The following is a 144179-nucleotide window of genomic DNA, read 5'->3' as shown; positions in this document are numbered from 1 at the left end:
GATCCAAGTAGACCATTATTGCTCTATATCTCAGCAACAAGTACAGCATTGGGTGTACTACTGGCACAACATAATGCAGAAGGCAAAGAGTGTGCTGTATACTACATCTCTCGTACACTGGTTGGCTATGAACTCAATTACACACCTATTGAGCGAGCTTGCCTAGCAGTAATCCTGGCAGCCACTAAATTGCGGCACTATCTATTAACACACAAGGTACAACTCATTGCAAAGATTGATCCACTCAAGTACTTACTCAGCAAAGCAGCATTGACAGGTCGCTTGGCCAAATGGGTGATGATTCTAAGTGAATTTGACATCGAGTACGTGGACCGTAAAGCTATCAAAGGTCAAGTTATTGCAGATCAGTTGGCCGATGCACCACTCATAGGAAATCATCCCCTCATTTCCAATTTTCCAGATGAAGAGATATTCATGATCACAGAAGTACAACCATGGAAACTATATTTTGATGGTTCATACACTAGGCACGACTCAGGGGCAGGCATTTTGTTTATCACACCTCAGGGTGATAGCATCCCGAAGTCTTACAGGCTCACATTTCCATGCACCAACAACATAGCAGAGTATGAGGCCTTGATCATAGGACTCAGGCTAGCCATACAATGGAAATTACAAGAACTGCAAGTATATGGCGATTCCCAACTAGTAATTCGACAAGCAACCGATGAATATCAGACCAAGGATGATAAACTCATGCCATATAAGCAAATGGTGGACACTCTAAAGACATCATTTACTACTATCACTTTTGAGCAGATACCAAGAGATCAGAATCGAGCTGCTGACGCCATGGCTACCATCGCATCTCTCTTAGATCTTCCATAGAATTCAACATGCTACGAGTTCTTGGTAGAACAACTTTGGATCCCCGCTTATGATATCCCCGAATCTGAAATGATATGTTGCCTTGTTGGTTCTGAATCCCCATGGTACGGTGAGTTCTACACCTATCTCCGTGATCACACCCTTCCTCCCAACCAATCAAATAACCAACGTAAAACCTTCATTCGCCAAACTGCTCGATATACCATTATTGCCGAAACCCTATACCGACGCGGTCTTGATGGTACTCTCCTTCGATGTCTAGAACAAGGTGAGATAACAAAGGCTTTGGAAGAGGTACATGAAGGAATTTGCGGGACTCACTCAAGTGGTCCGTCACTAGCCAAGAAACTCATGCGAGCTGGATACTATTGGCCATCTATGGAAAAGGATTCCTACTACTTTGTCAGGAAATGCAAGAAATGTCAAGTTCATGGCGACCTGATACATGCACCAGCACAGGAACTACAACCAATCACAACACCATGGCCTTTTTGTCAATGGGGCCTTGACCTTGTGGGTAAAATCCATCCATCTTCATCCAATGGCCATAAATTCATTATTACCGCCACCGAATATTTCACCAAGTGGATCGAAGCTGTTCCACTTACCCAAGTCACCGGCAAGCAGATCGCCTCATTCATCCTCAACTACATCATCTGCCGGTATGGTGTACCCATATCCATCGTCACAGATAACGGTCTTCCTTTTAAAAATCAGGATGTCCGTGAACTTTGTGAGAAATTTCATATCCAACACCGCTTTTCCACTTCCTATTACCCACAAGGCAATGGTCAGGCCGAAGCATCCAATAAAAACATATTGAGGATCCTAAAGAAGACAGTCAATGATGTCGGCCGTGATTGGCATGTTCAATTGAATCCAGCGCTATGGGCATATCGAACTAGCATTCGGACCCCTACAGGTGCAACTCCTTATTCATTGGTCTATGGTGCTGAAGCTATCTTACCTATTGAGGTCGAGATACCATCCTTACGAGTTTCATTGCACAATCTCATCGATGATGAAGCATACAGAGTATCTCGTCTTCAGGACTTAGAGTTACTAGATGAGAAGCGACAAGCTGCATACAATCACCTCAAAGCCTATCAGCAGCGCATGAGTAGAAGCTACAATCACCGAGTTAGATCTCGTACATTTGAGGTAGGTGATCTTGTTCTTCGAGAAAATCCTCGCAACCAACCAAACAGAGAACATCAAGGCAAGTTTGAATCAAACTGGTTGGGCCCATATGTTGTCACTGCTGTATTCGGGTCCGGGGCATATCAGTTGGCTACATCAGAAGGAGAACCGCTCGCAGATCCAATCAACAGCATGCACCTCAAACGGTTTTACACATAAGCTATACAGAGCATTAGGCTCCCCTGCCTATCAGAAAATACCAAAAAACATTCAGAAAAATGTCCTGAAGAAAATATAAAAACATTCAAAAAAGTAAAGAAAAATCATGCATCCAAACGGTGAACAACCACTCCGGTGGCACCTTGGGTAAGAACGATGGTGAAAACCTGGCAAACAGGCACCACTCGTAAAGGCTATGGCTCCATTATCTTTCAGACTTGTGGCGATCACATCTACTTCATACATACATCCATCCATCCATCAACCATGGCTTGTTATTCCTCTGCAATTATGATAGTACTCCATACATCTTGCATCCCGCTTTTTCATAGTCATGTCTAAAACTGGGGGCAATGCCTTTAACCTATTGATGGAAGTGGATTCTACATTGTCTTATGATTCATTAAGTTCTTCATTCAAACAATCATCAAAAATCCAAAAACATTCAAAAATATCTCGCAAAAATACCAAAAACATTCAAAATAATTCAAAATCCAAAAACATCGACAAAACCATTGAAAAATCACACAAAAACATGGCAACACCTTGTACATACCCATCCATGCAGATACCAAAATAAACATTGACAAACTACTCACACAATGACCATTTACCAATCAACCACACACTCAACATCAACAATCAAACTGTCTTCAACAAGGATGCATCATTCCTTACCAAAACAAAGACAAAAGTGACATTTTCTTTGACAAGAAAATTATGTTAAGCTATCAAATACTTGGTTGATTTGTGAGTACAATCGTTTGTTTATCTGTATCAGGATCTTGCAGCATTGTTTTGTATCATTTGTGCATTATTTCTGATGAAGTTCTGGGGCATGTACTAATGGTGTCTACGTGGGAAGTTCACTAAGCTATGTGATCATAGGCAAAAATGCAGTCATAGATCACTACGGCTTGCTGACTACAGCGTATACCTCGACCATATGAGCATGAACCATTACCAAGGATCCATATTCTTTATTCTTTATGTATATACTATTTGTTTGCAGGTACGATGCTTTTTCTTTGGTTCCTCCTACCTCATCCAAACTGGATAAAGGTTTTATCTCTTATTACGGTATGCACTTGTCTCAGGATATGATCAGTCTAAGATCAAGGAGGACGATCCAAGTCATGCATGAAAGGAGATAATCCTTGTCTGTTCCGCAAGCAATACTCAGGTCAACTTGATCCATTATATCAAGTTGCTTGTATTAACTTGCTATATCAAAATCCATGTAAGAAATACTCTTGTCATCTTGAATCTTTATGTCAAGTTGCTTGTATTTTCTTCCAACATTTTAAAGCTCAATGATGAAAAATAAAGCACCATGGATCGTCATTCCATCTCATCTGTATATATTGCATTTCGTTGCATTCCATCCATCCATACATTCATAATAGCTGCATATCATGCATACGTAGTCATAATAATGCATACTCTATTTTACTCATCTTCTTCCATAAGACTCGGTCCTAGTCCTCCATATCTTCTATCTAACATCGAATCCCCCCTCACCCTCCCTATCTTGATCATCAACATCATCCTAATCCCTTCATCACTTCCCATCCTCACTCATCCACAAAATTAAGCCAGTTACTCTGTCTACACAGATACATCGACTCCCACACACCTAGACTATCAACAGATACTCTGATCAAGTATCTTCGGGTCTCAACAGGTAATCGATCATGGTAATCCTAGACTACATCAGGCATTTATCATAATGACCTAGTCTCAACGGGACTGCCATGATTCCCCACAACCATCCATCACATGCACACACTATCAATTGATCAACCAATCAAACACAATCCAATGGACAATTACATCAATTGTCTACGTCTCAACGAGTATTTTGCTTCATATACCTTGACTTCATCGGACAATTACATCAATTGTCTAAGTCACCATCAGGTCACTTTGATTCACTTACTCAGACTTTATCATGTCCAAGCGACCAACTGACATCAACTGTCACGCTTTGACTTGACCGGGGCAATTAAACCGATTGCACCAGATTGTCCAAACAATTTTGATCAATTGTATAGCATCAATCCAAACCCCACACTACATCTGCTATGTATCTCTTGCATGACCTCAGGGTACTCGTTGGCTTGTTGTTTCTTCATATTCACTCCATTTTCTCCCATTCTTTCCTCATTAGTTCTAATTTCTTCTATTCTACCTCCCCTCCACTTTGCATTCTTTTTCGAGAGATCGCCCGATTTTTCAAAACAAAATTTGGCCCATCTCTCGAGGGGGCATACCACCCATTAAATTTACATTTTATGGGGCATTTCTTCACACCTATTTTTCTTTCTTTGAAACGACGCAATAAACTGCACCGTCTCAAAGAGGGGCAAATGTAGTCACATAAATCTGTCCACTTGATTAAATGAATACTTAGTATTTATTTGATTATTTAACCATCAATTAATAATTAATTAAATTAATATTTAATTAATTCATCTTAACCCTCTTCTCCTATTAATTAAATAAATTATTCAATTTATTTGATTTAATTCACTTAACCAAATTCAGACCATTAATTAAATAAATAAATCATATTTATTTAATTAAATCTTCTCTCACATTTAAATAAATTAATATTTATTTAAAACCCCCAAAATCCCACCTCTCACATTTAAATAAATAAATCATTTATTTAAATCACCTTTATCCTCCACCCACTTGTATTTTCCTACAAAAGCAAGTTGCACAATTATTTTAAATAAATAATTTATTTAAATCACCTTTATCCTCCACCCACTTGTATTTTCCTACAAAAGCAAGTTGCACAACTATTTTAAATAAATTATTTATTTAAAATCCTATTTATCCTCACCCACTTGAAACCTTTAATGGTTTCCCTTAAAGTATTCAAACTTGATGGCTTTAAAGTCTTCAAACTTGATGGCTTCCTTCTATAGTCTTCTTAAAGACTTTAATGGTTTTCCTTAAAGTCTTCAAGCCTTTAATGGTTTCCCTCAAAGTCTTCAAGCATTTTAAATGCTTTATCTTCTTTTTCTCATTTAAATAAATTAATATTTATTTAAATATTTATCCAAATTCAACTTACACCATTTAATTGAAATAAATGATTTTATTTTAATTGAAAATACCAAAATTTCTCCCACTTGCATTTTCCTACAAAATCCACTTGTATGCCTAAACCCCTTCTAGATTCTTCTAAACCCTTCCTAATTAGCCTAAATCCATCCCTTAAATATTGTCACATTCCTAAGCAAATTGGAGTCACTTCTCAAAGACTCCAAAGTCTTTGAAAAGCAATTAATGCTTTGTGTGTTCAACAAATTAACCCTCAAAGTCTTGGATAACCTTTGAAAGCTTCCAACCTTCAACCACTAAATGGCTCAAAGTCTTGGATAACCTTTGAAAGCTTCCAACCTTCAACCACTTAATTCCCAAAGTCTCCAATAACCATTAATGGTTAATTCAACCCTCCCACATGGTTAAAACATTTGTTTTGACTCAACCTCTACCCAACCCAAAGGTCTCATCAGGCCATTAATGCTTTGACCATGATTATCTCTTAAACATTTGCACAAAGGTTTATCCTTGGATTAACTCTTAATCCAATGGGTAATCTTAATTTAGACTTGACCCTTACCTTCTAGATAACCATGAGGTCTTCTCAAGCCTTTAATGCCTCCAACCTCTTCTCTCAACCCAATCCTATGTTGACACTTGTCACCATTTTATTGGTGCCAATTGTGCACATGGATCCCCAACTTTCAATCCTAACCCTTGTTAAGATTGCTCAATCTTAACCCTTCATTTCCCTATTTCTTCTATAAATAGAACCCTTCTCCTCAAGCAAAAGGAGAAGCATTTTAGAGTATTGTTGTTATACTGGCATTAGCATAGAGCTTTTTCATAGCATCACTATCTACTCTTGCATAGTATTTGCTTATCATATTCAACCATCTTGAATCTCCATATGGCATCCATGGCTAGTGCTAAAAGCTGAGAGCTACACTCATTTGGGACTTGGAGAGGAGAGGAACAAGGGAGGAGCAACTATGAGCATCTTGATTAGCTATTTCATTCTATGTTTATATGCTTTCTATTTCATGCTTAATATCTCTCTTGATATGCCTGTTTAGGATAATCTTTTGTTGCTAACACTAACGTTTGTTTCTTGTGCTCTTGTGTGTGTTGCCATCAAACAGATTTTCTAATCCTTTTTGCAGAGCATCAGGAACATCACATGCACCTTGTGTTTGGGTGCTAGGGGGCGACGACTCTGCAGGTGTATTACCCTATGGGCTCCAGGTCTATCTTGGGCAAAGCCGCCACCTCTACCATGAAACTCTCTCATATCAAAATAATTAGGCCTCTCATTGAGGACAAAATCACAATATAATTTCCTCAAATATTATAATGGAACCTCAAAATTATTACAAGCTGGTTCATCAAAGACCATCCACCACCTATTTCAAAAAAGATTCTTCATCTACACATTGGTACACCAATGTATGGGAAACCTCTTTGCATTAAGAGGGAAGGACTCACTAGTTATAGGATCAACAAAAAGAGCATATATTTGTGCTTTACTTATGTTTTTTCTTTTCACTGCATCATATGATAAGCCATCAACATAATAAGTGCGACACCTATCCCTATAGTTTCCCCATTTTGTAATATAACTCGAAACTGCAGCGACACCACTAGCCAATGTTTCTAGGCTAGTGAAAAGGGATAAACGATGCTCAAACTCAAATGTTTTCAATCTATTAATCAGTCTAGTTATTTTAGTTGTGTTTTGCTCTAACTGACTAAGAAAATTCTCTTATGTAGTTGTTGTACGGTCTAAAGGAGAAGTTGGAGGTGTATCCTGAGGGTTTTGTTGTGGGTTTTGAGGTGCCTCTTGTTGTGGTTCTAGATTTTTAGAATCTTGTATTGGTAAACAAAAATATAAAACTAATCAAAATCAACGAATTTAAATTAAAATGTAAATAAAATTTATCAAATGTGCAAAAAAAAATAAAAAATGCCTAACCAACCTCTTTCCATGGCGTCTGGGTGTGAAAATATGTATCCCATGCATGGTTTGGAACAAAAAAACCCCTAAAACTCGCTCTCGGCCGCAAAAGAAAATAATGCAGTCGATTGTCAATTTTTTTTATTGACAGGGACCGCGTACGTGGTCCTTTAGGAACTAAAACCACGTATGGGGTCTTAGTTCCTAAAGGACCGCGTACGCAGTCTTATTTCCTAAAGGACTGCATACGCGGTCTTATTTCCTAAAGGACTGCGTACGTGGTTTTGTCCCTTTAGGCTTGGGAAAAATGAACCTAGCCGTGTATGGGGTTTTTTAAAATTTTAAAACCGTGAACACGATTGCTGTTTTTTCAACTTTTTTTTGGTACGCGTCCACTTTTTTGCACACCATCTTGGTGCACACACCCCCAAGCAAACAAACTTAAAACACGATGAAATTGGAAACATGGATCAAGGATGAGCCAAAGATTAGTCTAATTCATAAAGGAGAAATTTTTTTGCCTCGAAAAGTGTGCCTTAGAATAAAATCTCCAACTTGCAATTACTGCTCTGAAACCCAAAATTGCACAAAAGGCTAGGAAAATGAAGGCTGAAACTCACCAAAACTTGGACAATGATGGAAAAGATAACCCTTGATGATTTGACACTAAAAAATGTCAGTTTTGTGCCTTGTAAAACGTGCCTTAGAGACAATAATGACGCATTTAAGAAAAAAATTGTAGGGGTTGTCACATTTTTGAAAATCCAAAAATGAGGACAACAGATAAAAAAGATCAAAGATAAGATGACATAACTTGTGAGCAAAAAAGAATAAAATCAATCTCAAGTGTGCAAAACAATTCTAAGTTACAAAACTTCATTTGTAACAAGGTGCTTAATTTGTATTTGTAATTTATCTTCATTGTAAATCTCTAAGTGGGTGCTTAGAGAAGAGGTAGGTGCTCGTTTGGGTTGGTGCCCATAAAGCTAGGGGTTGGTGCCCATAAAAGTTGTAATCAAATTTTTATTGCAAGGCTGGGTTGGAGCAGTAGACTCCAATAGTATTTCTCATCGAGGTTTTTCCCCACCATGGGTTTTCCTCATATATTCTTGTGTTATGAGTTTGCTTAGTGTGTGTGTGTAAATGTGTTTCATATCTATGCTCATAGTTTAATGATTTATTTTATTAAAGCTTAGATCTCTTAAGAAGTTAAAGTTTTAGATTACCACTAATTCACCCCCCCTCTCAATGGTCCATTGTGTTCCTTTAGATAGATCTAAGCAAGAGACGACCTAGTGATATCAAAGTTTGATGAAAGATAGTAAGGACAAAAAGGCAAAATTTTGACTTTGGAAGTATTGATGTTTTGAATTGAAGTCTAAAAAGGGCTAAAAATGATAAGGCACCAATAGTTACCTAATGGTTAACTGAATGGGAATCCTAAGGAATTAATCAAGAAGATCTTTCAATCTCTTTAACTAGATACGTAGAAAGATACCAAGGACACAATGATATATACCACAAACATGTTTTTCAGAATCCAAATACACAGTAATAATGTTCAAATACGCAACAATAAGAACCGGGCATACATTTTTGCAGAAACCATAGATGAGACAATAAGTGACAGAAACACAACAAGATGTCTCAAAGATGCGGTATAAAGTGCCACTGATGTGATAAGATGTCTCAAAGATGTGTTTTTGGTGAAAAAAAATGTTTTTCTTAATGTCTACCTAAGTCTAAATTTGCTTTTGGGCATCAAGTTTGACCAAATCTAATTGTTTGTTGGTTATTGTGGCAAGAAACACTGCAAATAAGACGACACAATGGCTATTGTGTGATAAATAATAACAAGGGTACAATCTAGGCTCCTCAAAAACCAAATTTCCAATGGTCTTATCACAAAAGAAGACACACCAAACACTTCCTATTCCTAAGGTCAATGTCCAATGGTAGAAAACTCATACCCACACTTGGAATATCCTTCGACTCAAATGCACAACACCTTAAGGAGTGCTTTACAACCTTCTATTTTCAAGAGAGAACATGTAGGGGTCTCTAGGACTAGAAGGATGACCGCTACAGTTAACTTATGTAAAGCTGGGAATTTCTATCTCATCTTAAAGGAGCCATATGGTGAGTTACTTCAAGGTGTGATGGTACACCTTTGCACTAAGAATGACAGCAACAAAATTTAATCAATAACATGGGCATCTAAAATAAGGTTTCTAGTCACTATTTAGGGACTTGATGCCTTGCTAATGCCTAACAAGCCACTTAAGAATTTAACCAATACTACTTGGAGTGTTGTATACCTCACATAAATTTAAATACCTTCCATTTTAGATTGGCACTATTGGTAAGGTACTCACCAGTTAGACCTTGGCTTTCACCTTAATCTTTTATATATAGAGGCTAGAAGGGAAAACCATTATGGGTCGTCCCCATTAGAACTTGATCACTTCTCCAAAGGAAATCCCTCTATAAAAAAAGAAGAAAATGTCTAGTGATTTCTCTTGCACCCAAGTTCCATGAAGGTGAGGCGAGAGGATACTATCACAACACCTTAGGATTCTGCAACATAATGCGTTGCAAGCATACATGACACTTCAAATAAGGGTTCTTTTTAATGTGCCAGAATCCAAATGTGATGTAATATATGAAAATCACAAACACGCACTTAGCTATCCCTACAAAACCACATAATATTAGTTTCAAAAATAATCCCCAACCTACAACACAAGGATTATAATCAAGATAATACAAGCAAGGGGGGCCTTCGACAAATGATTGAACAACTTCCAAAAATGTGGGATAACCAATAGCTAACTTGCAAAATCAGAAAAACCTACAAAACCAAACACACGATAATATATACCACAAACATGTTAAAATCAGTCGTATACACATTATAATTAACTACAAACGTGTTTATATTGATGACAAATGTTACAATATTTACCAAATATGCAACAAAAAAATTTGAAAACCCTAGCCATATACACGACAAAAAGAAACATAGAAACAACAATAATAACTCTAAATGTGACAAAATATACCACATACACAACATAATTAAAATGCAAATTGCAAAAAATAGAAACCACAAACACACCTAGATCTGCTACACGTGTCAATAAGTGCCATATACATGATGAAATGAGCCAAATACACAACACTAAAGGAATTCTCAAAAGAAGATATAGAGACACAATAAAAACTATTAGGGATGCAAAAGTGACTGAAAATGTCGTAAATGCAACCTAAAAAATCTTTAAACACTAAAAAATTCAAGGAAAATGATTAGTCACAACGGACAAGTGTCCTAGTGGGCATGCCAAAATGTTAATGTTAAATTTTAACCCTATTGCAAACCTTGTAGTTCCAAGAACAAGACCCTAGATCTATAATGAAATTCAACAAAACATCAATGAAGAACCATCAAATATGCAAAATCATAAAATAACCATAGGATACCCTCACACATTCAAATGGGTTTGATATTCATTGTTCTCCTATCTCCATTGATCTTGCTTCGATAAGCTTCTCTCAGATTTTTTATACTTGCACAAGAGCTCAATGGAGAATAGATGTGGTTGTGATGATGAAGACTTGATCATAATGATGTAAACTATGATTTTGACAATGTAAGTATGCTCTAAGATTTGATAAGAGGAGGAAGCCTCTTTTAATAGAGAACATCCTAAAAATAGAGGGTTAGGATTAAGAGGTGAGATAAAGATGGTCAACTGAGATTGAAGGGTAGGTAGAAAAAATAATATAATAAAGGAGATAGTGAAGATGAATTATGAAAAGGGGGCCGCTTGTCATTTGCATAACGAAAAGAGGAAAAAGCAAGATGAATTAATTAAATAAATTAAAAAAATTATTTAATTAATAAAGGAAGGACTACCTGAATTAAATAAATAAAATATTTATTCAATTTAGGAAAAAAATAAATTTAAATAAATGAAGATATTTATTTAAGTTAGAGTAGAAAAGGCTTAGTTAATTAATTAAACAAATAAATATCCATTTAATTAATAGAAAAAAGGGGAATAATTGAGCTAGGCCAATTTTAGGTGTCTACACTACTTATTTGTAAATTCAATTATAAGATACACCATTGAAATCATAAGTAGTAAATTAAGACTATAACTCTAATTATCATTGATTTTCATATCGAAAAATTAAAATAAAACATGGGTCCAATATATACAATTGTAATTATCTTTAAACATAAAGGAATTCAAAATAGAAACTATTTGTAAATTAAGTAATTAAAAAAACTTCAATCATATCCTAAATAATGTTGTAATGATTTTTTTTGAAATAGTATAATTTAAAAAAATAATTATGAAGTAATAATTTAAATTGGGATTGAAATAATAAATGTTGAATTAAATTTATAGAAATTAAATAATTAATTATAATATTTAACTCAAAATTTGATAATGGATAATTGAAATTGGGATTGAAATAATAAATGTTGAATTAAATTTATTGAAATTAAATAATTAATTGTAATATTTAGATCAAAATTTGATAATATTAGAAAGTTGTTAAAAATTATTCTACTCACTAGTACATTTGGAGCAGTTTTCCAATGACCGTTCGTCAGGATTCAAACAACTAAACGTCGGAATTCTGATGTATTTATTCATCGCTATTTTTTCGTTGATGATTCTGACGACGGGTTTCACGTCGAAAATTAGATGACACCACATCGGAAATTTCTATGCACTCGCGGTATGTTTTATTGACGAGGAGACATCAAAATTCCAACCTCGTTGCATCCTTTATTGTTGTAACCTTTGCCGATGACCCATTATTTATCGTCATAACCTTTTCTGATGCATTTTTACTTTGGTAGTGTCCATCGGGATAAGTCTTACCGATAGCATCATCAGCTATCGGCAAGACAAGATTTCTCCATTGCCGCTAGGCGACATGTTTGTTTGACGAGAACACGTTGAAATTCTGACCTCGTTGCAACCTTTATCACCGTAACCTTTGTCGATGACCCTTTAACGTCACAACCTTTGCCGATGCATTTTACTTTTGCCAGTTTCCATCTGGATGAGTCTTACCGATAGCCTCATCAGCTATCAACAAGACATGATTTCTCCATTGCCGCTAGTGTGTGTTCTATCAATGTACCATCTTCAAGGATATGTCAGAATTTCGACAATTAAGACGACAGACAAGGCTGCATCCTGCGACGTTTTTATCATCGCAAGTATGGCAACATCGTTGGTTGTCTTGTGGCGTTCGTCGAAATTCCGACCTTCCCCAAGATTAAAAAAAAAAATCCCGATTGCTTTTGTCTACATTGATGACCCTTTATCGCTGTAACCTTTGTCGATGCATTTTACTTTTTGCCAGTGTCCATCAAGATAAGTTGCACTGATAGCCTCATCAACTATCGTCAAGACAAGATTTCTCCATTGCCGCTAGTGTGTGTTCTGCCGATGGACTTAAACGGTGTATGCTATCCTGATCACATGCTTCTACTTGTTGGTGTTACCATCGGGTTGGATTTGGCCGATTACAAAAGATTAATATCAGTAACATTAATATCACCGAGCTTACAAAGGATTAAGCGCAGTAGGTACTTCATTACCAAGAAGATAAAGATGAAATAGCTACAAGAATACATGAGAAGACTTATCATAAGGAATCATAATAGTAAATGCCAAAAATGTCTTGCAACCAGTACATAAAGCATTCATAAATAGTCATATTGTTGTTTAAAAATACTATCATAGGAGGATATTATAAAGATAGAGACCTAGAAATCAGTATGCAGTCATGGATAACAGTGTAGGGTTAGGTATAGTCCTAGACATTGTTTAAAGGGAAACATGTGATAGTGCATGTGCCTAAGGAAAACTCTACAAAATAGTGAGCAACAAGACTATCAAGAACATTTTTTTAGTCTTAGGTATACACATCTCAAGGAGATAATGATTAACAAATAAAGCACTTACAAAGATATATCTTGTCATAAAAGATAATCATCTGAGTTGGAGACATGAGAATATTGTAGAAAACAAAGTAGACAGTGCCATCATAAGGCATACATTCCATTTCAAGGCCCCAAACTTAAGGTAAATACAAGGAGATTCCATCAATGCCAATTGTAGTCCATAAAAGCCTTGTCGCAAAGCAAATCAAAGACAAATTATAGTCATAGAGAGATAAGAAGATCAAGTCTATCAAAGAAAAAAAAGAACTCAAAGGCATTCAAAGATGTAATAGTCATAATGCATGCACAAAGGCTCAATACAATGGTGATATAGTGTTGTAGACCAGTAATTAGGAGTGAATAATAAGGATTGTGATAGAAATCAGGTTCTAAATATAGAGGGACATGACAGTAAGTTTGAGATTAAACAATGCACCATGGAGATATGATCACCTTCTATGAGAAATGAAAGTGCAGTCATGATCATATTTTTTAGTAGATTGGACTACCATAAACATGCACATGGAAATGACTAAAGGGTGGGAGTTTCAGTTAAGTGAACTTCAAGTTAGAATGCAAGTTCTTAGTATCATTCATCAGTTCAGGCATTAGTTTTTAGAGAAAATGTGGATTTCTAAGTTCATCATCAGTTTGAGGCTTGAAAAGGTGGAGTTTTGAGGACAATTTTATCAGTTATACATCAGTTAAAATCCCCTCATAGGTCATACATGAGACAAGATGACTCTTAGATAATTTAATAGCTAAGTTACCAATTCGGGTACGCATACAGATACAAAATCGGGTACGGATTCACAGAATCGACAAAAATAAAATCCTTAGGTATGGGTATGGGTACATCCGTACACACACACATACACATGACATAAAATCTACTCCAATGATATAAAAGAAACTGTGAGCAAATGTAATCTTGAATTTATTTAGTTTATGACAGACTGGAATGAAATCAAAGTAAACACTCATACAATGAATTGCATAGATGCAGAAACTTTTCAACCATCACTACTTTATTAATTTTCCCCAAAATTAAGCACATTAGATGATGAATAATCATTGAGGACCCAACCACCTAAGAAGGACCTTGGAGGAATCCAAGGGGAATCAGGTTCGGACCTGGACCCAAGCAGAATCAAAATCAAGATCCAGGGGTTTTAGTGAAGAATCGGTAACAGTTTAACAATCAGTTTTGAGTAGTTCCACCTCCTTTTATGCATGCTCTTTCTTCAAATTCGAGCCAAAATAAACTCAAAATGAACAATGAATGAACAAAATGAGGCAGTGTGTCTATTCTAAAACAAAATGAACAAATGTTAAGGAATGAATAGAGAAAGTATGTCTATTCTAGAACAAAATAAACTCACAAAACCAATGAGGCATGCATTCACTTGTAATGGGGAACTGTCTCGTAGAAGCATGTTCACAACCTACAACACTGAATATGTAACCTACAAACAAGATGCTTAGCATCACTAAAATTAACAGTGGAGCATACTGAAATATTGAAACGTGCGTTACTTTATTGAGCTTCTTTTTGTTTCAAGAATAGTTTAATATTATCTACTGAATAGGGCCAACCACACGAAGGTGGAATCTCATTTGGCCCCTCCCCCCCCCCCTAATATCACTCTAAATTCCCCATTAACGTCTAACATTCTTTCATTCATTATCACGTAACATTCATTAACACATATCATTCATTAACATTCATTAACATGCAATATTCATCAACATTCATTAACACATATCATTCATTAAAATTCATTAACAAGTAACATTCATCAACATTCATTAACACATAATTAAATTCATTAACAAATAAAATCCAATTGTTTACATATAATAACATTTTTTTTTCTTTCTTTTTGAAGCTTGGAGGTATAGACTAATTGGACCATCGTTGTCATCATCATTTGTCCCCTCTTTAGTTCTTCTACCCCATGCTCATGATCTAGTTAATGTATGCCTAGTCCTATACTCACGATGAAGACACATATGCAAAGGGGGGTCCACTGCAATAACAAATAAATGGGTTAAATCCACGAGTTTTATTATTATTGTTAAAAGTATTCCATTAATTAAAAGAAAATTACAAGGGTGCTCTTTACCTGATGGGGCCAAATCATCTTCCTGATCATTTTGTCTAGCCTCATCCTCAATATCTTGAACACCCACTAAATCCTCTAGAGTTGAAACACAAAAGGTTACATAAAACAATACATCAATTGCAATTAACTTTGTTTAAAGGAATAACAGTGGTCATCTTTACTTGGTGGGCCCCCATCACGTTCCTGATGTTGTCTACCTAGATCATGCTCAACTTGCTCACCATGGTCTACATGCTCTAAAATAAAATGAGGACTAGCCGACACTCTATTTGTCTCCATCTCCTACGGGTGACATGTTTCTACTATTAGGACATCATGAATAAATTATGTAATGACATTAGAATTTAAAACACAATGAATTAATTATGTGACTATATATAAGTGAAATAAATTTCTATCAAGAAATCAATATCAAATAGATAATATTGTAATCACATACCAATACATTTCATTCATGTCATTGATCTTCTTCTTCATCCTTCTCATCATCATGAACATCATCATCATCATCATCTTGTTCTTCTTCATGAAGATTTTCGTTAGGAACATCATCAACTAATTGTCGATCGTGATCATCATCTACATCATCTTCTACTGCTTCAGTATCTTCTTCTTCCATCATATTATACTTTATCGGCCTTCTTCTTGGATCATGTCTAACAACAAATGACCAACCCAGTTTATGAGGAACCTCTGAGTAAAATACCTGCTCACATTGGCTTGGAAGAGCATAGGGCTCATTTCTAGCTCGCTCAAACAACCTTGTATTAACCATTGTAAATCCATTATCATGTTCAATAATAGTTCTGTCAGGATCATTTTTGTTCAATCGTAGCCTGTATCATTGGACGATGGAAATAACTAATTTGAAGGACCTAAAGTCACACTCAAGTAGATCATCCAAAATCCCATTGTATCGATTTTTTGAGACTTGAGGATGTATGTCGCTTCTAGATGAAACATTAGTCACCTAAAATACTGCACTTATTCCAAAATCACAAGTTTTCTTCATGTCATCCAACTTTTTGATGCAAAATTTATGACCATTGCACCACATAGCCTTGTGGTGTTTCACTTGCAAAATGTCAAACATATATAATATGTACATTATTACAATTGGAAGAAAATTAAATAATATTGGTAATTAATATATTTAGACGTACATGTTTATCTCTTAAACCTTTTTCTAAATCAATTTCTCTTTGTGTAACATTGGAATCTCCATTACAGTGAGCTTCTTTAACCAATGAAGCCACACCTTCCCATGTTAATGGGCGACCAGATTGTTGACATCTTTGAATCCATACCATCATCCAATCAAGATTTTTTGTAGCATACAAATGTAGTGCATCCCACTCTCGACCAATTGTACAAAAAATAACTATAAATTTACAACTGAAGTATAATGAAGATTACAAATAAATTAACTACAAAATATATAAAAATAACTGCAATATTGAATAATTACCTCTCACTTTTCTCATTGTACCTTTCCCCATCAGGTTCTCTCGTTCAAATTTGTTAATGGAGTTGGGATCCCAAATATGATCTACACAGATCTTTGCCATGAACTTAGGAAGGTATTGGGTAATGTACACCATAGTCTGGTATACCATATATCCCTCCACCATAGAACCCTCAAGATGTGCTCTTTGTTGAACCAAAGACTTCAAAAATTTCAAGTATCTCTCAACCATCCACATTGACCTTGTGTGTACAGGTCCACACAATTCAATCTCCTTAGCTTGGTGTATGAGGTAGTGTTCTTGTTTATTGAAAAAAGTTGAAGGTATACACTTTTCATTTAAAACATTAGATGAGAAATTTTTCTCTTCCAATATTTTATATCTTCTTTATGGATTTCTTTAGATGACAACCACCTACAAGAGATTCAAGATGCAAATTTATTAACGAGACTTTACAAAATAATATACAATATATTACATAACAAGTAATATCACTACAAATTGAACAAATATCACTACTTACCTCATGTATTTTCCAAGATCATATATAACTTGTTTGACATTATTGTCGAAGTGGTCTGGGAGAGATAGAGGTAGAACATACTGCAACAATTATAAAATGATCTTTTTCATTATTTTCTAACATAATAAATGAAAAGTACATGCAATATACAAATATATAGTAAATACACAAGAACATGGATTACCTTAATGAAGGTATGCCAATCATGCGTTTTCATCCCTAGCCCAAATTCACTTTTCTTTGTTATGAGATTGTTTATGTTTGTAGCAAATCCCGTGGGAAATCAAATTTTTCGTATTAACTTCTTTTATAGCATTGCTTTGCTGGTCCATTAATAACCAAGGAAGGGCACTTATATTAATCTGGTCTCTATCGCTATTTGATTGAATGACATTTTTCATTGCATGATTGGATTCCTGAATGTCACTACCAATTTTGACAATTTTTTCTTTGTCACGCCTTCCATCCAATATTTTCCATAATGTCTATGTTATATTCTTTCTAATATGCATAGTATCAAACAAATGCACATTTTGTAGTTGCTCATAGTAGGGAAACCTACTAAATTGTCTGGGATAACTCTTTAGTCCCTTCGGAAGGTGGTCATTAATGCCTTGACAACCTTCACGAGGCATATAATATGTTAAAAAAGTTAACAATGACGATCATCATCAATTACATCACCAGTAAACAAAACACAATGTAAAAATACAAATTCCAAACATAAACCATTAGATGGAATGACATTACCTTGATGATTAATTCTATTATATTCCAACTCCCATAGGCGAGGTGTCATTCTTCGTGGCTTTGATGTAGTCTCTTCTTTCCCATTGAAAAGATGTTTTTCAGTATTTCGATACTTATAATTTTTGTGGAGGCAGTGCCTATACTCATCAAACACCTGCTTTCCTAAACTTTTTGAATAACGAGATTTCATCTTTGGACCACAAACTGGACATGCAAATTTTCCCTTTGTTTGAAGACCTACAAGATCATGTATACTTGGATTAAATATGATAATTTTTATATTTATAACTATGCACAAGTTGATCACTATAACATACCAGAAAAATGTGTTAGCCCTGGGGCATCATGATTTGTCCATACAAGCATTGCATGGAATTGAAATTGTCTTTGTCCTATTTGTCTAGAGATGTCATACATAGTGACACCATTCCATAACTCCAGCAACTCGTCGATAAGAGGCTCAATATATACATTCATATCTTTAACTTGGTACTTACCTAGTTGAATGAACAAAAACATCACATAATTATTATGACCATTTTGTTGTAATATTTATAATTTAATGTGGATGACTATTAAATGAAAAAATACTTGGAACAATAATTGCCAACATTATGTGTTCCCTCTTTACTGACATCCATGGAGGAATGTCATTGTTGATAACAAAAATAGGCCACACTGAGTAAGTAGATCTCAGCTCTCCAAATGGATTGGCATCGTCTGCTGCCAATGAAAGCCTAAGATTATGAGGTTCTTCTTTAAAGTGTGGCCACTTTTTTGTCGATGTCCATAACCAGAACCATCCGCAGACATTCAAATAATGTCATCTCAAATTCTATTGGGTGCATGGTAATCCATAAATTGCACCAAGCTTTTGCACCTAAACAATCGTTGCAAACGTGGAATAATGAGAATATAATGAACAACCTTGCGAGACACCTTTTTTGTTAGTTGATCTATTTGATATCTACTCATATGACATTTAGGGCATTCTGTTGTAGATTCATGTTGTTTATGATATATAATATGATCCCTGGGACATGCATCTATTGCTTGATACTCCATTCCAATATCTTTCATAATGGAAAATAATTATCGGTATGAGTGAGGTAGAATATATGATGGTGGTAACAAAAAATCACCTATTAATCTACAACCAAAAATATAATTTGTTAATATAAAGAATCTTAATGGTGCATGTTTCACCCTTTATTAACTATAATGAAATAACAACAAAAATAGATGAAAAAAGATGACATATATGACATACCTTAACATACGTGAGATTGTTATGTTGGATAAATTGTTCATAACCTTCAAGTTCACCAACAACAATACAACAGAGAGAAGAGTTGTTTGGGAGCCTTTGTAAAGGGGCCTGTATGCCTTCTCAAGTAGAGGTACATCATGAACAACATCAAAGTAATCTTGATCATCATGATCAGTTGCACTAGCACTAAATGTGTCATGGATCAATGTATTTGTATCATCATCTTCAATTATGTTTTCTGGCGCATGATCATCTTCTTCCATAGGATCATTATCTTCAGCTTTGATATTCACACATCCATGTTCCTCCACTTGGAAAACCACATTCTCTAGGTTGTGGCAGTCCATATCATGTGCCCTAGGGTGCTCCACCTATATAAAAATGGTCGACATAAATAAACCATGATCATGATCTCATCATCAAGTGATTTCTTATGTATATAAATTGTTAAAACAATGTACAACCTAAGTTGGCCTAGTGGTAGAGAACTTGTGTTCTTAAAAGAGAGGTCACAAGTTCAAATCCCAAAGGGGGTAAGGTATGTACGCCTCATCGGCTTTGGCCCATTACCTATAAAAAAAAAATAAAAAATGTTAAAATGATATAATGAACAACTTACCAATGGACGATAATCATGCCCCCCTTCAATGTGACCATGTTTCCTACAATGTTTCTTAGTTGTTGTGATTATAAGTCTTCTAGTCTTTAAGCCCTTACAATTTTTACAGGGACAATAACATTTTCCATCACCTTTTCTTTTTAAGCTAGACCACAATCTAGCAATTGTCTCTTTATTTTGTTCTTTGCTGATATTATCTGACACATGATCTTTCTTCACAGGCAAAAAAAAAATCGGGCTATGGAAACTTCAGTCTATAACCTTCACAAACTAAGCAAAACGATGTCGCAAGTACGAAAGTCTTTTTAGAACTAGTTATATAGAACTTGAAATGTTAGTTATGAAATGATTTTTTAGTATAATATACCAAATTGAAATACTTAAACATAGAAAAATCGCAAAACGAACAGAAATCATTGAACATTCAACATAGTAACATCATGAACAACAGTCATTGACATATCACAAGAGAAACGACTATATTGTTGCACTCTGATAATTCTTTTTCCAGGATGGGACCTGAGTGCCTCTTTTATTTTTGATAGTTTATTGCACTCTAATAATAAGGAATTCAAATTGGATATTCAGGGAGTTAATGACATTTTTATTAGGTCAAGGTTTGATCTAGCTGAGGAAGAACTAATGCTATGGGCACTGTATCCACCAAACAAGATACCAATAATCATTGATGTGGATAGGGATTTTGGACACATGATGAAATTAAATGGAAAAATTGATCCTATTGTCTCAGCAGATATAGGAGTAGATATTTCCAAATTCAACAAGGCATAGCTGGTTAGAGTGGTAAGGGAAAGGAATTAGTACAAAGATATGTATGAGGAGGCCATCAAAAGAATTGGACAGTTTGAACCCATGTTGCTTTCTCCTAAAAATTCAAAATGGAAGAAGAAATGTGAGGAATTGTAGTACGAAAATCAAAGAATTCTCAAACATATGCAAAGTGTAAGAATTGATACCGCTTCTTATTGAATAAAAGATTTGAAAAGTTGTAGGGTCACTTGGAAGACTTTTGGGTTGTGTATCAGAAAAATATGGACAATGCAGTATCACATAATAGGATAAAAAATAGACTGGAAGTCAAGCTACATGAGAAGAATTTGGAGGGAGTAGATGCCAAAGAGATTGAGAAAATTGAAAGGCTACTTGCAAAGCATGATAAATTCGATGCAGAATTACAAAAAGAATATGATGAGTGTAAAGATGTAATCCAACATGGTATTCTTATGTAAGTTGACCAGAAAGGTGAAATTAAGGATAAGGATAAATTGATTGTTGAATGCCAGAGTCTCCTCAGTGTTGCCCTTGATGCTGCCCGGATAGATAGAATAGAGTTAAAGGAAACCACTACACAGATGGAGCGGCTTGTCACATTAGAGATCATGGTCAGGGATGTGATTTATGATGCAGATACCTATAAGTCAAAAAAATATTTGGAGCATATTAAGAACTGTGGTGAAGTGCTTGGCAATTAGCTCTTGTTCCGAATGTTTCAAATTGTTGTCTTTTAAAGTCTTATGTAAAATGTTTGTTGTGTTGGTAGTTGTGTTAGGGTCAGTTAGTTATTTTTTTTAGTTAAGATATTAGTTAGTGTAATTCTGAATGAAGGGGTATGCCCTTTCATTTTGAAACTGATCCTCATCTATATATATAGAGGATCTTTGGATGAAATGAGAGATAGATTTAGAGGCACAATTATATACAATACTCTCGGGGTTTATTATCTGGAAATGCCAAACTGGTGAAAAAACATTGTGCTATATATAATCAGTTGATTATCTTATGTTTATTTCAATACAAAGATCAAGTGTTTTTCATCTCTGATGGTATTTATCTTTTTGATTGTTTGATTAGTTCCATGTGATAAATCTATTTACTTAGATTAAAATATAAATTAAATATAATTAAAATTTAATATTAAGTTAATGAATGATCAAAAGACATAAAATGAAAAGGTATGACTCCCTCAAACATGAGATATAAAAGGGAGAAGAGAACCTCATTTGAAAGGGGGATAATAGGGGAATGAGAGGTGCAAATCTTATTTAAATAAGAAGTGCAGATATGATTGTGAAAGGTTGTGTCCCTTTCAAAGGGCAGAAAGAATGAAGGGGTGCACTCTTTCAAAGGGTGCTAATGGTGAAAGGGTATGTCTCTTTCCAAAAGGCATACATGAAGAGAATTTGATAGTAATATTAATATAGAACATGGAGGAAACTATAGGAAATTGTAATATGGTTTATGCACATCATAATCACATCCAAGCTTTCGCCCTTTTTCTAGTATGTATTTTTGTTTAGCACTTGCATAAACTGCAACCCCCGTATTAATCTCTGTATATTATTGGTCCAATACTTCTACAATAATAAGTTCTTACAATAATAATAACCTTTATATATACATATATATTAGAACGATCACTGATATTCAGTGGCCAATGTCACTTGAAGATAAAACTAGAAATAATCTGAAAAATTACTAATTCTCTGAAATTGTAAGTGCTGATGGATAAACTGGAATTTAATAACCGTTATGATTACTGATAATAGATTAGATAATTGATGATATTTTGAGAATTGGTAACAAAGTAAATAACTGGTAATAATTTGAGTATTGACAATAACTTCAACAACTGATAATAATTCAAACAATTGATAATTTATATGACCATTCCTTAATGAAATTTGTAGCACCTTCTGACTTTATTTTTGCAGGTTTTTTACTATAGCAGAGGCTAAGATATTTTATCTTAACCCCTACACTAAGAACTGAGATCCATAACTGGGATATTTTAAGGCATTTTATTAGGGGATATTACAAAATAATACTTATAATAAAGTAACCTTTTATTTAAAGCATTCATTTACAAGCAAGCAATTCAAAGTTTTCAGTAATTATTTAATTGAAGTGACAATCTCAGGAATCATTTGCCCTCTAATGCACATAAACCTTGGAAACATTCAATTCCAATCAGGCATACTTGACAACAATGGGATTAATACCCATCAAAAGTCTCTTCTCAATCTTCAAAACACCCTTACAAGACAACAACTTAATAGACACCAACCATACTTTGAGGAATACAAACATGACAAAGGCTGCACTTACCTTGTAATGAAGCCAATCGTTTTGGTCAGTCTCTTGATATTATTGTTACAGACTTATCCTCCAATTTATAGAAAGATCCAACGGTTCAAATAAAAGTTATGATAATTATTTGAAAATTGCTACAGGATACAAGAAAGACAATATTAAGATAAACTAAACAAGATACACATTATGAAGAAAACTAGTCAAAATTATTGATAACATCAAATAAAATATAGTGTTTGATTATATTCTAATTTCTTTTAAAGTTCTATACAATACCCATATTTCTATTAGCCCATAACAAAATACACAACTAACAAATAAAATATGCAATTTGTAGCTGGCCTTGGACCTAGAAAAGCTGCTTCCATACAAAGGGCTATTTTGAGGGCTAGAAGGGTTTACATCGCAGAGAATTGTTGAACCCTCTAGAAGCTATGAAGTGACTTGTCTTTATAAATGTTGTTGGTTTTTTAAGGGTTAGAGGGATCGGGCAAGCAACTTCTGGGAACCATGTTATGGATCCATTGGATGATACTAGAATTCATTGAGACTCATATGAACCAGCCAAGAAAATGGCCAAGGATGTATACTATGAAGATGCAGGACATGATATAGATGATATGGATGAGGAAACACAAGAAATGGAAGTTGACCATGTCAAAAAATATCCCCATGTGTTAAAAGGCCCTTGATATTGATGAATATGCTAGAAATGTGGAACAACGAACATCCAATAAAAGCGGGAAACTCTTGCTGACATAAAGATTGAATTGGTACATGGCTTTAAGGATTGGTGAACACCATATAAAGAGCCATCCCAAGATGAGGAATTTTATCTGCTAACTGGAGAAAATGAAGAGACCATTTCAGTGGGGAAAATTGTACAAGCAATTGCCCGTAGAGTCCTAAATAATTGGATAAAAGTTGCTTCCATATAAAGGGATATTTTGAGGGCTGGAAGGGTTTAGAGTCGCAGAGAATTGTTGACCCCTCTAGAAGCTATGAAGCGACTTGTCTTTATAAATGCTGCTAGTTTTTTAAGGGTTAGAGGGACCAAGCAAGCATCTTCTGGGAACCATGTTATGGATCCATTGGATGATACTATAATTCATCCAGAGTCATATGAACTAGCCAAGAAAATGGTTGAGGATGTATATTGTGAAGATGCAGGACAATATATAGATGATATGGATGAGGAAACACAAGAAATGGTAGTTGAACATGTCAAAAAATATCCCCATTAGTTAAAGGCCCTTGATATTGATGAATATGCTAGAAGTGTGAAACAACAAACATCCAATAAAAAACGGGAAACTCTTGCTGACATAAAGATTGAATTGGTACACTGATTTAAGGATTCATGAACACCATATAAAGAGCCATCCCACAATGAGGAATTTTATCTGCTAACTGGAGAAAATGAAGAGACTATTTCAATGGGGAAAATTGTACAAGCAACTACCAGTAGAGTCCTAAATAATTGTATAAAAGTTGCTTCCATACAAAGGGCTATTTTGAGGGCTGGAAGGGTTTACAGTCACAGAGAATTGTTGACCCCTCTAGAAGCTATGAAGCGACTTGTCTTTATAAATGCTTCTAGTTTTTTAATGGTTAGAGGAAGCAGTCAAGCAACTTTAGGGAACCATGTTATGGATCCATTGGATGATACTAGAATTCATCCAGAGTCATATGAACTAGCCAAGAAAATGGCTGAGGATGTATACTGTGAAGATGCAGGACATGATATAGATGATATGGATGAGGAAATACAAGAAATGGCAATTCAACATGTCAAAAAATATCCCCATGTATTAAAGGCCCTTGATATTGATGAATATGCTAGAAGTGTGGAACACCGGACATCCAATAAAAAGCAGGAAACTCTTGCTGACATAAAGATTGATTTGGTACATGGATTTAAGGATTGGTGAACACCATATAAAGAGTCATCCCGGGATGAGGAGTTTTATATGCTAACTGGAGAAAATGAAGAGACCATTTCAATGGGGAAAATTGTACAAGCAACTGCCCATAGAGTCCTAAATAATCGTATAAAAGTTGCTTCCATACAAAGGGATATTTTGAGGGCTGGAAGGGTTTAGAGTCGTAGAGAATTGTTGACCCCTCTAGAAGCTATGAAGCGACTTGTCTTTATAAATGTTGCTGGTTTTTTAAGGTTTAGAGGGACCGGGCAAGCAGCTTCAGGGAACCATGTTATGGATCCATTGGATGATACTAGAATTCATCCAGAGTCATATGAACTAGCCAAGAAAATGGCTGAGGATGTATACTATGAAGATGCAAGACATGATATAGATGATATGGATGATGAAACACAAGAAGTGGCAGTTGAACATGTCAAAAAATATCCCCATGTGTTAAAGGCCCTTGATATTGATAAATATGCTAGAAGTGTGGAACAACGTACATCCAATAAAAAGCGGGAAACTCTCGTTGACATAAAGATTGAATTGGTACATGGATTTAAGGATTGGCGGACACCATATAAAGAGCCATCCCAGGATGAGGAATTTTATCTGCTAACTGGAGAAAATGAAGAGACCCTTTCAGTGGGGGAAATTGTACAAGCAACTGCTTGTAGAGTCCTAAATAGTCGTATAAAAGATGCTTCCATACAAAGGGTTATTTTGAGGGTTGGAAGGGTTTAGAGTCGCAAAGAATTGTTGACCCCTCTAGAAGCTATGAAGCAACTTGTCTTTATAAATGCTGCTAGTTTTTTAAGGGTTAGAGGGACCGGGCAAGGAGCTTCTAGGAACCATGTTATGGATCCATTGGATGATACTAGAATTCATCCAGAGTCATATGGACTAGCCAAGAAAATGGATGAGGATGTATACTATGAAGATGCAAGACATGATATAGATGATATGGATAATGAAACACAAGAAATGGTAGTTGAACATGTCAAAAAATATCCCCATGTGTTAAAGGCCCTTGATATTAAAGAATATGCTAGAAGTGTGGAACAACAGACATCCAAGTGGGAAACTCTTGCTGACATAAAGATTGAATTGGTACATGGATTTAAGGATTGGCTAACACCATATAAAGAGACATCCTAGGATGAGGAATTTTATCTGCTAACTGGAGAAAATGAAGAGACCCTTTCAGTGGGGAAAATTGTACAAGCAACTTCCCGTAGAGTCCTAAATAATCATATAAACGATGCTTTCATACAAAGGGCTATTTTGAGGGCTGGAAGGGTTTACAGTCGCAGATAATTGTTGACCCGTCTAGAAGCTATGAAGTGACTTGTCTTTATAAATGCTACTGGTTTTTTAAGGGTTAGAGGGACCAGACAACCAACTTCTGGGAACCATGTTATGGATTCATTGGATGATACTAGAATTCATCCAGAGTCATATGAACTAGCCAAAAAAATGGCCGAGGATGTATACTATGAAGATGTAGGACAACATATAGATGAAATGGATGAGGAAACACAAGAAATGGCAGTTGATTACAATTCGACAAGGGAATTCGAGCTAATAATTTGCTTGCAATTTTCTTAACGGAATAAGTTGGGATTCATGTAGCGGGGAACTGAGGCCCCAGTAGGGGCAACTCCAAATCACCTGACTTTTGTGTCCCTACACAAGGAGGGGATGACTGGGGAAGAAGCTACGAAGGATACCCACCTATATGCCCCAGCTCCCCACTTCTCTACCCTATGCCTGGGCTCCCCCCTTCTTACTGTTCCTGTTCTTGCTATAGAAATACAAATGATCTGGACAATTTTCCATTTGGGCAAGGGATATGCCCATCTGTTCTTGCTATAGGAGTACAAACAAAATACAATCTCATGCAATCTGTTCTTTATATAGGAATATAGACATAATACAATCTCATGCCCCTACTATTATAAAGGGAGGCGTTAGGAACCTCTTTTTATGGAAATTTTTCGGACAAATGTAAAAACCAAAAGTAAACTTAAAAGATTTAGCCAACCCAAAAAGAAAAGGCCATAGAATTGTTGGGCCATTTCATTCAAATTAAAATTAAATTCCAATTCATTCAAACTGAAAGCAAAGGCCCTACTATTCTATGGGGCCATTTACTAGGAATTAAAGTTGGTTACAGCTGGAAATAAAGTGAACAAGAACAAAAGGACCAACCTCTTGTATAGTTGTTGTCGAGCATCTATCTATAGTAATTATGCCCGCTTCCTCCCAATGTTTGCACCCTGAGCCCGCGTATAATGATGGCACGTAATTACTTTTTTTTTAAATACCTTGTGTTCGTCAAAATTCTGACGTGAAATATGAAATCCAAACTATCGGCAAAAGACAACCCGATGGTAACACACAAGTAGAAGCATGTGATCAGGATATAATATACCGATGAAGTCCATCGACAGAACGCACACTAGCGACAATGGAGAAATCTTCTATTGCTGATAGCCGATGATGCTATCAGTAAGACTTATCCTGCTAGACATTGGCAAAAGTAAAACACATTGGCAAAGGTTATGATGATAAAGGGTCAAAGCTTATGCTGAGGAGACATAACGTATCGGGAGGAGCTATGTTGAGGGAAAAAGGTATCGGGGAAATTACGCCCATCGCCTGAACACATTTTAAGCTATCCCGATGCCCGATGAGACTAGCGGGATAATTCTCACCGATCAGCAGGAAGAGAGATCATAGACTTATGTTATCCCGATGAGTAAGAAGAAACCAAGAGGCTGTGAAAATCATTGGACCAACATATGTCGATCAATAGGTAAAATCCGTGTTCGTCAGGATGCCGACATGAAATTTCAACACGTCTGAATTTCGATGAACACGAGGTATACTTTAAAAAAAATAAAAATTAATTTGACAAAGAAAAAGAAATCCCATAGCTGGTTGGAGCTGTTTGTTGGTTTTTCGTCCAAATTCCGACGTGAAATTTTAACATGTTGGAATTCCAACGAACACAAGGTAATTTTTGAAAAAAATAAAAATTAATCCAACAAAACAAAAGAAATCCCATAGCTCGTCGGAAATGCTCGTCAGAAAACCGCTCCAAATGTATTAGTGACTAAAAGAATTTTAAGATTTGATCAAAAAATTATTTTAAAATCTTCAAATTAATTGTATTATGTTTGGGTTGAGACATACATTTTTGTAATGAAATTACTCTCAATATTTTCTTAATAATATAAAAATATTTTATAATAATTAGTAATGAACTACTTTGATTATAATCTCATGTATAGATTGTCCATATTGACTTAACTACCTACATAGAATTATAAAATTGATATTATAACTTAATTAAATGTTATGTAATCCATAAGCCCGCTACACATAACAAGATGGAAAGCAATTGGTTAAGAGAAAAACAATGGACTTGATCTCCATGTTTATGAAAGTGTACTAGTACACAAACCTAATTAGGCACTAGCAACAATGAATGGACATAAATCTAATGCTTGGGACTCATTGGGGTTGACCTTTGATGTCAAAATATTAATAAGGATATGTGATGTTTAGAAACACCTTTCAGAATCTACTAAAATTTGAGGATCTTGTTCTCCCAAATAAAATCCCTAAGAGGTTCAATTGATGACTTAGGAACATTGATCAATGAGAAGAAGCATATAACATGCCTAAGATGATGTATGTTCACATTCACTCTTATAAATTCTCTCTTATTGTTCACTTGATTTTTTAGGATTTCTAAAATGGCACCAAATGAATGGGAAAATGTCTTTAAATTCAACATTATACACAAATAACACAAACTTATGCACATCATGTTATGCACACCATGTTAGTCAAAACAATTTTTTGGTGGGTCGCAGAGCAGGTCTTTTATTCTACCTAAGCTTTAAATGTATATTTTTGAGTTGACCAGGTTGGCCGGTCAAATCACTTATCTTCCATTGGATGGAGGGTCATCGAGTCGTGGCGGAACAGATTCTCTTTTCCCTTCTCATCGGTGGGTCGGTCTCTGTGTTTGTTCCCATTGGCTAGTGGGTGGTGGCGATGGTCAACTACTTGGGACTCGATGGGATGAGTTTCCCTCTCCTACTGAATGTCGAGATACATTTGCGTGTGCCCTGGTGGATGGGTTAATGTCGAGGTGGCAGCTAATCGGGACTCGATGGGTGAGGTTCTTGGCCTAGCCAAGTGTCGAGCTCCTTGAGCTCTATGTGTCGTGCTGACGACGATGCGGTGGGGCCCGGGTGATGTGGAGGTCTTCAAACTTTTACTCAGGCCTTGATAGAGTGATTTCTTGTGCCTCGACGAGCGTCGAGTCATCCCAGGAGAATAGGTGGCCTGATGTGGCTTTTCGCGCGACATTTACTCGGGACTCGATAGGGTGCGCTTTTTTGTCTGCCCGAGCACCGAGTTCTTTTTGGATGGCAACGTGCCTACTGAATTGGATGCTTCTTCAATGATTGTCAGAGCTTGTGGGGTCTGCCTTTCGATCAAACAATGATCATGGCCTCGTGGCCTCCCTTCCTCTAACAATTTTTTTCCTCTCGGAGGCACCATGGGCATCAGATCATCTTGAGGCCTAGGTGGAGGTTGGTGGGGCCAAGGTTTTCAGGAGTGATCATTGGCCATGGATTTTCACTAAGCATTCGATCAGACGGCTGCGTTTTAATCTTTTGTTGGGCCTAATGGGAGCTATTGTGGCAAGATCATGTACATCCACTTTGCATGCCTTCCAGGATTAATGGGCAAAATTCAAACTTGCAGGAGACGTTAACATTCAAATGCTATGTGTATGGTGGTTGTCGATCTGATGATTGAGATGATCTTTTGGCTCGATCAACGCCTCGAATCCAATCAGAATTCAATGCAACTGGGCAATTTTGGACGCCACTATGTTGCTATTCAATGTAGAGTGAATAATTTTGAGGCTCTACAGGCGTACTCAGACCCATTCCATGCAGAGTTCTCTCCCTGATTTGCAGGGATTTTGTTTCTTCCCAGGTGGGGAAGGGATTTTCTGACTACAATGAATGCTATAAAATTAGTCTCTGATCTAATCCTCATGCTCCAGTATTTTGTAATCTAACCTTGGTGGGGTTAGGGTTTCCAACTGAGTTTTCTTTTTGAGTTATGCCTTAACTATGAAGGCAAATTTTATACCTCCTATCGGGATCTTCTTTCTTTTCTTATGTAGAAAACATGTTTCTCTGCACCTGTAAATTTTGCTTTGCCTTTACATGAATAAAATTATTCTTCATGCCTTTATTTAGTTTGAATAGATTGTGTAAGCGCTTACCTTCCTGTTTGAATGCATTCTTGTTTGTTTTCCTTAGTTGTAGGTGATTGTGTTGATCCCTCTATGGATGTTGATCCTGAACTGAGCTCAGTTCCTCTCGTCAATTCATATAATTTCAACCTTCACTCGCACTTAGGTGACTGAGTAGGATATAATTTTGTGCATATTCTTGGTTGGTTTTATTAATGTTTCGTGCAACTATAGGCAGGGAAGATCACCATTTCAGTCTAGGTACAAACCTTATTTCCCTTCTTTCAAGCATCCCTTTTCTCTCCCTTTTCCCTCTCAAAATCAATAGTTTAGGATTTATTAGACTTGGGTTGGTTCAACACTTGCACTCAGATTGATAGGAAGTTGGCCTTCTCTGGAGATTCAACCTCAACAACGCAAGTTCCCACACTTGGAGGTTGTTTCCATGTGACACGGGGTGGATGAACTTGAGAGTTCATCAAGATGCACACTTTTGCGTCAACAATTTTTGGCACGCCCGATGGAACTGATTGAACCAGATTTGGTTCAGGCTTTCTTATCACTCATTGATATTTAGTGTGTATTTCAGTAACTCAGCCTTTGGAGGCAACATCCTACATACCTGGCGACTCTACAACAAAATTCTACTGGTTAAGCAGTTCAATGCTCTAAATAATTGAAGATCTGGTGTGTTCTTTAGTTCATATTGCCTTTGGAGGCAATCACATTGAACGCTTGCTCAATCTACGGACAAATTCAGACTCTTGGTGATACCAGTTGCAGCTTTGTGCCAAGAATCCAAAATGAGAGAATCTTCTAGAGGTATTCTTTTTAACATTATGAACTTTCATATTCTAGTGGAAAAAGTAGCTAGAGCTTATGGCTATCCCTAGAAGACATGCTTTTGTCACCTTTAATAGTGGCAGCCACTTAGTTCTAGCCCAAAAGAGTGACATCTTAGTTGCAACCCTTAAGGTTGTACCATTTTTTACTAGGGAAAACTCTGTCACCCCAGTTGAACATATATAGGATGTGTCAAGCATCTGCTCGGTGTTTGATGTAACTGAGGATAATGTTGTTGTGAGGCTTTTCTTATTTTTAATTGCTGGTATTCTTCGATTCTTTCGATTTGAGTATTTAGGTTTGCAGGTTGAATATGTACAACATATAATCCACGAAGATTACCAGGCTATGTGCTTAGTGTATATATAGTCTACTACCTACTCACTACCAATACCTTCGGTCATAAATACCCAACAATAGAAATCGAATGGACATGACTCTAGATGGGGGGATACACGTCTAAAGAAAGGGTTGCGATTAGAGCTAACAACCCGATAGATGGACTACGTAATCGTATGTTGGAAATAGAAGAACACTAACAACGGATTTAGCAAATAAGGAAATCGGTTACAACAAGACAACGATAAGCAATGAGAATAACCAAAGTGCTTATAAATTAATACAACGAACATGTGAAAGAGAACTCATACTGCTATAACATCAAGACTCCCTCTTAGCTAGGGAGTTATCTTTTCAAATATTCATGTCATGGAGTCTCTCAACATGAGACTCACAATGGCTACACCCATTTGTGGAAGAAGTGTTCATCACAAAGTCACTCAACATGATGTCCACCATGGCTACTCCCATGTGTGGAAAGGAATATGTGCACAGGTGCCCATCATAGAGTCACTCAATGTGATGTCGTCATGGAGTCACTCAACATGACATCCACCATGGCTACTCCCATGTTTGGAAAAGAACAAGTACAAAGGATTCATCATGGAGTCTCTCAACATGACATCCACCATGGCTACTCCCACAGGGTGGAAAGAACCACATCTTTGTCTCAGAGATGGACAAGGGCTTTCACCTCAAATTTCTCCATCTCGGAGAAAAATGCATTAACAAGGGCTTTCACCTCAAATTTTTCCATCTCAGATAAAAAAATGCATTAACAAGGGTTTTCACCTCAAATTTCTCCGTCTTAGAGAAAAATGCATTAACAAGGGCTTTCACCTCAAATTTCTCCGTCTCAAAGAAAAATGCATTAACAAGTTTTCATGATGATGTGATTCCCTCTAAAGCTCCAAGTACTTGAAACAACCTCCTGATCTCCTCGTCCAAGGTTGCTTCTATTGGTTTGTCAGACTCCCTTTGAATCTCCAAGTACTTGCATCGAACTTTTGCTCGTCGATCCGTTTAGTGTGTAAGGATCCCCAACGATTTGAGTGGAGCTGCAACGAAATATGTCCTTGTGAGGAATAATAGTCCCACATTTCTGGAAAGAAGGTATTCTCTCAGCGGACACACCCAACTCATGGTGTTCACCACCAGTATACACAACTCCAGTTCTCAAGTCATACCAATACTGTAAACCTAGCAAGTAGATTGTGACAGAAGTAGCTCCCTCATTGAAGATACCCCAGACCAACAAATTGCCTCCAACCATAAATGCATCATCATTAGAAAATGTCAATTCATTATTTTGGGAACTCCATCCACAAGGGATGCATGACTCGATCTGTATTAACGGTAGCCTCTCTAAATAGTGTGTAATAGTATGGAAGTAATGCGTAATGAATGTGAATTGCCTCTCGAATCAACTCAGTCATTCAATCCCTAAACAACCAAGGCTCCCTCCTCTTGGTGACTTGATGTGCATGAGCTCTAAAGAAAGGGTAGTAGGCGCCTAAATGATACCAACGAAGTAATAATTCAGACTCAAGATTTCTAAAGAATCCGCCTACATCATCACTAGAAAACACAAGTCCAGTAAGACCAAGAGTTAACACCATGGGTACATAAAATTTCAAATGATCCCATTCTACTACATTATCTCCAGTCCAAACCGCACCCACCCTCTGTGTTCTCGAAGAAAAATGTTCATGATTATTTCCACCTCCTCGTCTCAGAAGATCATCAGCCAAAGCCATGCAAAAGTAATAACCATATGCATTGTGGACATTGTGATGCTCAACATCTCCATAATGAAGAGCATCTCTAGGCATTGTCAGCTCGGGACCATTGAACACAAAAGGCTTGTTTATATATTCCATGTACAAAGAAGGCAATGAACCACCATAGTTGCTAAGAGAAAACTTCTTATCCAACAACGATTGGATCTCTAGATTCAACATTATATCTAAATAGGATGATGCACCCGACCAAAACCATACATCAAAGTCCTTCCCATGAGCATCCTTAACATAATATCCTTTTCGAGTAGCCTCCTTGTGTAGTGGAAAAACATCATCCCTCTTAATATGAGGATCCACAATGGTCACCATGTGTCAGCCCTTAGCCGCAAGCTTATTCTGCATCTCCACCAGGTTAGGAAAGAGTACCTTGTCCCAGATAAAATATCTTTTGCCATTAGTGTGGTCAATATCAAGCCAGAGAACATCATAGGGTATATCAAGCTTGTCAAATTTAGCATCTACCTCAGCCACATCTTCCACCAGCACATCAGGCACTTGAAAGCGCTTTCTTTTGTCGTGAAGAGAAACATTGACGACTTTGAGTGGGGTTTTCTTGCTTGCCCTTTCTTGCAAAAAAGGGTTTGTCTGAAGCAACGATGCCAATATGATCAGAAGAAAATTTGAATTATATTATTTTTTTACTTTAGTTTGTCTATATGTTAGTGATTTGCATTTTTGAAGGTCTTAAGGACATTTTTAGCCCCTGCAACTAGTGAAAGAGCATAGCTAGTGTATGCTCTTCCAAATTTGTGTCTACAACTCTTGGAGACCTTTCCAACTAGATCAACGGCGCCTAATTTCGAGTCCCGAGCAGAAAGTTATGTCTAGTTGAAGTTAGGATAAAATTTCATATAGTTTTTTGAAAATTTCGTAGTTTTTAGATTTTATTATTTAATAAATAAATGTGACTATTGGACTTCAATCTCAAGAGGCTTTTTGTGACTCTTGGAATCTCATGAACTTCTATATGTTGGGTTTTCGAATGAAATAGATTACTTTTTGGCTTGCTTCAATTCTATGATTTCTGGTTCTTGTAACAGAATTTACAATACCGCAGGTTCTCACTCAGATGTTGTCATCCGAATCTATAATTCGGATCACAATACTAGTTGGACAAATCTGATCGAATTTCTTGAACCAAATTGCCTCCTTTTGAATGGATATGCTTTTCCAATCAATTGCTTGTGTTGTCTGATATAAATTCGATGATCTTTTCCAGAGTTTGCTTGATTCAATACGTTGAATACCCTTGGATAAATCTTAAGAAAAGCCACACACAAAATGTGAATGAATAGAAACAACGTCAATAGCCAATATACAAATGAAGTTTTCGACACCAGACTGTTGACAGGGAAGTTATAGTTCGATAACAGATCAAATAAAGCGATGATCCCAAAGTTATAGCTCGATAACAGATCAAATAAAGCGATGATCCCAAACCAATATACACGGGCCTGTGGATTGGCCAAGTTTGGCATGGACCAACCACTAAACTTTTAAACAACTCTGGTCAATCCTCAAGATAGGAAAAAATGAATTAGATGAATGAATGGCTATGACTATGTTGTTAAGCCACTCTTGATGAGGGCGCAAGAAGGGAGCTACAAACCACAAACAAATAGAATGCGATCTGCCAGAATCAAAATGATAAGACCACTAATCCTCTTGTGCACCACAACTCTTAAAAGAATCCCCAACTTGATTATGATCCAGAAACCGTAGAATTATCCAAATGTTAAATTGGTCGATCTTTCTGGAGAGGCGGATCTATGTGGTGATTGCGATCATAGGAAACAAAATTCTGAAATTGCCTGATGATAGCACTTGCTACAAAACACAAGCAGGATCTTCCTCCATGCTAGGGTTATGAATATGAAAATCATTAATATTAGCCGAAGCTTGAAATCCCCACGCATAGGCATCCCATCCAGTGCTTTGAGATATTGTTGATATCATGCATTAAGAGTGGCAAAAATCTTGCTTTTCCCTTCTCTGATACCATATTGTTTTTAATAGTTGGTATTCTTCAATTCATTCGATCTGAGTATTTAGGTTTGCAGGTTGAATATGTGCAACATATAATCCATGAAGATTACCAGGCTGCGTGCTCAACGTATAATCGTCTACTACCTACTCACTACCAATACCTTCGGTCATAATAGCCAACAATAGAAATCAAATGGACATGATTCTAGATGGGAGGATACACGTCTAAAGAAAGGGTTGCGATTGGAGACAACAACCTGAAAGTTAGACTAACTTCATCGTATGTTGAAAATAGATTAACACTAACAACAAATTTAGCAAATAAGGAAATCGGTTACAATAAGACATCGATAAGCAATAAGAATAACCAAAGTGCTTATAAATTAATACAACAGGTGAAAGAGAACTCCTGCTGCTATAACATCAACAACTTTTTGCCTCTTCATTCAAGGGAAAGGCCCTGCAGTGGTACAGGGGTCTACCCTCTAACTCCATTCATAACTGGGATGAATTAGGAGAAAATTTATTCAAGAGTTTTCAGGACAAGAGTGACCCCTTGTCGCTAGTTGAACAACTAACAATCATAAAGAGAGCCCCTAATGAGTTTATGGTAGATTTTAATTATAGGTTTCAGAAGATTTGGAATAGAATCCCTGCCTCGATCAATCCATCTTCCAATTGTACCTTTCTCTACTTCCTCATGGCTCTAAACTGTGATATAGCTGTAATGATACAATCAATGGGGGGGAATAATCTTCTAGGGGCTTATGACACTGCCATAAAGGCAAAAAATTGTTTAATATAGGTAGGGAAGTTAGCTCCTAGATGTTCAATGCCCTTGTTCCCAGAGGCTTCTACATAATAGCCTGCAATTGCACCAATTCCAACGACATCTACAAGTCATCTTCTTACACCTGTACCTCCTCCACCTTCTGAGATTCAAGAGTTTAGAGTTTCTTTAGAAGCTTCAATGCAAAAAATGAACCAGCAATTGTAGGGGTTCAACAATGAATTGGTCACAATCAAGAGACAGTAGTCTCAGAACAACAAGACTTATCAACCCCAAAGTTAGAATTATTAGCAACAAAGATCCAATTTTCAAGGGCAGAGCTAGTGGAGTAGCCCTAGGTCTTTGAGTAGCTTAAATCCTGCAATTGCAAGCACCTTAGGAGCACTTGTCCTTGTGTAGAGCAATATTGCATAGGGGCATGATTGGAGTAATCATGTTAATCAAGCCGCTTGCAGAAATAATGACGACTCTCAGGCCTTAGTGGCACAGAGAGATTTTGCTTATACAAATTGGCAGAAGGAGGTTGTTTTCTCATTATTTGATGAGCTTCCTTCCTTCATTGAGAATGAGGAGGAGGATATACCCACAAAGAGGCTGCAACATGGGTTCCAACAGGCTAGTGTTGAGGAGGCCATAGGGAGTAGTGATTTTGCAGCACATGACATGACACATGTTTTTTGCCATGAGCTTGAGGTTGCTACAGTTCGTCACAAAGAAGAAGAAAGAACAGAAACAAAGAGACAATATGAAGAATTTAAGTCTTCCCGTGAAGTGTCTCACGAGCTTGAGGTTTGTGATGATGAGCTAGATATCAACACCTATGATTATGATGTATGTTGGTTCTCCCTTGACCCTGAATGTAATGATGTTGAATATGAGGCCTTCATTCAATGTGCTTTTGATATTAGGGACAAGGTGTCTAAGCTTGAATGTTTTACTTGGGACCAACATACCAAGTTTGATGAGAATGAGCAACAACATGTTGACCATGCAAATATTCTTTTGGTTGCTCAACTTGACAGTGTACCTGATCTTCAAAATATCCTATTTGAAACGTCTGAGGAGCCCCCTCATATAGATCAATACAAGGAGATGATATACTTGTCACCCTCATATGAGTTTGAGGCCTTTTCCTTTGGTCTCAATTCATACTCAGAGCAAGGCAGCTATGATAGCAGTGACTCTCCCTTGTGTGAAGAGGTTTCCTTCTCTTCTGCAAGAATTGAATCTGATATTTACCTACCCCTGATGCATCTTCCCTTTGTTGTTGATCATACGTTTAAAGTGCCTCTGTGTGTTTCAAAGGCTTATTTTATGTGGATTCCCTGCAACAACAAAGTAAATGGCGAGTTTTCTTCTCACCACATCAGCAACATGTATGCTCTAATGCATGCATACAAGAAAGTTCAGTTGTTGCAGTTGGTTGGTGACTGCAATCATGGTGTGAGGGAGAACAACTCCATAAAGATTATCTTTGTCTCTGAGTTCTAAAATTGTATATAGTTAGTTTAGGTTCTTTTTTAGTTTTTTCCATCTTTTTAAGAAGTGCGCGTGCATAGGTCATCTTTTCTAGAATGGCCAAATCTTGATTTTTTGCAAGTGACAGGGGTAGAAGGCATCTAATTTTGTTTAGGCCTTGACTCTTTTACCAATGGATATCTAGACATTTGGTCTTTCCCTAAGAAAATTTAGGGCCCCCTCTGAGTCGCCAAAATGTTGACCTTTTTCTATCAACCTTTGCCATGGTTATAACCGATATGATAAAATCTTTTGACCAACTTGGGTGTTATGCGTACCATGCGTGTTATGTGCATCCTTTGTGTTATGCACACTGGTGATAACCTATGTGTTATGCGCATCACGTTATGCTCACTCTGTTAGTCGCAACAGTTTTTTAGCCGGTCACAAAGTGGGTCTTTTATTCTACTTGGGCTCTAAGTTTTATTTTTGAGTTGAGCAGGTTGGACGGTCAAATCACTTATCTTCCACTGGCTGGAGGGTCATCAAGTCGTGACGGGGCCAGTTCTCTTTTCCCTTATCATCGACAGGCCAGTCTCTGGGTTTGTTCCTACCAATTGGCGGGTGGTAACAGTGGTCAACTACTTGGGACTCGACGAGATGAGCTTCCCTCTCCTACTGAGTGCCAAGATCCTTTTGCATGTGCCCCGATGGACAAGTTGATGCTAACGTGGCAGCTACTTGGGACTCGATGAGGTCAGGTTCTTGGGTTTTCCGAGTGCCGAGCTCCTCAAGCTCTTTGTGTTGTGCTGACAAGGATGCGGTGGGGCCTAGGTGACATGGAGGTCTTCGACCTTTTACTTGAGCCTCGATGGAGTGATTTCTTGTGCCTGGGTGAGCACTGAGGTCTCCCAGGTGGATAGGTGGGTTGACGTGGCTTTTCACGTGGCATTTGCTCGGGACTCGACATGGTTCGCTTTTCCATCTGCCCGAGGTCCGAGTGCTTTTTGGATGGCAACGTCCCTACTGGCTTGGATGCTTCTTTGGTGACTATCAGGGCTTGTGGGGTCCACCTTTCGATCGAACAGTGATCGTGGCCCCATGGCCTCCCTTCCTCTGACAACTTTTTTCCTCTCGGAGGCACGCTGGTTGTCAGATCATCTTGAGGCCTACATTGAGGTTTGTGGGGTCGAGGTTATCAGGAGTGATAATTGGCTGTGGATTTTAAGTAAGCATTCAATCAGACGGTTGTGTTTTAATATTTTGTTGGGCCAAATGGGGGCTATTGTGGCTAGATCATGCACGTCCATCTTCACGTGCCTTCTAGGATCAACGAGTGGAGTTCAAAATTGCAGGAGACGTTAGCATTCAAATGCTTTGTGTATGGTGGTTGTCGACCTGATGGTCGAGACGATCTTTTGGCTCAGTCAACGCCCCAAATCCAATCAGAATTCAATGCAACTGCTCGATTTTGGACGCCACTTGCTGCTATTCAATGTAGAGTGAAGACTTTTGAGGCTCTGTAGGCATACTCGGACCCATTCCGTGCAGAGTTCTCTCCCTTTGCAGGGATTTTGTTTCTTCCCAGGTGAGGAAGGGATTTTCTAATTGCAATGCATGCTATCAAATTAGTCTCTGATCTGATCCTCATGCTGAGGTTTCTTTTTGATTTATGCCTTAACTATAAAGGCAAATTTTGTATCTCCTATCATGATCTTCTTTCTTTTCTTCTACAGAAAACTTATATTTCTCCGCACCTGTAAATTTTGCTTTGCCTTTACATGAATAAAATTAGTCTTCTTGCCTTTATTCAGTTTGAACAAATTGTGTAAGCGCTTACCTTCCCATTTGAATGCATTCTTGTTTGTTTTCCTTAGTTGTAGGTGACTATGTTGATCCCTTAGTGGATGTTGACCGTGAACTAAGCTCAGTTCCTCTCCTCATTTCATAGAATTCCAACTTTCACTCGCACATAGGTGATTGATTAGGATATAATTTTGTGCATATTCTTGGTTGGTTTTATTGATGTTTCGTAGAACTATAGGTAGGGAAGATCACCATTTTAGTCTAGGTGCAAACCTTATTTCCCCTCTTTCAAGCATCCCTTCTCTCTCCCTTTTCCCTCTCAAAATCAGTAGTTTAGGATTTATCAGTGTTGGGTTGGTCCAACACTTGTACTAAGATTGATAGGAAGTCGACCTTCTCCGAAGATTCAACATCAACAATGCAAGACCCCACACTTGGAGGTTGCTTCCATGTGACACAGGGTGGATGAACTTGAGAGTTCATTAAGGGTGCACACTTCTGCGTCAACAATTATATCTACACAATATTATTTCTATATTATTCATATTGTTACTCATCTAATTGATTCTGATTTCTAGATAATTCATTCCTCATTTTCAATCAAATCTAATTAACATAAAAACATGCCACTTATAAAATTGTTATTGCATAAGAACTATTGTAATCAATTTAATCATAAAAATATGCCTTATCAACTTGTTATTGCATAAAAGCCACTCTAATAAATTTGAATAAACATATGTTTGGTCTAAAGACATTAAAATCAATCTTAGAATTGTTGACATATGCTCTAATCGTTCACTTGATTTTATAGCATTGCTAAGATGTTACCAAATAAATGAGCAAATGTCTTTAAATTCAACATAACATGCAAATCAAAACATAAGACAAATTAATACATACATTGACTTGGCTCACAATGGCCATGAAAAGGAAGTTTATGAAATTCAATTCAAATCTAAATTTTAAATGTTCAAAGTTCAAATCTATAGATGCAGACATATTGAGGGTCAAGTTGACTCTTATAAATTTGATTGAAAATGAGGAATGTATTATCTAATAGTCAAAATCGATTAGATAAATAATAATAAGAATCATATATAAATAATATCATCAACCAATTTAACATAAAAAATCATTATTATCAATTTAAACCTAAAAATATATCTTATAAACTTGTTATTGTGAAAAATCCATTCTAACCAATTTGAATAAACTTTGATAGGTCTTAAAAACTCATTTGATCTTAAGACATTAAAATCAATGTTAGAAATGCTAACACATGTTAGAATAATGCTCACTAATGGTTCACTTGATTTTCTAGGATTTTTAAGATGATACCAAATGAGTAAGCAAATGGCTTTAAAGTCAACATAACACACAAAACACAAACGTGTTAATTTGGTTCACAATGATCAGGGAAAGAAAATTGACAAAATTCAAAACTTAAATTTTATAAGTTTGGAGGTCAAATTTGTAAACAGAGAAATCCATTGAGTCAATTCTGCTCTTATATATTTGATTCAAGAATCCAGAATGAATTATCTAAAAATTAAAATCAATATCTATAAATAAATAATAATAGAAATAATACACAAATAGAATAATATCATCAATCAAATTAACATAAAAATACATCAATTAGTAAACTTTTTATTGATTAAAAAAACCCATGTAATCTATTTAAACCTAAAAATATTCAAAACCTTATTCATTTACTTGCATACTCTAATGTGATTGACAAGGAGTCGTCTATGCTCCATACAAAACAACACTGGAAATGATTGTGTTATGCAAATTTGTGTTTTTTATCAGATATTTTATATGGAAAATAACCATTACGAGTGACAAAAGAATCCATTTCCATTTCAAATACAGAAACTTAATCTGGAAACAATAGTAATGTAAAATTTGATATAATATTATTTAAATGTGAAAATTGACACAAAGCCCTGCCTATGATTTATGCATGGTAGCCAAAAAGTCCTATAAACATTTTTTTTTCATAGTTTTTATTATTTTGGTTGAAGTATTGGAACGTAAATTATATTTTAAGATTCTATAATTTAATAGCTAAATAATTATACTCGAGTATTTTAAAAAATTTCTATTAAATTTTTTTATTCACATATTTTATCCTGCAGCATTCTTTTTTTTGTATTTGACTTGCAAAGTATATGCAATTTAATCTGTCTAACACCATGGAGTGAAGCATAGAACCAAAAAAAGGGTATCTTTGTTACACGCGACCAATGTTTGTAGCACACTCCACAGATTATTTCACCCACTGTATTTATCTCACGATTCTATTGACTACAGAGAGTTTATCACTCCAGAATCTTCTGATTTTCTTCTACCTGTATTTACTTTACAAAACACCTTTTTTCTGTTAATAGTTGCATGTAAAGACATGTCTGATCATCTTAAAATGCCAATGTCTCCGGGATGCATGTTGTATGTACAAAGCCTAAAATCAGTAAATAGACCAAAGGACCAACTTAGAAAGTTTTCACCTAGGCATGGTGAGGGTTGGATAGCTTTGATTTATTGGAAAACTCTGTAAAAGAGGAACTCATTCTTTCCTGGAGTATTTTCTCCTGCTAGATGTATGTTGGCTTCATCTTGTATTGGTGAAAAGAACTACGGACTAGTTACAGAATGAGATATGGATTATAAAGCATCTCAATTTTGAGCTTCATTTTGGGCAGTCCTGCATGCCATATGAAACACTAAAAGTATCTGAGAAGACAAGGAAATTATGCTGGCTTTACAACAAGATCCCTAGCAAATATGTACCTAAAATTGTAATTATAAGGCAACCATTCTATACAGTGAGCTGCTGTCTTCTGGGGATTTCTTTCAATCAATGCTCTAATAGCCTCCCGTTGTGTATCATCCACATTTTGGCATACCCAATCAAGCACGCTTCCGGAACTCATTCCTGCTTCTTTTGCATAACATTCAATAAGTTTCGGTACAGAGACCTTCCTGTTATTCTGGATACCAATGCTTGCCACCAGAAACTCCCTTTTAGCTACTTCAAGCTCATTGATGACATTCTTTTCTGTGTACACACGGAGCTGCATAGAAATTTCGTTAGTAGCAATAATAGGCATTTTATGCTAATCTGTTGTATCAAAAGATGATCTTTTCCAAATTATAAGTAGAGAAAAACCAACTATGTCACTTTTATAAAGTTATATTATTGGCATGAAACTGAGCATAGATAAGTATGATAAGAATGCTATATGGAAGAAAAGTATGAGCTTCAAAACATTATTCAGATTTTAAACTTATCCCATGTACTTTAGGTATGGGATAAAAAGCAGACTACACAGCAATAAAAATAAGATCATATGTAGCTCCCAACATAAGGATATATACCGCAGGATCGGAGTATCCTCCACTACAAATGGCAAACCAAACAAGGGGTTCAGGAACATCAAGACCAAATATTCGTCCAAATGTGCGGCGTTCCTCTCCAGCTTTCAACCTTGTTCCAGTAGAAAGGAGTCTTTGGAGCCACTTAACAAATTTTTACACAGAAAGAAGAATATTAGCCATTTAAAATTAGATGCGTTACACCAATAAACTTAGGGCCTGGTGCTATTACATGTGAACTACTTGAGTGAACTTGAAAGCACCACATAAAACACAAATTGAGAAGTAGTCAATAAGGGCAAAAGAAAGTCACTTGTGCAGGACGTGCTGTTCGGCGGCATAGGATCGACTGCTCTATTGCAGTTGCACTGAGAGAATATCCCCCAACTTTATAAGCAGCCTGCAGATATATTTCAAACATAAATCACAATGCTCAGTTACGATGATATTTAATGATGAATTGGAATATGCAGCAAAAGACGAGGCATGAAAACATCTGCAACCTCCTTGTGACATGTTGCTATTTGACCTGTATTTGTAAATACCAATAACAATTATATCAAAGGCAGAAAACATGAATAGAATCAACTTGGAAACAAGATGATACATCATTTGACAACATATAGCCCTAACATTACTTCAATAATTGTGACATCTCTAGACAGTATAATGTAATCTATGACAAGTACTTCTATCCACAGCTCCATCTACAAGCAGCCAATATATCTCAAATCAGAAACAAGAGGTCTCAATGATAATTACGGACCATTCCCATCAATAAAGTCAACGCAGATTGATTATGGGACGGTGATCGGGCTTCCTTGCTCTGTTATGCTTGTAATTTGCTTCAACAACACATAATCAAGTGAAATGATACACTGCCATGGATCATGAATATTGTCCTAAACTGTAAACATCCCTAGCTAACAATCTTGAATCTCTGTAAAAAATTACAGAGGCAGCAGACTTGAGCATCATTCTTAGTATGCCTTTATTTCTGAGGTCATCCTTCTTCTTGGTGCAGCTCTTGAGGGGATACCATAGAAAACATCCTAAAGCTGATGAAAACTTGGCATAAATCTAGCACTCATACAATACAGTAGTTCAAACTTCAACAAACAAGTCTGCTTTTGAATTTTTTGTTTGGCTACTTACCTCCTAATTGACTTGATATTTTAATGAGCCCTAGAAATGTATACTGGTGTACATCCTTAAAACATGCTTTTTGAAACTGAAAACTAACCCAACAAACCTCTTTTCCATAAATATATTTGTTAGGTGATTTCAGTCGTAAATTAAAATTAGCGTAGATGAACTGGTTGTTTTTTAAGTTGAAAAAGGTTAAATAAATTAATTATTTGATATTGGTATATTTAAGAAGTTCTGCACAGTTGTTCTATATGTGTTTCCAAGGGATTTGGAGTTCTTGCACAAGATACACATTCATTTATGACAATTTGTTTTGTTACACAAGATGTTGGCCTTATTGTGCAAGCTAATGCTTTGTCATGCATGCTAAAGCCTTGATGGCAAGCTAATAAACTCGCTACACAAGAGGCCATATTTGCTACACAAGATAGCTGCCACACTATTCAAAACAACTACTTTGTTGCACAAGATGACTACTTTGTTGAGTAATGTAGTATTCCCATTTTTTTTTTAATTTTTACAGCAAGATCACAATTACACCAATCACCCATTAGGGTTAGAATAATATAATCCAAACAACTGAAAGGAACCCTACACCTTTTGATCACCGAGAGCCCAAACTGGGAGGGTGAGAGCATATGGTAGCAGGGGATCGTTAGTAGCAAATTGCTGAAAGTGCTGATTACAATAATGGGTGGCAAGCCAGCCCCTTCGGCTTATCCAATGGGTAAGCAAGATACTTGGCACTAAACCAGCTAAGGAAACAAGAGCACACTCAACACTAATCACTCTATCGCAATGTTTCAGCGGGAGAACTGAACATGTAATGTCCCCTTCCTTGTGATGTTGCATTCAGTGGTCCATTGGCCTATTCCGGAGACCCGTAGGCTATGTGGAAAGATGAATTAAGGGTTCCCATGTTCCTTGGAGTTCTGACCAGACTTGTCAGGGGTGGAAGGTGAACTTGCTATTTTTAGTAAGTTAGGGTTTGGCTATCAGGATGGTACAGAGTTGCTAAGCTCGCCAAACTTTTTCTCTGGTTGCGAAGATAATGATTTTTGGAGCATTATTTCATGACTTACTATTTTTAGTAAGTAGCAGTTTGGGGTATTCTATTTTTGACAGTCCTGGATTTGGTCTTGTCCTAGCACAATTCACTGATCCTCATTGTTCAGCCTCATCTGGATTCCGTTAATAATCAGTACTGGAACTATAAGCAATTTAATTAAATATTATTCCTTATCCTAAGGTTATTATTTAATTATTTTATCACTTATTGATGTTATGGGAAATTGTGCAAAATATAATATTTTTCCTAAGTCATGTCTGGGCGATTTATTTGGAGAATTAAAGGGAGACTTCATTCTTTATATTTTAAAGAATTTATAATGTCAAAAATCGTGGCCCCTCTCCTTGGCGTGATTTTGACTTGGGAAAGTGGGCGCCACTTTGGGTCCACCATGAAATGAAATGCAATCGAAATGAGGCAAAATTGGGAGGCAGATTCATTTGAATTTCAGATTGGAAAATCTATATAAACAGAGGTTGGGCTCCTCATTTGGCATCCAGAGAAAATATATCGTTATGCTGTCGGAATGACTCCAAACATTCTTCGAGGGTGAATACCTCCTAGATCCTTCCTTCCGGTTTCGAGTGTGAGACATCACTCCTAGCTGTGGTGCGTAGTTGTGAGCTTCTTGGTGATTTTTGGGTTTGTTGGTGAAGTTTTGTGTGTGCTGCTGGTTTTTTGGTATTGCCGGTGTGTGCCGGCTGAAAGTGTATTTCGCTCGTAGCTGCCTGTGTGTTGAATGCATCATTTTGGGTGAGGGCTCGTTGGAAGCATACCGGAGAGACGATAAGTCTCCTATATTGGCGTGGCATTTGGAGAACTCTCCAATTTTTAGTTGCACATCGAACTTTTCAGCAAAAACGCCATTTCCAGAAGTGCATTGGGATGTGTGCCTTTCTGTTGGTGCTCTTCATTTGCAGTTTCGAGGTATTGTTTTGTTTGCTTATGTCATATGCTTCATTTGTTTCTGATTTGGCATGATTCTATGGGGTTTTGAGTGAGTTACAAGCAATTTAGTGGGTTTCGGGATGGCTGGTTTCGCGTTTTCCTTGTATTTGATTTCAGAACAGCAAGTAGTATTATTGGTTAGAATGTGTTAGTGAATTCATAAGATATACTTTACTCTATCTCTTTTCACATTTCTATCATTGTAAGAATTGCTTCAGTAGTACTGACCAATTCATTCTATGTTGTATTTCCCGCTGAACAAGTGGAAGAGGATGGCTTAGCCACCTGTATGTTTGTAATTCAATTTTGTCCTCCCACTAAGCAAGTGGTTGAGTGATATTGTCCTCCCGCTGAGATATGCGGTTGAGTGATAGTTTCATTTAAAAGTCTTCCCGCTGCATAAGCGGTAGAGTGATTTGGTTCTATTATGCTTTGTTGCCTTGGCTGGTTTACTGCCAAGTTTGTGTTCTTCATCCCGCTGAAAAGTGGAAGTGGCTGGCTTGCCGCCCAATTTTGTAATTGCATTGTAATTTCCAGCGGATTAGAAAGCTAACGAACCCCTTGTCACCGTATGCTCTCACCTTCCCACATTGGGCTCTTGGTGATCAGAAAGTGGAAGGGTTACCTTTCAACAGCATTTGGTTTTCATTTCCTAACCATAACAAGTGTTGTGTTGAATGTAATTGTGGAAAAATTAAAAAAAAATAAGGGGGAATTTTACAGAACACAACAACAAAGCTCAACTCAACCGCTTATGCAGTGGGAGGACCATTACAAACAAATATCACTCAACCGCTTATGCAGCGGGAGAAGTCGACTCCGACGACTTAATACAAAATAGAGATGAACGGCAGGAACTACTGACGCCAGTCGGGCCCGGATCTTATACACTTGCTGCGTCCTCACCTAAAAACCCTTTTCTGCTACCATCCGATGCTCAAGTGCGGATTTCACCAATATTGCTTCCTTTGCCAGCACAGTCCTCCTGTGCCTACCCCAAACTTGTCTGCAAAACATAATTTTCAGTCTCAGCTTCCACCAACTGCTACTCAAATGATACTGTCTCCCTAGCCAATTTGTCCTCGATAGCCACCCGTGCTGCTCTCCCGGCATACAACTCCTGGGTACACTGAACTAAGTCTCACGAGACTATTGCCTCCAACCTGGTGGTCAGCTCCTCCCGAGCCCTCTGTGCATCCACCAAGGCAACCTCACGTCCAGCCGAGACATACTCCGAGTTCCTCAAAGCATACCTATCATGCCTGGAGGTGGCCACAATCCGCTGGCACAAATGCTAGGAGACACCTCAAATCCTCCATCACACTCCCCAAAGGCTAAAAATTGAACTGAATAACTCCCTGGTGTCATACAACTGCGCGGACCTGCAATGCCTTCCCTCAAACTCTGTTTGTTCCCAACCTCCAAATCCGTCTCCCTCTACGGCTTATGGCTTCCCTGCCAATGCTTAGCTGCAGGCACAACACTTCCCGTGGTCTTCTGTAGCTCAAAATAAACTGGGGGTCTGGGGGCAACGCCCAGCGGGGTCGAGGGGCAGCGCCCCTCGCGGGGTCTGGGGCAGCATCATTTCTGTGATATTTTATGATGTCAAAACCCTTCTTCTACACTCCAATATTTTCAGTGTCTAGGCTCCAGACTTCAGCAAATCATTTTAAATCTGGCCGTCGTCGTTCTTTTTTTTTTCTTTTTTTGGGCACTGTAATGTCCCTGATGGCACCCCGGCCATACAACCTCCCTATACGGTCAACAACAGCATTGGCACCTCCGATCGTGCGGCTGCTTGGTCTACCTGTGGCGGTCGGCCCGTGCTTTACCCTTCGCATCACGTGGTGGCGTGGTGGTGCATTGTTCGGCGTCTTCTTCCCTTTACCCTTTGCTGTGCGGTGATGGCGGTGTGCGGGGTTGTTTTGTTCTTCGTCGCAGTGGTGTTGTGCGGCGTCTTTGATGTTTGGCGGCGTTTTATTCTTCCGCGGGCTGCTTGGTGACCGCCTTCGGTGGCTCCCACCGCACGATGGTGCCACCGTCGGTGGTTCCACCACACGGTGGTGCCACCGCACGGTGGTGCCACCGCACGGTGGTTCCACCGCACGGTGGTGCCACCGTCGGTGCTTCCACCGCACGGTGGTGCACCGTCCACCGCATGGTGGTTCCACCGTCGGTGATGCCACCGCACGGTGGTGCCACCGTCGGTGCTTCCACCGCACGGTGGTGTCACCTTGTCACCTTGGTCCCACCGTACGGTGGCCATTTTCCCCTTCTTTTTCTTTTTTTTTTGACCGTACGGTCGTTGTCGTACGACCGTGCGATTTTTTTTTCAAATTTTTTTTTTTTTAAAGTTGTCTAGAGAGTCTTCGGCTCGGGTCCCCTGTCTCTGGGATCGCCCTTCATCCTTCTCGGTTTTTCTCGCCCAAAAGTCTCCTGCTTTTGTCCCATGCCTCTCGAGTTGCTTGCCCGGCCTCTTAGGTCCCCTTCCATCCTCTCGGGTCCCCCTTCGAGCTCTCGGGTGTCCGTCCGGCCTCTCGGGTCCCTTGCGCGCTTCGCGTGGTAGGGTTTCAATTTGGGCCCGTTGGTGGCAAGTCTATTTTCAATGGCCATCGGAAGACTTGGAACCACAAATTCTATAGGGACCACGACCTCCTTCCCGTACATAAGAAGGAGGAGGATAATAAAGATTTTGAAGACTGCGGTCTTCCATACAGGGTTCCAATCGTTGCCGACACTCTTCGGATTATTTATGCCTCTAGGGTTTGGGGCGTCTCCCTTCCAATATTCTCTGTATTCCGGCAGGTACACCTCTGTTGGTTGCTCTGGTTCCTCTACTTCGAGCCTGTAGCTTTGGAACATTTCGTAATCCTCCATTTGCCAGTGGAAGAGCCCGTTAGTCGAGCATACCTCATCTTCAGAACATCCCTCCAATTCTAGCACCCCTTCACTGTTCGGCTCCATCGCGTTCTTGCCCTTGCTTTCATCGGGACCCCCTTCCCTTTTATTAGAGTCCTCTGAGTCTGAGTCTGAAGAGGCGAGCTCTTCGCCGACATCTTGGGTGTGTAGGTCAATGGTATATTTCCGCCCTCCCTTCTCCATGGAAAGTGTATTTTTCTTCCAGTTGTGGTTTACCCTCGCGTTGATCAACCACGCTCTCCCCAGGATGGCGTCATAGCCTTTCTTCTTCGAGGGAATAACCACGAAATCTAACAAGAATGGTTGTGTACCAATTGTCACTTGCTGGGCCATCAACAGGCCGAGTGGCTTAATGCCGTGTTGGTCCGCTCCCACCAGGTTGAATGTGGGTGGCCACAGGGTGGGCTTCCCCAGCCGCTTCCATGTTTCTTCTGGTAGTACATTCACCCCAGATCCACTGTCCACAATGGTGTCCTTCAGAATGGTCCCACGGATACCCATTTCTACCACAGTTGGGTGTCTACCACTGCTCAAGGCTAGTAACATCGGGTCAGTCGAAGGGCTAACGGAAACCTCCACCTGTGGTGTACTCTTCGAAGCGGTGGCGGGAACCCCTACCTGTGGTGCACTCGACGATGCGGTGGCGGGAACCCCTACCTGTGGTGTACTCGACGATGCGGTGCTTTGCACATTGGTGAGGATGGCAGTCCTCAATTGTGGCATAGAGTCTAGAAGGTCTTTTACCTTTATCGGCACCTCCATCTGCAAGATTCGCCCAATGATGTTATTTTCCGCTTCCGTACGGGATGATGTACTCGCCACCTCGTTGTCCCGTCGTTCGGTCGTCATCTCACGTTCAATATTGGCCTTTGCCTCCCGTAATCTCTCCTTCTCCGTACGGGGGTCGGGATAAGTGGCTTTTTTCGTCTGGGCGCGGGTGATCGCCAGTACTTCTTTCTCACCAGTCTTCTCAGCCTTCTCAATGTTGAGGAGATTAACCCCTGCCTGCGGGCAATTTGCGTCCTCATGGTCGCCTGGCCCACACCAACGGCAGAGGTGCTGAGGGGTGGCTTCCTTTGTGCAATCACGGGCGAAGTGCCCCCACTGATTACAGGCCCTACATTGGATAATTGGCCGGCCCTTGGCGTCATACTGGATACGGCTTCCATTATTGTTATTGTTGCTATTCCTTCCGCCGCCGCGTCTGTTGTCCCGGTATCCTCCAGATGATGCCGTTGTGTTAGTCTGCTGGCCCGTACCCGCTGGTGCGGATGTTGTGGCCTGCTCTGTGAACAACACCTGGTTCGTGCTTCAGGTTTTCATATTGTATGGGCACTCCTTGGTGGAGTGTCCCATCACTTGGCAAATCTCACAGAATGCCTTCTTCGGGCAAGTACCCCTTGTGTGTCCGTCACTCCTACAGTCTGTACACCACACTTCATTTTCTTCCGTCTTACTTGTACTCCCTTTCATGGCTTTGAATTCTTTCAACATTCGTTCCATGTCCTTCTGGAGCGCGTGTACCTTTTTACCCGATTCGCCACCGCTACTGCTCTCCCCGTCAGAATCTTCATCGTCGTCAGATGAATATCTATTACTTTTCTTCTTCCTTGATGTTTTATATTCGCTTTCTAGATCCATCGCCCTGTTATAGGCGTCATCATATGACGTCGGGGGTACAATCTTCATTTTTTTTCGTAGGGAGGATTTCAATCCTTCCACAAACCATCGTTTTTTTAAGCCGTCAGCCGGCTGGCTCTCCATTTTACCCAAGAGTTCTTTCAGCCTCCGACTGTATGCCCGTACTGTCTCCTTAGTACCTTGCTTGGTACTGTATATCTCTGTCACAATTTCGTTGTCATCACGAAGCAACCGGAACTCCTCCGTGAATTCCTTCTGTAGGGTAGCCCATGTGGCCACTTTTTGCTTATCTACATCGGAGTACCAATCTATGGCGACTCCTCGTAACGTGGCTGGAAACTGCTGTACCCAGTCGTCGTGGTCTGTTACTTCGTTGGCGGACCAACTGGTCTCACATGTACGGCAGTGCCGTAAGGGGTCTTGCTTGCCGTCCCCTGTGAACTTTGGTAACTTTTGTTTGCTCGCCATCCCTTGTCGTCTTCCTGGAGGCGGTTGTGTCTGTGTCTGTGTCTGTGGCTGTGTCCCTGCGCTGCTACCTCCGGTAGTGTTGGTGGTGTGTCCTAGAGGTACGGTGTTTTGCCTGTCGCCTGTGGCACCTACACCCGTACTGTTGCCCTCCCCTTCGTTTTGACACACTCCTACTCCTGCTTCCCGTTGGTGATCTTCACTCCGTGGCGTGAGGGATAAGTTCCTAAACTGATCCCGAGTCTCCTCGACTAGATTTCGCCGTAACCTTGTTTCTTCTAAAAATTCCTCGTGGCTCCGCGTCCTACGATGATCTGGCGACGCGTAGAAATTTTCGTCGGCCTCTGCACCTTCCGTGACACCTCCTTGGTTCCCCTCGGGCCCCCCTTCGGCAGGTCATCCTTCGGCAAGTTGCCTCAGCCTCCGTCTTCGTTCTACTTGCTGCTCCAGAATCAAAGCCCTCTACGCGGCCTCCCACTCGTTCGTTTCCGGTTTTCTATTCCTATCTTTATTCAATAGGTTTGGCATTAATTGTCACACATCTCCATAACTCTCAATTCTTAAATCAAAACATATCTTTATTAATTCATCTGCTCAAGTACAACTCGTGTCAATGACACTTTTATTTGAAAATAAGAAGTTCACAGTTCAATTCCCTCCTGGCCTGGCGCCATCTCTCTCCGTGTCCCGTCGGCTGTTCTCCTCGTAGCGTTGCAGGATTTGTTGTCGTCGTTCCTCCTGGGCAATCTCCTCCAGGTGGGCCTGCTGTGCCAGCGATGCCTGTGCAAGCAGCCGGGGGAGGTGGTTCATTAACCGGTTTACTGCCGGGCTAACCTCCAGCGCTGTCCACACGGCACTTGGTGGGATTTCTGCCTCCGCCGCTTCTCGTCGAACGTATGTCTGAATGGCTACCTGGAGCAAAATCGAGAATTCTCGCGTTGCCGTGTCTTCTCCCGTGTACAAAGTTCTGTCCGCGCGTCGTCGGCCTCCGGGTTTCCTTCACCAACGGGTAGGCCCATTGTGTCTGTGCGCCATCCGTGTCTTCCGTTCCCGAGTTCGTCTAGGCAATGGCGCCAAATGTTTGCCCTCTCGGGTAAACGGTTAAATGCAGAATGTAAATGCACAGAACATAATGGAAATATATTAAATAACCAGCCTCTATATTAATTCCACAGTCCATGTACAATAAGTGCTTATAACATTACATCTGACACGACTAACATGATCCTCCTTCGAAGAAAAGGTACACAATATATAATACCCGAAGGGGCGCGACACAACCGTCGCGACTCCAACTACCTACCCGTCGGCTAACTAACTGACCGCTGTAACTCATTATTACCGACGACAACATAAATATAACAACATAACATAATGATTATTCCCGTCAACAAGCGGATTAGAAAGCTAACGAACCCCTTGTCACCGTATGCTCTCACCTTCCCACATTGGGCTCTTGGTGATCAAAAAGTGGAAGGGTTACCTTTCAACAGCATTTGGTTTTCATTTCCTAACCATAACAAGTGTTGTGTTGAATGTAATTGTGGAAAAATTAAAAAAAAATAAGGGGGAATTTTACAGAACACAACAACAAAACTCAACTCAACCGCTTATGCAGTGGGAGGACCATTACAAACAAATATCACTCAACCGCTTATGCAGCGAGAGGATCATTACAAACAAAAATCACTCAATGCTTATGCAGCGGGATGACTAAGCTACCAATTGAAATTACAAACACTAAGGCGGCCAAGCCAGCCTCTTCAACTTATGCAATGGGGATTACAATGAGCACTTTAAGTTCAATAATCGAGGTTAGTACTACTAACCAATGATACAAGGAAGATTACAATGAAGTACTACAAGCTTGCAACAATAAACTATAGCTGATTTCAAGCCAAAAACATAAAATAACAAGTCTGATATAAAATACCAGCAACTCTAGAACTAGACCAGCAACACTGATATGCATACAACTCCGAAACAACTCCAAAATGCGCACGAACACATCCAAACCACAGATAAGACCAAGGAGAACAAGCAAGGAACTTGAACCAACACCAAAATCACCACACAAGGATGACACACAAACCAAGGCACCTCCAAAATGGTACGGCCAAGCTGTAAATTTCGATTTGCAACTAAAAATCTAAATCTCCAAATCTCAATCTGCAAATTTGTGAACCATATCGCCTAGGGAGTACAGATAGATAGAGTCGATACCCAGAATGATGCTCTCAACACACAGGCAGCTACGTATAAAACTCACTTCCAGCCAAATACGCACCAACAACACCAAAAACACAGTAGCAACATAGAAACTCCAAAACTCACACTGAAAATTGAATCAAACACTCAAAAAATGGCACCCAAAAACAACTATCCAGCTAGGTATTGTGTCTCAAGAACAAAACTAAAGCAACTAGGAAGCTTTTCCAACTTCGAAGTTCAGTCACTAACCATTCCAGCAACATAACGGTGTAAATTCTCAAGATAATGAAATGAGGAGCCCAAACCTTGTATTTATAGATTTCTCCCTCACAAATTCAAATGCAAATGGTGCCCAAACACATCTAAAACTCACTTCATTTCATTTCATGTCACCTCAAGACATGGCGCCCCCTTTCCAGCCTCCCTAGTCGAACTTTATCAAGGTGCACAAGTTCAAACTTTGAGAAAATAACATAAAGTGTTAAAATGACTTCATTTGGACACCCACCTGACTTACAAAAATATAATGGGATTTTGGATAAATAACATAATTTTCCTTCCTAAGTCATTCCTCCAAAATATAATTAGTCGGAATAATTAAATATTAAACTTTAAAATAAAGTAATAATATTTAATTAGCAATTAAAATCAACCACTGATTGCTGCCAAATCAACCATTTGAACGGAGGTGCAGAAAACACTAATTTGAACTGGATTGGAGCTCTGCTCAAGACTGCCAAAAATAGCACTACTTGAACTGACACTTACTAAAAAAAGTAAGTCATGAAAACACCTCCGAAAGACATGCTTGTTAGACCCTATGAGAGAGCTCGAAAAATTAAAAAAAACTGTACTATCCAGTTAGCCCAACACCCACTTACTAAAAATAGCAAGTTCAGACATCTCCTCAGAACCGAATGCATGTTATACCACCATGAAATTCACTAAAAACCCAGAAGTAATCCATGAACAAAAATGTAGAATTCCCACCGGATAGTCCTCAAATGGCTCGTGCAAAATTCGACAAAAATAGGAAACCCTAATTCTCCATTCCAATCAGCTTACAGGTCTCCGAAATAGGCCAATAGACCAGTGATTACTCCTCACTGAGAAGGGGACATTACAAGTAACCTATTAGACAAGTTATCTATAACATAAGTGTTCCAAAATAAGTACACTCCAAAGTTGGATTCCAAGGAAGTTACACTTGTTGCACAACATTCCACGTGATTGTTAAAATATTCGTTTGGTGGTTGCCAAAGAGAATTGCCTAAGCTAAAGATAGCTTAAAGAATAATTTGCTGTAACAAGTTGTTATTAGGTTGTTTAAGATCTATTTGTTTTTTAGTAAAGATTTATTTTAGATGTTCTTATAACTAAATCCCACCACTAGTATCTACATAATTCCATAATCATAAGCAAGTAGTAACCTAGTCTAGAATTTAGATTTGTATCTTTACAATTACTCAATGATTCATTGTTCCAGACAGACGTAAATATTTATATTAAATAATAAGGTAGTTGATTAAGGAGTGAGTTTGTAATCCAAGCATCAGTCTGAATGGGAAAGATCCACTCATGAGGATTGGTGAACAGTTAGGTTCACTTTCTTGTTTATATGTATTGATTATGATTTCAATTTTTATTAGACTCGACTCCTTACATGAAGATATATTAGGTTGTAAATTGTGAGAACTTAAATCCTTTTTAGCTTTCTATGCTAGATAATGAAGAGAGTCAATGATTACCTTCTATCAAAGACCTCACTAAATGCTCAACAAGTGGTGGGTAAAGATCTTGGTTTCCAGAAGAAGGTAAGGATGATAGATGGGGGAGACAGGGATAATTAGCGAGTTCGATTGAAAGGCTAAGTGGTTTCCAAAGATGAAGTGAGTAAATTGTTTCCTCCCTCTGTAAGAAATCGTTTCCTCCCATAATCAGGGGACCAAAGGCCTCCTAATTGAGGTGTGATCTGAATTGGATCATGAAAGAATGTTCTCATTTAGATAAGCTGAATCAATAAAACTTAATTCATAAAGTGTATGACTAATGAGGCATTCTCAGACATGTTCCCACCTACATCATTATGTAGAGTTGCGTGAACAAAAAGTGTTATAGGATGATTGGGGGTAATACAGGTAAAGAAGTCTGAGGTGACTTGTACACCTTGTGACTCACAACAATGAGGAAATGAGTTATATGTACACATTTATAAACTCCCATATTTCTTGTATGGATTTGTTAAATGCTGAACTTGTCTGGTGCAGAAAGCAATACACAAACAGATTCAGAAGCTCCAAAACAGCCCCATATAAGACAAAACTATTTCAATCTCCCAATAAAGAAGCTGAAGCATTTCCTCTTTTTCCGTTTTTGGTAGGAATTTCCATCTAGGATTTTTGTTTGGTTCAACTGCTCATTTTCTTGAATAAATATATCCCTTGAGGCCATCGATTGATCATCTAAAGTACTAGAATATATAATCAGCTAAGTATGGTAATGAAGCATGTTATTTGATCAAATTTTATGACTAACACAAGCTTGCCAAGCATGCCAAAAGTGATGTAATTGTTCCACAGTGTTCTTGGAGGCAAAACAAGCGATTGGCTAGGAATTCTCAATTGATGATAGTGGATATGAAGAGGCAAACCCTCACTCCCCTACATTGGGTTTCTCAAAGGTTAAATCTTGTGTTGATTCTCTCCCCCACTTGTATGATTTCATTTTATGCAACTTCACAAGGTTCAGTACTTAATGCATCACAATTTTAAGTATAATTTTTTTTTTTAAATGGTTCTCAAGGGGCAACAATCCAGTCCTGTCATATCACAAATCTAATATGTTAAGGTTTGCATTGATAAATTGCGAATGGATCTCTATCCTAATTACTGATAGATAATCCCTATTGATTAAATTATCATTGATGATAATATCCTTTCAGTTTGTATCAATAATATCTTTCAGCATATAAATCCATTTGTCTGTATAAAGTCCATTCTACATCTTGTCTGGTTAAGTTGTTTTCATAATAATACATATAATTATTGAAACATATACATAGAGATCATGTCTAGAATAAGCTAAGAGATACACTGGATTTACCCTTTGAAACAAAGACAGCCTGCGCAAGTTGTTGTCCGGAATTCCATAAGCTAAATATGCCTGTAATAACAACAAAAAATAGTTATTCCAGACTCTACCAATTTTTTCACCAGCATATTGGAAAGCTCTTATCTCATGGTAAAGTTTCATGTTTCCAAGATGATAGAGTCACATTGAGATTTCTCATAAAAGAAGATTCTTTACTTACAAGTTACAACTCATAGTTTTTCTTTGAGTAATTTCTGGTTACAGTCAACTATGGAGTTAAGTAAATGAATACACTAAGGTCAGAGGCTAAATCTTACATGCATAACCAAAGCATTGTAGACATTAATCCAGAAGGCCAGTCTTGCATGTTGTTGCATTGAGGTTGGATCCACTTTTTCTAAATGCTCCACCATCGATCTAAAACATCCCACCCCCCAAAAAACAGAAGAATGATTATTATGCATTTGGAATAGAGCATGAGCGTTATTTAATGGATGGATAAGGATTACTTTTATAATTTATCTGCTCTTATCCATTTGTTTAAATTTTCTGACGTGCAAATGCACACACCTAGATGAAATTCAAGCTAGATTGTAACTTGCAAAGATTTTTAATAATTGACATCATTGGTGAATGTTTTGTTACAAAGAGAGTTGTGAACACCAAGAACTACCTGAAATTGCGAAGCATAAGAGTTGCACATGACAGCCTGTCTTTATCTACACATATCCATGGAATCTCCACCATGGTTGTGTAAGGGCCAGCGTCCCCCATATCACCTTTTACTTTGTATGGATCCTTGAGAAGAGTATCAGAGAAGGACTCTGTCTTCCATCTTGGACTCCATCCATCACTGACCACATCATGAGGGGAGTTTATACTGGTAGAGGATGCAGATGATGGTGGAGAGAGAACTACTCCAGAATGTTTCAATGGGGGATTAGACAGCTTACAATAAATGGCTGACATGCATCGGACTAGTTCCTCTGACAATCGATTTGGTGACTTGTAAAAGTAGTCTTTCAATGTAAGAGGCACCCTGCTATTCTGATAAATAAGAGATAAGTCTTTGCATTCATCCTGCTGAAAACATATTGCTTTAGTACAATAAAGCATAACAGAAGACATGCATAGTCCCATCAGAATGCAGAACAATGATATAAATTGGTATGCATCTAGTTCAATGCAGGCTAATAACGTGTAAGAAGCATCATATAGCATATACTCTTAGTACAATAATGCATAACAGAAGATATAGATAGATCCATCAGAAAGCAGAACAACGATATAAATCAGTATGCATCTAGTTCAAAGCAGATTAATAACATTTAAGAAGTATTATATTTAGAAATTCAATTTCTTCTCTCTTTCCAATGTGCCACGACCTTTGACCCTGACCATCCACCAGCCTTAATATCAAGGAAAATAATCATAAATTACTCATGACAAATAAAAAGGTAAGAACATGTGGCATTAATAGAGTTTTTGTTTCTGGTCAAGATGCAGGCCAAGGAGTATAAGCAAATTGCCTAACATACAAAATTCACATCAAGCAACTGATAAGTAGTTATAAGCATATGGCATCTACAGGGTCTAGTAAAATAGAAAATTCCGGTTTTGTGAGAGTAAGGTCTCATGCAAAATTCTAAAAGAAGCTTCTTAAAAGTCAGGCTACAAGATCATCTCAAGAAGAAATTTGAATCATAGTTACAAAAAATACAAAAGTTAAATTGTGACACAGTAGAAATGTCAATTTTCATTGCAATTTCTGAATAAAATTGGTCAAACAATCTTTGACCCAGAAAATTTCGAATAAATCACACTTATTTGACAACTGCCATTCCAATCATGATTTTTGGGGATTTTTTGGTCAAAAAATTTATGGTTTCTGGATTTATTTATTTATTTTCTGATTTATTTGGAAAACTTTCCCGATTTTCTCTGACCTTAGCTGAATTTATTCCCAATTAATTGAAAAAATATTTATCTTCTGGGTTGCTGATTTATTCCCCAGAAAGATTTTCACTACTATCCTTTGAACAACATGAACAAACAAACATAGCAAGAATAAACATTAAAGAACATGAATTGGCATGCTATTGGAGATAGTGTCTCCAACACTCTATACTCCGAATTTGGCCCTCAACTTACTACCAACGTCATCAATGTGCAAGTCCCTCAAAATCCATTACCCTCAATGGAAAACCTTTCACTTCAATCCTTATCCGTAAAACACTATCTACCCTTAGGTTGTGAAGAGCTTAGCACCTTTATCTCCATTTAGATCTTGAGACTTGGATCTTACCAAGCTGGTTCACAAATTGTATAACCCTCATAAGTAATGTTAGCGGCAAGCTAACAAGGGGGGTTCCCATGAAAATTATCCAGATCTTATATATCTCTTAGTAGAATTCATGGTAGGAGAATGCTTTGATCATGAAGCTATGTTGTGTGAGCACTACAAAGACTTCCTTAATGCCAAAGAAGCTTTAAATGATCAAAACAAACACATGTTTGTCCAAATAGAAGGAATTCATTGAGTTATGGAATGCATTGAAAATGGCTATCCTTAACTTCAAAACTGCCAATAACATTCAAGCTACTTACAAAATGATCAAAGGAAACCCTACACTAGAAGCCATTCCTAAAACTACTTTGAAGCATTTATCAATGGTTTAGAACAGCAAAGAATATCATGTTGTCTTTGAAATGAGTAGGGTTTATGTATTTTCCAAACCATGTTACATGCTTTTTCAAGTTGCCTAGGGTTTACAAATGGTATGATACTGATTTTTTGGTGAAATTTAGTGCTCTTGGACTTATTACTCCCATTTACTCCCATTCTAAGATTGAAGCAAACACTTAGGGTTTCAATCCTATCCTTGAGTTACAGACTTAAGAATGAAAGCCTAGAATTTCAAGGTAGTTTTCAACAATCTAGAAGAGTATTGATCAACTGTTTTTCAAGCATTATTCATTACAGATTTCATGGTGATGATTGTGTTTTACTGGTCTCACCAAGTCCTTGCACTAGGGTTTTGACATACCATCATTCAAAGATCCAACCATGGTTTTCACTTTGGCAAAATCCTTGGCTGTTGTTTTTTAGTTTGCTAATCAAAACAAATAAGTTAGGGTTTTGGTATTCTCCAGAACCTTAACATTTTTCAAAGCAAGGAATTGCACCAGAGTTTTTAAGTTTGCTAATCAAAACAAACAAGTTAGGGTTTCTGTTCTCCGAAATCTTAACATTTTTCAAAGCATGCGGTTGCACTAGAATCACTTGAAAGATTTAAGTATCAAACAACTAATTTTAGCAATGGTTATATATAGCAGTTGTAATTTCCAAAGGTTTTATTTCTAGATAGAGGGTCTAGGCCTATTTTTAGAGTTCTATTAGTTGGTTGTTATTTTAAAATTTCTTTAGATCTATGTTACCGGGTCCTATTTTGACCAAGTTTCACACGTGGATTCAGTCCTGGTACTGATCCTTTATTGGTTCGTCCCAGATTATGCACAAGGTACTGCCTAGGCACTTGGATGTACCCGAGGTGTACCCAAAAGGACCCAGCATTCAATTATGATACTTTGAACTTCCTCAAACCAAATATCTAAGACTCTGAAGTTAGACTAGAAACACTCATGGAGCTTATACACGAATGCAAACACATAAACCAACAAGCCTAGGTAGCATAGTCTCTTCACAACTCACTCCTCTACTTTTGAGTTAGCTCAATTACATACAGTGAAATTTCTGCAAGTACATGTAGTGTTCTGCGACTCAGATCAACTCTAACAATTTACTCTCTTCTGCTGCAACCTTATTACAGTCACAATTGTTCACTTTGTGAATTGTGACTAAAAATTTAACCTACACATCACTTGGATGCTTAATTTGCATTTACAGTAGTTATTTATGCTTGTAAAAGCCCGAAAAGAAGTTGAAAGGATGCAAGGAAGAGGAAAAAAGTAGAGTGTTAGAGTGCCACAGGCCATTTCTTTGTCACAGAATGAAATTGCCACTTTTTGCAGCTGGCTGTTGTATAATCATCCCTTGTCAAAACCAATGGTTACATGAATTGCAAAACACCCTTGTTTTTTGCCCTAAAACATCCTTTTTGTTCATCATTGTTCTTATAATTTCTCTCTCTCTCACACACACATGCATGCACACCCACGCATGCACGCATGTGTACACACACACACACTCTCTTAATCATTAGCTTAAAGTTCTTTGCTTTCTTTCTTTTTAGGAGCTTCAAGAATTTGTTCACTAAACATTGATTTTAGGGTAAAATAATAATTACCCAAAGTCCCAAATATCGAGTATTTTGTAACTTATAAATAAATGCTTTGACCACAAGATATTCTGAAAAATAGTTGATGTCACACTTATGCTGCTAAAATTGTTATTCAAGTTGATTTATTGTGTTGACTTCATTGATCAAATTGAAATTGAATGATTGCATAAAGCTTTGTATTGGCATTGCTTGTTCGTCTAAGTCGTAGCTTTGTATGCAACTTAGGCATTTAATTCTTGAAATCATGCGTTTTCCTTCTTGTTTGCATCAAATTGTTGGTCTCTAGTTTAGCCAATAGGAAGTTGTTTTTGTCTGTTGTTTAGATTAGTTGCTTTGATTTTTAATATATTGCTTGTGAGACAAGAGTTGTTTCCAATCTTGTGCTCATACCTGAGGCAAAAAGATAGGTAGATAGTTAAGTAGGTTTTTTATTCATGTAAACCCCCTAGAAGAACATTGTATTGTGTGAATAATTATATGTTTCTCTATGGCTTAGCATCTAGGATAGTTTAGATCTCACAAAGATTCGCTTCATAATTAGAAGAGAGCTTTTACTTCAAATATTGTTTTGGTTAATGTTATCTCAAAAGAAACGAATTCAAATGCTAACAATTTGTGGCATTCATTGTAGGGCACAAGAAACAATAGGCCGATCTTGTTGTGGGAAATTAGATTCATTGCCTAAATTGAAGCTATTCCATTTTAGTTGATAGAGTCTACACCAAATTGCAGATGAAAGCAAGTCTTTCTAACCTTTTCTTCCAAGAGCTTAATAAAATGTCTTCAAGCAAAGGGTCATCTTTACTGTTTTTTCCTAAACTCATCAAGATATATTTTTGGCATCGGATAAAGAGCCACTTGAAACAACGGGTGACAAAAACAAGATTAACAATAATCACAATGGTCTATCTCCATATCCTTTGTCATTGGGAGCCAGCATTGATCCTTTGGCTTTTGCAAAATGCCATGATTTTCCATATGGTTCAAGGAAAGGTTTTTGGAACTCAGATCCAAAAGAGCACATTTCAGCCTTCACAATAGAAAACAATATCCTTGGAGTAGAAAAGGAAGATGTGGTAGTCATACGCTTTGTGGGGGCAATGATTGTAGGTGCAACAAAATAGTTCCAACTGTCCAATGCAAAGGAGAATAATGAGCCCATGAGAGAATTTCTCTCATGATTCAACGACCTTGTTGATAGAACCAATATTAGTTTGAAGCCTTCGCTAAAGATTCTTTTGGGTTCTTTTATCGAAACAATTTTATCAATGATTGCATTCATGATCAAATCCAACACAATTGACAAAGTAATAGAAGCTCAAGAGAGAGTGGTTATGCTAGAAGATGACATGATTACACTAGGAAAATCAAAGACTCAATCAAATTGATGATCCATATTTCAGTCAACCCTCTCTTTCAAAGTGTAATAAGTGATGCGACAAACATGAATAAACAACTACAACAAAATGTTTATTGCTCTATGGCACCTAGAACATCCTCACAACAATGTTCATCAAGATGATTGACTAAGGCTACCTTCACCTGCAAGGTTTTCTTTAAAGGCACCCATTGATAACAACACAAATTTTTTATGTACTTTTCATGAGCCAAGAGAGCATGATTCTAGACATTGTTTGAAGATGCATCACATGTTCCAACTCATGACCTTTTATAGGTCAAATCATCTAAGGGTTTTGAGTACTTTTCAACATTGTTTAGATGGGCATGATGGTGACTCTAGGGCAAGATATTTTCAATATGAACCCATTTGCGCTAAAGAAGTGAATAATTGCTATAACCATATGTTTAATGGCTAAACATGCTTGTGGAGTCAAAAAGCTAAGAAAGGGCATGGAGAAGGAAAGAGGAGATAACATGAAGAGAATCCATGGGATCCACCAATAGAGTCCTATTCTCAAGAGCCCATCCTTGCTCCTTCATCAACTAATCATGGGGATGAGTTGGTTTTTTCATCTACCTCACAAACATTGCTCAAGTTCTAGGAGACATAAGATTTGTTGACCAAAGAAGGACAACCTTTTTTGTAGGACATAGAAGGAACTACACAAAACTTTCTTCTTTTTTTTGTGGAGAAAACTTCGTGACCATCTATAGACCAATTTTTGTGTTCAAATTCTTTTCACCAAGCAAGAAGGCATTAATTGCACCACAGATAAGGATGCATTGAATTACTTCTTTGCATTTGGAGGATGGTTTAAAGAGCTTTCATAGGAAAAGACCATAAAAAAATAGTCCACTCAAGCTACTCAAGTAGTATCTACGGAAGGGATAAAAAGTTTGTTATTAGTGGTTGATGCCTTTTTTCATGATGTCAATGAAAGATCAAATTAGATGAAGAACATGCTCTTCTTAAAGACAATTAAGCTCTGAAGGCATGTGTCAAATTACAAGTACATATGTAGCTATTACTAGATCTTGACATTTTCTTGCATCACCTTGAGAGGGGCTCTTAAATGGAGAACAAAGTGAATTGCCGTTTGAAATTTGACTAATCCTCATCGTTGTCCTCAATAGTCAATTTGTATACCAATGAAGAGACGTGTTAAACATTCAATAGTTATCAATGAACCAATGCTAGAAAAGGTTACAACAGAAGAAGGGTTGTTGATGCGAGAAAAATAAATCCCACAAATGAGGATAAATCTCAATCAAGAAGAATATCTTGAACCATAGTACGTTGATGAGTTTGTGCTTGAGTTTTCACCTCATGGTTTTCTATATCATATTGAACCTTGGATCACTAAAAAATATTTTGCAAAGGTGTCAAGGATGCATGCTACCCAATGTTCCATGAGGACACATCCCCCCCCAACAAAAAAAATAAATAGAAAATCCCTGCATTTTCGAGATGGGGGTGTTTCCAAGGCATAGGGACTTGGGGGAGATGTCCCCCTATCGCACCACTACTTTCACTAGGAGTGCCCTTAGGAATCAATGCCCAAGGCCAAACCCTAATGGCCAATGGGCCCCACCAAAGCCTCTCAAACCCTATAAAAATAAAACACCCTAAAATCCTCATTTTTACTCAAATTCATTTCAACAAGGTTAAGGAGGATAGAACAAGTGAGTGAAGTGTTGCAAGTGCAAGAGGTTGAGGAGGAGCAAGAAGGAGAGGAAGAAGAGGAATTCTACACCAAGTCGCAAGGACTTTTCAAGCATAACATAGGATTCTATCACTATTTAAAAAAAAAAAAAAAAAAAATTAAATTAGTTTCGAATTCATATTTTTATCTAGTTTATAATTTCATAGATATGGCTGCAAGGGCATATTAATCGTTCATATTGCCATCAAGATTCAACATTGAAATTTGAAAAAAAATAATCATATTCATTGACATGGCTGTAGGCTGTCATATTTTTTATTAAAGATTATTCATCACTGTTTTACAAATTACTTTCAGTAGTTTATATGTTCAAATTTTTTATTTTTTATTTTGAGATTTGTCAAACTAGGATGAAAATTTTGTGTATCCTCCCTTCTATGCTTTGTGTGACCTAAAGTAAGAAAAACAAAAGTGAAATCCTTGGTTGACAGATTAAGAACAACAGTTTTTATTTGTGCATCCTCTACTTTTGTACTTCACAGGACCTGAAGTAAGACAAACTAAAAGAAAAACTTTGTGCCTTAATCCTTTGCATTATGCTCCATGCATAGTTTTAATTTTAATTTTAGAATTATAAACATATAAATTTTATATTGTTTACTGCAATGTCACAATGAGTTCTCATGGCGTGAGGATGAAGTTGAAGTTCAAAGTCAAAGTACTAAATTTGGTTATGCACCTGAGGCTGAGGCTGAGAGAGGTGACCATGATGGTTAAACCCAAACCACCAGCTCCATGGCAAGTGTAGCTGCAAGCATGAATTTCAATTGGTTGAAGTTGTGAAAATCATCAGTTTTCCTTCAAGCAAGCATTGAATTCAAACCCTTCTTATGAAATATTGATGTATTACATGTTCAAATTGAGTTGTGAAAAGACAAAATCCCTTTTATTGAGATAGTTTGTGAGTTAGAGAAGCAAGTAGATCTTCAAGATTTGGTGCATCACCTCCTAGGATTCATAGATTCAATTCAAGTTATATCTCCATTCCTTTTCCTTGTCAAGAAAGTAGTATTCAGGAGGATCATCAAGGGAACTGGCCCTCTTTAAAGGTTCATCTTCACCATAAGCTACCCACAACTTGAGGATGATCCCACATTTTACAAGATAGCTGAGTGCTAAGCTTAGGCAAGGGTGCAATCTTAGTGATAACAAGAGCAATTATGCAACCTAAAGTGCCTTATACTTAGAAGATATGATGAAAAAGTAAGCATACTTAGCCTATCAGCCACAACAAATATACAATCTTTTCCCTAAACTCATGGAAGACATGTAATAAAATCCATGGATATACTTTCATTTGTACTTTAATCAGAAGGAATTGCAAAAATCCTATTAAAGTATGTTTTGACTTGTTCTACTGACAAGTGAATAACTCTCTAACGTGTTGTAAAAAATCCTTAAGTCCCTTCCATGTGAATGTAGTATGCTGCCCTGTTTTGCCTTTGTTTTTTTGTTTTTTGAAAGTGTTTGCAATAATTTTGAAATGAGAAATAAAGTGCAGGTAACAGAAATATTTGCAGCTAACTAATAACTCAGAAAAGTGACAATATTAAAATATTTGGAAATACAAAGAGCTAAAATTCCATATTTATATTTTGAGTTGAACATACAAAATTTCTCAAAACTATGAGCAACCCAGATCATTAAATGACATTACATATCTAATTCCAACATACCCACAAAATGCACCAGTAAAATAGTTGGCATTGTTCATAAAATATCCAATTTGGCTCATTGAAAATGGATACCACACCCTAGGTTCACCTTCATTGGCTAAACTAAAGTTATCTCTATGTTCTCCAGGCTTGGGTGACACAAAACAACAAAATAAACTCTCCAAACCCTAGCTAATGAAGTCATTGGAAACTCAACGTCCTACACATGTACAGCCAACATAAAGCAAGATAATAACAACTCCAACCCTCCTCACACTCCTCAATCTGCAAATTGAAAATAAACCTCCAAAAATCTGCAACTATAATTTGAGAAGATGCATAAAATGAATCACAATGTAAGCTCCAGTGTGTTTCTTGAATGAAAACACCAAGTAATCCTCTAGATTGCATCTTTCAACAACATGGAAATTGTTGCTTGCAAGGGTTGTCGTCCTCACAAACCTGAGAAGAACAATCTCCAAAAACACAAGCAATATCAAATATCCAACATCAACATGAGAAATAAGCTCCACAAAACTGCTTTTATAGCTATCCTAGGAAAATCAACCCTCTTCACTTTTTGCTTTTAATTTAATAAAAGTCACTTTTTGATCTTCCAATGTAGCATCCAAATATAAAAGAGCCCCATTCATTTTAAATAAATCATCTTTCACTTTATAAATGGTCCCAATAGTCCTTTTATTAAATAAATTAAAATAACGATAAAATTAAATCTTTAATTATGTTGTCTTAATTTTTGAAAATTCAAAAATTAACCCCTACAAATTTTTGCTTAAAATTCGTAGTTTGTCTCTAAGGTGCGTTTTACGAGGTTCAAAACTCGTATTTGTTTGTGTCTAATTGCTAGTGGGTGTTTTGGTCGTCATTGCCTAAGCATTGGTTGGTTTTGATGGCCTTTTTCCTAAGTTACCGGTTCCGGTTCGGATTCAGGTTCGGATTCGGGTACGGATTCGCGGATTCGGCAAAAAAAAATAAAAATTTGGGTACGGGTACGGGTTCGTCCATACATATATATATATATTTTAATTTTTTTTTTTATATATATATATATATATATATATATATGTTCAAACTTCAAACATCAAAATTATATATGTTCACAGTTCAAACATACAATGTAACTTTCCCATACAATGATACATAAATGATAACAGATAAATCATAAATCATAAATCCATAATTGCCAATGCCAATAAATATTCTGATATTGATATATCATAAATCATCAAAAATGCAAGTAGAATAGGTTGAATGCATGTTTTGATGCATGAAATGCATCATAGAGGGGCAGATTAGGGTTTAGATGTAAAAAAAAATAAAAAAAATTGTTTTTTAATTGTTTTTAATTGCTTTCTAACCCGTGGGCCCCGTTTTTGGGAACCCACGGGCTTGGGTTCACCCGGGTCCTCCTGGGTTCGCCCTGGGTCCCACCTGGGTCCTACCCAGGCGGCTGGGTTCCCTATGGGTCCTGTCACGCAGGACCCACAGGGAACCCAGCCGCCTGGGCAAGACCCGAGTGGGACCCAGGGCGAACCAGGTTGGGACCAGGACCGGGCAGGGACCAGGACCAGGACCCAGCCAGTTTAGGTAAGAACCGGTAACTGAGCCTTTTTCCTTCATTTTTGTGCAAATTCGGGTTTTACGTAGCTCATTGCAAGTAATAGGAACTTTTAGATGCTATTGCAAGTAAATGAATTTCACTTGTAATCGGGATTTTATAACTCGATTACAAGTTCATTATGTAAGGCAAATTGAAACACGTTTTTCTTTGCTTGCATTGGCACTTTTTAAACCCAATTTGATCTTCCTCTTTGGCAAACCCGCATTCTTGGGTGGAGTTTCATTTATGATGCAGTGATTGCATAATAGAAGGAATGTCTTTCCTCCAAAGTGCCCATATAAGTCTTTGAATGAAGTGTTAATCTTCATTAAGCTTTTTAAAGTTGTGTTTGAAGAATTGGACAATTTCTTCCAGCATTCTCATCTAGTCTCAAGGTATGTTTCGCTTTGGTTTTGGCTTCTTTTGTTGTTATTTTGTTCTTTCTCTATGATCGTTGCAAACCCTCGCTGGTTGCAATTTCGTGTTTGCGTTTGAATCTTGTTTCTATCTTTTAAGCGATTTTGAATGCTTGAGGTATAAGGTTTTGCCTATTCACTATTTTTTTTTGTTCTTCCCTTTTTTGCATTTGGGTCTTTGTAGCAAAGTATATCTTTCCTTTGCAAGTGAAGCTTTGTTTTCTTTAGTGTTTCTATGTGAGTTCATTTGCAATTGTGATTGTATGTATATGCTTGCCCCTTACTCGCAATCGGGTCTAGAATACCCGATTGCAAGCCATATTCTTTCTTTGCTTTTCATTTGCGATTGGGTCTTCAAGATGCGATTGCAAGCTTAATAACATGATGTAAGAATACTCACTTGTAATCGAGTCTTGAAGACCTGATTACAAGTGTAAGATTCAGCATCTCTTCCCCATTTTGCACATCGCAAAAATGCAAGCTTGTACACTTGTAATCGAGACTTCAAGGCCCGATTACAAGTGCAAGTGTCAAGATTTTTCCCTACATTGCATTGGTCATTTCCACCTTTTCAAGCCCGCTGCTATTCACTTTCGGTCCACCCCTTGAGATCCAGAATTCCGCCCTCGTCACTATCAAAGTTTTGTCCATTATGCATCGTTCAAGCTTGTCCACTCTTTTTCACTTTCTCCACGATAAATATCATGATAGGTCAAAGGTTGAGCATTGTTTTCCAAGCTCTTTCGTTTGAAGAAAGTGTCATGGCTTCTCCCATAGCCTGTGATGATGTCTTGACTCTTTGGAGTTTTCATTGCAATGTTACAGATTCTTGCTCGATGACAGAGGAACCAGCATCTCCTTTAAATAAGAAGAAGTACAAATACGACAAGTACCAGAATGAGATTTCTCCTTCTTAGGTGAGCTCTCTTGTTGATGAAATTAAAGACACGAAGATTGGGCATGTTGATATGTCCAAGTTCCTTCAGAGAGCAAAAGGATCACCAAGTCATAACATGCAGTTGCTCTTGAATAGCCATATTCACTTGGTTTCCACTTTCCCAATGGCTGCCTTGGAACCAAAATTTGTCCTTGCTTGTGTTGCTCATTTTGACAAAGGATCTAGGACAATCAAGGATGATGATGGCAATATTATTATCAAATTGGATGCAGAAACTATTAACAAAATCTTCAAGGTTCCTGCTGCTCTAGTGTATGCAGACATTTCTATGAAAGGTGCTCTTGATCACTACAACTAGAAAAGATCAGATTGCATAAGGCATATCAACTCCAAGTGGCTTAAGACTCCTAGGACCTATTTCTCTAGATGGCCCAAATTGTATCGTTCTGATTTCATTGAAAAACTCAGTGACACGATCACACTTCTGAGCAGGATAATGGGGTTGAAACAGTTTAATATATTTAAGACCTGGATGTACAAATTTATTGTGGTCATGAGAAAAGCTCAGTCTCGTATCTTTTGGGGAGAACTGATAAGTGATAACCTATGTGAACAGCTCTCACAAGTTCCAACCACTTTCACTTTCTACATGAGCTCTTACCTAGTATACATAGCAACGTCACCAAGACAATTTCCAAGTCTTTCTACCAAAGGTGACAAGTCGCTAGTACTAGTGTGGAAATCTTATGATCAACTCACCTTGAGACCTAGCAGGATTCACTACAAGAGGGTGTAGGATGCCTTCTTTGGTCACTTCATGTGTTTGTTTGATAAAACACATAAGAACAAGAGAGTATCCAAGGCAGTCTGGAAGAAAGTGAATGAGTAGGAATGCATGTTCCTTCAATTCCCAACTTTCACTTATATGAGAGTTGGATGTTTTGAAGGTCACCCATATATGCTTCCGAGATAACCTACTGACAGGATCGTCCTAATGGAGTTGGCTAGATAGCTGATGACAGTTCATGCAATCCAATCAACTCAACATAAGCTAGGGATCAATATATCCTCACATAATCCATTGTAGATTGGTCTATATTCCTTGACGACTTCAACAAGAGCCAAGGCAATGGAGACAAAACTTCAAGAAATCAAGTTGAAGGCGAGAAAAGATTTTGACTATTGAGGATGAAAGATAAAATCAAGAGAGCCTTTACTCATGTTCATCACCTTGAGGATATCTGGGTTGATCTTTGTTCAGAGGAAGGCATCAGGAAGATGGACTACAATAGGCTTACCTTGGAGCAAATTGTAGATATGGATCTAACTAAGATTCTAGAAGGCATGGTAGATGATGGGAAAACACTTGACCTAGAGTATATTGAGCAAAGGGTCGCTAAGGTAACTCTTCCATCTGTCCAATGGTCACAGAAAGAAGTACCTCAATCTTTGATAGATTTCAGCTCATCCTTCCCAACACCAATGTTTGGCTGAAAAGCAACAATGTTAAAACCATAAAGATCAAGGTTGGGGCAGAAGATGATTCAACAGGACCAGTTGGGCGTAAGTCTGAAGTGAGTCAAACCCAAAGAGGGTGCTTCTTCCTCTAGTACTAGAATGAAGCTAAGAGTCACTAGGGCTTTGGTTATTCTTCCAGAAGAGGTACCATTGAAAGGAAAAGAGAAGCCTCAAGTTAAAATTCAAGTCATTGACCCTGAGGATGAACCACAAGAGGAGAATGCTCCAAAATCTCCTACTACTTTGAACTTAGATTCTCCTCATATGGCCATTCCCAATTGTCTTTGGATGTCCCTATGTCTCCAATAGACACAGATGTGGATTCCTTTTCTATGGTACACATTGATCTTGTTGTGCCAAGTGCATCAATTTGTACCATTGTGACATGATCAACAGTAGATATATCTGCGAATGCTCCACATGACAACTTGGAGAATGTTTTTGATGCAAATCCTTCCTATGCCATTCTATCCAGCATGTCACTTCCTGAGATCGATACCTCTGTTGTAAGCTTTGATAGGTTCATGAATGAAGCTAGCCATGATTTGTCATCTAAGTAAACGCTTGTCGCTGTCTAGACTGAGGCTTCCCCTAGAATAACAATTGTAGTACAGGCAGAGCCTGTTTCTACATAAACTGCAATTGTTGTTACAAATGCAAGCTCATTAGATTTACCCCCATGGTTGAGTTCAATCACTCCAAAGAGGAAAAAGCAAGATATTTCTCCTCATGTGTTTGACTTTCAACACCTTAGAAAATCCAAGCCGAAGGTTGCCAAGAAAGCCAAAACAGTTTCACGAGTAGTTGTGGACAGTAATAAGATGAAGTATGCTAATAAGCCACAAGGAGAAATGCAACTATACGATTATAGATTCACAAGGGTGGAACTAGGAAAGCAAACACATGCTAGAATGATGCATGATGCTGAGGATGTAATGTCCCTGGTATGGCTCCCCTGATTTCTTAATAATTTTGAAGTATTAATGATTCCCGAAGTCTCTAATGACTGGGTTCGATAGATACCAAATAAGAGTTATTTCTAGAATGTTGCTTGAGTAGATAATAATATTACTGTAGATTTATGTTAATTTATTACATAACGCTTCAGTACAAATTTTATGTAATGTCCCCTCTCGTTGATGTACTTCCAGTGGTCCATTGACCTATTCCTGAGACTCGTAGGCCATGTGGAATGAAGAATGAGGGTCAAACATTGATGAGGCGAGAACTTACTATTTTTAGTAAGTCACGGGTTGGCTGTTTTGGTGATACTGTCCTACTGAGCTCTCCATGCTCTGTCACTAGGTGTGAAGATCATGCTTTTCGGAGCAATAGTTCATGACTTACTATTTTTAGTAAGTGGCAGTATAGAATGTTTCTATTTTGGCAGTGGACAGGGTCCTGATCTTGCAGCAATTCAATGGTCTTCCTTGCTCAGGTTCATCCTGGTTTTGTTAATAATCAACATTGGAGTCATAAGTGATGTAATTAAATATTATTTCCTTATCCTAAGGTTTAATATTTAATTAATTTGATTATTTTTACTACTGATTAATGACTTTGGAAATTGCGCATAATGTCTCCTAAGTGCTAGGCGAATTGTTTATGTCTAGAAAGGGACGCCAATATTAAAAGGGGAGATGCTATTTTATTCAACCAAAGTATTTGCTAAGTCAAATCGTGGTCTTTGCTTGCTTGGCATGATTTTTGACTAAAGTATGGCGCCATCCTTGGGTCCACTTGGGTAAATGAAATACAAATGGGAAAGATGAATTTGGGCGCATTTGTGAGCATTTGCATTTGGATTTGGTGGAGTTAGAAGTTATAAATAAGAGCCTTGGGCTCCCATTTTGGTTATCTATGAAAATTGCATCGTTATGCTGCCGGTTCGGCGATTGAAAATCTGAGCTTCAAAGTGTGGCTTCCTAGCTAAGTCTCAGTTCGTACTTGGAAGATAGTACCTAGTTGTATCCTGGTGTTTCCAGTGCTGTTAGTGAGTGATTTTTGCAGATTGTGGAGTGTTTAGTGTGGGATTGGAGTGTTTTCTGGTTGCTGGTCGCGGAGTTGCTAAAACTATATTTTGCTCATACCTCTTGGCCAAGCGATTCCATCATTCTGGGTACCAGCTCATTCATCTTTCCTGCTACTGGCAATTCACCTTGTAAGTTTTTAGCACCTTGCATTGAGTATGGATTTTTATAATGCAAATCGAAATTCTCTAGTTAGGCGTTGGGTTTAGGAGGTGCATTGGGAGGCGTGCCAAATAAATATGAGAGTTTTGATAGCTCTCCTTGGGTTTGTTTTCATTGTTGCTGGTATAGTTTTGATTTAGAACTGTTTTGGGGTGAATTGGGTGAGTATTGAGAGAGTTATGAGTGTTTTAGTGGGTTCATAGGCTGCTGGTTTTGCATTCCCAACCTGCAGTTTTTGGTGTTAGCAGAATTTCATGCTTATTATTTGGATGTTCAATATTACTCTTCTACTCTCACTCTCTTTGTTATTGTAAGGTTAAGTAGTAGTACTACTAAATTACTAACCAATTCCAGCTTGTAAACTCTCATCCCGCTAAAAAGTGGAAGAGGCTGGCTTGCCGCCTATATCAGTTATATTGTAATTCGGTCCTCCTGTTGCATAAGCGGTCAAGTGATGGTTGGTTGTAATGGTCCTCCCGCTACATAAGCGGTCGAGTTGAGTTTTTGTAATTTTTGTCCTCCTACTGAAATATCGTGGTTGAGTGATTCGTGACTGCTATATGTTTCTCTTGGCTGGTTCACCACCAAGTTTCTTGGTTTCCCGTTGGATAAGCGGAAGGGGCTGGCTTGCCGCCTAGTATTGTATTCACTTTATCTTTTCAGCAGATTTGAGTTCTAATGATCCCCTATTCACCATATGCTCTCACCTTCCCACATTGGGCACTTGGTGATCAGAAAGTGGAAGGGTTGCATTTTTCAGCAAGCTTTGAGTTTATGCTTTCTAACCTTAAAGGGTTATTTGTTTGTGGATGATTATTATTGGTCTTAAAAAACAAAAATAAATATCCAGGATATTACATTTTATATAACGTTTTAGGCAAATCCGTTGTGAAGTCTGAATCTGACTGTTGCTATACACGCGTTCTGAGTTTGGCGTTATACTTCTTTGAGAAGTATTTGGCGCCTGATGACTATGACTGAACCGGCAACCTCTGGATGGTCTTCTTTGATTTGCAACTTAATGTTGTGGTTACGCTTCTAGAGGAAAATAGTATTCCGTCTTTCCTCCTTGTTCTCCTTCATCCGCTGCCCCCTATCCCCCGATTGTTACTGTCTTCTTATATCGTATTATGGAAATGATCGATCGTGAAGCCAAAAGACATGTCTCGATAATATCTTCTTTCCTTAATGCTAATCGCACCACTAATCGCTGCATTAGATGCTTAACGTTAATCACCTCTTTTCATCATGTTATCGATTATTCTTCTTGCTAATCGTGGTTTCCATCAATAGATCGCTAACCAGGATATTGATATTATTACGTACTTCCAATCCCGATTAGAAGGTATAGTTAACGGATGTGGCATTGTAATCATCTGATGATAATCAAAATTGTCGATGTGAGGTGACCATTAATACTCCCCTAATTCTACATAGGCAAACATCAATTAATAGTCTTTTGACCAATCAACGATATTCCACGCTAATCCTTCACCCCGTAGTGATGCTTGGATCACCCTCAATGTCTTTCATATCAATATCGCTGCGTACGACGATACTATCCTTCTTTGCTAACATGGAGATCAGCCACTGTCTATATCCTTTCTGCAATTTTGTCTCTTTTAGAGACTTCACAAAATTGATGGATATTGACAATGTGATGACCAATTTTGGGGACATTATAGAGGACTCGGTAACTTCATTGGTTCAGAGTTATGATGAGCTCCTAGCAAAGAAGGATAAACTCAAGGAGGAAAACACACAACTTATCTCAGTGATTCAAAAGATCATTAATTCTTCAAGAAAGGTTGATCCCTTGCTTCCTCCACTTCCGAAAAGTCCATTGAAAAAGCTGCCCAAAAGGCCAAAGCTATTGATTCTTGGGTAGGTCACCTAGCAGATCGGAGTGCTCAAGTGGTGAAGAAAGCCTGACTGGTGCTAGGCAATGTAAGGACAGCAAAGATGAAATTGAACAAGACTTTAGAAGCTTTTAAGCAATGCCTGAAATCAATAGAAAGAGATTTGAAAATTTGGCATGAAATGGATCAAGTGAAGTTAGAAATCCTGTGCAACAACATTGTGATACCAAACAGAGAAAGGTATATTGAGTTTGAGGAGCTTATGATCAATAGGTCATTAGTTCTCATGAAATGAGTACTGAAGTAGAGCAAGATATTATCTCCAATTTTGAGAAAATGTCTTGCAAGATGGTAAGTCATGATGAAGAGTTGCTTTGTGAGGATGTGATAATTTCTAAGTTGGTGTCAAGACTTCATCAGGAGTTAGAATATGAGCAACTTACATTGACCTCAATCAATAGATTTGTGGATTGCCAAGTTTTCCTTGATAAGATGCAAACTATTCTTGAAGAACATAGAGTAGCAACAATGAGATACTTTGATGTCATCATCAAAACTGTGCAAGGAATATAGCAGGCCCAAATCCTGAGGAATTGCAGGAATCAATTAACAAGTTTCAAGCTTTCATGGAAGAAGAACAAGAAGTGTCTCCTGACACTTAAATCATACTTTTGTTTTATGTATTTTCCTTTTAACAAATTACATGTAGTATCAAAACTTGTAATTATAGGTAGTCTCATTACTTGTAATCTTGTAACTTGTAATTACATTTAAACAAATTACAAGTTGAAATACAATAGGACTATAATTTGGAATAAGTCATAGTTAGTTATAGTGGTTGTGGAAAAAGTCTTAGTTAGTTAGACTTCTCCTACTTTTTGCTCTTCGCCCCTCTCCTATATATATCAGAGGGTGCTCTATGTAATTTTTATCTTTTTAGCAAGCAAGAGAACTTTGCAAAAATTTAAAGTGATAAAGACTTTGTGTTTTATACTTGAAAATTGAATTCTCAAGCAATCCAAAAAGGCATTTGAGTTTCAGACTTTGTGTAAGACCTTGTTCATATATCTATTGTATTCTTATGTCACAGTGATATACTTGTTTGTATGTATTTGAGATTCTGGTAAAATTGTTGAAAAAAACTTTAATCTGATTTCTTGCAGACTTTGTGCTGCAAATATTGAGGATTAAATTGTCGTAGCTAAGTGTTCACAATAGAGAGAGATTTTAAGACTTTGAGCTTGTAGTTTTTCCTAGTTATAGTAGTCTAGAGGTGCAACATATCAACAGACTTTGAGCTGTTGTAAGTTGTACATTGTTATCATACTAATCATTTTGGAAACTAGATAGGATAGTAGACAAGTGAAGACTTTGAGCTTTGCTTCTACATTCCCGTCTCGGGGAAGTGACTGAAGACTTTGCGCTTTCATGGAAACTTTGCTTCCTTTCATATAAGCATCTTTGTTGTTCTTGAAATTTATTAAATTTATGTATTTGTTACTCTAGTTACAGTTTCTTTTCTGAAAAAGATAAAAGAATATCATCTTTTCTGAAAAAAAAAAGAGAAAAGGATGTTGTCCCACCCAAGTTAGATTAGTGTTTATATATTATAGTTAATTTGTAATAGTAGGAAAGGGGGAGGCTTCGCTTAGAATTATGAGAGTTTTTAACTCACATGCTGTGGCTAAAACCATAATTTGCATGCCTTCCCAAGTGTACAAAATTTTCAACCAACAAATTAAACTTTATTAATTAATAACTTATTGTTATTTTACTTAGAACTATTGGACTATATAAAATATTGAGATAATCATCAAAATTGAATCTACCAACAATACTAAAAGTAGTAACCTTGCTAGCTGGCTCAGTCAATGCTTAAAACTGATTTAGTAAAAATAGTAAGTATTGAAAGACTAACCCAAATTTACTGCAAAAAAGGGCATTAAATTTATACTCATAATAATGGTGGGAGCTCAACTAAGGTTGTGGTCCCATGGGAGGGGCTTGGGCTCTATTTTTAAGGAAGAAATGGTCCCATGAGCAAATTTTTTTTCCTCTATGGGATTAATTGGAATCTTTCCTCCAAAAACGGAAGCCCCTACTTTTTAGGATGCAAGCAAAAAAAGGGTGGGGCTAGAAATTGCCCCACCAGCTTAGGAACTCTGTTTGCCACTTGTCAATAATCTGCACATTCCATTTCCCACCAAAATCAAATGAAGAGGGAAAATTACATTTATTTAATTAATTTTACCTTTTTTTGTGCTCAAACTTCCTTAAATTTAGTAGTTCAAATTTTTAAGTTGGTTGCATGACAAAACTCATGAGACTGCCATGTTTAAATTTTTCCTAAAAATTCTCAGCTGCCCTAGCTCTATTTTTAAGGAAGCCCCCCTCCATGGGACCCCAGCCTAAACATCAAAAGTTGTCAAACTATTCGACAAACTGCCTCCAAAGTTTCGTAAATCTAACTCATTAGCCTATGGGAACCAAACTAAATAGGCTAACGGTCTACCAACTCAATTAGTTTGGAAGGGAACATTACAGTCTACCCTTCCCAAAATTGTTTGTCCTCAACAATCTCTACTCAAGATGTTGCAAAATTTGCTCATTCTCCCACATTGCATTCTCCACTAGCAAGTTCCTTCAATTGACCAAAAATTCTTAGATGACTCTCCTCCAAAGAGCCCACTCTCTAGTGTCAACAAAGAAACGGGACTCGAACTCGACTCGAACTCAAGACTCGGAGTCAGACTCGGCTGGACTCAGGAAAGTCAAAAACTCAATAAATTTAGAATTTTTAAAGATTTTGGACCCCAGTCTATGTCTGGCCGAGTCCAAGTCCGAGTTTGCTAGACTCGTGGGGGGTGACTCGGACTCAAATTCACCGAGTTGGGATGATTTCTGGTGATTTTCGTTTATCTGAGTGTCAATGATGGCTTCTGGAATCAATATCAACTTCCCCTCCTCATCCAGGTAACTTAGATGAGGGAACTACATTGTGACTGAGTGCCTTCTTGAGCCTGGGTACATGAAACACATTATGAACTTTGCTACTAGCCGATAACTCAAACTCATAGGCAACTTCTCCAACCCGTTGAGATACTTTGAATGGACCCTATAATTTGGTCTTGAGCTTCTCCACTCCACTCTTGTTAAGAGTAGGTTATCTATATGGCTGCAATATCAAATAAACCATGTCCCCAACCTCAAAACTCGACTCTATTCGATGTTGATCAACATACAACTTTTGCTGATTTTGTGCTTGTTGCAAATTTTCCTTCAGTGACTTCATGATGTCTAGACTCTCCTGTAGTAAGTCTTTTGCCTTAGGCACTCTACTATCCCCAAAAAGTAGATCCACAAAGTTGGGAGCCTCATATTCATATAAAGCAATGAATGGTGTCATCCAAATAGACATATGGTAGGTGGTATTATAGCAATACCCATTCCCATTTCTGATTAGGAATGGGTAAGGGCTGAAGTAAACTAGTTGGATAAGTGTTCTCATTCTCATTTTGTTGGCAAATGAGACACTCTCTGACATACTTGAGGACTTCATTTTCAAGCCCTTTCCAAGTAAATCTCTCCCGGATCTGCTTGTAGCTCTTAAAAAAAACCCAAGTGACCAGCCATACGTGCATCATCAAAAGTCCTCATTATCTTCCCCTTAAGCTGTAAAGATGGCACCAAATAAATTCTATCCTTATATATGATTAACTCATTAGTCACCTTATACCTGTCATTATGAATTGTGCCCTCTATAACTCTTGTTGCCCACGAATCTTTGGCATATTCTGTTGCAATTAGTTCTCTCCAATCAGCAGAAATCTTCGTCAAAGAACATATGTGAGGCCTCCTAAAAAGTGCATTAACAGCTATATTTTTTTTCTCCTTGACATAAACAATGTCGAAGACTCAAAATCCTATACCTGTAATCTGCCCACCCACTTATGTTGCCTATCATCGAGATCCTTTTGATTCATGAAGTATTTGATGTTGTTGTGGTATGTTTTGATGATAAACTTACCCCCAGCTAGGCATGGTCTGAATTTGGCCAAGGCATGCATAATGGCCAACATCTCTCTATCATATTAGAGTAGCGTCTCCCTACACCTCTTAACATTTTGCTTTCAAATGCGATAGGGTGCTTCTACATCAAAAATGCTCCTATCCCCTCTCCTAAAGAATCATACTCCAACTCAAAAGGTTTGGTAAAATCAAGTATTGCCAAAACTAGACATGAGACATTACCTGCCTAAAGTGCACAAAACACTTATGTTGAATTGGACCACTCAAAGGCTCCCTTCTTAGTCAAATCTATAAGCGGCGCTGCAGTTTGTAAAAAGCCTCTAACAAACTTCCTATTGAAACCGCAAAGACCAAAGAATTCCTTGAGCTATGTTAGATTCGTAGGAGTAGGGCATTCAAAAATAGCCTTGATCTTATCAGGATCAACTCTCGCTCCCTCTGCATTGATGATGTGACTGAGATAAAGAAGCTTTGTCATCCTAAAGTCGCATTTAGACTCAGCATATAGCGACTCACTCTCTAAGATTCTCAATACCTTCTCAAGATGTTGTATATGCTCCTCCCAAGTCTTATTGAAAATCAAGATGTCATTGAAAAACATCAAGACAAATTTCCTCAACTATTTCCTAAAAATTTGATTCATACAACTCTAAAAAGTGGCTAAAGCATTTCTCAATCCAAAGGGCATTACCAAAAACTCAAATTATTTCCACAGTTACTTTCCCATGGTTAGCATTGTTGTTCCAATCAGCATGTTCACGTTCATATTTTGTATCATTTGAATTAACAATTGAGTCAACCATTGCTGTCCTCTAGCAAAGTCATTCAAAATCTTTTGTGTGCTATTGCCTTCATGAGGATCCCGTCTATCAGTCAAGATTTCTTCTTTCATTTGTCCAACAACAGGAAAATCTGCAATAGGAACTCCTATGTTTCTTGGAGGACTAAATTGTCTTCTTCTCAAATGATACCTATTTGTACCTTCACCCATTCACATAAGAGTTTTTCTGTTTGCATAAATTTATTCAACAAGCCCACAAGGTAGCAGGGTTCGTAGCTCTGATACCATTGTAGTAGGATAGCTATTTTTTTCTTTGTTTTATGTTTTATGAATCACTGGTTGATAAGGACTGGAGATTTCAACTATATACTTTTCTTGTTTGTAAGAAAATTTCAACAAACAATTGACATAATATCCATGACATCAAAGTATGAAAAATACACATTTGTTGGTCATTCAACTAGGATAAAGTCTAATGAATAATTCAGCATCAACAATTCCGTATGCTATTACATTTAACCTCTGTTATGACTATTATTTTTCTGAAGCATATACAGATTGGCAATGAGGAGTTTGTACCTTTATTTTTAATTGCTGCAACCCTCCAAACAGCAAGTAAAATATGTGCCTAGGTATAAGCTTCAAAAATATAAAAGGTTGAAGGTTCCACATCTCCTTAATCTTCAAAAACAACTTCAAGATGGCTCTTCATCACACCTTAAGTGCCATAATTTCTTGAGGTTTCCTTTCCTTAGGTTCAAACAATCCAACACGTGACTGGAAGGAAGTGCGACTAGCAATGGAGAGCCCTAGTTGCCATCACAATCTACAATAAACTCTCCCTTTCCTCCTGCAACGTTTTACTATTTTCCACTCAATGCTATCAATAGATTTATACTGTCCTACATTTGATAGGACTCCTCAACTTACCTTTTTTCTTTGACTTCCAAACTATGACTCCTTGTCATATATGGCAACCTTTTTTTTAATGTTAGCTTCCTCCTTAGGACTGTGGTACACCCAAAATATTCTCTAGTCCCAACTAAACCTACTATTTCCTTTTCTTTAAAGATACTAACTTCTTTAATATGAGCTTAGGAAGTCTTAAACAGGGTGCACTATATTCTCTCCTGTTGATGTGTGTTTTATGCACATAACATTTCAGAATAAAATACAAAAGTAATTTACCCTCTCTTGAACAAAATCACCTTAGATGTTAAGGGTAAGATCAACTAAAATGATTCCAAGGTTTCTACATGTCAGGTCTTGACGAGTGGGTAACTCAATGGTCGATGTGAATTGCTATGTTCACTTGGGGACTTACACAAATGTTAGGATTATCTTCTTCGATCATGAAATATGCGGAATAGCTGTGCTGACAACTTAGGATTTAGCAATGTAGTTCTAGACTTAATTCTTACTAAAAAAATGGGCAAAAGGAATAGGGTTCAGGGAATCTATTCTAGGCCTAGGAATGTAGGAAATGATGAACAAGTTTAGTGGAATCAAACTAGGCAAGGTCTCACAAACAGGTATTGACACAAGCTTAGTGCAATTGTCTAAGGTATACTCAAGGATTTTCAGACTATCACCATCAAACATTGACACCATCCAAGTTGATGCTTGTCAAGGGACGCGTAATAGTTGAAGTTAAGCTTACTCAAATTTCTAGTCGACCACACAAGGCGCACTTACCAGCGGCAAGAGGCTAGTGGTATGGATTAAGGATTCCACACAAATATATTCAACAAATCTTTCACTCAATCTAACAAACATGAAAACAAATTCTAATCTAAAATTTTAATCTTACTTGGAGGAATTGAGAACCATGAATGCAAAGACAACATTTGAAGAGCAAAATCACCAACAATTGAACAATGATTTAGATTCAAATAGCTGCAGCATATACCAACAATTCTACAAAAACTCTCTCTTACAAATGAGAGACAAGGAGGTATATATAGAGTCTCTTACAAAATGGATGGTCAAGATTGATACAAGATCAATGGCCAAGATCATGCCAACAAAACCCTAGAATTGCCCTAATTAGGGTTTACATAAAAAATGGTGCCACCAACATATGGCCCAATAAAAAGATACCTAGTCATCAAATAGCGAATCTTCTAGAAGATTCTTCCCTGCATCTCTCTCTCTCCTAGCATACTCCAAGAATTTAGCCAATACAGAATCTAACTTCTCCATGGAAATGCTAGGCAAGGTATCTTGCTACAAATCAATCACGTCTAGTGAATCCGAGCAAGCGTCCAAAGTGTTCTCCCAATCTGGCATGAGCTTTTGCGAACTATGAACATGAATCAACAAAGAGACCAAATCATCTATCTGACTCTTCTTCAAAGAGTCCAACTGACAAAAATACATAAGTTTCATCTTGTCTCTTAATTCAGCTAAGTGTAAACTACTAGCATCACTAACATCAACACCCAATAACTCCTCAATTGAGGCAAGGATCTTCATCTGAATGTCCTGAATCAATCCTTCCATCTCCGTACAACTCAACTGGGCGTTCACATAAGTTGATCTCTTCATGGCCAATGAACAATACCAGCCATGGAAATTGTATCTGTCTCCACTGTGCACAATGCTCTCGCTGATCAAAGTGGACTTAATAATCTTCTTCAAAGCTTTGAGGTGTGGAATAGTCTTCTCCTGAATAGGCCGGAATTCTTCCCAAACTCCCTCCAAATACTGGATTCTAAACACGAGCCTTGTTGTCCTATCATATGCCTGGACAAACTAAGTAAGGAAATCATCTGCTTGTTTTCTTGCACTCTCAATCCACTTTTCCACCTCCTAGAGTGTATCTCTTGTTGCCTCATAGTGTGAATGTAGTCCATGATCAATCGCAATAGGGGAAATAAGGGTGGGATTCTCACGCCTTATCCCCGTAATATATTCTCTAAGTCTGATATTCTCTTCTCTGTACTTCTCTTTCTCTTCAATTTCTCTATCTAACCTTGCATTGATTGCCTTAAGGTTATCACCAACCTCCTGAAACTCTTGCTCTCTTGATGTACGACCAAGGGCAATTGAAGTAATCTGGAAATCCATAGGAGTAGCAATGTCCGCTGTCACACCTCCAATAGGAACAACCACCTACGCAATCTGCATTCCTGTCTCATCTCTAGCTATGTGCGATAAAATCTCATCTCTCATGGGTTCTTTCTCCTTATTGCTCCTAGCTAGGTAGTCATCAATGTTATCAATAGGTTGTACCTCTATCATTTTCTTACTCTTTTCCATACTTCTCATCAACCAATCAGGAATAGCGGCCATCTCCATAACATCATCGAGACACATATCTCGATCAAGTCCTCTCAATGCCGAGATAACATCATCATCATCCTCAGGATTACTCCTGGTCAAATTGTATATCTCATTTCCCAAACTAACCTCCAAAAGGACAGTAGGGGATCCCGACTGATCATCATTCTCATTTGGTGGAGCAGATGTCACTGTGGCATGTAACTCTTGAATATTCTCTGGTAGTATCACTGTGTTGGAACATTGTTGGGTTTCCTATTTGTTCTGTTATTTCAATTTCCTTAATTGATGAGACATTGAGAGGTGGTGGAGGAATGATAGGTGAAGGAATGATAGTCTTTTGTTTCTTCTTCTTGACCTCCTCAATCTTCTTCCCTCTAGCATTGACTCCTCCTGACATGTTTTTCCTTCTCTTGGGAGCTTGACTCTCTTCATCTGCATGAATCCTAACATCATTGATAGTCCTCTGATCATCTTCGGAAGTAGACTCTTTCGGCGTCATCTTTTCATAAGTGAAGGAAACACCCATATCAACTAACTTATTCATCTGAATATCTACCCATGTACGGGAGAAACTCAAGACCTCTCTCATCAATACATTCAGATCAATCTCTTCTAATTCTGACCAATTAGGCAATAAGATTGTCTTCTTCATTTCATTTTCATACTGTGGATGCGTATGATCCCTGTCATCTAACACCTGATCAGGAATGAGGAAAAGTCCACACTTCCTCATGAAATCCACTAACATTCTGGACCACATTCGTCTCTTCACTGCCTGCTCATCCATTAGGTTGGCCCAATAATCTTCTATGTCTACCTTGTGGATGAACTTCTCTCCCATAATCCTTACAACTTTCTTATCGAGATTGAATCTTTCTCTTTTCTTGAAGGTTGCAAATCGATAGAATGCAAGCTCCTCACTCGCAGTGCTGGCAGCTAAGGCAGACTAGCAAGCCTCCAATGTCTTCCCAACTAATATAGGGAATGTCATGCTTGTCCTATGCTTCTCTCTCTAAATGGCATCAAACTCTAGAAGTTGTCTCACCACTTCCAATAAAATCATTCTGTTAGAAGGATACCTAGGAAGCCTGTAGGGTTCGGATTGAAACCCATGAATCCCAAGGTACGTGAAAGTGGGAAACTGAATATACCATGATCCATATTTCTCTATTAGCTCTGTTGCCTCCTTGGACAATCTTCTGTGGATTTCGCCTTGCAGCATCCACGTGATGTACATCATTCACCCTCTTATAGTCTTCAATTCTATACATGTTCAGCTGGGGATAGCACTCATGACTCCTAAATTGTCCTTGCCCATTCCCGACTTCACCTCTGAAGAGCACACAGTTATACTGAGAGGGGGGGTGAATCAGTATAATGAAACTTTTCAATTCAATATTTTATATGATAGAATCAATCACTAAAAATAATTTTGCATATGAACACAATAACACAAAGATTTAAGTGGAAACCCAATGCGGGAGAAAACCACTGAAAATGAATGCTATATATGTATGTTCTTTTACTATTTTGTGAGCACCAACCCACTGGAAGCACCAACCCCCGAACTCTGTTTTGTGAGCACCAACCCACTGGAAGCACCAACCTCTCTGCTGAAATTGTGAGCACCAACTCACTCTTCACAAATCTAATTTTCCATCTTGAACATGTTGCTGTAACAATGGATGATGGACAATGGTAACACTCTTTAAATCTGCATACACATCTTCATACAAACATGTCACAATTCCTTTCTTAAATCTGCTGTAAGCTGATCATAAATCTGCCTTACTCTTCATTTCAAATCTGCATGTGCTAAGTTTATATATCTGCTATTATATTCTAAACTTATGCTCTTTTAGGATTGATTGTTCATGTTTCTCTTTGCACACCTCTTACTTCACCTACGTGAGGTATACTTTCAAAAATCCACAGTTTTATACACAGTATATATATCCAGCATATCAACTTCCTTCTCAAAGCATTTTTAAAAATTCATATATATATGTGCTAGTTCCACCGGTTGCAAACCAACATGACTTTTAGTTTGAAAAGTCATATCCTTCAATATTTCAATAACTTCTTTTTGTTAAATTCTATTAATAAATTTTTTACGGGAGTATTTGTTTGCCAAACACTTTTGTTTATATTAATAAACTCTTATGCCACTAAACCTTAGACAATACTTTTCATAATAAACAAACCACCGAACTTAATGAAGCCCAATAATATGTATTGTAAAAATAAGGTAGGCAATTTATTTACGTTATTATTTTCTCCCAGCCGGTATTAAGTAAGTTCCGCAAAACACAAAGTTTAATAATTTTTGCCGTCGAGATTTATTTTTGGTTTTAATACCGTTGATAATATGTGATGAATATAAGCCGCTATACAACACTTTTAATTTTGCCGCTCCATATCTATCTCCGCTTTAATTAATTTAAAGTGTGCCGCCGATGATATTGTTCAATATATTAACGCTCATGAGGTGCCGTAAAAAATACTTGGTTAATACATCCGCCATCAAAACATTTTTTCGCTTTAATAAACTTGCCGCTATATTAATATATTTGCCGATAATTATAAAGTCTTCACATATTATATATCGGGTAATAAATATATCGGATTATTTATGAAGTCTTTCCATTAATAGTTTTCATTTGATTTCTATTTTTGCCTTCAGATAATGATATAGATACGAACCATGCTCACTATAATCTTCTGCTTCATTGTGCTGATTTGCCAGGAAACTTCCAAACCAACACCCGGCTCTAGGATATATTTTAAGATACTTTCATTCTTTCTGTGATGTCATTTTATATGCTTCCTTCTTTCAATTAATTTGACATCAATGACAATACTTGCATCAACCTCTGCATATGAATCCTTTGTATGAAACAAACCGTGCAAGCAAGTATACCAAGTAGGAAGTCATGGCGAATGACTTGGACCACTCTACATTCCTCAGCTGAAAGTCCAAATTGTCACTTATGATTCTAGACCAATTTACCAATGTCCCTTTAAGACAATCCTGGATGAAGTAGAACAGCCATCCATCGAATATTGTACCCTGCGGCATCCCCATCACTCTGTTAAGCAGGAATACTAAGTCACTATATTCCTCTTTGAAGTTTGTGCACATGAGTGTCTTGGGAGCCTTGGAATGATGAAGCCTAGGCTCAATCATCCACTCTTTGTTTATTATACTCTTACACGCATCCATCTTCTTCGTGTACCGATCATCATACTCATCCCTAGTTGCATTCTTCATTTCTGCTCCACGTGGAATTCCAAACACCCTAGCAATCGCATCCTCAGCAAGGTAGGCAATGACAATGCCCTTAAGAGTCTTGATCATTCGTGAGCGAGGATCATAACATCGTGCACACTCCAGGATGAGCTCACTGCAATGTATGGACTGTGGAAATCTAGCGGCTTGAAAAATACCTCTTCATAATGTTTACATATGCTAGGGAAGGAATCTGATTTTCGACTCCGAACATCCATTGTCGCATCAGCTTTAGGCTTAGGAAATGCATTTTTGTATCCGTAATCTCCTTCCATTTGGATGACATCTTAGACTCTGGATAGAATCCAGTCTCCAATATCTTTTGTTGTTCTCTTCTTTCCTTAAATCTGGACTTCGACATCGCACCTGTACGAAGCTTGAAGTTAGAACTTAGGAAAAATATAATATTCTTAATAGGATTCCTAACTTCCTAATGATTTTAGGCTAATTAAAGCATGAAGTCAGGAAAATAGTCCACTGTCTAGGTACATCTTAACAATTTAAACACAAAATGTGACAAGACTAGGGTATGAAACCCTCATGAAATTAACACCTCCTTATACTTAGAAATTTCGTGCAAATCATAGTGCAAAGGAGTATACCGGATAAAGAGTGACTAAGGAAAGGTGTGAAAGGTTGTGTTTTCACAAAAAATTATGTCTGAAGACACCTTCCGCAGTCAACAATGGAGGTCACAAATCTGAAGACAACCTGCAACTAATAAATTAACCTCTCAAAACATGTTGCAATCCTTCAAAAATATGCACAAACTTGATAAAAATCAATCTTGATGATGAAAATAATCAATCTTGGGAACATAGGTATGGCTGGTAAAAGATAAATTTCTGAGGACAAGGAGCCAATAACACAGTTGCAAACCCGATACAGCCTTCCAATGGTCTGAAAATGATCCCAAAATGCCTCCAAAATGTCTCCAATACAAATCGCTAAAGTTGCAGCTGGCTGGGCAGTAAAAGTTAAGTCTGAAAAATGAATGTACAACCAACAATGGATGTCAAAACCTGAAGCAATGGAGTTAAAACTCAGATCTGAGGCAAATGACAGCAAGTAGGGAATAATGGTGGCATCAAACATGCATGTAATCCACCAAAATATGCTCCAAACACTTGCCAAATAAAAATCGAACTTTCCCAGCTATGGCGCCATCCTCCACAAATCTGAAAATGAGCTTCAATGTACACCAATCTGCCAACAATGGTCTGAAAATGGTCTGAGAACAGCAACCGACCAGGCGATATCAAGGAAAATCACCTTTGTTTGGGATGGAAACCCCAAACACAAAAAAATCGCCTTACACCAAAATCGCGATTTTCACCAAAAATGGCGAACTTCATCAAAATCGTGGCATGGGGGGTCTCAATGGCAGCAAACCAGTCTGATAACAGCAGTAAAAATGGCAGCCCCAAGGAAAATCGCCAACTTAGAGGTAGAAGGCCTCTAAAATGATCAAAGTTGCCAAAATAGAAAAATTGCTAACTCCCCAAAAAATCGAAAATCTGAAACAATGGAGTCAATAAGCTTCAATGGCAGCAATGGAGTGGATTGTCTAGCTGGCTGGAATGGAGGAAGAAATAAGTCTTCAATCTAACACTTCACTTGAACACTTGCTCCAAAATCGCCAACTATGGAGAAAATCGCCCTTGCATGGAATCCACCTAGCAAACTAAATAATAAAATAATGCTGGACTCCTCCCTTTAAACTAATTTTCATCACCAATTTTCACCACACAAGCAACATGGGATAAAACACTTGTTCTTATACTCGCTTGGGTGAAACCGATTTGCTTCTAGAAGGTTGAAAACAATAAATGCTCATTGCAAATCATTTATTAATTGTTTTCATCTTTTAAATAATCATTGCTTTTTATTAAAAACAATTAAAATGAGGCTCATTTATTAAAATATTTCAATTTAAATCCAAAATGGGTCAATTGGGGAAAATCGATCCTAGTAAGGATTAAAAAATCCTCACAAAATCACTTTAAAAATCGTCAAATATCCCCTTTGGGAAAAATCGATCCCAGTTTGGATGAAAATTCGGATTCAAAATTTATCAAATGTGCATAAAATGGGGCTAGGGGAAAATCGATGAGTGTGGAGTGAAAAACTCCACTCAAAATTAAGTCATCACCCAAAAATACCCGTCTGGTGGAAAAACGACCTCAGTCTGGATGAAAATCCGGACTCAAAATCATGAAAATGCATTCTCAATGGAAAATTGCTATGAGTCTGGATGAAAATCCGGAAAAAAATCTTCAAAAACTTGTCACAAATACCTGGTGGAAAATCGACCCAGGTGTGGAATGAATGCAAATATCATCAGCAACCTTGTCCATACCTCCCTGGTGGAAAAACGTGGGTACTTAATCAAATTTTAATGCTTCCAGGGGAAAAACGACCCTAGTATGGATTCACAGTGGTGGAAGATCGGAGCAAGTATGGATTTCAGGGGAAATCCATGTCCAGTTTGGATTCTGAGAGGGGAAAACCATGGGTAGTCAGGAATATGAGGGGAAAAACACCTCTAGTGTGGAATTTTGACCTTTTAACCCTTAAAATATGGATTTTACTCTGGAAAATGATGATTTTTCCACTCAGGATCACTTAGAAACTTCGAAACTCAATATAACTCAACTGGACTTTAGGCAAATTCATCAAAATTGGAGCATAACACAAGAAAATCCATTGGAACAAAGTGTGAAATCAACTTGAATAGTTCTCTAGGAGCGAGAAAACAACTCCAAAAGGTCTGAAAACACCTTAGCACTCAAAATCACCGATGAAGATATTTGAAAACACGTTAATGCTCCAAAAGGGTCAACACTTAGACAAACTAGGATCACCTAGAAATCTCAACTTTCACGCACTTGATCCTATAACCTCAAAACCCTAAATGGCACTAGGCATGACCAAAACTTCGAGACTCGGGCTTGAGAAACACAAAATTGCCCACTAAGCAGCCAAAACCCTAACCTAACAACGCAGAAAGCAGGAAACGAGGGGGTCCCCGTTAGCAATGGGGCGATGTGTGAAAAGGTCACAACATCTCCCAAAATGACGACTAGAGTAGAACAATAATGTGGCATGGTTAGCTACATAGTTACACATTAATCTCAATTACCCCAAAATTTATAATTTGCTTGCAAATCTTCAAGAAATTTGTTACCTATAGTAATCTTTGAACCTAGAATGACATGACAATCAAGCTCAAATTCTTCACTCCTTATTCAGCCCAATTGCGAATCTTGTGAGAATTCACTACTACATTGATCAGGAAGAAATCCTTCTCCAAAACCAATTTCCATTAGGGTTACAAGTTAATTTGGCCAAAAGATGAGAATTTCTCCTTGCAATCACCTTTTATATCTCTTTGTTGAACTTCCAAGAAATTGTACTTTATTTCCCATAAAGTGACTTTTAATTTTTTATTTTCATTTGGGCCTTGACATGAATCACTTCTAACATAAAATATTGAACTTTACAAAAACAATTAATTATTCCCTTTTTATAAGCCCAATTAGCCTATGGGAATCAAGAATAGGCTTAGGATCTTCTTCTCACACTTACAACTGCTAAGGGGGCATTACATTTTAGTTGTCTCAAATGATAAATTACAATGCTAACGAGCCTAATGGACTGCCAGAGGATGTTGTGATTTATGTCGATCCATGGGAATATCCTATAGATTTCATGGTTTACAACCAAAAATTAATTTGGAAGGATACCTACTCATTCTTGGTAGACCATAGCTAGGCACAGTTGGCATGCATATCAGCTGTACATTGGTGAACATACATATCTCCAATAGTAGCAATACCATTTTTGGAGATTGAAGAATCATTGTGGGCGGAGGTAGATAATAATTATGAGTCATCTTCAGCCCCTTGTTACCATTGAGAGCAGTCTTGCGTTGTAAGACATGGATAAAAACACAATTGCTTCTTTTAATCCCACTTTAGCTAGGTTACTCTCTTCTTCATGAATAGATCAATCTTGTCCATTTGAAAGATTTACTTTAGTCAAAGGATCTTCAAATCCTTTCCAAGGCTTAATTAATTTGCATGGCCTATTATTGCATGACTGCTTTTCAATCAATTCTTATTAGTACAACCTCCTGTATTATCAAAAGCACAAGCTACACAAATTTAACTAGGGAAAACCAATAATATTAATCCAGAACTTGAACTTCTATAGTTAATAGGGTGATTCCAAGGTTACAAACACATAGCTCTGTTTGCATGGGACTATCAAGACATGTGCAGCATTCATCCCAATACTTGTGCTCATCATATCTATTTGCTCTGCCTTTCCATGGGACTATCAAGACATGCAGCATTCACCCCGATATTTGTACTCGTCATGTCTACATTAGGAATTATTGTCAGTCAATGCAAAAATCACAAAGAAGGAATCTAGAATCACAAGAAATTGTCAAAAACAAATTCCAAAAATTATTTAGTGTAGGATTTGTCTATCCAATATGTGAAAGCCAAAGGATTTTACCCTTGGTGATAATCCCTCAGAAAGGAGGTACTTGATGTAAATGTGTAGATTATAGTTAGCTCAAAAATACTACTTGTGAGGATCACTTCTGTCTTCCTTTTATTGATCAGGTTTTGTATATTCTTGCAAGTAAAAGGTACTTCTTTCTTGATGGATTCAATGAATGTAACCAAACGTGCATTGCACTTAAGTTCAAGACAAGGCAAGCTCCAGTTGTCCATGGGAGACATTTGCTTGCAATGTTCTTTCCTTTGAACTATGTGATGCATCTGCCACTTGTCAATGAGTTGTACTAAGCATTTTTAATTAACTTAATCCATGATCATGTAAAGATTTATATGGATGACTTTACAGTCCATGGAAATACATATTAGGAGGACAAGACAAATTATGTAAAAGTTCTCTAGAGATACCAAGAAACCAGTCTTTTCTTAAGTCATGAAAAGTGGTACATTCTAATGATGAAAGGAATTGTCTTGTGAAATAATGTTTCTCCAGAAATGGTAGAAGTGGACCTCATCAAGGTGTAAGTGATAAAAAATCTACCCATTCCATAAAAACAAAAAAAGTTGGTAGTTTCTTAGGGTATGTTGATTATTGAGGCAAATTTAGACAAGATTTTAGTAAGACCTGCATCACCTCTTTTTGTTCTCTTATCTAAAGATCCAGATTTTGATTGGACATTTGCATGACAAGAAACATTTGATAGACAAAGAGACAAGATTGTACTCCACTTTGTCTTTTATGGTACAAATTGAAATTACCTTTTCATATTAATACAAATGCATTAGACAGAGTGCTTGGACTAAAGGATGGTATAAATTTTTATGCCATCTATTAATAAGTAAAAATATTTCTAGTGCTGAATTAAATTACATTGTTAAAGGAAAAAAAATTGTAATTGTATATGCAATTAATAAGTTTTGCCATTATACACCATTTTTATTGATACTATTCACTCTATCATTTTATTCTAATGCTTTTACCAAAATGAGCCAGACTATTTTCAATATTTTTGTCACATACTAATATATTGTACTTGGCTATCGACCCTAGGGTTTTCTTTCACTTTTTCTATTTCTTTTTGTTTTATCCCTTATAGAACATGAAATAGGATATTTATTTTGATAAAAATTTGATGCTGTAACCGAGCATTTATGATACCTATAAATCAATCGCCTGTGTACTTTTCTTTACAGTTAACAAATTTTGGGTTTTTACAAAACTTGGCTCTAAGCCCCTTTCATAAGAAGGTTTTAACACCCTATAACGTCCACCTATTTTGTAAATAGGATGCCATTATTTGTCAAATAAAAGCATGCCCAATTATCATTCCTTTTTGAAGTAAGAAGATCGGACAGCCCGTTCAGAAGGAAATGAAGCAGAGACTACTCTTTGTGTACACTTAGACCTATCGGTTATGCTTTGTGGTGACATTAACCCTTCAAAAAGTACTTTTGAAGGAAAGTTACCTAGTGAAGGTATGATACATGTCAATGAGTGTTTGGAGATTCCGCATGTGCTTCCTATACTCTCAATTGGTTTGGTCCTCAAGGTGGTCAAAGTACTTTGAGAATGTTACATGTAGTTCAAGTGGTACAAGATTGTTACCGGCAGTTCTAGATTAGAATTACACAACTACCATATTATATATCTGGTTTCCATCTTAAAAAACTATTTTGCCTACCTTTGCCACTTTTTAACAAAATGATTCAACAAGTCAATCCCCATATAGCTGTCTCTACTCAAGTTCCATCTAGCTTATAGTGATGTCACCATCATCTTCATTTGGACAATGACAACATAGAAACAGATATATGGCCTTGAGCTATGTAGGATTCTGAAAACTGCAAAGCCTATAACAAATTAATTTATAAATCGATAAATTGAATCTTTAAGTGACAGCATTAATACATCAAATATACAAGTACAGGTCTTTCTATGTGACATTCCACAATTGAAATAAGCAAATATAACAAAGACAAAATTTTAAGTGTTTGCCACAACCATTCAACTTATTCTAATTAGTAATATATTTTTTTATTTATTTAGAAAACAAAGACAAAGTCAAAACATTAGAAATGAAAGAAATTATTTTAAGCATGACATGATTTTATATTGCTTACCCTAGAAAAATGTGCTGCATGTAAATCCAATCTATCTCATCTAGTTCTTGTTCTTCCTCAAATTGAACTTCCAAGGAAAGCAGAAAATACAAAAGAATGAAATTTATGTCACCAACAATATTCAAGCAGCTTATTGAAATTAGCATACCTTTACTCTGGGGGAACTTTGATGCTCTAAACTGTAAGACTTATGATTCACATTAGATGTTTTACTAGACAGAGAAGCATCCCTAGTATTAGATGAAAGTAGTGATTTTTCTTTCTCCAAATTCAAAGTAGTGATTGAAGCATCATGGCGATGCAGTGAAGAAGGAGAACTGCTTGGTGTAAAAATAACCCTTGAAAATATGCTGTATTTCCGTTTGCTTTCATCTTCTGTAAGTGTTGATGAGGTCATTTTTGAAGTCTGTGAAAAGGGAGACTTCATTATGTATTGACTAAAAAAATTTCGATAAAATGTAAGTATCCGTTGCTCAAGATCTGTAACTTCGTCTTCAAGTAAGCAAGTCTCCTCAATCAGAACCATTGTCTGCAAAATGGCATATATTTAACCATCTATGTCAAACCCACAAAACTGTTTCCCAGGCACTTGAAAAATTCATAATCTTTTGCAAGAGTGGCAAATTTTAATGAACCAAACATTAAAATTCAACAATTAAACCATTTCAAAAATAGTGCTCTTCAGTGAAGTTACACACTCATTGCAATATCATTATTGGATAACAAAGACTCAAATAGGAAGCTGAATTAAGAAATTTGTACTCAACCAACACAGGTATGTCAAACAGGTTCAAGTGTAGACATTCCAACTATATAAACAATTATGTCCACTAAATGATCGAATGAACAAAGTATCTAACATGCAAAGAAATAAAATTTAGGGTGAAGAATTTTTTTTCTTATCATATACAAAGAAATCATACAGATTTTGATCTACATTTGCTTTAGCATCCTAGTATATTGGGAGAAAATTAAAAAATAAAGTAACAAAAACATACCAATGCACTTCCCTTCTTAATTGATACATAATAGATAATAACTATATAGAAAGGATGTGAAAGAAATTAGAATCAATAGCAAATTCCAAAATATCCTATGGCTACAAAGTACTCAAGAACCCAAAACTGGGTGTTTTATATAATCAGCCTTATTTATGATAAAAGGAAATGCATTAACTGGGCTCATTTGACCAACAACTCCATTCATTCTCAGTTGACAAGATTCTCTGACACCAGGGCCTTCCACTTGGTTTCTTATTTCATCTATTCTTTGGTACAGGCAAATGCTTTTACAGGTTTAGAGAAGGTTCAAACAAGAGGATGGTTCATCTTAAAGTATCCACAGCTGGAGTACTGAGAAAGATTGACACATTTCAAAAGAGAATGACGTCTTTATCATGCTAACAGTTATGGACTCGGATGATGAAAACTATGTATGGATTCCATATCAAGCAAGGATGGCTATCATGGAGTGGGCTGATTGGTTCACTCAATTCCCTACCTTCATCTACACTAGAGTCTCTATATCCCTACAAGATTCCGTGATACTTGAGTGATCAGATTATTTTGATAGAATATTGCAGGTAGATGTCAATTGCACATGAACATTGTAGAAAGAAACACAAGCTAGAAGCTAATAATCCAATCTAGATCAGAACATACACATGCTAATGCTATTGATTCCAAGAACATGGGTGCCAAATTGTCCATGTTCAACCTCAAGATTTACCACAAAAACAGGTGGTTCAACTTCAAGGATATAATGGTTAAGAGGCTTGGAAACAAGTTTGCACATGTATTGATATTGAAGACTTCTCAGCAAATTGCCTTGATGGGTATGAAGCTTGAAGATGAGGACATAGTAAAACGATCTTAGATTAGCTAAGGAAATTCCCATCCAAGAAAGAGCCAAATCGGTTGGTTCATTCAAGTGAAGATCTCTTATCCCCATGATTTGTTCAAGCTAGAGGAGATATTCAAACATTATCTCCAATAGATAGGTCAATTAAAGATGGACTTACCAAATATTGGATGAAATAGACAGTCAAGAACAAGTCTGTAGGATTATTAAAGTGGAAATTAGCAGGAAAAACAGGAGAGTTGCCACAAAGAATCAGGTCAAACTACCTATAAGAAGTAAAGAGATAACTCCTAGCAATTCAAAGGTTAGAGTTGAAGATCAGAAAATATAGTTGAATGATTCAAGTGAGGCTGAGAGAAGTTCAAGGCTTGAGAAGCTAAAGTTAGTCCCTAAAAAAAGGGTGAAGATTCACTAACTCACATCAGCAATTCTCTAGTTATTGAGGCATCAGTAGTTAATCTTCCAATTACAATTCCCATGTAGCTTCCCAGGTCTCCTCATTCATACATTTACAACTCCAACAACGCAGCCAAGTTAAGAGATTACAGCCACAGAGATAAAGATTCCAAGGCTAAAGCCAAGATTGATGAATCGATCCAAGAAACTTTGAACAAGAAGAAAAGAAGAGTTATTGCACTGTCATTTGAGGCAATTTCCAATCTAATTTAAGAGGAAAGACCAAAAATTCCAAAAAATCAAACGAGGTTTAAGAAGAATGAGAAACGGCACATTATTGCTAAAACCAATCATTCCTCCCATGGATAAAATTGTCCAAGATATGCAAGTTGTTGATTTCCTATTTTCAAAGCGCCAACCTAGGGCCTATAAATACGAGAGGGAACATTGATTTGTTACACTGTCACAAAAAATGCCAAGAAATGTTAGAAAAAGATGGCAAAGTAAAGACAAAATTGAAAGTAGAAAACAAGGAGTTGAGAGCATACATTCTTGTGAATCTTATAACAAAGCAAATAACAAGTTCACCACTATGGTTGGATGAGGGACCTGTTGACGTGTTTTTTATGACAGCGTCGAACACAGAATAAAGTTGTCTAATGGTCACTTCACCCTCTCTTGATCAAATTCACCCTCTCTTGATCAAAGTATGATTGCATGCTAAGATTGCAGAAAGTTCAAACAATTGACTCCAAGGTTCCTTTATGCTACAAACGTGACTCAGTTGGCTGATGTGATTGCTGGTAATCCAAGGGGACTTACGTTTAAATCATTCTTTCACTTCTTCACTGTGGCTGGAACTTCATCATCGGATATGGCAATTTTGTGATGCTTATGCTTCAAATGGATTGAACTAGAATGAACTGAAATTAAAGGGGAAAGGGTTAGGGGATCTAAATCTACTCTTAAGGGCAGTGATATCAATGGATGGTGCTCTGCTGGACAAATTCCAAATAAACCAAGCTTTGCTTCACCAAGATTAACTACAACTTTGCAAGAACCTGTGCAATCTTCTGAGGATGTTGAAGGATTTTCACATTGAGAAAGTGCATTTGAATACCCAACACAACACAATCCAAACGACTATTCACAATCGAACTTAACATAAATTTGGGGGTTCAGGCTAACTTTACACTGCATCTTATAATCAACAAGATGCAAAAAGTATGAACCATGGAAATTCATCAAACACCATAACATTCTTCATTGAAATCAAAGCACTTTATCTAACAATTGAGAAAAAAAAATTCTACTCTAAGTGAGGAAGGTGAAACCATGCAAGTTTTGAAAAAATAACTTAAGTGGACACCATCAAAGAACAATGCATCACTGTTACTATCTCAAAAACTTATCGCAACAATTTCATACAAATCTCCCTCGCTTTACAAATGAAGGGGTGACCCCCTTACATAGACCTCAAGCCTTGATTACATGCAAACCATGATTAGGGTTTTCCCTAAAAGATTCCCCACACATGATGCAACAAGGTGGGAATCTACAATAAATACCCATGATACCCATATACAATTAATTCCAGCCTATTACAATTGGTATCCAAAATGCATTAAATCCACCATTCTTTACTAAATTTGCCCAACATACATTGAATATTCCTCCATGCAAAAAAATCTATGCTGCCATAAATACCCATTTCTCCTAAATGTGACGGCTATATGCAAAAGAATCTGTCATAATGTCATAAATGTGGCAGCTACATGCAAAGAGGTGCTCTCAATTTCTTCCTTATTTGGAATTCCAATCTTGGGTGTTGGAATGACCATATGTAGGAATTTTCTTTTCTTGCTTTCCTTTCCTACCTTCCATTCAGTGCTCTGGCTTGGAATTCGGTGTGAAAATCATATGACGAAGGAATTTGACCTCTTTTTACCTTTCCATGGTGCCTTGGGATTCAACTTTCTTTCCTTGACTTGGGCATGAATTTGATGTCTCGGAGGATTTTTCCATCAATTTTCTTGTTTTTCCATGACCTCTTCATTTTAGTCGGAGCTTCATCTTTGCAATGCCCCCAACTAACCTTGGGCGTTGAACATGCATGATGGAGGAATTTGAATGCTCATTGATTTTCCTTAGCATCTCCAATTTGGCAACTATCCCCAAACCTGGGTGCTAATTCCATACAGTGAAGAAATTTTTCAATTTTGAGTTTTTTCCTTGACCCCTTCATTCTAGCACCCCAACTCCAAATTGGGAGTTGTTTAGGCAAGGTCATGGACTTTTGGGCATGGAGGAAAATTCCTCCCCCACCCCAGTTTAGTGCCCAACCTAGCACTTGGGTGCTAAAAGCACCATGCTATGGAGGAAAATTCCTCCATGGCATCAATTTAGCACCCATACCACTTGGATGCATTCTTCTGGCTTAGGGAATCCTTACTTGATTTCTCATCCAGACTTAGCCGTTCTTTTTCTCATTCTCAGATCAAGATGCCATTTTGGGAGTTGAAGTGGATTTCTCTGTCGGACTTAGTCAACTTTTTCAATGATTCCCATACTTGCCAATTTTTTGATTAGTAGCTTGCTTTTTCAACTTTCTAGATTTAGACGATTCTTCAGGGATGTTCAATCTTCAGTGTTTGCCTGTGAAGAACCTACCAAAAATAAACTTTCCAAAAATAGAAAGTGTTAAAATGTTATGATTAGGGCAAAACATGATGCAGAGACACTAAAAATAGTAAGTTTGATTTTGGCAAAATTAGACCAATTCAAGAGGCAATGAAATCCCTTAAAAAATAAGAACTTTCTAAAAATAGAAATTTGCTCAAAATTCACTCAAATTTCATGGGTAGGTTCCTTAAAGGGTCTAGATTCCAATGCAGTGCTCGATTTTTCCAAAACCATAAAGGAAATGCCTCAAATTCAAATTTGAAGGTCAAAACTCTAAAACAGACAAAATGCGCTCCAGACTTGGCCAAAATTGCCTAGACGAAAAGCAGACTTGATCAAATTGACCCCCAAACACTTGCAAACTGAGGAGACTGCCGCAAAAAGACCCAAAAACCAAAACCAAAAGACCGAGAGGGCCTCAAAAGTAGGGGATCCCCATTTGCAATGGGGCGATGTGTGGAAACGTCACAATAGGACCTTAGAGACAACTTCACGAGTTGGTATCACATGGAAGAAAATTGTGTCAGAAAAGGTGTCTCAACCTTGTTCTTAATATTAAGAATACAAAAAATGCAATTTTTAATACATAGAATAGAAAATCTCAATTTTGGGGCTATGAGGTCATTTTAGACACCGAAAATGATTTCACATTGTTTGGCATCAATTTCATGATTGCCTAGGACATAGATCTTTTTGAACTCGACAATTCTAAAAAGAAGGGCTGAATCAGCCACCCAAATCAAAAGTCATGTCCTCTAGAAATTGGGAATCCCACATGGGAAATGTAAAAGGATCTATGCCACATAAAAGAGTTGTAGAGGGAGTTAGACTGTTGACTAACTTATGAAGTGTGTTATGACACATCTTAAGACAACTTTGAATGGAGATTATGGAGACAAAATGAAGTGCCCAAATTAGTGAGTGGAATGTGACAAACTTATGGTAGGTGGAAGAATTATGCTATTTTTATTTTGTGGAATCATCTTGGGATTTGGGCATTGAATTTTTAAGTAGGGATTTAAGAACCACATTTTGGGAAGTTTTAACTCATAGTTTCCTAATCACCATTTACTAGTTTCATGTATAGCTTCTCCTATTTATTGAGTGCTAGAGATTGAGGTTTTGCGAGTGAATTTTGTAGCTATTATTATGCAGCTAGAGCTACTCCAGATCACTTGTTGTTCATACTCTTGTAGAGGCATAGACTCTATAAGTGTAGCAATGTGGGGCTTTTCTCCCAGAAGCGTTTTCCCACGGAAATTTATCTCCATGTTTATTTCCTTGTAACCACAAAGATTTAGTTTATTTTCACATACCTCCTCTCATAAATTAGTGTAGGAAATTTATTCTGCACTTATACTTCATTTTATTTGGTTTTAGAACCCGATCACCTTGGATTCTAGGTGCTAGGTACAAGGGTTTTTTGTAAAAATCTTGCACAAAAAGGGATCTTGTTGCAAGAAAAATGGCATGCATATCAAGGATAGAAATGGAGAAGTGATTGGGCACAAACTTTAAGCATTAGAAACTCATCATGGAGGATATACTCATGGATAGAGTGTTTACTCTTCTATCCAATGAAACTAATAGTTGAAATAATGAACAAAAATAATAATGCATACCAAATAGAGTAGTAAAAATATATATTTATTCATCTACAGTTTTGATGGCCCCAATTTTAAACTCAACAACTTTTGAATTATTTGTGTCAAATCCTTGAAATAGGAAACTCCTAACTGAAAATATCTCCAATCATCCTCAAATGTCGAGTTTCTTTTTGTCTCAAAGTATAACCTCTATTGCTTCAACCAAGAATCTTGGGAGCAGTGCTTCAACTGGAATCATCAGACGATTGTGTAAGGAAAATTGGGAAATGATTATTTCTCAAGTGCAGTGTAAGGTGATGCAAAATGCTTTAATAGGCACATTGCTAATACCACCTTAGTCAACATGACAAGTTTTCAAGTTAAACCAGCTTTGGGTCTATCAGATATTAAAGTTTCAAATCTTTGTCAATTAGTCCACAAAAAAAAATGAATTCAAGATTTTTGTTCGGTTTATAGGAAATCAGTAGGTGGGTTCTGGTCATTGTGGTATTTTGCACAATTTGAATTGAGTTTTTTGAAGAGATATTCGCTCAAGAATAATTTATTTGTCATTCTCCATTTCCCCAATGACAGATTTATCATATAAATTTCTCATCAATGCTTAAGCAATTAACAATAATGAAGAAACAAATATTTATTTGGATCTTTGAGCACATTAATAAGTGTCTTGATTATCAAATGGTCGTGAATCATGTTTACATGTCCATAAAAGTTAGGGGATTTCATATGTTTTCAAAACATGTTCAAAAGACCGAAATAATCTTCATCGCGAGGTTTTATAAGTTTCAAAAACTTGGCATTCTATCGACAAATAAAGGCAAATGTCTATGCTTTGGGCATGGACAAACGCCAACAAGACAAACTAAGCATTATTCATTCTATTTATAATAGTTGGAAACTCATCTTTAAGTACCGATTACAAATGCCGAACCAAATGTGAATTAATATTTATCAGCAATTTAAACAAGTTTGACAATTTTTCTAGAAAGCTGATAATGAAATGAGGTTCGACGTATTTGGTTTTGTCAGCAACTTTATAAAGCTGAATAACTATTCATTTAGTTGCCTAAATGTTTCGATGGGCCGATATGCAAAACAGTGTGGTAGTTACTATAACTACCTTGGCAATTCATAAAAGTCGCCCTTCTTTAATAATATCATTATAGGCACATTGTTCTAATGATTGCATGATGTGCAGGAAATGTATTTGTTGAGAAAGGTTTTAGAAACTTTCGAGTAAATGCTCTCGATCTCTACCAAATTCTCCCTACGTGCACCATGTTGGTTGAAAATTTTGTACACTTGGGGGAAATATACAAAATTGTGGTTTCAACCACAGCACACGAGTAAAAACTCTCCTAATTAAGGGAAGGCTCCCCCTATCTAACTAAAACTGAAATAAAAACAGGATGGGACAGCAGTCTTCCTTCTTTCTTCAAGAAAGACAATATCCTTTTCTCTTCACAGAAAAGGATAGCGATTGAAAATGAACAGCAGTAACTACTTTCAAGTGAAATGAGAGAAAGGAAATGAAGTTTCCTGAAAACGCAAAGACTTCCGTCACTTCCTTCTGGACGGGACAGCAATATCAAGCTCAAAGACTTGACTATTGGAAGTCCCATCTACCCTTTGCTATACTAAATTTTACAACGAATAAAAGATAACAGCTCAAAGACTGGAATAATCTATTCTCTCAACACAAAGACAAGAACTAATGCAAGCTCAAAGACTTGCTGCTATTTCTTATCAAACAGTAATTTTTCTCAAGAATGGACGCAAGCTCAAAGACTTGCTGCTCCTTCAAGAGAGTTTCCTATTTTAATTAATCTTCTCTACTTGCAGCTCAAAGACTTCAAATCAGATTGGACTAAGCTCCTTTAGAAATACTTTGCATAGAAGAAATAAAAGATTCAAACTCAAACATGTAGCTCAAAGACTCAAAACTTGAGTAATCCTTCTTTATTATTCTTCAAAACCTTCAACTCACATACATAAGCTCAAAGACTTCTTGCTGTAAATTTGGCAGAGTTTTTGCTTGCTTTTCCAAAAGATATATTTACAATGGACCTCTCAAGTATTTATAGAAGAGGAGCCTTGAGAAAAAGGTGGGAGGATCCTAACTAACTTGAGAGATTCTCTCAACCACCAAGACTCATTCAATAAATAACTGAGACTTCATTAACTAACTAAGAGTTACTCTAACTAACTAAGACTTATTCCAACTACAGTCCTAATCGGACACAACTTGTAGTTGCCTTACATGTAATTACAAAAGTGCAAGTAATGTGTAACTTGCATTTTACAAAAATTACTTTTACATGTAACTTGTAAAAACAAAATTACAACTAAAGATTACAAAAGAGGGAAAATTCAACTAAGTGTTGAAAAACACTTAAGTTGCATTTTGTGAAGACACGAATCCTTGAAATTTCCGGATGCTCGCTTGTAGTTCCTCGGGATTCGGTTCATGGGTGTTCTTAGCAACAACCATAGTCTTCACAATAGTGTCGTGACAACGGAGGAGCGCGGAATTGTCTTTATCCAGGATAGACTGGATCTCATGCAAAAAGGCTTGGTGTTTCATCAATGCTTGAATTGAAGCTGCCGAGAATTGTTCGCTCCTCCATTCATTATGAATCCTCATCTGTAAATCAGCAAGAACTTCTTCTTCTGGAATCAGCTCTCCATCCTGACTTACTATATTGCAAGAGGCCCTTTCACAATGTGAGACAATACCTTGATAGACTTCATCCCGGAATCTCCTTGCATCACTGATCTCGTCAATGAGGGATTTAAGAACAAGGGTCTTGTTTTCCATGAGTTCCTCAAATTCCAAGTACATGACCCTGGAAGAGATGATAGCGTGCTCCTACAAAATACTCAGCTGTTGTTGGGGCATGGTACGCCAGATTGCCAGACTTTTCTCAACACTTTCCAGATTCTTTTTGAAAGTGTTAGAAGTCTGATCCAGTTTCTCCTCAATGGTTTCCAACTTAGACATTATTTGAAAAATGTCTTTTACCACTTGTATACATTGATCATGAAGCTGATCAACCCAGGAATCCAGTGCTTGTACTTTCTGAGCAGCCCTTTCCACTCCACGAATCGATTCTTGGGAACCAGAAGAACCTATAGAGTTACTCCCTTCAGCAGCAGGTTTTGTGATTTTATGAATGGCTGCCATGAGCTGTCGATTTTCGTCTTCTAGCTTGTCTTTCTTTGCAAGAAGATCGTCACACCTTTGCACTAGTGAAGCAACAGAAAACTGAGCATCATGTTTAATGACCTCATGTGTTTGCTTGCCCAATTCTACCCTTGTAACCTTATAATCAGCAGCTGACATTTCATCAAGTGGTTTATCTGCAATAGGTTCCACAATTTCAGCTACTTTCATCTTGTTGCTATCAACAGTTACCCTAGAGATAGTCTTTGCCTTCTTAGCAACTTTGGATCTGGACTGTTTGAGTTGCTGGTAGTCAAAGGCATCAGGTGAGATCTCTTGCTTCTTCCTTTTCGGGGTGAAAGAACTAAGCCATGGAGGCAAAGTCATCAATTCACTTCCAGTAGCAGCCGTAGGCAAAGGAGAAGCAGTTTCTGTTTGAATTACCGTGGTCACCCTGGGAGGAATATCTGTTTGAATAGCGACCATGGTTTGCTCAGTTACCAATGGACATGAAGATTGCCTCATGAATTCTTCAAAACCAGAAGTGGAAGTATCAATTTCTGATAACTGAATGCAAGTGGGATTATCTTTAGGAACTTTCAACACACTTTCTCGTTGTCAATCAGGAGAAGGCTCGTATGCTGAAATGGGAACTGCATTCTGAGGAGACTCATCTACGAGCAAATCAGGAGGAGAAAGAGGCGTCTCAATGGAAATTGGAGGAATGACCTCGTGAGGCGAGTCTGAAACTGGAGACTTAGGCGCATGGTTTGCTCAGTTACCAATGGACATGAAGATTGCCTCATGAATTCTTCAAAACCAGAAGTGGAAGTATCAATTTCTGATAACTGAATGCAAGTGGGATTATCTTTAGGAACTTTCAACACACTTTCTCGTTGTCAATCAGGAGAAGGCTCGTATGCTGAAATGGGAACTGCATTCTGAGGAGACTCATCTACGAGCAAATCAGGAGGAGAAAGAGGCGTCTCAATGGAAATTGGAGGAATGACCTCGTGAGGCGAGTCTGAAACTGGAGACTTAGGCGCATCATCAGATTGCTGCCCCTCTTCTGGATTATCCAGATCGATCACCCGAACATGGAACCGTGATTTCTCCTTCCCACGAGTAGTCGTCTCCTCAGGAGGAAGCACTACTGCACGACTAACTCGTAACTTGATCCTTGTGCCTGAAGATAAAGCACCCTCCTTGTTATCAATCTGAATCTCAGACTTCCGTCCAAGAGGCCCTGTAGAATCATCTTCTTTACCAACCTTGATTTTGATAAGTCTAACAGCATTACTTTTCAGCCATGCGTTAGTGTTGGCCAAGATAGGCTGAAATCTGTCAAGGATGGAGACGCACTCCTTGTGTGACCATTGGATCAAAGGAAGTGGAGCTTCCTCAACCCTTCGTGAAGTGTATTCAGGATCAAGTATATGCCCGTCATCGATCATCCCTTGTGGGATATCCACCAAGTTCAAGTCAACAATTTGCTCAACAGTGAGCCTGCAGTAATCCATCTTCAGAACTTCGACTTCCGTGCGGAGATCTAGCCAGATGTCTTCAATGCGATGAACATGCACAAAGGATTTCTTGATCTTCTCCTTCATACCTCTATAATCAAAATCAGCTCTAGGTTTGAACCTCTTAAGCTTGATTTCCTGCAATTCAGCCTTCATGGCCTTAGCCTTCACAGATGTGACAAGGGAGTATCGACCAATTTTCAATGGGTTTGTGCTAGAGATCCCCATTCCAACCTTGTGTCTAGCAGACTGAAAAGTATGAACAGCCATGATCTGTCTTCCCAACTCCATAAGAATTATCTTATCGGTTGGGTATCTTGGAAGAATGTATGGCTGACCATCATAGCATCCAATCCTCATATAGGTGAAGGTGGGAAATTGCAGGAACAAACACCCATACTCAGACACCTTGACCCATGCCTCATCTGATACTCTTTTGTTCCTGAGATCCATGTCAAACTGACACATGAAATATCCGAAGAATGCATCTTGGACTCTTCTGAAATGCAGTCTGCTGGGTTTCAATGGCAACTGGTCATAATATTCCCAAACTGGTATAAGCGAGCGATCACCCTTGGTAGAAAGACCTGGAAAGTGTCTAAGTGACGTTGCTAAATATACCAAATAAGAATTCATGAAGAAGGTCATAGTGGTAGGAACTGCTGCAAGTTGTTCGCACAAAGCATCGCTGATGATTTCACCCCATGAAATGTGATGCGACTACCGTATGAACATAATGAATTGATACATCCATGACTCAAAGACATTGGAGTGCTCAAGGCCCAACATCCTGCTGAGAAGAGTGATGGTGTCTCCTATCTCCCACTTGAAATCACAACGGTACAACTTTGCCCATCTTGAGAAGGAAGGACGTGGCTCTTGGATCCACCTATTGATGTGTCGCTTGCAATCTTTTTCCCTTTTCACATAATACTCTGCTGCACTTTCTTTGGTGATTTCCATATAAACAGGTGCAGGAGGTATTTTGAAGACCTTCTCGATTGTATCCGCATCAAGACGAATTATAGCTTCACCATCATCATTTTTGATGACTCTTGACTCTTTGTCAAAATAATGGGCGCATGCAAGAACAAACTCAAGTTCTAGGGCAGCCACTGGGAAAGAAGATGCATGATGGATATGGCTGTCCAACAGCCGCTGCAAGTTGTTATCCTGTGGATCTTCTACCCTGTTGATGAATTCTGCCATATCAACGTGCCCTATTTCCGTGTCCCTGATGCGATCCAAAGGAGAAGAAACCTGGGAAGGTGCAACCTCATTCTGGTATTTGTCATATTTGTATTTCATTTTCTTTGGAGTTGGAGATGCCGACAAATCTGACATTGATTGTGAACCTGGAATGCTGTGATGAAGACTTAAAAGAGTTAAGGCAACATCATAGTCAGCCGCAAATATCATTCTTCCTTCTTCAAATGGGTAAAACTTTGATTTCTGAATTTCATGGTTTTGTGAGAGGAAGAGGGGAGATATGTAGAAATGGGAAAATCTTGACTTTGACCAATTTCGGATCTTGGGAGAATTTTCGCAAGTATACAAGTTGGAAAAGACATACATGCAATCGGGGTTTTAAAACCCGAATACAAGTACACTTGTAAATTCGAAAATGGAGAAATGGACAAAAAATGAGATTTTGACTTGCGGGAAATGATGGAAATGGAAAGTACGGATATGGAGAACATGAATGGATAGAAATGGGAATATCCGGGAAAGTCATTTTCATGAAAATGGGAAGAACTTTTCAACATGTAATCCAATTTTTAAAACCCAAATTTGCAAGGGAGGGGTATTTCACACTTTTCAAGCTTGGAATTTTAACCAAAAATGATTAAATTCCTTAACCGTAGGGGAAGAACAAGAATTTCCAGCGAACTTGTAATCGAGATTAAAAATCCCGAATACAAGTTAAGAGGGAATTTTGGGAAGAACAATGCAATTCAACAATTGCATATTAAGGGGAAGATTTCTTTCACAAAAACCAATTTTTAGGGGAAGAACATCACATGCCAAAAATGCAACTAATAACGAAAAATAAAGAAAACAAGAAAATAATAAAATGAAGGGAAGAAAGGAAAGAGAACATACCTTTCTTAAAAATGCAAAATGCTTCTCCAATAAAGCAACAATTCTTGAAATGAAGAAGCAAAACCGGTGAAAAGGAGCAATCCGGGATGTCAAACCCTTATCACGTTTTTTGTAAAAATGCCCCAAACTGATAAATATAGCAGCAATCTCAAACTTGGAGGACCAAAATGCCAATGAGAGTGTGCATCCAAGTTTATTAGAGCAAAACGCCTAAGGAGGAAGAAGAAGCAATGATGCCAAATGTTTGAAAACGTTGCCAAAGGTTGAAAACCGTTGCCAAAGGGAATCACGTGGCCACCATTATAAACTCCAACGGCATCATTAAATGGTGCGAAAATCCTCTCACCCTCCATGCCTAGGTAGAAAAAGGCAAAACGCTTAAGGAGACTGTAGATTTATGGAGTAAAAAACGCCCAAAATGTGGATTAAAAGAACCACGTTTTTGCTGATTTAGCTCCAAAAACCAGTCAATATAACCTCCATTTGGCATGAAAGATGTTCATGATTGCATGAAAATAGGGTAGAAGCAAAAACGCCTTTCCTCCCTAAAAAATCTCCACAAAAAATTGCTTTGAAATCTTCAACAAATCGATTTTTCATGCAAATCGGGTTTTGGGAGACACATGACAAGTTCGAATTGCCCAAAATGAAGCAAATCGGGTTTTAGAGAGAAAATAACAAGTTTTATTTTCACTTTTTTCATTTACATGCCAAAATCGGGTTTTTTAAGACAAATGGCAAGTTTAAAAATTCACTTTTTCACTTACCAAGCCAAAATCGGGTTTTTTGGAGCAAACTGCAAGTTTAAAAATACTTGTAAAAGGGAAATAAAATCCCTACAACAAGTTAGAAACACTTGCACATATGTAATGGGGATTTAAAATCCCTATTACATGTAAAAACCATTAAAGTAGGGGTTTTTTGACCAAACTGCAAGTTTACTTGCAGTTGAGACAAAAGATCCCTATTTTAACTAAAAATGACCAAAAAACAATAAAAAGATAAAAACATCTAAGGGGAAACTTAAAATAAATTATAAGTGACATATTTAAAATAAAAGTGCACATGTAATTGGTCAAAAATTCCCCTACAAAGACCAAAACAATGAATATCATTAAAACTTGCAGTTTGAAGAAAATTCTCCACCTGCAGTCTGGGTTTTAAAACCCGAAATTGAAGGAAAGGCATAGCAAACGAACCCAGAATTGGACGAAATTCGAAACTTAGTTCGGGAATGAACTGAGGGTTAAGCCAGTCCAAGGATTAGTCGAAATTTTGCCTCGGGAAGCGTGCCATAGAGTAATTTTTTTCATTTTTTCATAAAAATTTCCCCGTAGTGGTCCTTCATTTTTGGAAACAAAAATGAGGACAACACACCACTAGAATGGGAGCTTTGAACTAGGCTATGAACATTCATCAGAGCATGTAGAAGAATGTAATCTGTTTGAATGAATGCCTCAACACAGCATATGAACAAAGATATGCACAAAATGATTTGTTGAAAAAGATTTAGAAACTCCCAAATGAATGCAAACGATAGGCATAAAGCCAAATTCCACGGCCTTTTCTTCGCCGCCTACACCAAAGTGGTAACCTCAAACCACCATGTGAATTCCCTAGCAAACATGCCTATAAAATGTGGGAGCATAGAAAGCATGTGAACTATTTGACAAAGAAATGTGGTCGCACTCTTGTCATACAAGCATAAAGCCAAATTCCAATACCTTGCCAACTTCTTTCTTACCTGTACCATAGAAGCAGCGCATGGGTGCCCATTGAAGCACAAATGGAGAACATTTATTTTATCAGATATTATGGTTAGAAAATACTTTGGTCAACATGCATGCCAAAGGTGGATGAATAAATAGGGCAAACGGGCATTTTGACAGAATGACTCAAAGAAATGTCTCCTCATTGATTTTAATGATTGCATAATATACTAGTCTAAAGATTGCTTACAAAGATTTCAAAAAAGTAAACGTAAATGACTGGCATAAAGCCAAACTCTACTTTTGTTATCTTCGTATGCAGCCTTATTTGAAAGTAAAACAAAGAATGGCTCCAAGAAACGTCACTGTATGGAATGCATGATTGCAGAGTATGCACAAAATGCATTTGTGAAAAGGCAACAGAAAATTCCAAGTACATGCAATTGGTAGACATAAACCAGATTCTCCAACCTTTGCCACCATCTTCCAGCCGCACTAAAGTAGAATGTGAAGGATGAAGTAATTTTGTCGGACGTTGTGGTTTTAAACGCTCTCAAAGACACGTATACAAAATGTGGATGTGGTAGACAAGGTATTCTTGTTGTTCAACAAAATGCCCTAAGGCAATGTTGTCTCATGGTATGCATGATTGTGGCCTATGCATAAAACAAATGCAGATTTTGAATATGTGGAGATACATGCAAACTGTGGAATTTGAGACAAAGCACCTAAATAATTTGACAAATCGTCTCATCAAACTGTCATCTCATGAAATTCGTCAAACGCATGTTACCTCATGAGCTGCAATGATCACAATGAGTGGATAAAATAGACTTTTGAAAAGGCCTTAGAAACTTTCAAACATATGGAGTCAGCAGTCATGAAGCCAAGTTGCACAACTGTGCACCAAAATCCTCCCTGTTGTGCTAAAGATCAAAGCTCTAAAATAGACTATGAACATGCATCAATGCAAATTGAAAGCGGGATTTTCGTTGCAAATAAATTTTGATTTGCATTCAACATTCATTTAAAAAGATACATGAATTTTGTCAGATATCATAGCTGCAATTTCACTTGTAGATACACATGCTAACGGTGAAAGCGTAGGCAAGGCACCTAAACCATTTGAATGCCACCTCAAAGAAGTGTGATCTCATCAAAAGCAATGCTTGTGGGACGTATACAAAAGGATTTGTTGAAAAGGAAAAAGAAACTTTCGAGAAAATGTTTTTCAAGGCGTAAAGACAAACTCCACAATTGAATTTCCTGACTTTTGCTAGCATTCTCTCTACCTGTGCCAAAATGAAATACTTGGAACAGCGTATGGCCCTCCATCAAGGCATGCAAAACATTTGACCGAGTATCTCAAAGATGTCACCTCAAAGAACAAAAGGAAATGATTGCAGAATGTGCACAAAATGGATTTTGCAAGGAAGCTCTCAAAATCTTTGAATTAATGTACCACTTTCGAACACATCCTAACATTAAAGAGGCAGATGGGACAATGTTTGAAATGTGACAGATCACACCCACAAACACAAGAGATCTATGCAATGTTGGAGATATTGGTTGGACAGCTTCAGTGAAATGAGCATAAGTGAAGAAGGAAATAACTTTAGAAATAGTGCAGTTTCAATTAACCTTACATCCAACGAATTGTATGACTCAAAGAACCTTGAAGATATGGGCAATTTTTTTGTTTCAGATCACCAAAAGTTGAGTTCTGAACAAAATGAAAGGGCATTGAAATTCTCAAAATTACTAAAGGATAAAAAATTGGCATTGAAGAATTCAAAAGATCTTAGCTTGTAATGTAAGCTCTTGAATGGCAAAGTGAGTCAGATTCAAAGATTATGTGATATTTATGGAAAAAGAAAATAAATGACTATATGTTATTTATGGAAAAAGAAAATCCATCTTGTATTTCAAATGTGAAGGTTGGTTTCTTCTTGCTGATAAGGTTTATCGGGACAAAGATCATGTGGATAACAAAGAACTCCATTCTTTCAAAAAGATCACAAAGAGTATTTATCTATAGTGGAAATGATATTTAGCAAGATTATCAGGAGATGGGGGTGCTTAGAGACTCCGGAGACCAGTACCAGAACTGTATGACTAATTTTCAAAAATAGGAGACGGGGGTACTTGGAGATGCCAATTTTTTTAATAAATAATATTTAATAATTTCCAAAACATATCATGACAGAGAACTTTGAAAACAAGAACAGTGGTAAAGTTTAACGTTAACTTTAAAATTGAACAAAACTTGAAATTGAAATTGCTTATATTGCTGATAGCCTGATACCTTAGCCAGTCTAAATTGTTTAGTGAAAGTAAGGTAACATAGATGTTGAGCACACTCAATATTGTCGGATAAATAGTAAAGGCAATTTCTCTTTAGACTATTACAATGATAAGAAATCAGTCCTCTCAAAAAGGCTACACTGTCAATAGATCCGATCACTATAACTTTGCATGGATTTTTGTCTTCCTGTGAAACAGTTTCCTTATTAGCCATTTCCCTACAACTTTGGTTTGCTGCAAGCTTATCTTATTTGTTTGCATTATTTTTTTTGCCTTTTTACTGCATTTTGCCCTAAGCTTTCTAGGAGGAGATGTCAATTTTTGGTCAGGAAACTTCAGAGACGGCAGCCAAAAGCACCTTATGCGTCAAGAAGTTTCTGGAGAAGTATCCAGTACCGGAGACGCGTCTCCGGTACGTCTTTGGTACCGGTATGGGTCTGCAGGGGTAGGAGACAGATCTCCTAGTAACTATGATATTTAGTCAATATCCAAAAGAGAAAATAGCATCCTTTAATCCCTTGCAAATTGAGCAAAGACATTGGTAAAAAAAATTGAACAAGGCCAAGGAGGCTCATCTTCTTATGTGAAGGCCTAAAAGTAAAGTACATTAATCAATTAAAATAATATAGCTTTGGAAATGGAAAAGCTTTTAAAATGGTGGGAGTGCCATGAAGTGCAATGATTTTCCAGCATTGTAACACTTTTAAGAATTAAAATCTCTCTATCACAAAGGAAACTTTCCAAAGACAATTGACATATATGAAAGGTGACGATGAAGGATATCCAAACAATGAAGTTGGAATCTGTGTCCAAAGGGTGAACGACTACTTCTTTATGCCAATGATCAATTTACCAATCTATGAATGCATTGAACATTCAAGCTTTTTCATCCTATGGAGAGTCTTAATGATTGCATATTCATTTCAATAGAAAGATAGGTTTTATGTTCTTGATGAGCTGGATGGTCAAATTTACAAAGATAACTAAAGTACATAGAGATGGCAAAACTGCCTCGACAAAGATGATAGATTGCTCCTTACTTCAAAAGTCACATGTTTCCACTTCCCTTTTTGTAAAAGTGACTTATGTCACTTATTGTAACTAAAGTTAGCTTTTTGGCTTTATCTTTGTAAAAGTTAGGTAATTTTACCTAACTTTTCTACAAATAACGCAATCACCAGTGGCCACACAATGCACAAAACTATGTCTAAGGACCAAACAAACAAGGAACCCAATTTGACTTCACACTAGAGTTTTAAAATGTTTCAACAAGCTAATCACTGAAACCAAACAATACTTCACACAAGTCAAAGATGTCCTCATCTTAAAAAAATTGTGCAGTATCTCTATATGCTATGAATGTGCTTTTGTCCAATTCACTAGATGGTGGAAATAAATGGTTTTCTATTTCAGCCAAATCCAAAGGTTGAGGAAGGACCAACTACAAAAGGTTGTGTTGGTGCACAAAGTTGTAAAGCCCTAAATTCCTAAAGATAAGCTTCCTTTGTGTGTCAAGGGTATCAAACTTAGGGAAGAAGACTTCATACTTATGTTCAAGCAGGGCAACTTTGAACCAATTTACCAAGGTAGGTAAGACCTTTCATATTTGGCTCTACTAAACCAATTTTATAGGGGTGCAACAATTGGCTCTTTCTAGTGACCATGCAACATACTTGAGTGATGGGGGATCTTCAAATATTTGGTAAACATTTGGATCAATGTCTTATCTATGGGCAATAAAGTCAAGTCTATCCTAATACCTAATTTACACAAAATCGTAAAAAAACATAATAAGCAAAGCTCAAACACATTATGTGAAAGGGAAAAGCATTACAACATCATGAAACATGAGATGGAAAAGGGAAACACAACCAAAAACACAAGGGATAAAATCCCACAACTCTAATGGTGAAAATTTTCAAGTATTGTTCATTGTTAGGAAAGGGCAAATGTGTACTGTTGTCACAAAGGATTGCACCCGTGATGCTAAACTGAAAGCTCAGCAATCTTGTGAAACATGGGAATACTTTCACGCATGTAGAAGTTGGATAACTTCGAACCTTTTTCACGAAATATTTATGAATTAGGTGATCTAGCTGATTTGTGAAGTGTTTTCATTGCAGTTGTCATAGTTTTAGTGCAGTAGTTAAAAACTCCATAATCTCAGTGTATCACCTCCATTAGAATATGTTTTATTTCGCATGCAAGCCTTTTAACCATTTTCCTGCAAAAAGTAAGTTGTAGGAGATTCATCAAGACAGGAAGTCAGCCTGGTCTCCGGAGGTCTACTTTCAATATAGGCAACCCACAGGCCTGACAGTATTCCCATGTTTCATAGGATTGCTAGGTTTCACACTTAGCGTTTTCAGGCGCAATCCTTCGTGACAACGTGTACCATAGATGTAACGTTTTCAGGCGCAATCCTTCATGACAACATGTACCATAGATGTAAACCAGATCGTATGTGTTGTCTCCACGGAAGTGTCAAAATTTGAAAGGGCCAATCTGCAAGGAGTCAAAATTTCCTTGCACTCCTTTGGACTCTTGGTTCTTGTCCCAAAGCAAGATTTGACCTCTAACACTAAAATCTCTCTCAAGCTTTCTTGTCAAAAAACGTTTCGACACATCCTTGATGTTCTATGATCCTATCAACAATTTTAATCATTCTCCTCAAGCCTGAGGAGATGAAGCATGCACCTTTCAATTTGATCCTTGTATTGAATATCTTCAATAGTTCATGATAATGGTAATGCTAATAACTCCAAGGTTAACGCTAGCATTGCCTCTATCCCATGCATGATGATAAAAGGTTATGTACTAGTTGCTCTCTTAGGTGTAATTAGGCTAATCCAAAGTACATCAAACGACTTAATGTGTCATATTCTCTGATTCTCTTCCACCAATTTACAAACAAATGTGATAATGTTCTTGTTCAAAGATTCTTCCTATCTATTTCCTTGTGGATAATAATATGATGTAAGCCAAGAGAATGCCATACTCATAGCAAAAATTCTAAATCTCCTCAAATGAAAAATTCAAGGCACTATCTATGACTATCTCCCTTGACACTCCAAATTGGAACAAGATATTCTCTTTGGGGAAATTATAGATGACATTTGATGTTACCCTTTTATCGGGTATGGCTTCTAGCCCTGTACCCATTTTTGTAAAATAATCCATTGTGGTAAGCAAATAAATTAGTTCTTGGCCCAAACTTAAATTGATGGCCCAACAAAACCAATACCTCATTGTTGAAATGGAGCATTAATTATTACATGCTTCAAGGGTATAGCAGCCATCTTCAATTTTCCAACAAATTGTATGCATAAGTGACACCTTTTTATCCAATTATATGTGCCTCTAAATAAGATAGGCCAATAGTATTAAGCATACAATATTTTGAACGTTCTAATATATGCATAGATATGCCTACCACAAGCTTGATCATGAAATCCTTCAAGTAACTTCACTTGCTACTCTTTATTAACACATCTTAGAAAGGTACTGTTGTGAATCATGATGTTTTCACACATTTCCCCATTGCAAATGGGGACCCCTCTTTTTGCTGGCTAGGATAGGTGTTTTGGGCAATCTATTGTTCACTTGGCAATATTTTGTGGTTTTTTGCCTTAGAATGAGAAGATTTTGTTTTGACGAGTCCAAGAGTGAGTCCGAGACTAAAGATCAAGGTAGTGTGTGAAGTGATGAATTCGTGGGCAAGCCCTTAAAAGTTCCACTTATATGCACGAGGGAGTGAAGTTTCATTTTTATACATGATCATAGTATGGATCCAACGTTTGTCTTGCAACGCATGGGCATTGTCTAAACCCAACTTTGTTTGGTGAATCAATTTGTGGGATATGTTAGACTTCACCTTGCTTCATGATGCCTATCCTCTATACATGAAGGTGCTCAAAATCCGACCTCGTCTCAGGTGACAAAACCAAAAGGGAAAGAGATGATTGACATTGAGGGCTGAAGGATGTGCGAATATATGAAGAGGCAAGAAGAATTTAATCAGATCAAGTACACAGAGAGAAGGCATTGACAAGCGTAACAGAAAGGAGAGAAATGAAACAAATCAAATACATCCAGCCTAGAGAGGATTTGCAAGGAGAAAATCAGACATTTCCAGATTTGAAGGAAGCATCGTTTCCAAAATTCTTGATTTTCAAAGCAATTTCTAGCATTCTTTAAGGCTAATTCCCATGAAAATTGAATTTGAAATGCAAGATGTTCAGCTTTCATTGCTTTATTATCAATTTCTTGCATTTCACTAACTCGTGGTTTCATTTACAATCTTGATTCACAGTATTTTCTTTGTCATTCCAGGTTTGATGCAAGGAATAAAACATATGGAGTGTGGAAAGAAGACTCACAATGCAATGCAGAGGTTGATGGAGAAAGATCAAGAGAATGCAAAGATGAAGACTACATCAAGAAGGAGCTTCACCACTTGAGAGAAAGATCAAGCTATCCAAGGAACAGGATGAAGGAATTCAACATCAACACACTCAAAGTCAAGATCATCACAATCTCAAAGATGCAATCTCATTAGGACAAAGACTCACCGATGCATATTCAACATTTCAACATTGCAATATTTCAATCAACATTTTCATATTTGTAATAGAGTAAGATTTAGTTTGTTTCCATTATTTACTTTCAGTTTTCTAAAATCACAAAAATACAAAAAATTACATATTTCTTAGGGTTCCTAATTAAGGAGATTACGACCATATGCTGAAATATATGTGAACTATTGAAAAAATAATAAGCCAAACCCATTCTATGTTGTCAATATAGTCTATTTCATATTGCTGTTATGTTTCTAATATCTATTTGTGTATGCTGAAATATCTGATATCTGTTTAAACTTTAAATAAGGTAAGTTAGACTCAATCTCTATTGTTAATATAGTCAATCAATGGAGAATTTCAGTAGATGAATAATTATCTTATGTTTTGAACTGCATTTGACAACTTAGAAAGCAAATCTCTTTGAAGATATGTATCTCATCGATTATATCCTACCTCCTTGCTTCGCGCCAGGTATTTAGTGGGTGACATTTCCCAATCATTAGACTCAGCAAAATTATCAAGAGAACTGCAAAACAAAGAAACTGTCAAATGTTTTACAGAATGTAGTTGAACTTGCAACATACCAGCAAAGTACATCTATATGAAAACAGGTTAAACTTTTCAAGGATAATGCCAGATAATTGCATCAAAGCTGAACTCCCAAGTGTAGAAATGCTTCTGATTCAAACTTAGGACTAGTTCCAAATCCCTTTCACAATGCAGGGCTAGTACTAGGACGGGAGATGAAGACAAGTATTATCATGCATTTTTTCATAAAAAATGAGAGATGGGCATTGTAGACAATAAAATATTTTAAAAACTTTTAAATTTTGAAAAAAAATACATAATGGCCATATAATTTCAAAAACTGTAAAATGCTTAAAAATTAAATAACATACATTTTGAAGTACTGAAATAAATGTCAATGAAAGTAAGAATATATATATTTGATAATCATCAGCATTGCAAAAATAGTTAAATTTCAAACCATAATCACCTAGAGGCAGTAAATGGAAACTGGGATGGTAATGCCATCATTTAAAAACATGGTAAACAAGTACTTAGAAATGGCTATATTTTTAAACAATTGATAAAACTTTAGAGCACATAAACATCTTAATTCTTTTTATTATTTTTCCTTTTACTCATGTTGTACTCATTGGAATTTTGTAATGTGTCAAATTTTGAAGTTTGAGCTTCACTTTTTCAGTCAATTCAAAGGATCATGTGTCCAGATTTTTGTCTTGTTAGTTCTGCCATGTTTTGTTGTTCAAAAACAAATCAATGGAAGTTCTTTGACAGAGAAATCATATAGAGATCCAATATAGTCAAGAACTGAGGGACATATCAACAAGGGGACAAGTTTCATGCAAAACAGAGCAAGATATAGAAAAAGACTTTAATTTGGAGTCCATCACCATCTTTTCATGGTGCCAATTCTGAAGATATGACTTCTACAAAGGTAATGTAGGAAATTTCACTCCCTTTTTAGTCTTGTTGCATACTTCAGTCCTCTATATTAGCTACAAAGGGCAGACAGATGTTCAGGCTTTTTTACGCTAATAGCTTTCATAGATGCCAATGCATGGCAGTCATATTCAAACCCAAACATGTTTAGGTACAGCTGCATGAAGATGTGTCTAGATGAAGGAGGTCTGATTGAAAGACATGTACCTTTGAAAGGGCATTTCAAAGATCATCAAATGGTTAATTATAATTCCAAGTGTGCACTTGTATCTACAAGATAGAGAAGAGTGAAACCCATTGAAAGGTGATTTGAGAAGCTTAAGGGCACACCTAACATAAGAATTTTTATTTGAAAATCAGAAGACATATTTTCATGAATAGATGCATGCCTAGCATCCAGAGTTGCACTCTACAAAGAACTATAATTCAAAAAAAAGTTTCAAAACTGCTCATACAAGTACATGCCTACAGGCAAACACATACCTCATCAAAGGATTTTTTATTCAATGTTTTGAGATGCAAAGAAAGATAAACCTAAATAATTAATTATCTTAGTCGAAGGTTTGTATAGAGGTGTGCATTTAGTAAAGAAGTACACACCTCTAAAATGATTCCACACACCTATCTAAGGAAAAGAATAAAAATCAAAATTGATTGATAGGTGCACACCTAGGGGATAGGGGCACACCTCATTAAAGGGAGATATTATGCTTAAAATTATTGAAAGGGTTACACATGAAGCAAGGCAATGGGCTTGATCAAAGAAAAGGAAAACATTGTAGAAGCACAAGTTTAGAAAGCAAATGTACATTGTAGAATTAGCTTATTTCCATTAAATTTCCACTCCATCAAGTGATGATCCAATCAAAGAAAATTTTCAAGGACAATGAGTCCGGATGAGGGTTGGATTTCCACTTAGTGGCAGAATTACAAAGGAAGGGATGAATCAATTCAAATGAAGATCAATAACAAAGCAGTCCCTATAGGCATCAAATTTCCACCAAGTGAAGGAAGGGACAAGGATAATGAGGAAGTTTTGAGGACTGATCCGTCCGTATGAGGATGGATTTCCCACCAAGGTTGAAACAAAGTTTATCCCATAGAGGTTTGATTCAATGTTTGTTTGTTTTGCAGGTTTGCTACAAGGAAGGGAAGCACGATGATCAAGGCTTGAAGAGGATGCATATTGCAAGGACAACATCACAAATGCGGATGAGGAAGATCAACACTTCAAAGATTGGAAGAGGATTTCAGGACAAGAATTTCCAGAAGGCAAAGATGTGGACTAGATCAAACATGAAGAGAAAGCTTCACCATGATGGTGAACAAATAAAGGAAAGCAAGTTCAAGACATGAACACAAAGGATTCCACATTATAAAATTAACTACATCAATGAATCTCAAAGCCAAAGAATGTTAAGCAAGAAACGGTTCATGGAGAATTCCCTAACATATGGATGAAATTCAAAGTATCACAGGGAATTCCAAGCATCGTGAAGAATGTTCAAGGCAAATTGATTAAGTACACAAGACAAGACGAGGTGGCATCCCAGTCACCATTCGTTCAATCAAAGGGTACCAAGTCAACGTTTATTCAAGGAGGGAAAAAGTACACATGGCACTACATCAAACATTATTTATCTTACCTACCCTCACCTCATTGGTCAATGTAATGGTGATTGCAACAAACCCTAATTAGGGTTTCTATCTTTGAATCTTGGCCATTGATCTTGAATCGATCTGAGCCATTCATTGTAATGAGCTATCTATATAAGGCTTAGTGCTCTCATTTGTAAAGGTTAAGAATAGAAGAAGAGTTACCAGTAGACGAGTAGAAGATAGTAGTTAGATAATTAGAAGTTAGAGTAGAGTAGAGTAGAGTAGGAGAAGAAGAAATTGTTGCTAAGGCTTGTAAATGAATATACTCTTTTCATTGAAGATATGGTGAAATGTGTTGTTCAACAAGTTACATGGTTTCCAATTCTCATTTGCTTTCATGTGATTAGATGAATGAAAAGAGCTGTGAATGATTAAAGGTGAAATTCATTTATCCATACCACTAACTTCTTGCTGATTGTAATTTCGCCTTGTATGGTCAACTGAAATTTTATGTGAACTTAACTTCAATTATTGCCCGTCCGTTGGTATGCATTGCCTTGATGGTATTGATGTTGATGGTGATAATTTGAACATCATGCATTTACCTTAGAAGATTGCACTAGCTTTGTGGAGTTGTTCAATGATGTCAAAGCAAAGTCTATTAGAATCTCACCAAGTCATTCACTACATCCTACATTCTTAGGATTAGATTAGACTCTCTAAACCCTTTCCTTTTAATCTTTCTTTGTTAGATGAGTAAATTCCCAAGATCTAGCAGCATCCATGTACAACGTAAGTCCCCTTGTGATTCCAACATTATCACATCAAACCATTGAGCTTATCCACACATCGATACCCGACATTAGGAACCTTGGATTCTTCCAATTGATCACATAGTTCAGCATTTGGAAAGATTTTGTTCAAGAGAGGATAAGATACCTTGGTATTTTATTTTGTGTTTGTATATGCATAAAACACACATCAACACTACCAAGCTCCCACAAGGGGTGCTGCCCCTTGACCCTAATAGGGGTGGTGCTGCTAGACCCCCGCAAAGGGGCGTTGCTCCTTGACCCCACTGGGGGTGCTACCCCCAAACCCTTGCAAGGGGTGCTACCCCTCAACCCCATTTTGGTGTTGCCCCCAAACCCCCATAAAACTATAAGTCTAAGAAAGTAATAGGGCAATGATGAACAATGATCATAAAAATCTACAAAATACATATCCCTTGTTGCAAATCTCTGCAGCTTCACAATCAAAGCCACAATCAAGGATTATCTTGTTTCATACATTGGACAACCTGTTTTGTAAACAAGGACCGCCATAGGCAAAGTTGACATGCTACAATCCTTGTATTGCTTAATACAAGTTAAGTCATAGTGGACAAGAAATGTCATTTTTCTTGCAATATGTTGTCATTGATGTCAACCTATCATATTTGAGAGAGATGGTTTGACAGAAATGTTGAGACCAACATTATTGAGAGAGATGGTTTGACACAAATGAAGACATGGGATAAATATGTTTGATGACAGTAAGATAGTCCAAAAGCCCAAGTAGATGTAATCATGACATAAGATGACCATAAGACAGTTCGGAAGTATGGTATGAAGTATGGTATGTATTAGCTGCACCATGGTTATGTTAGTATAACATATTTCATGTTTTGAATGAGGAATGCAATCACATAGATTGGTTTCTACATGTTTCAAGGAGTTAGATGTATATCAATTAAGTCTCTATTCATACTTGTGTATTTGAGAAAATTGGTCTAAGGCATAAACAGTGTATTTCCTAAAGACTGAGTCTTTGTATTTTGGTCCGCATTTCTCTGCATTACAAGATTTGGTCTTGTGGATCTGGAGTTAAGATTGTTAGTCACCAAGGAGGTTATTTTCAGACTTTCATGTCATAACATCTTCTAAATTTAGGACTGATTGTTCTCCAGACTGCACTAAAGCAGACTAAAGTGTCTCAAAAGCTTACTAGAATGCTTTGCATTCCTTTGAATTGATAGATGTGTTTGTGTGGACTTGAGGATTTGATCAGAGAGGTATAAGGTTTTATCCATGCAAGTTTTAGATGATATGATGTACCGCAGTACAATATCCAAAGTGTTAATGAGTTACAGTCAGTCTGGGATGCTTTGTTTCAATCAGTTCAATATGTTTCTCTTCTTGCGCCAACACATAATGATCGGATACTTCAGAAGAAGGTTGTAGGGACATTGTACATAGACTACAATGCTCACATCTTGATTCGCATGATGTTCTTGGTCTCTCCCCGGTGGTACAAAGGTGTACAAATTGATAGTTTTGGTGAAGTTGTTGTTGTTGGGCCGACAATCTTGTTTCTTTCACTTGCAGTTTGATCCTAATCAGTTACATTTTCTTTGGGAGATGTGTTGTAATGTTTTGGGCCCGGTTATGCTTTGGGTTGATCCGCAACTCATTATATTTCATGATGCATGTGTTTAAGGCCAATTGGTAGAGTGTTATATGCTTTTGATTAAAAGCTATCTTGGAGACGACCTAGTTGGAGCTTTGAGTTATTGTGGAGGATATATATAGAATATCAAATCATTCTATGATGAGAGTCAATAAAGTCAGATGGAGTAAGTGTGCAAAAAAGGGACTGCAACATCCTCATATGACAATTGCATTCTTATAGCAGTTCATGTTCATGTTTTCTCATTGTAATGTCCCTACTTTGAAATATAATTTAATAATAAATAATAAAAAAATTAAAATACAAAAGAATAAATATAAAAATTAAAATTAAAATATAAAATAATATAATTAAATATTATTTAAATTTGATTAAACCTAATGAAAGGTCAAAAGGCATGAAATGATAAGTTGTGACTCCCTCAAACATGAGATATAAAAGGGAGAAGAGAAACTTATTTGAGGGGGGGGAGAATTTGAAAAATGAGAAGTGCAGATCTGATTTAAATAAGAACTGCAGATCTGATTATGAAAGGTTGTGTCCCTTTCAAAGGGTAGAAATAATGAAGAGTTGCACTCTTTCAAAAGGTGCTAATAGTGAGAGGGTGTGTCTCTTGCCAAAAGGCATGCATGATGAAGAGGTGTGACCTCTCCCTCACATTGAGAGATATAAAAGAAAGGAATAAAAGCATTCAGTAAGGGCACCATCAAGCAGATCAGATCAGAATTGTTATTATTGAGTAATAGGAAGTAACATCCTTGTTCTTGGTGGTATGCATGGGGATATGTTTAATAAGTATGCTTAATATATGAAGCCTGATAATGTTCTTATGCAGAACTAATAGTAACATTAATATGGACTGCAATATGTATGACAATCATACTTAATTTCATATATATTCATAATACATGAGAAATTAGTTTACTTATAGTCTAAATCATGTTATTACAGTCAGTATTTAAGAAGATGGGAAGGAGATGTTCCAAAGAGGGGCAGTCTAAATCCAAGCAATAGATTAAGTCCCAAGATAGGGTGGGGATCAGCGACCCATAAGCCTTGAGGGTATAGACCCAAGATAGGTAAGGGCTTGGATCTGTAAACTTTGAGGAAACCTATTGTATTTGGTCTCTAAGCGCTTTGGTAACATACATAAACCCTTCTCCCTTAAAACTGAAGTAGTAGCAGGGCCTAATAACTATATTAAGAACTATAAATAATGAAATTAATCATCTAATGAGGAAAATAAATAAGAACTTGTTAATAACTAATTGAAGAATATCAATCAATTTTAGTATATTGAAATAGATCAGGTAGGGGACATTACACTCATTCATTGTAATATAGGGACAAGTGATCTTCCTTTGGCATTGCCATAAAATATTTCTTCAAGAAGTAGTTGCTTCCTTGAGTTGTAGCACTAAAACAATGTTGTAATACTTGTTCATATGTTGTGAGATAACTCTCACTACGGCTTTTTCTGTTATTGGGTTTTCCACGTAAAAATCTTGGTGTCCTTGTGTGGAATGTTGTGGTAGATGCTTTTCTTTCAATTCTTCTTTTTGGCAAATCTGATTTGATGTTTAATTAGCATATGGAATTGTTTAAGTAAATATTGATTCACCGCCTCCCCCCCCGCCCCTCAATATTCTAGTGTGTTCAACAATTTTCATAATGCAAAACGTATCAATCATGCCTTGCATAGACAACTCATGGAAGAATCCCATCTATTAGTATCCCAGCTAAGGTCATAATAGAACATAACCATTTATCTTTTTACTTAACCATGCCTCTTTGTTAATGATCTTGTCAACAAAACATGTAGTCTTGAAGGCTTCAATAAAAATTTAATAATAAATTTCTCACTTAAATATACACACCAGTCATTGAGACACAAGCAAATATCATGGCTACATCATCATCCAAGACCTATCTTAGACGCCAACTCATGACTTGTCATGATGTTAGAATTTTAGTTTTGATGACATGGCATTCATATTCTGTTAGTTTTGTATGCAATTAAGAATATTTATATATCTAAGTGTGTTATCTCCTTCAACTGAAATTTGTGTTTATGGTTAGTTATTTGATCGATGTATACTTGTTTATGGTTAGTTATCGGTGTAGCCTAGGTAGGAGATTTGGAGTCGCTTTGTATTGATGTAGTAAGGGATGAGTGTTGGGATTTAATATTCCATCATAATATAGTATATAAGTTAAATAAATAATCATGTGAGTAATATTTAATATTATTAGTAGTTGTCGGGAGTTAATCTCCTATAGGCAATTAATAGATGGATAGGGAAGCTTGTATGAGAAAATAAAGCTTTATAAGCCAATGTAATGTAACCTCAACGTGATCTAGTGAATCCCTTATAAGATTCAATAAGAATCCAAATAAATGAGCCAAAGTCTAGGTGAGAGGAATCAAGTTATAAAAACTAAAAGCAAACAAAAAATGATGTAGATGCAAATAACAACTATTCCAATATTGAAAATAGGAAAAGATACGATACAAAGGATTGAATACGAAATTACAAATATATGTAGGCCTCTAAGATGCATGAATCAAGGAGATCAAGTTCAAAGGTCATGAGTTTAACTCAAAATCACTCCCAATGAGGAGATGAGTTAACTCAATATAACTAAAAGGTTAAAAGTTGAACTACCAATCAACGGACCAATTAATTCAATTTGACTAAGATAGACATGACTTTGACTAAACAAAAGTGGCACCTTAATATACTGAGTAAACTTATTACTAGGTGCAATATTACACCAACACTCCCCCATAAGTGCAACTTAGGAGGAAGACAAATGAAAAATCAGAAACGGATCCTAACAAAACAAGCCATATGAGGTACCCATGTAAAATAATAAAACCCCCAAGGAGAGAGACTAGACAGCCCCCTCCAAATGTGATGCCTTTACGCTAGAGATGGAAGTATGATATAGCAAGCTAAAGAAGATCCATGTGTATCAAATGACGTTCTTTCCCTTGGGAAGAAATAGACCTATAGGTTCATGTATAAGGTCTTCCCAATCCATGAAGGAAAAAGGGGAAAAAACACAAGATGTGCGTCTTTGGAAATTGTACATCGATCCCCAAGTCAATGAAGAGAAGTGCTAGGATCAAATAAGGTGTCCCAGACCTAATTAATGATGGTGACAACTCAAGGCACAATGAAAACTGCAATGGCATATGAACCAATGTAAGACAATGATCACTTATATTTTTCCATTTACCAACATTCATGCACCTTTTTGCTGAATCTAATAGGCTCTAAACATCCTTTTAAAGTTTCCCTTAATCGCACAGGTGCAGATTTCAGCATGACAGCTTATTTTCATTCTTGTCCTTTACCAAGTTCTAGGTTAAGTGGTCTTGTTTCACCTATTGAGGTGTTTTCAAGGCCTAAATTTTTTATTTTTTTATGTCAGTACATCCCTCTTCTATTGACTAGTCCATTTCAGATCATCTCTCCCAAGCTGGGAGGCTTTTGATCCCAAAAGCTCAACTATGATGGAAGATAATTCAAACCCCCATCTTGCTCATAAAATTCCATTTTTCTTGGATACGTTGCAATAAATATGTTGATCTTCCACAATCAACAAATCTACACATATTATGGCTTACTCCTTGAAGATAATTCCAAATTTCCAAGTATCCATCCTTTGTCTCCAACTAAAAAATAGCTATTGATAGCTTTTGCACGTAATCCTGCATGATTAATCAAGGTACCAAATTATATATCTTGCATTTTAATTGCCTTTGTTGCTCAACTCTCACTGTGTCCTAGCTCTTCCTCTCCACAGCTTTAGCCCAATTTTTTTTTCACTTGCCTTTATGTCCTTATGAGATTGCCTTAGCTGAAGCTGGTGTCTTTCTCGTGGAGACGGCTATGATCCAGTTGCTAAGTTATTTGAAGAGGTTGGAGAACATGGAGCTGTCTCGTTGGCCCAATATGGCAGCAGAGAGAAATTAGATAGAAGGAAGAGCACGTGGATGAAACAAAATGACAAGTGGATGAATAAGTGGAATATCAAAATAAAAGAGTTCACAAATAACAACGGGGCAATCAAAAAGTATGTGCAAGAAAATGTCAAAGAACGCATGTTGACAAGGCAACTTGGGAGGAAAAGAAAATACTATATCAAACATTTCAATTCTTTATGACCATGCACAAAAGAACTATAAAGCAAAAATGTTAATGGCTCAGTTAAGAACTAGTTTGCACCAACTTAGGTGTGAAACTGGAAAGTGGATGATGCCTAAAGAAGAGTGTGCATATAGAATATGCTAGTATTGTGCTTTGGAGCTGGTGGAGACAGAATGACACTACATCATTGAGTGTCTAGCATATATAATTTGGGCCAACTACATTGAGATTTTAAATGTGGATTCCTTGAGTAACATGTTTAAAGAAGAAAGGATAACAAAAATTACTAACTACTTGATCAAGATTCACAAGAAAAGATCCAAGATCTAAAAGGAAAGGGAAATCGAATAGATGTGTTGGCAGTTGGCTTGTTTTGGTCTTTTGTTCTTATCAGTATTTTTGGATACCCATGGGTTCCATAGGTTGTTTGGCCTTGTGAACGTTATTAAAAACCTTCATTCATTCATTCAATGTAGCAATTCCACTTGGTAAATATACATAGTTGCAATTCCTAGGTCATATACATAGCTCCCCTACCTTCAAAGTTAAGAACATCAATGAACCATGCTAAAGATTCACTTTTTTCTCATGACTAAAAAGGTAAAACTTTTGTAAATATCCCACAAGCTCAAAAGACCTGCTTATATACCACACGCTCAAAAGACCTGCTTATATACCATATTGCTTTAGATATTGCATGAGCATTTCACCAACAAAGCTCTTGTGTAAAACAAGTAGAACAATATGATCAACCAGAAAAAATTGCAAAAAACATCATTACTGATATGATTGGAAAAACTATCAAACAAGTATCACAATGGTTGACCTCCCTTGCTATGCATCATATTGAGAAAACTGAATGGAGGAAAGAAAATTGGCAAATCATACAAATGTTGACACAAGTATCTACCCAAGAGAAAACCGAGTTGGGATAAACATGGACATCTAAATGACTATATTTGTTACAAATGAGTCAGTTTTTTTACAGCAATTGCAATAATGAAAAAAAAATATAAATTGGCTCTCATGGTAGATAGGGTCTCATAATCTTCGCTCTCATGGAGGATAGGGTCTTACACTATTCACTCTCATGGCTCTTGGCTCTCCACTTGAAATATCGTTGCTAATTGTTCCACTCCTTGCTATTGTCATCCTTCCTGCCATACAATGCCATTCCAACCCAGGACTGTCTAACTCCAAAGTATCATATTTGGGTGAAAGAAGGACTACAGGGGATTATCCTCCTCTGGATGATCAACAATGACCGAAACAAATGAAATCAAAAGTGCCAGAAGGCTGAAATTTTTCCTTAAGACCTCATAGGAAGACAAACTGGACCTTTCACTTGAGTTGTCACTGCTGCTGCCAAATCTTAGAAGCTCAAGAGTCCAGTCATGACATGTTTGACTCTTTCTACACGGACCTGGAAAGCTTTCAGATGTGCTGAACTCATATACATAAGACATAGCTGGATTCCATCCCTGTCATTTCCTCTTCTGGACAAATTCAACACTGTCTGGACAGGTTCAGCATTTTTACATCATTGACTTTGGCCTATCTTATTCAAGTTTTTTGCACTTTCCAGCCATTCTCACACCTTTTGCCTACTTGCTGAGGTTCTATATGTCCTTGGAAACTTTCCTCCAATAACACAAGCGCTGGTTCCCATGACATTTTCTTCTCCTTCTTGTCGTCTTCCATGTTCATAGTTAAGTGGTTTTGTTGATCCTATAATGTTTCCAATGCTTAGAGGTCCTAATTTTGGATGTCATGCCATTTCTCTTCACCTGGATGATCTAGTTAAAATCTTGAGCTGGTGAGAAATATGGTTGTCGGAACATGGATACTGTTGCAATGAAACACACACATTGATTGAGCAGCCATATGGTCCTGATAACCCTGCAAGATATAATGGCTGCTTTAGACAGCCAAAGAGTCTATCAGCTTTGGGTGCATCTTTAACTAAATATACTTTCTGCTACTGTTTTTATATTAATGTCAATTCTTAGGATTTTGCCTGTTATAGCAGTTGATGTGGGACTCTACTTCTAGTATAGAGTTAATACAGATGGATTATTTTAGGATTGTTTTTTTAATTGCCCTGCAAAACTGTAATATAAGATGTTATTTATATTATTGGTGGTGTGGGCTATATTCAAAAGTCTGATTTCAAGTAAACAGTATTTCTATTGGAAAAATATACCATATGGTCTTTCTCAATCGCTAAAAATTTCACAGCAGTGGCTGTGTAGAAATTTGAAAGATAAATGGTCTTGAGCCCTGGAAGTTAAAGGCAGTATTCCATGTAATAAAATTTAAATTGAAATACAGTATTGTTTTAGTTTTAGGTTATAAAAAGAAAGGAGGATGAAAGTATTTGATACCATGATTAGACCTACTGCACAAAACAACTTAGAGAGCTGAGATCCAAGTCTCAGTCAGCTTGATTGGGCTTATGCACGGAGGGAGTAAACTCTAATCCTTGAAAATTCCTATCAATTCTAAGCAAACTATTCCATGGTGTATTGTCTTGAATAAATTTGAAAGTCATGCCTTATGGCTTGAATGTAGCTTCAGACTTGTTTCTTGCCTTGACAAGCTTCAATCTTTGTGAGGTTGTGTTTCTTGATTTGACAAGCTTTCAACTTTGTGGGTTATACTTCTTGTCATGCAAGAGACACTTATTTGTTTTTCTGCTGATGCACAAGCATCCCTGGAAAATGATGTCAACCAGCATGTTTGAGACCATTCTATGGTCCTACAGAGGCAACATCTTTTGAAAACCATTTTGTTGGATTTTGTGAGAATGACCATGTTTGATCTCATCTGAAGATGACCATGTTAAAGTTCACCTTTGCCATTTGGTCAAAAATATTAGACTTGCAAAGTTTGTAAATTTCTTATGCAAACATGATTGAGTATTGTTTTGCTTGAAATTATATAGTTCTTTAAGAGAAATCCAATGGTGCCATCTAAATTGACTTTAAGTAAGGCATTGTCGAAGCAGAAAATGTGGTATTGCAGAAGCAACAATTAACAGAGACCATAACTTCTTCATATTGGGTTGTATATGAGTGCATTTTTTGTTATTCCATGTATTTTTCCAAAAGAAATCTAATGGTGCCGTTATAATTGATCTTTGGTGTTACCATACTGAAGTAGGCAGTGTGGTATAGCAGCAACAATACCTTTCAGTGATCATAACTTCCTTTTACAGACTCCACATAGGATGCCCTTTTTAGGTGTCACGAATTTACTATTTATTGAAGAGGGATCTAAATATGAAGTCAAATTCTTTGTATGAAGTATTGCATGGGCAACAACTTCTAGAAGCTGTTTTGACAAAGTGGATGCATAGGGAGAACATTCTGAGCTGTCACTAAAGTGACACCTCTAAACAACAAATTGTGTCTGTATCACTCATGCAACACTGTATGGCTTGCAAAGTGTAAAGCACAATGTTAGTTATCAGAAACCTCCGAAAGAGATTTTCTAAATTAAATTTGATATAACCACTAAAGCTAATCTAGGCCTCGCTGGGGCTGGTAGAGTGGTGTGCTCTCCTCCTAGTTCATTCATACAGAGAGGCTCCTTTTTCTTGGGATCGAAGTCAAATAATGAAGCTGAAGCCTTGGAATTACTTGAAGGTCTCAAGATGGCTAGATTCTTGAGGTCCAAAACATTCGAGGAGATTCCCAAGTGATTATTCAAGGGTATAACAATCAATTTATGAATGGTTTAAAACTGAGAATTCTAAGGAGGAGATTATTTGTATTTGCAAAAGTTTTGAAAGCATTTCCTATGGTCAGCATTACAGAGAATGCAACCGCATAACAGATTGTCTTGTGAATGTGGGAGTTTCTCAACTCCTGTTCGTTGCAAAGTTTACCAACGATCTAGAAGAATGGAATATTAAGGATTTGTTAGAAATCAAGGCTCCTGTGTTGATTATTCCTCCCCTTCCAAGTTTTTGGTCGCCTTCTCCTTAATTTTGAAACCTTCACATTATAAGAAGGAAGCCACTACATCTCGGTACTATCATTTCCTCTTGCATGTGGCATTTATGCTGGCATGCTGGACTTTATGTTGTTTGTGCAGAATTATTTATATTGGTTTTGAAGCTCTCAGAATTCTATTATATTTTTTCCACTCTTTCTGCTTTTGTTTTGGTGTGCAGGTGGCTTGCATTGGATAGTAATTGCAAGGCACAATGAAGAGAGGATTGTCTGGACGTGATTCACCCTACACTGTTATTGTTTCAGACAGCTGTATCAGACACTTTTTCTATCCCTAACCTGGCTACTCTCAGTTTTAAGAAGGCAATTTTGGGAGAAAAAGGACTCTGCAGCTCAACTGTGCAGAGTACTTAAGCATCAATCACAGAAGACTTTATCAACAGATTGAGCCATCATGTTGCACACCCTGCTGCTCGGGATTGGATTCTAAACAGAATCATCCCTTCAAAAGATGTTTATCTTATTGCAGAAAATTTTGAAGAAGTGATACAGGATTCGAGTGAAGCAGCAGTGCACCTGCAACATGGAGAAGAAATAGCTGATCTTGAGCACTCAGCACATTTGCAGAGGATTTGGCTTTGTTTAGCCAGGACTTAGCCTTGTTTATTGGCATTCTCAGTGTCATCCTCCGTGATGGCTGTTTGGAAATTCCAGCCATTTTACTCTCCCTCCTCGCTAATTGTGCTGTTATCAGAGCCATTAGGCAGGATTTTTTGGAGCCTGTGGTTAAGAGGGTGCAGAAGATCATGGAGGTGCTGATATGAGCCCTTCCTCTCTTAAAAAAGGTGGTGGTGGCTGTGCTTTCTTTTGTTTGTAGCTCAGACTGACCCGATGTGTCTGGGTTTTTTATCAGAGGTTTTATTTAAAGTCGTTCAGGCCTTTTTGGCTTTAAAGCATGTATATTTTTGGTCTATCTTCCTCTGGACATGGGCCCCATTAGAATACACAATTTGAAGTAACCTATAAAAAGAAGAAGATTATTTGGTCATTACTCATTTCATGGTCCAAGAACAAAAGTAATTTGCAAGGCTTAAACTATGATCTAAACTGGGAGACATCATATAGCTGACAAAATGACCATTTGGGGTATTACAAAAGTAAAACCATGTTAAATTCCTAAGTGTAATAGAATTCAGTCACAATGCATGTAGATGCTTGGACACGTGTGAAGATGCCCAATCAGAAATGTATCTCATTCATCCATTTGTAGTTGAATATCTTTCATCTTAGCAACTAAGACATTGTAACAATCAGAAATGTAACTCATTCATCCATTTGTAGTTGTATATCTTTCATCTTAGCAACTAAGACCTTGTAACAATCAGAAGGCTGACTGTTTCCTTTTTCCCACCATTTTTTCTTTCCTGTTATAATGGACAAGAACTATTAGTTTAAATACTTGATATGTACTACAGGAGAGGGAGAGAGAGAGAGAGAGAGAGAGGGGCAGATTACAAAATGATTGTCAGAAAGCACAGAAGTCAGAGAGGTGTGGATGTGAGTTTTGGACTTCAAGTTTGATGGTAGAAATATAGCGTGTTAAAGTATTTCTTCGAAGTATTTTATCATTCATGCATTGATTTCAAGAGAAACAATTAAGAATGTCATATTTCCATTTTTATGTGTTAATGTTTATGATTCTGTCTGTGTACTGAGATTGCTCAAATGGCTGATAGCTGTTCATTCAACCCTTGACTAGGTCCATCATCTGCTCCTATGAAGAGGTTTCTCATATTTATCAAAGTCCAAGTGGATGAAGAATATGATAGCATCTTGAGACTTCAGCATTACAGAGTCTGTAAGAACTTCTATTGTCAATCTCTTCCCTGTAGATACTTTTTGCATATCTCTGTCATTTTCTACCAACAAAGGGTAAAATATAAAAGATCAGCCACAAAAAAATCTATCAGTTTATTCAAACAACCTTGATCATCCCTTCTCTACCTCTGAGCTCTGCCTAGTATAGCAAACTTTTGATGTAATTATTGTTAGTGTGGACTTTTTGCAATGACATTGATACATGGTTTTTGATTTCCTCTCTTTACAGGATGGAGATCGAACAATATTTTAATTTTAAATGTTGTGTTTACCCTGGGAATCAAGAAAAACTACAACATTCTTAAGGCTTGCAGGAGGTCCTCGCTTACCTTTTTCTGTCACTCCTTTGAAAGGTGTTTGACCTTGTTCATTGGTGAGACGGTTGCCCTTGGATGTTAGCATAAATGTCTTCGTCAACCTACTAATTGACTACAACCTATACCAAACACCTTGTAGTTATATGGCATATATTGATAGTGAGAATAGAAATTACTAGAGAATGTCCCAAAACCAGTTTGCATTACAATATTTAACATTCGACCTGTTGCTTCTCTTAGCAACTGACCTTTACGAGAGACATGACTCAATTCTTTACCTCTTTAAGATCACTTCGCCTTAGATTCCATTAGGATATCTCTGAAACTGCAACTCGAATTCCATTTAAGATACATATCAAAAAGTATATTCACTTGTGCCTCTTAAGTATCAATATCACTTAATATAAGTTTCCACAAAAGTAGTTTTTTTCTTTTTTAACATTATGGGACAGGAGAAGTGCTGCCACTAGCATGGAAGGAACTTTTTGGGGGACTATAGATACCCGGAAAGTCCCGTCACTAACACCAGAGAAGTTTTTTATAATGGATTACGGATAACCCAAAAATGCTACCACTAACACAGAGTAAGAACATGACTCCAACCTGTGTCAATTATGATAAGCTCCCTAGGATTACTTCTAGACCAAGGTCCGCCGATTCTGCTCTTTTGTTAATCAGGTGCTTCATTTTACTTCTTATGTGAGAGTGGCTTCAACCATTGTTATGCTTGGTATAGATGCCTAAATTAGTAAACTCACATTCATCTATCTTGGTCATTGAATGTTGTAAAATATTCTCCAGGTTACAGTGCAACAGCACGGTTGGTTGATAAATGACTGAAGCATTCATGTTTAGTGATCAGGAAAATATAAGACAAAAGACAAACAAAATGCATAGCCTAAAAGTTGCAATCCAAGTTCCTATGGATGGATGCAGAGCATTGTTAAAATCTTCATTAAACATGTAAACTATTGTGACTAAACCTTGGTACTCTACTCCATCATGTAATTTAAGGTTTTTTGAGAATAATAAGCTGACCTTGAACATGAGTAATGCCCAGACGCAGAAGTACCACCACCGCACTTGTCTGACATATTCATAAACTTAACATGCTCATCTTCTCTGGCAGAGAAGGAAGAACAGTAAGAGGAAGAGGCGGACATGGCCATGAGATTCTGTTCAAAGGGCAATTGGTTTGGCTGTGTGAAAATGCTGAGCAACTAAAACAAAAGGAAGCTTGCATTAGGATGGGCATCGACATTGATCCCATGATCACTATATAGTCGATGTGAATCGTGATGATGAATGTTCTGCCCTTGGACGGAAAAGGTGCAGCCTAGGCAGACTATGTAGTCAACCATGATCATTGCTGAAATGTCTAGCATATATATTTGTTGGGTGCTGCACATGTTAGGTGAATGATGAGTCTGTTGTAATGAGTGTAATAGGCCATCTCCTTTTACTAAGCCTGGTAGGTCACAGTCACCTTGCATTGCCCTTCATCCCCGCTAATGTGTGCAATGATATCAGTTATCCAAAGTATAGTTTCCATTCTCACGTGTGAGAGTGAGTGTGGTGTACGGGAAAGTTATTACTGGACACTTCCGGTTGAATAAGAGGTCCGTGACCTCCCCAACTTTACACAATATAAAAATATATATTATTTTTTAATGAGTGTGTTGGGTTGTAATTAGTATTTTTCTTTTCAAAAGCAGTGTTGATGGTAATTAGTTTAAGAATTAGGAAAATTGATTAATTTAAAATAGATAGAATTTTTTGGGTAATTGAATTTTGATAAAATATATTATTTTAGTTATGAGTGTTGGGTTGTAATTAGTGTTTTTCTTTTCAAAAGCAGTTGATGGTAATTAGTTTAAGAATTAGGAAAATTGATTAATTTAAAATAGATAATTTTTTTGGGGTAATTGAATTTTGATAAAATATCATAAATTTATTTATTTAAAAATTTATAAAACAAGTTTTAAAAAATTAATTTCAAGTTATTAATTTTAATCAGTTAATCTGAAAAAATTGTAACAAATTTGATATTATTGATAAATTAAGAAAAGATCAAATTAAATAAATCAAATCATCATTGAGAACTTTAACAAAACAAATATAAATTTGGATGTTGAAAATTGAGAGCAATTGTACTCATTTTCATGCTAGAGGTTACAAATTCATAATCGTGAAATATTCCCAATTTCAACTTTGCACTAAATGACAAAAAGTCGTACCCTTAACACCCTTTTCCAATTTTCATTTATTTCAAGCATTGGAAAAAAGGTATAGGGTTGTGTGTAAAACTATATGATATACCACTTATATGCTAGTTATTGCATTTAGGATTGAAATATCAAATGACACAATAGAAAGATTAACAATGTAGTGATTTAATGTTATTATAATGTGATGAAGGCAATAAAATTATATCAATAAAAATAATGGAGAAGCAATATAACAAATCAACAAACTCGTAGATGCAAATCATGACACCAAATATGCGTGGAGAAATGCTTGTGAGAAAACCTCACCCTAAAGCAATAGTAAAACAAACTTATCATTCTGACAATAATTCAGTAATATGAGTATTGATAAAAGAATCATATTAATCACTAACGCATGCCTCCAATATACAGAAAAGTCATAAAACAAATAGCCATCTAGTGGTATCTAAAATCATGAGTCAAAACCATTAGTTGTGGCAACTAAGCATTTTGAAATAGTGACTAACTTTTCTTATACATCTTACATATGTTTTATACATCCTAGATGTCATGGATCCTATCATAATTATCAAACTAACAAAGATCTCAATCTTAGGCACTCTTTGAGGGCATTCAAATTTTTTGTCATAAACACCAAATCAACAAGATGCATTGTAGCTCCCATTTTTTTTGTTTTTTCAATATAAACTACATATTCATTGCCTTCTTACACAATATCCCAATGAATAAACAATAAATAAACAATGGCCCCACCGACACATGGGCATCCCATTTAGCTCACTCCAACATTTTTGGATATCATATTATCATTTATACAGCTAAATATAATTAATCAAGACTTATGATTGCAAGGTGAATGACACCCCTTATCTCAATATTCTCCCACTTAGCATTTACATTGCAAAACATAAAGGGAAATTTTAAAAAATTGTGTTTTGGCCTCTCTACATCGATTGAATTTATCTATGCTCATTATATTAGTGAAAGAATCTGTGACATTTGCCCAAGATGTGAACCTTCTATATCATAGTTATATCGCCCTCAACAATTGCATCGAAAAGGTGATACTAAACATCAATATGCTTCATATAAGCATGATAAATCTAGTTCTTTAGAAAATAGATACCACTCTAACTATCACAAACAATCCTAACTTGTCTACACTCAACGCTGATACCTATAAACTACCTTGTTAGAAGCATTTGACAGAATTGTGTGTTATGCTTTTATAGTGGATACTACAATTATAGGGTATCATTTACTCATCCAATTGATAGAAACTCCAAACAAAATAAACACATGATTTGTCACAAACCTCCTAGTATTAAAAGAATTAACCAAATCCAATTCAACAAAACCTTGTATATCAAGCAACTTGCCCACATCATTAATTCCTTGATAGTATATACCATAATCATAAGTCTCTAGAAAATATCTTAAAATTCGTTTTACACAAGTTCAATGCTCTTTGCCAAGGCTAGACATAAACCTACTGAGAACCTCCATTGCATGGAAATGATAGTCTTATATAGACATTGACAATATATTTGGATACCTTTGGTATTGTTAGTAGGTAAAAGGGCCATGAACGAGAGCTGGAATCCTACCACAAGCTAATGCAAAGGATCTACAGAGCAAGGAGGAGTTATACGGTGTCCTTAAGAGTCATGTCCATTCATGGGGAAACATATATGTAATGAATGTAAATTATACGTGGTAGATATAGAAGAGAGATAAGATAAAGATAGAGCAAGAATAGAGTAGAGACTTAGACTTTCTTTTTGTATGATGGTATAATATAATATAAGGAGATACAAGGGTTTATATGTGTGTGTGTTATGGGTGAATGAATCTTTTTTTGTTGATAGAATATTATGTATTATCTGATCACTTAAACTATCTACCATAAATTCTCATTTCTCTTGTTCTATCCTTCAAGGTATAAATTGACTACATCAGATATCCTAGGGTACATATCTCCAGGTTGTATAGCCTTTCTCTTGCCAATATTGACTCTATTGTTGAAATCCTAGAGAGAACAACAAAGATATTATAAAGCATAATAAAACAAAGAAAGTGGCAAAAAATAGAAAGTAGAAGACCCTAAGGGATACCTCTTTGAGAGGGGGTAGGCAATTAGGGGATGACAAATGGAAAGGGGGGGGGGGGGGGGGGGGGGGTGAAAGGATCTTTGAAAAGATCCCTAAAAAGATGCATTCAAATTTCTAAATAATTATCGTCTATATAAGAACTAATGGAAGTTTAGATCAAAAATGTCATTGGAAAGGAAATAGAAAAGGTGCAAGAAAAACTAGAGAATTAATTAAAACAACAATGACTAAGAGTACTATAGAAAGAAAAACAAAAAAACTTAGATAAAGAGGAAAGATACCACAAAATAACAAAGGAGATAGAATTTAGAAAGAAAGAGAACAAGGCCAAAAGATGACAGAAAAAATCCTGAAGATGAGAGATAAGCATGCTAAAGAGGGTATTATTGAGCGTTGGGTGCAACTGAGGAAATAAAGGACAGAATAAAGGAGTTGAAAGAAAAAGATTTCACAAAGGATAAAAATGAAGATGTGCTATAAAATTATCTTAATCTTAAGAAAATGCTAATTTAGTATGAACCATTCTCATTTGCTAGAGAAAAGTCGCCTGTAGAATTGGAGCGGTATGATGAATATACATCACCCTTGGACCATTAGTCACCCCCAAATCCATTTATATCATAAATAAGTTCAACGAGTGAGGAATAATTAGAAGAAAAAACGTAATGTATGGAAATAGGGTTCACTAGCTTGTGCATGCAAAACAAGAACAAGACCTATTTCACAATGATTATGTTAAAGGGGGATGAGCTCAATAGGTTCAACCTCAATTCTATTAAGAAGAGGGTTAAATGTTGATTGGGTTCCACTCCTTTTGACTGAGTTGAAAATGAACTATGCAAATGTAAAGTTAATGCAAAATCCAAGGTAAGAAGGTACACGTATGTAGCAACTTGGACTGATTATACTATTTGATATTAAAACAAAAACTTCATAACATACACAAGGGAAAGGGAATTCAACATTGCACTTGTACTTAGAAACTTATTTAAAATTGACTGGACAAGGTCGCACAGAATGTCCTTGTCTAATGATAAACTACTGTACACAATTCTAGATCTAAACTTTTGAAGCATTGTACTAAGACAATGAAAAATCTGAATTTGTTCAAGGAGGAAAATAGTGCCCCAAGTGCCCTTGTCCAAGACAATGGCACCCAAAATGCCCTTGCCCTGGTGTTTTGTTGTTGTTGTTTGGAGATAACATCTATCTTTGTAGCCTAAGCACTTTTTGATCTTTCGTCTCTATTGAGGACCTATAATTAAACTTGAATCTACACACAAGAGGAGATGTTGGCTTGATAGGGGTTTGACATAGGGGTTTGCCTAGGTCAAACCCCAAGTTTGGAATTAACACTATAATTGAATTAAAATGGAAATTAAAATGCTTGATTGAATGAATTGATTATACCTCCAATTGATAATGTAATGTTCTTAGGATAAGTCCTCCATGTGTTGATGCAATAGCACGATAAATTAAAAAAAAATCAATCATGAAATTAGAATTAAAAACATAATTGAAGATGGTGTTTGGTCTAGCTTGCTACTTCTTAGACCATAGTTGCTCTTGAAGTGTTTCTCTTGAGTAAGAATGATGATAAGAATGTGATAATAGAAGATGCAATAATGAGATGATGTAATGTCTCCTTCTCCATAGTGATTAGTTCAGCGGTCCATTGGCCTATTTCGGAGACCCGTAGGCTATTTGGAAAGGAGAATTAGGGTTTCCAACTCTTGTGGAGTTCTTCTTGAGCTTTTTAGGGTTTATCAAGAGGGAATTCTTTAATTCTGTCTATGGTTTCCTTCTGGGTTTTTCATGAGCTCCAAGGTAGCATAACATGCATTGGATTCTTTGGTGAAGTGAGAACTTACTATTTTTAGTAAGTTAGGGTTTGGTTGTTCAGATGATGTTGTCTTACTGAGCTTTCCAAGCCCTTCCTCTAGGTGTGAAGATCATGATTTTCGGAGAAGTATTTCATGACTTACTATTTTTAGTAAGTGGAAGCATTGAGCGTTTCTATTTTTAGCAGTCTCGGACAAGGTCTAGATTCAAAGTAGTTCTGTGGTGTTCGTCACACAACTTCATCCTTGATTTTGATGTTAATCAGTACCAGAGTTATAAGTTATTGAATTAAATATTATTTCCTTATCCTAAGGTTTAATATTTAATTATTTCATTACTGATTAATTGTGTTTTGGGTGACTTAGGGAAAAGGATAAATATATGCTACTAATATTATTATTTCCCTTAGTTAGGTAGCGTTGAGAGTGATTAAACATGTCATGTTTATATTTTTTAATATTGCAAGTTGTTCACCTAGCAAAAGTTTGAACTTTTCCTAGGGAGTTGGGAATAAGTGGACGCCATTTTGAGGGGACATGTTTAATTAAATTCAAATGTGTTGGGCATCTTGGAGGACATGTAATTTGGGTGCATTTGTGTGCATTTGCATTTGAATTTGGTGGAGCAAGAAGTTATAAATAAGAGCCTTGGGCTCTCATTTTGGTATCTTATGAAATTGCATTGTTATGCTACCAGTTTGGCAATTGAAAACCTAAGCTTCAAAGTGTGGCTTTCTAGCTAAGTCTCAGTTTCGTACTTGGAAGATAGTACCTAGTCATGTTCCTGTAATTCCAGTGTTATCCATGAGTGTTCTGCAAATTGTGGAGAGTTTTGTGTGGATTTTGGAGTGTTTCCTTGTTGTTGGTCGTGGAGTTGCTGAAACCATATTTTGCTCATACCTCTTGACCAAGTGATTGCATCGTTCTGGGTATCACCTCTTTGGAAGCGTATTGGGAAGACAATCATTCTCCTATCTTGGCATGGCTTTTGGTGATCAGCATAATTTTTGGTTGCAAATTGAAGTTTGTTGTTGTAGCGCCATTTTTAGACTTACCTTGGGATGTGTGCAACACATTCGGGGCTTCCAAGTTGCGATTTTGAGGTATTGGATTGGTTTCCTATGTTATATTAGTCATTTTCATTTTATTTGGTGTGATTCCAGTTAGTATTGAGAAAATTATGAGTGTTTTGTTGTTTCGGGTAGTGGCTGGATAGTGTGTTTTCTAGCTTGCAGAATTAGAACAGCAGTAGTGTTCAAGTGTGGTGTGTTTTGATAGTGGATTGTTTGAGATCAACATTAAGCTTCTTATCTTATCTCATATCTCTATTTTGTAAGATTGTTTCGGTAGTACTGATCAATCATTCTTGTTGTTCTTATTTGTAATTCCCACTGCATAAGTGGAAGAGGCTGGCTTAACCGCCTTCTTGCTTTGTAATTCATTTTATGTACTCAGTCCTCCCACTGAATAAGTGGTCAAGTGATAAGTTTTATACAATTTTCCTCCCGCTGAAATATGTGGTATAGTGATAGCTTAATGTAATGTCCTCTCGTTGAAATACTCGGTAGAGTGATTGAGTTTCAATTTCTTGTTATTTCCCTTGGCTAGTTTACCGCCAAGCATTCAGTTTCTATCCTGCTGGATAAGCAGAAGGGGCTAGCTTGCCGCCCATGCATTGCAATTTCAGTTTGATTTATGGTGTTAACGATCCTCGGAACACCGTATTCTCTCACCCTCCCAGATTGGGCTCTTGGTGAATAAAAGGTGGAAGGGTTCCTTTTCAGCAGTTTGGATTATTTCTCTAACCTTAACGGGTTATGGTATTTGCTTGTAACTCTTATTACTAAAAACAAAAAAAGAGTTAAGGAGAATATTACAAATGATGAAATGAATTAGGAAGGATGCCTTATACAGGGATTTAAAAGTAAAATCACCTCTAGGTCAAGTTAGTGTTGGCAAAATGTGTTGTCATTGATGTCAACTCAATGTCTCACAATATGTGTTGTCTTTGATGATGTTTGGTCATTGATGTTGTTGATGTTACCATTGTTGATATTGTTGATGTCTCTTATGTATTGATGATGTTGATATGAGGTCATATGTAGAGTTTGTGTTGCAATATTTTGATGAGGAAGATGAGATACATTTTTAACAGTTGATTATTATAGTTGCTCTAGGTCGTGGATGTTCACTTTCTTTGGTGTCTGATGTCTACACTTTGTATAAGATATTGTATTATTATTGACGATACTATTATGATCGTAAATTGAAGATATCTTTTGGATGGAGACTGATGATGATGATGGTTGAGGATGTGTTCTCACTGGTCCTGACATTTTTGGTCTAGCTAATGATGTTTTCGAAAGGTTTTTCAGTATGGTGAGTTATGATATGCAGGAAAGAGTATTTAATAGTTGGCTAAAAGAATGCTCTATATTCCTCTGCAATTGTGAATTTAGTCTTGCAAATTTGGAATTAATGCTTGTGTTTTATAGATATTGCAATACCATCTTCCTAGGTTCATGGTGCTATAGCTAAAGTGGTTTATGATGGTTGTTTGCTAACACTTTGGCTATCTGTTAGAAGTGGTTTGACTAGTTCAGCAAATGCTTTGCATTTTCTGTATTTATATTTCAAGTGCTACAACTTGGAGGACATATTTCTAATGTTTGTGCAACGTCTCAATTCTATTCTTGAGTGTTAAAGTGTTTTGCAAGAAGGTTTATTGATGTTTTGTTTAGGATTGTATTTCTCGGTAGTCTAGTCATGAAGTGTTCTATATCTATGTGTACTGCATCAACATGTATCGATGTGACAATGAGAAAGAAGTATTTGGAATTATTGTTGGATGTTCTATTAATTTCCTTATGTGCTCCGCATGGTGTTGGATGTTCAGTTTGGTGTTACATTGTGTTTGATGTTGTGTTTCTAAGCAGTCATGGTTATTTGGCTAATAAAAGTTTGTTTTTTCGACTTGTGCTTAAGTATTAACGATATGTGTTGACTTTACCTATGGTGAGTGGGATCTACATTGAGTTATTTAATTTAGATAGTATATTTTGGGCCGAATGGTTGTGTGCTACATGGCTTATCTACACATTACCTTGTTGTTGACCTTGGATGATGTACGTGTGTATGTGGTTTGGAGATACTTAGAAAGGCATAATATGATGTATTTAGGTCCTCTCTATCTCCTAGATTGGACCACATTCACCTTAATTATGTTTGGTGGACAACTTAATAGGACCTATGCTTGTCCCATGTTCTGGGCGACCTAGTTAATATTTGCAATGAAGAATATGATGTATATAGAAGATCAAATTAGTGTGATGGTATGCCTTTGAAAGTGTTGCAAAGTGGAAGAGATGATGAAGTAATGTGCAAAGTGTTTTTTATGTGCAAGTGCAGAGTGTTGTGATGTGAAGATAATGAATGTGGTGATGATTGTTGTTGGAGTTTGTTACTTGTCCCCGAGGTTCAAGGACAACTTCATAGTTAAATATTTGATGTTTATGTATCTTACCCTATAGCAATGAGCTTCATCCTACAAGTCCTTTGTATCTTGCCTTGGATAAATGAGCTTCAACTTACAGGTCCTTTGTATCTTTCCTTGGGATAGTGCACCTCAGCCTGCAAGTCTTCTAGGTGGTAGTGTTCTTCCTTGACAATGGTTGCCTAAAACATATTTGTAATGGTTTCATATATATATATATATATTGTGAATTGACACTCACTATGCTTTTTCCCTATTTGAGGTTTTCCACGTAAATTTGTTGTTCACTTGTGCATTATGTTTTTTGATTTCATGTTTCATGACTAAAGATAAAGTTAAAGATAAGTTGATTTTTTTTTATATTAAATGGTTAATAAGAGTGTTTAAGGTTTGGAATAATTCACCCCCCCCCCCCATTTCAGTTTGAAGGTGTGTTCAACAATTGGTATTAGAGTTGAGTTCCTCTAGTTTAATCCTAACCACTTGAGGAAAATTTGGGATGGCACAAGAAGGATCCTACAAGATTCCCAAGTTTTCTAGGATAAACTACTCTTTTTGGAAGATGAGGATGGAATCATATTTGAAATCTATTAAGTATGGTATTTGGGACTTTTCTATGGATGGTTATACTAAACCCAATCATCCTATCTCTACTCTGAATGAAATTAGGGCACATATGAATATCAGAAAGGCAAGAAGTGTAATTGAACTTTTGAAGGTGATGGACTGCAAATCTACCAATGCGGATTGGAAGAAGCTTAACAAGATTCATAAAGGAGACAAGAAGATAAAGGAAGTCAAGTTGCATATGTGAATATTGGAAAGGCAAGAAGTGCAATTAGAAGTGGATTGTTTGATATTGAACTTTTGAAGGTGATGGACTCCAAATCTACCGAGGTGGTTTGGAAGAAGCTTCACAACATTTATAAAGGAGATGAGAAGATAAAGGAAGTCAAGTTGCATAATCTGAAGAGCAGATTTGGGAACCTAAGGATGTCTCGAGATTAAGGTATTGATAGCTACATGCATCGAGTAAGTGAAGTTGTCACTAGAATCAGAGGTGTTGGTGGAGAATTGAAAGAAGATGAATTTGTGAGAAAGGTACTCCAGACTCTTCCTAAATATTATATTCCTAAGGTATCAACTATTGAATAAATTCAATGGATAATTACACTATGGATCAACTATATGGATCTTTGTCTGCCTTTCAGATGAGGAATATTGTGCAAGATAATCTAAAGAAGGAAGTTGCATTCAAAGAAAGAAAGAAAGAAGGAAGATGATATTGCCCTAGACGACAATCCTGATGATGTAGAAACAAACTTTTTAAGAAGACAAAAGAGGGGTACCAACAAATACAAAGGCAAGTTACCTCTGAAATGTTTCAATTGTGGAAGGATTGGTCATTTTGGTGCTAGATGTCTTTATAGAGAAGAAAACAATAAAAGAAGAGATTATAAAAGCAAGAAGATAGATGACAAAGAAGATAAGCCTAAAATAAATTTTTACTCCAAAGAAAGTAGCCACTCATTTGAAGATGAGGACTATGATGACTCTAGTGATGAGACTTTGTTTATGACTATAAAAGTTGATGATCACTTTGTATATTCTGCTTTTATTTTTCTTAGTGGATTGATGGAATAACTTCATGTTTCTATCTTCCTCCATTTGCCATTGAATCCTAGACTTTCCTCAAATCCCTTTCTTCATTATAAGTTTCCATATAATTTTGACCCTCTTCCATTTTGAGTTGTATTACCTTTAGTTTACTAGCAAGGTTCTTTTTCCTTTGGAAGATATTCCCAAAGGAGATTTTATTTCACCTTTTCACTTTATCCTTGATGATCTTAATTTTTTGAACCAAATAGATCATTGAAGTTCCATCACAAGGAGTATTTCACCAACTTTTAATTAGGTTTTTGAAATTGGGATCTGACAAGTCCACATTATTTCACACCTAAAGGGAAAAAGGCATTTGTTCATATTATCATCCCAATTCAAAAGGAGAACATTGTGATATGATATTATTCTTGGGAGAGAATACAAGGAAAGATTAGCTAGGATGTCACAATTGTTCAATATTAAAAAATGGTCTAACTTGACCTAGATAAGATGATTACCTTATCTCTTATTAGACCAAGTCAAATGGGAACCTTGAAGCTCAAAAATCAACAAGCCCAACAACAGAAATGAAATTAGCAAGATCCACCATATTATTAGAGAAGTCTTCCACTCCACCTTGCTTTTTTGAAGCAAACATCGGTAAATTAAAATCTCCACCCAACATCCAGCATTCATCTAAACTATTCAAGGTCAAGGAAGGCAGTGAGACCCACATGATAGCCCTATAATTTTGTACATTAGGAGCATAGATATTCAACAAGTTCCACTTTTGACCAGTCACTAAATCAGTCAAGTTGACAACCAAGATGTTTTTGAAAAAAGGCCCCTTAACACCATCAAATCTAGTAGGATTCCAAAGAGTAGATAAGCCTCTAGAGGCCCCTTCAACATCAATAAAAAAAATCAGCATTAGGCCCAAATTTTTTAAACAATTCTTTCAAAAGTCACTTCTTTCATTTTGGTTTCTTGTAAAAATAAAATATCCACCTTCTGATCCATTAGAGTACTCCTCAAGATATGTTGTTTAAAAGGGCTATTAAACCATCTAATATTCCATGATAAACAAAAATAACTGCATAAAAGACTCAACACTTTCCCAAATGCTGACATAGGAGACCTCTCATCTGAACTACTTCTTTTTCTTCTTGGATTCAAAGAGGCCATTTGGCATTCTTTGCATCCCACCCACTAATTCTTTTGTTGCATCCTTGTTTCTATTTTCTCTTTGAGAAGGGTGACATGGTTTACCCTCTCCCCCTACATTTGCCTTCTTTTTATTTTTTTGTTTCCCTCCAATATGTGTCCATTCCTCCTCCAAGTCTTTATCCTCATTGACCTTCTTCAATTTTTTTGGAGAGGAAGTAGAGGCAAAACCAAGAAAGGAAAGGTTGTCCCTTAGGTCTTTGGAACCAACATCTAACTTGGGGGCTTTCGCCTTTAACTTCTCCTCTTCTAGTAACTCTATAACTCCTTCTATAATACCATTCTAAGACCTTAAATTTGGTTTTCAGGTCATGAAGTAAATTTTTTCTTAACGTGAGAATCATCAACAATAATCTCTGTCAAGCTATCCCTAACCTTGAGCTGATATATTTAGATCAAATTAATTTGATCCTTTATCGTTATTTTCATTTCTTGTCATTTTTCCTTTTTATTATTCATATTAATTTCACCTTGTTTATCTTTGTAACATTCTAAATGACTTTTAATTATTAGATGATTGCCTAAAATCTCTCCCTCTTCACACTACTCCAATTTGTTAGTAGTCATCTCACTAGAAAAGGGAGCATTTTTTATTTGTTGATCTCCTAGTTTCAAATTACTAGGATTGAGAGTCAAGGACTTTGAAGTATTTCCCATTAATGGAAATTTTTTCCTTGACGACTGCTTCTAACAATTATTCATAAAATGACCAAATTTGCTACATGTTTAATGGACATTCTCATACTCGATAGGTTGGTTCCATCTACCATACTTCAATTTTAAAGTAACACTAATAGGGAGGATTGAGTTAACAATCACATTAACACAAATCCTTGCAAAAATCAGACAAGACTTCTACAAAGTAACTTTATCGACTGCCAATAGATGTCTAAAGTAATTAGCTATTACCTTGAAAATCCCATGGTTCCAAAATTCCAAAGGCAAACCAAGAAAACAAATCCAATTGGGAGCAACTGAATCCATATCTATAGAAGGGTCAAACCCTAGCTTCCACATGCTAAGGGATAAAAAAATTCTTAAATTGTTATTGAAGATCTAAGAGCCACCCATAAGTACCTTAACTAAATCCTCTTTAGATAAAGATAAAAAGGAATAGTCCATTGGTCATAGTGCTAATCTTAACTCTTCCTTTTAACTTACACAATGAATCAACCCAACTCCTAAGCTGATCTATATTAGGTCTGAAGGCAATAAATTTACCTATCGATGAAAGATCCAGCTTAGCTATTGTCGCATTCACTAGTTCATCCAGAACATGATCCACCTCAAGAACACCCACCATGCATAAAGCTTCAAAAGTATTCAATTCCTTCCCAAGATCCATCTAACGAGTTCTACCACCTAGTACCTTATCCAAGTATGATTTAAGATATTCCTCTGCAAAGAAGGAGCAAAGATTTTTAGGTAGAAAAACTAGGGTTTTTTTCGCAGTGCTAGCTCGTGCCCCAATACCTTACCATTTTAGACCCTTTACTAAAGGATGGGGGAGCCCTTTGGGGGACCTCACCTAACTTTCTCATCGCTCAAAACCCTCAAAGCCCTAAAAAAATAGCAAAAGAACCAACAAGCAATAGAGTTTGTTATTTTTAAATATGACCTTTTGAGATTCATGATAATCAAGGGTTGGAGTTGCAAATATTGCAATAAATAAAGAACATATGCATCTTTCCCCTTCGAGCTCCACAATAACACTAGAATCTATGTCAAAAATAAACCTACAAGAAAGTACCTTATAGAATGGTCGCTAGGTCAAAATCAACCATTAATAGCACTCTAGGTCATGCAAGGGGTAGGTAGGGATGAATAATGAAAAATAGAAAGTGTTAGGGTTCAGGAGTTAGGATACCACAAAACTCATACCATTGGTTCCAACATGTATTTATTAAACATGGGACATTACAATGTAGGCTTAACAAGGAAGGGTCTTCCCACAATAGTGGACATTACAATGTAGGCATCACTTGTTTGATGTTGTGAGGGGCTCAAATTTGTTAAGAAATTTTGAACAAAGGTGCTTCGTTTGAATATTGTGCCATAAAAACCTTCAAATGAATGGTCATCTTCATTCGAAGGTAGTTTTTTTATTGTTAAAAATAAATAAAATAGTACCTTCATTTGAAGGCA

At 37.0% G+C, this 144179-nt stretch overlaps 1 protein-coding gene and 1 pseudogene across 2 annotated transcripts; both read right to left on the bottom strand.

The window, feature by feature from the left end:
* Nucleotides 1–32419: 32419 nt before the first annotated feature.
* Nucleotides 32420–35210, bottom strand: LOC131060415 (probable glucan 1,3-alpha-glucosidase; annotated as a pseudogene).
* Nucleotides 35211–41510: 6300 nt separating this feature from the next.
* LOC131060376 (uncharacterized) lies at nt 41511–131102 on the bottom strand. Of its 2 annotated transcripts, none has more exons than XM_057993569.2 (9): nt 130574–131102; nt 114167–114239; nt 91935–92315; nt 56841–57250; nt 56485–56584; nt 56180–56239; nt 42989–43075; nt 42679–42819; nt 41511–42374 (listed from the first exon to the last, which is right to left on the bottom strand). In XM_057993569.2, the coding sequence occupies exons 1-9, from the start codon at nt 130702–130704 to the stop codon at nt 42051–42053; spliced, it is 1707 nt and encodes a 568-aa protein (XP_057849552.2). In that variant the 5' UTR covers nt 130705–131102; the 3' UTR covers nt 41511–42050. The 2 variants fall into 2 exon arrangements, with proteins under 2 accessions (XP_057849552.2, XP_057849553.2); XM_057993570.2 differs by having other exon boundaries at nt 56841–57247.
* Nucleotides 131103–144179: the final 13077 nt, after the last annotated feature.

The sequence above is a fragment of the Cryptomeria japonica genome, chromosome 4 (genome assembly GCF_030272615.1).
Source record: "Cryptomeria japonica chromosome 4, Sugi_1.0, whole genome shotgun sequence".
In the NCBI taxonomy this organism is placed as follows: domain Eukaryota; kingdom Viridiplantae; phylum Streptophyta; class Pinopsida; order Cupressales; family Cupressaceae; genus Cryptomeria; species Cryptomeria japonica.
This window is presented reverse-complemented; position numbering and strand designations above follow the sequence as displayed.

Excerpts from the sequence above, each read along its gene's own strand:
- LOC131060376 (XM_057993569.2), bottom strand. The coding sequence starts at position 130,704 with ATGGCCATGTCCGCCTCTTCCTCTTACTGTTCTTCCTTCTCTGCCAGA. Across the intron at positions 42,820-42,988 it reads GAACAGCACGTCCTGCACAA|TGGCTCCAAAGACTCCTTTC; the intron begins GTGACTTTCTTT and ends AAATTTGTTAAG. Across the intron at positions 42,375-42,678 it reads GAGGATACTCCGATCCTGCG|CTCCGTGTGTACACAGAAAA; the intron begins GTATATATCCTT and ends ATTTCTATGCAG.